Below are 117994 nucleotides of genomic sequence, written 5' to 3'. Positions count from 1 at the left end.
TTTGTTGCAGAAACAGCACAGCCACAGGGACAGCAGCAGCTCTGCCCTGTATGTATGCGTGTGTGTGTATATATATATATATATATATATATATATATATATATATATATATATATAGTGTTTGGGGGGGGGGGGGGCGCCAGAGGATGGTTTCGCACAGGGCGCCATCTACCCTAAGGCCGGCTCTGAGTGAATTTCTACCATTGCTCGATTCAACAAATGTTACATTGATTGATGCCCCAGTTTCTGTCTTTTACCTGAAATCTTACTGCAGGTAGGGGAGTGTATGTGTTCTCTCATAAGGGGAATGGCAAATTGAGGTTTTCTAAATTATTTGCTGCTAATAAAGCCTGCACAATGTACATACTCTCCAATATAATTCAGGATATTTATATATTTACCGGCTATGTTAGCAGCTCATGATTTATAATGATACAGTTTGCCATGTCATTTATGTCACATTTTTTCAGGGGGAAAAACATAGTTTATTTCCTTGCTGTAAAATAATACTGCAGATGTCAGTGATCTATTCTGCAGAACACACAAATATCAGATTTATGGTTCAGATTATATCTACCAGATTAGAAAAAAACTTGTTAAAGCTTTTTATGTGATTGATTAGTAGAAAGTGTATACATAAAAGTGTCACATTTTGACATTTGCCATGCATCATCACATCTGGTGCTTTAATAACAATCATGGAAGGAAAACTGTATTTATTATTGGACCAAACTATATATTACATTGAATGTTTTTATATGTTTTGTTCTTAACATGTAATCACTGCATGTTAGCATTTAGGAAGAAAAGTTTGCTGTTGGAATTATATACATTTGCTATCACCTTTTGGTTGAGCAGCATAACAGCCCAGAAAGGTGTTTCCCCCCCATCAAGCACCATCAGGTGGTCCGGTTAACATAATTTTTTTTTTTATTAATGACATTCCCAGAAATATCTTGGCTTTACTACATTTCACTTAAAGAATAAAACTAGGAGGACAGGAATAAGATCGGTTTAGTAAGTCCATCCAGAAAACCATGGCTGAGGATTTTTTGTAAGCTTCAACTTGTTTCTACACTGCTGTTCATGTGATCTGTGCTTTGTAGTGAAAGGATATGGTCATGTTGTAGGGCCATAATAATGTCATAACAATCTATAAAGAATATTAGCCATGAGACTTAAACTAGAGGAATTGCATATAGTGCATATAGTCTTTTCCTCATAACCATTAGTCTTCCTAACACAAGAAACTGCTTTCTGACACCCCAGGTAGCTCCTATAAGGCAAATATCCCCACCAACAGAGCCTTTATGTGTGTGTCCATGTGTTATCACAACAGGATTCTTATTCCTTCTTTCGGTCAGCTCTCCCTGGCAACCATTAAATGTAAGACAAGCCTGCTTCGTTTTTTTTGCACGTTCACTTTCAGCAGCATTTTAAACAAACTTAACGCCAGTTTCACACATACAGTATTGACAGTAAATGTAAATGTAAAACCCCTTCCCACTTAACCCACTGCTGCTCAACTAATACGTTACTACGTTACCCACACGCGCTCCCACTTGTTTCTGAGGCAGCAATGGGACCCCAGGAAGCCGGAAGCCTGATAAGCAAGTGGGAACGTGGGTGGGTTACGTATTAGCCGAGCAGCGGTGTGTTAAAGGGGTTATCCAGTGCTACAAAAACATGGCCACTTTTTCCCCTCTCTTGTCTCCAGATTGGGTGGAGTTTGGAACTCAGTTCCATTGAAGTAAATGGAGCTTAATTGCAAACCACACATGAACTGGAGACCAGAAAGGGGGAAAAGTGGCCATGTTTTTGTAGCGCTGGATAACCCCTTTAATTGGGAAGGGGCTTTACATTCTCACAGCACAATAAAAAAATCTGCTGCAAGGATGTCAAGCCGTAGAAAATGTCAGCACCTGTTATCGCAGCAGATTTCGCTGCAATACTTACAGTGTGAAATCCCCTGTGATACGGTACTGTACGTGTGAAGCTGGTCTAAGGGAAACTGTAAGCTGTAATTCACATTCCAAACTTCTGTTAGATAGCTGTTTAGGCAACAAGATACGTGGTACCCTTCATATATCTGAATATGCTTCTATACATGTGTCAAAGAGATGTTCAGCCAAACCCGAACCTCGGCGGGTTCGGACCATCCCTAATGAAAGGTACTATTTGTCTCCTATCTCAAATAACCAACTAACAGTATCAGCAGTTTGGAACATGAATTACAGCTGACAAATTCACTTTAAAAGGATACTCTGCAGAAATAAAATGTTTTTAAATCAACTAATACCAGAAAGAGAAATCTCAAGTCTTCCAGTACTTATCAGCTACTGTATTCCCAGCAGGAGGTGGCGCATTATTTCCAGTCTGACAAGGTGCTCTCTGCTGTCACCTGTCTGTCAGGAACTGTCCAGAGCAGCAGAGGTTTTCTATGGGGACAGAGGTGGCAGCAGAGAGCGCGGAGAGGCTTGCTATAGTGATTTGCTACTGCTGTAGGTACTTCTTGACATGGACTGAGGTATGAGCAGATAGAAGACCTGAAAGAAAACTTTACTTCATTTAAGGCTTGAGTATTTTTTAAAGAGAAATAATTTACAAATCTGTATAACTTGCTGACACCAGGTGATTTGAAAACCGTTTTTTTTTCCCTCCGGAGTTCCCCTTAAAGTCTGTGCCAAAGCATAGAGTCATATATTAAAATAAACATTCCTGATATATAAGGCGAATATAGATTGTGAGCCCTAAAGGGGACAGGGACCAAAAAAAAATATGATACAATATGTCAATTGCTGTGGAATCAGTTGGCAATAAATGAATAAAATCATTATTATGTTTCTTAGTGGTTTGTAACCAGTGGTTTTTCTCATGTATAAAGGGTGCTGTACATTTAAATAAATAACATTAGACACAGACACACTAGACAACGTACAAATAACATTCAACATTCTTTATTTCAAACTGTGGAATAAAACCTGGTCTGTGGGCAGAGCAATGATGCTCCTCCATATATGCAGGTCCCAAAATCACTTCTTCATGCTGTATTTTTCCCTTCCTCAATGCCTACCCCCTGCGTGCTATGAGTAATATAACTTATAGATAGGGACAGCCACATGGCGGCTCACATACCATGGCATATAGTAATACATTCCACTCATTTGAAGGGAATGAGCAGCCTGGCATAGCCTTGCACAAAACTGACATAAACAATATAAGATTTAATAGTGCACCCTGAGGCACAGCACTACAAGAAACTGTACACACTGGAAATAACCCTTTTTGTTTTAGATCTGATAGATATTTTTCACTACAAATAATCACTAAGACTGTCAGGCATTAAGTTACTTTTACTCTTGCGGAAAAAAAAAAAAGAATTTTGCTTTGGTTTAATGTATATATAATGTAACACAACCAAGTACACAGATCAGTACTTAACATTCCTCTGATCATAGTATAGACATTTATTTTAAAAGTAAGTTCCCAGCTGGGATTATGCCATGTGTTGTATCTGATCATGCTATTTTAAGTCAATTTATTCAGTATCCTTGAAATCTTGTAAGTGTTCACAGATGTTACAGGAAGTCACTTCAGGTTGACTGAAAGTATTCTTAGCTCTTCAAGAAGTAAGCAAACAGTAAAATTAGAAATGCATTGTAATCCGGTTTATTATGATAAGCAACAAGCAAACATTTCTGTTACCTTACCTAGCTAGGTAAATCTTAGCTATTAAGATGTAACCAGCAAAAGAAAAAAAAGAATAAACAGAATTTCCTTCTGGAACATTATGTCCAGACTCTCTATTAATCACATGTACTGTATTTACAACATGAAACAATGTGCTGTTATTGCATTGTTACACAGTGTACTTTTTCTATACATACACACCACACAAATACTTTTGTTGTAAAATCCCTAACCCTAACAGTGCCTAAGACTGTATTCACACATCCGTATATTTTGCGGACCTATGGACTTGGATTGTTTCTCTGCCTGGCATGATGTTTGAATCTTCACATTACTGTACTGACACCAGGGTCGGATTAACTTTACCATAGGCCATGGGCTGTTCACCAAGCCTGGCCCCCCCAACCCAATGTAACTATGGCAGAACTAGAGTGGTGTTCATAGTACAGGATAATGTCATGATACCCTGAATTGTGCAAAATTGCTATAAAAACAAATCAGTGATTTTTTGCAAATCATGGCAGAACTGTATCCAGGAGACATTACACCATTATCTATTTTTTTTGGGTGGCCATGGGCCCCCCAGGAGCTCAGAGCCCCGGGCTACCGCCCAAAACGGACCTCTTATAATCCACTACTCACTGACACAGCCACACAGCTTTATTCCATACGGGGTGCACTAATGACAAATTTCCCACTGACGTAATTTTTCGCTGTACATTGTAAACTAATACTAAAATTCAAAAGCAGTATAAGTTTTCAATAGATAACTTTTCACCTCTTCAAATCATTTGTTACTAAAGGCAATTTTAGCATAGCACTACTTGGCTCATATAAACAGAATATTTTAGACCCTGTCATGTTGCAAACAGCCTGTGGGTCAGGTGTTTGTACACCCAACCATACATTGTCAGCTAAACAGAAGTCCAGGATAATATAAAAAAAATTATTTTAGGCTATTCAGGAAATGGCTTAATCAGCCCATCGTGACACATCAGACAAAGCAGTATGTTGCAGTAAGCAGCAGGGAACAGGCTCAGTTCCATTAGTCAGGGAGCTGCAAGGGATCATACCAGGTGAGTATGGTTGCTTTTTTCATTTGCAAAGCACCAACAGTCACTTTGCAATAAACTTAGAGCTGGAACACCCCTTAAATCCTGATAATGCTGTGCATGAAGCAATGAAGGCAACATTGTAAGGATGTCGTCTTCTGTATTTTTCTGTAAAATGTTTCGTTTCATAACATAGTATGGTATCATAGTAACGATCTGAGATTTTAGGAGGCACCCCTTGGCAATGGGCTCTCTTCTCTGGAGAGAGGGATATCTGGCTATTCCCGTGTTTTAAGACTCGTAACTAAGGCTCCACAGACCCCTTCTTTGCATATTCAAATTTTGTATGGGACAATCAATGGAGACTCGTAAATGAGTACTCCATTGGAATTTTTCACTGTTCTCCCTGAGTTCAGTGATTGTTGTGTTTTGTTGATCTGAGATTTTAGCTGAAGAAATATTTATTTCCTGAACGTAAAAGGATTTCATGTTTCTTCTACTTTTGCCATAAACAGAAAAAAAGCTTTGTCAAGTCTGCAGACTATATAAGTAAAATATATCCAACCAATGCCAGACAACAGATAAGGTGCTTCAAAAGAAGACCATAAAAATTTACAATGAAAGCATTTATCATTTTTCTACAAAGGCGGAGGTTATTTCTATTCATCAATAATGATATATCACATTTGTATTGAAATCTTACAGTTGGACTCCTATCTTTCCAATATCTGCACCTGCATGGAGATTACTTGCGTCTCTATATAAAACTGCTTCTAAACTGCTGATGAATTTGATGATTACTCAGATATGTCCCAAACAATGATTACAGTCCAGCTAAATAATATTCCAGGTGCATGGAAAGCTCTCCAAGTATCATGGTGGTAATGTGGTGGGGGAGGGGCAAATAAATAAGCGTCTGAGTAACGAGGTGAAGAATATAAGATGATTTTTTGGTAGGTTTCTATATTTCAGGTTTGGCATTCTACCTAGAATAAGATAACATATTGCTCTCATTTTAAGAGGAAATACCCTTAAGGTGGCCTACTGGCCATACACAAAGTTTTGCTGCCAAGAAATAAGCAACCACAATGTGCTTCTTACATTGTCCTGGAAAGGGGCATCACCAAACACCAATAAAAAAAATCTGGCTAGCATAAAAATTAGAGCATTCAGCCGTCTTTATGATATCATAGCTATTTGCCAATTTCAAAAACATTTAACCCAAAAAACTGTCAACATTGCCTCTCTAGTGTAACCATATTAACTCAACTACTGTAGGAGGTATTTTTCTAGTTCCCCAACACAAGATTATTACTCATGGAATGGAAATGCAATGACTTGCCCTGCACTTATAAAAGAGGTTTATCAGCAGAAACTTAGCTGGCCAAACACAGCAGCCAACAAAGTTCTTAAGATATAGGCAAATCATCACCAGATGAAAGCACCATAATAATTCAAGCATAACATAACATAGTATGCCCTGTAGTTCTCTATGGTCCTCTTCTTTCTACCTCCAACGACATCTTGCAATTACAGAGCTGAGCAGGGTGTGAGATGTCATTGGAAGTAAAAAGAACAGGACCAGAGCAGGAATGGAAGATGTGGGAGATGCAGGTTAGGGGGCAGGCATGATATATATATTAATCTTTTGCAGGGGAAGACAAAGTGCATTTTTATGTGTCAGAAAATGAAACATTGTTTAAAGCCAGTTTTTTTAATCTTTGACATCTTTTTAAATATTTTTTTATTAATTTTCCTTTAATTTTCTATATTTTAAAAATGTGCAGTACCTATATGGCTGGGGAAGAAGTGAATTAAAAAAAAAAAAAACACTTCCAGGATTGAGGTAGTGAAGCTTTCAAATCAGCGACGTCCTGCCTCACCTACTGATTGGTTGAGTGGGCCTGTAAAAGTACATTCCTAAACCTGGAAGAGGCTGAAGCATGAACCATAATGGCATAAAACTCATATATCTGAAAAGTACCTTGCTCAGAAAACCCCTTTAAAAGCCCACTCTGCACCTAAAGAAAGAAGCTTCATTCTTTTACAGACCTTGAAAGGTACTTTTCAGAGGTCATTATTTAGAGTAAAATACTATTCTGTGATATCAAGTTGGGTTACCAAGAGCCAGACTGCAATGCACTTCTGGAATATACAGCTGCTCCCTGGTCACATGATCACACTGGTGTCTACTCCTAGAAAGTGAAGAGACTAGAACTGTAGAATGGGAAGCTGCTATTTCCACATGGATAGTGTTAGTATGTATTACTCCAAAGCTTTATTTTTTTCCCATTTTGTGAGATAATAGTATATGTGTCAGGGCATGGGATTTCCTGCCCCTAGACACTAAGACCGGGTTTACATTCATCCGGCCATCTGGCGGCGTTTCCCTATGGTGCAGTAGAAAAGCGCCAGAGGGAAACGCATCTTTGAACTGATCCCATTCATTTCAGTGGGACATCCGGCGTGCTAATAGTGTTGCCGGATGGCTGGACATGTCGTACGTCAGAAAATGCCTTGCAGCGTTCTGCCATGAGGCTTGTCCGTGATAGAAATAAAAGGGTAGTAAGTCGAATGTCAACTGATGCCTTTTGGACATCAGTTGTGTTCAGTTTCTGAAAAAAAAAAAGCTGAAACGGACACAACTGATAAATGTAATTTCAACCTAAGCCTAGTCCACTTACTATACAAGAGACATAAGCAAAGAAAAACTGATAAAACTTCTCATGCAAAACAAGTGTGCACCAAAATGTCCAACTTTTTATCGAAAAAAAAAAAAAACAGCCACTAATAAATTTCCCCTCTGTGTTTAATATAATCTTAAACACTATAATGGCATCACCTTAAAGTGTAACTGTCATTTAAATGTCATTTTGCAGAAATTAATAAGTATTAGAGATGAGCAAACCGGGCAGAGGTTCGGGTTTGTACGAACCCGAACCATTAGCATTTGACTCCTGCCTTCCGCGCGGAACAGCAAGACAACGCGAGTCAAATGCTGAGTTTCGGGTTTGTACAAATATGAACCTCAGCCCAGTTCGCTTATCTCTAATAAGTATCAATAGTACAAGTGATTTTAAGAAACTCTGTGATAGGTTTTATTATGCAAAAGCATTTCTTTATTCTGTACTCAAAAAGCTGTTTTCATACCTCCCCCCTCAATTCAGAAGAAGAAAGTTTTCTGTGTCCATTATGGAGTATGGAGGGGCTGAGGGGAAGCAGTGAGCATGGAGAGGAGAAAAGGCAGTCCTCCACAGAACCTCATCCTGCAATCTTACCTTACCAAGTTCCAAGACCAGCACTGAGTTTTCTGACATGTAAATCCAGCATTTTCAGTGCCCAGTCTCCAAACTGCAGGCCTGTTTGTCTCCCCTTTCTGCTTACTCATCACCGTTGGCAAACCGGTCTTCACTTTGCTACTCTGTAATTTAAACAACTTTGCCTGTTAATAAACAGAAAAGAAGTGAGAGAGGAGGCTTCAAAACAGCTTTTTGAGCACAGAAAGAGGCGCTTTTTCACCTAATAAAACCTATTACAGAGTACAAAATTGCTTGTACTATTGATTTCTACAAAAATATTTTAAGTGACAGTTACACTTTATGGTTTAAATTTTAAAAACTTTAGGTGGTCCACAGTGTCTATGGCATATTATTTTATAGATTTTTTATTTTTTATTTTCTACACAGATATCTACAGATGTTCCAGCATGCATTACTGCTTTTCAGCCATGGAAACCAGAAAAATGCAGGCATAAGAACATAAGCAGCAATAAAGTCAGTGATGACAGATAAATAAATATAGCACTTCTGCCTGGGTTAAATGTTAGATCTAGGGAAGTACAGAGTGTCCTTATTTCCAACAGAATCGCTCATCCTTTCTTTGCTTTAGTGATGTTTTGAAGCAGTCTGGGAAAGCAGGTGTTAGCAGATAATGTTAACCATATTGGTGCTGGCTGGACTGCCACAGAAGCCTAAATACACAACTATACCAGTCCCGTTGGCGACAATGAGAATAAAGGGAAAATAAAAGCAGCTTAGAAGCATCTAACCTTATGTTCCCATAGCATATTATTTTTTACCTTCACCCTTAGTGCTGTTTTAGTTAAATCTGCAGTTTAATTAATATACAAATTAGGTGGTTTGGTGCACTGGGTGCGGGGCTATCACCTTTAAACGGCATCACTATAAGAGTAGGGTATAGATTCTCCTACTCGCTACATAACTTGCATTTCATCTTTTCTCCATTTGAGCGTCTTAATACAAGTCAACAAAAGGCATTCCACAAGTGACTATATGAAAAGGAATATGTCACAGTGTAGAATCTTAGGCTATGTTTACACACTGTACAAACAACAGCCGTTCCCCCGTGATCATGATAATCATTACCGGCCGTAGGTAGCGTTAAACAACGACCGTTCATGTAGAATGGCTGTTGTTTGTACAGTGTGTGAACATAGCTTATACTGCCTTTTATTTTGGTTATGATTAATTAAAAAAAATTAGGACTGAAGTGTTTTTCTCCTTTGGTTGAAGAAATCATTTTATTTATTTTAGGAAAGTCAGATGATGAACTTGCCATGCGACCTAAAAGGTTTTTACAACTATACATATCCCAAGGCTCACATGTAGGGCCTTATTTACATCTCTCTGCCCTAAGCACTGAGACTAAATATGCTGCTATGCTGCTTTGTCCAGGACACTACTTTTACCTACTAACTCTTGTGAGTCAGTCGCAGTCACTCAGAAGCCTCTCTGACTTTAGTGCAGCCTGTGCAGGATGGCTTCTTCCTCTCTCCCCCGGACAGTCCCTTGCCTCATAATAGCCCCCTCATCTTGGTGAGATTATTGCCAACATCCCAAGATATTGGGGCATGGTTTTGACTGCATTTAAAATGCATACTGAGTGCAAACTTGGTTTACAAAATCTGAGAAGAAATGCAATACAATTGCAGAGTGTAAGAAGAGGTCTCCATTCAGGATCTCTGTCACAGTGGCCATTCACACTGGCAAACAGAAATGGAACCCAGCTGCCCAATGACTTAGCTATGGAGGCCCCAAACGGAGCATTTAAAGCACGAACAGCTATTAAATACTTTTTTCTTATTGAACGCATCTTTTGTGCAGCCATTCGTTAACGTTAACGGTTGGACATTGCCCTGTGTAAACAGGTGATGTGTGGCTTATAATGATGAATTTAAAGGGCTAACCAAGTGGTTGTTTGTGTGGTCTGGCCACACATTTGATCCAGCCTTGTGCCTAGGGCAGCATGAACTCCAGATACTGGCCTAGCAGCTCCTTTCTCTGCAGAGGCCTTTGAGAGACCAGCACAGGAGATAAAGAGAAAATAGCACATGTGTAAAGTAGGCCTGCCTGTCCAACACGCAGTGGGGGAAGCAAAGTAGGGCAAAGACCAGCAGTGCCACAGTGCCTCTGTCCAGAAATAAAAGAAAGCATTTTTATGCAAAAGTGGTGAACAAGACAAATAAAACAGAGGTATATCCTTAATGCATATGCTTTACACAACTTGCAGCAGTTTTAGTAGCAATTCCTTGCTGTCAGTTTCCCTTTAAGCACTACTAATAAGCATAATGCATAGAAGTAATCCTTAATGCTAAAATCTTCACCAGAGCAAATGTGGATTTCTGCATCTGCAGCATGGGTTTACCTAGAGGTGTGCGCCTCTTAGTAAATCCATCAGGGTGCATGGGACGGCTTTATTTAAGAGCAGCATACAGGTAAGTCCATCTTGATAAATCCCCCACAGAATGCTCATGGGTCTAGAATACTAACCTACTGTAAAGTCATTTAGAATACAGCCCCAATAGTCATATCCTTCTAATGTCTGCATTATGACCTGTGTTATGTTATAGACTATTTTTTTTATAGAGTAAGTAAATGAAAGCAGTATCAGTTATCAATCAAATATAAAAGAGATAAATTATTCCTAAATTAAGTCCTTTTTAAATACAAAAAAATGCAAAAAAAATAATAATCTTTTGTTATGCTTGTACACCATATTCCCACTTTGTTTTTCTCGTTATTATGGAGCGTTGTAAATTTTACTGCTTAAAAAATAAAAATAAAACTTACAGTAAAAATAATAACCCAGCAGTTCTCAAAACTGATTCAGAGCAATTTAGACAACACAGTTTAATGGTGGTTTCCCACTGCAATTACTAGCAGCCTTGGGTAATGCTCTCTGTAGTGTTTGATTTAAAATGGTAAAATATTTGCAGAGGTTTTCTATAGCATTGTGCTTGTATCAAAATGAAATGACTCATAAGAATCATAAATGCAAACCAGATGGGTACAGACATTAAGGAAGAGGGAAAAAATGAGATATTCAGAGGTCAACGTGGGTCTTTATTAAACTAAAGACCTTGTCTGAGTTACTAAAAACTAAGTTTGTAAGATCATTGATGAAATGATTAAAACATCTAATCTTCAATTAAATATGCAAGTTGTCTGCACCCCTCCATGTATATGTAATACTAAGCATTCAATAAAACATGCCATTGTCCATTAGTTTAGGATTCCACATTCACAAGACGCACAAAGACATCCTTCCTACTGGTTTCTTCACACGGTATAAATAGTCTCTTATTTCTGGGTGCATTTATAGTTTGTCGTGCCCTGTGCTCTGATTTATTTAGCACCTGAGCCTTCAGCATTCTGTCAAAGTGCCCATAGCCAGAAGTCGAGCATCAGAAACAAGACACCTCTGTGCTGTACCCTAAACTTTGCCGCTATAATTTAATTTTGACTACAGGATATATCAGTGAACTGCTAACTTTTTTTTAGAAGGTAAACAACTCATCTCCTTGCAATATGGAATGTGCAGGTAATATCTTGATGGGTAGCACTATTGCCCTGCATCACTGGGGTCCCGAATTCAAGCACAACAAGAGCAACATCTGCATAAATATTTACATTCTTCTGATGTTTGATGATGTTTTGGTGTCCTCCAGATACTCTGGTTTTCTACCACCTTCTATAAAAATACATTAAAGTTAAAGGTTTAATAATGTCCTGTATAATCATGTAACTGCTGTAGCCAGTCATTTAGTTCAGCTATCTTGGGCTATACCGCTGAGATCAGTGATTGGCTGCGGAGGGGGGAAACATATGTTTCAATCATCTTCAAGAAAGTAAAGACCTGCAAGGGCTACTAGAACATTAAAGGGTATTCCCACATCAGATAAACAAAAAAATAAATAAATAAAAATGGTGCAGAAGCATATAGCATTGTTTACCTGTCTGCCCCAGTTCTAAAACCACCAAGAATCCATATTTATTAGTTCTGTATTTTGAGGTCCCAGAATGCATTGCTCTAACTTAACTCTTCATCACAGTACCCCCCCCCCCCTCCGCATAATTGGCAATATGCTGGGACACCAGGTTTGATATTACCACACTAGTTCTTGTGCATCTATAAAAACAATATGGTCTATGATTTGTTTGTCATACTGCTAGCATGATGTTGTGTTGCACTTGCACTTTATCACATACATTTATGCTGTAGGAATGAATTTTTTAAACCTGAAATGATGCACTAGCACTTTATACTGACAGGATCTCTCACGATAACATGGCCTCCAGCCTCCCCAAGTCTTGTTTTTATGTTGTTTGTTGTGATAGTATTTTAAAAAAGATTTTCATAATTTTTCTACTTTTGATAGTATATTTGTGATAATTCCTTTTGGGCACAGATATTCGTTGTAGGTGTAGTATTTCATGAAGGTAATATCATGCATTTCAATAGTGTATAAATGGTCGTGGTTCTCGGGTGTATAGGTGTTTTATGAACCTGATTTATCATGGTTTGTGCCATCAAAAATCATGGCAGAAGTGCATGGGGGCTGGTGTACGAGTACGCAGATCTTGATAAATCCCCCTTTGTGTTTTATTGCTCTGGAATTGAACTGGGCCTCTTTATCCACCCAAAAGAAATAAAGGACAATTAAAATATACAGCCTACTAAGCATATGTATAATATGCTTAGAACTCTCTGCCACATGATATTGTCATGGCTGGTTCATTAAATAAGTTCAAGGGAGGTGTCAGGCTGGGGAGACATAGACAAGACAGTGCACCCTGAAACTTGCCCCAACCAATGTTCCCTGCCTACTTGCCACGGAGGACCCTAAACGGTCGCGGACAACCACGGAGTCGGTCCATACACTAAGTAGGTGAAGACACAAAACGTAGACAGACAAACAAAACACAATGGAGGATAGTCAGCTAACTGAGTCAAAACCAAACGGACAACGCAGTACAAAATCAGAAAGAGAGCGGATAGTCAAATGTCAAGCAAGAGGTCAGAACACGGGCAGAGCAATAGCAAGGGTAATAGGACAGGGAACGCTGGGAAAGGAGCAGGAGAGCTGGGACTAGTGTGAACTAATAGCCAGCAGGGAACTGAGGATCTGACTGCTTTTTATCCAGGATCAGAGACTAGGTCCAGCAGCTGATTGGACCAGCCCTGATCCCAGCACCAAGCTCAGCTGAAAAGATCTAGCAGTGCAGTAACCCCTTCACTGCCAGAAGTCTGACAGGCAAGGCAGGTGTGGCTGGAAAGTAAAACACAGTTCATTCAGTGCAAACACAGACAGAAATACAGCTCTTCCTCGGCCGCCCGACACGGACTGAGGAGCGCAAAGTCACATTCTTAACAGTACCCCCCCTCTTATGAGGGGCCTCAGGACCCTCACTCAAAGGACGAGGCTTAGAGGGGTTACAATTATGAAATTGTCTAATGAGACGGGGAGCGTGGACATCTCGGCTTGCCACCCAAGTCCGTTCTTCCAGGCCGAACCCCTTCCAATGAATGAGGTATTGAACGGAGTTCTGCACCCGGTGAGAGTCCAGAATTTTCTCAATTTCAAACTCAAGCTCCCCTTGAATGACCAGGGGATCTGGAGGAATAGACGGCAACACAGGAGTGATATACCTTTTCAATAGAGCATTATGGAACACATTATGAATTTTCATGACTCTTGGCAATTGCAACCTGAAAGAAACAGGGTTAATTATCTCAGTGATGACATATGGCCCAATGTATTTGGGTGCCAGCTTTCCAGACGGAACCCTAAGTTTCAAGTTTTTGGTGGAAAGCCACACTTTGTCACCCACTAGGTATTCTGGGCCAGATATGCGTCTTTTGTTGGCTTGTTTTTTCGATAATTCCTGGGCTTTAACCAAGTTCTCAAGAGCTTTGTCCCAGACTGTGCACAGTCTTCTATAGGTTTTTTCAACTGACGGGTTAACAGATTCAGCAGCATGCGCAGATGAAAACCTCGGATTAAAAACATAATTGCAGAAAAACGGCGACATTTTGGTAGAATGATTTCCTCTATTATTGAGGGCGAATTCTGCCAAGGACAAATACTCCTTCCATTTGTCCTGGGCACTAGAAACAAAGCATCTTAGAAATTGTTCTAATGATTGGTTGACTCTTTCAGTCTGTCCATTAGTCTGAGGATGGAAGGCAGATGAAAATGCCAACGAAGTCCCCAATCGACCAACGTAAAATGTGATTGATGAACAGAGATGCTAACGTACGTGCATTAGGGAGTTTCTTAAGGGGAATCAGATGGCACATTTTAGAAAATCTATCAGTTACGACCCAGATAACAGTCTTCCCTTTTGAAGGTGGCAAGTCAGTGATAAAATCCATCGAAATGTGGGTCCAGGGTCTCTCAGGCAAAGGGAGAGGATGTAGAAGACCTTCAGTTAATCTAGAAGGAACCTTGGACATGGCACAGACCTCACAGGCCTCAACAAACAGTTTAGTATCTCTGGCCCAAGACGGCCACCAATAATACCGTGAGAGCAGATACTTTGTGCCAGCAATGCCCGGGTGACCCGCTAAAACTGAACAGTGGGTCTCTTCAAGAACTCTGAGTCGAAGGTTGGAGGGTACAAAGAGTTTTCCCTCCGGGATGTTCCCAGGAGCTAGGGATTGTGAATCTACCACCTGGGCGGCAAGGTCAGGTTGGAGGGTGGCAACGACCAAACCTGGTGCTAAAATAGTCTCAGGTTCTTCCCTGGGGGCATTGCTGGCCTCAAAGCTGCAAAACAGAGCATCAGCTCGGACATTCTTAGAACCCGGACGGAAAGTAATTTCAAAATGGAACCTGGTAACAAATAACACCCACCTTGCCTGTCGAGGAGTAAGGCGCTTAGCTTTATCAAGGTACAAGAGATTTTTATGATCAGTTAAAACCCTGATCTTATGTTTAGCCCCTTCAAGGAAGTGTCTCCACTCATCAAAGGCCCATTTAATGGCCAACAACTCCCTGTTACCAACGTCATAATTACACTCCGTTTTGGAGAACTTCCTTGAAAAAAAGGCTACGGGTCTAAGATTAGTGAGGGTCTCGGAACCTTGTGAGAGGACTGCTCCAACCCCCACTTCTGAAGCATCTGATGAATGGCTGATCTAAATCCGGCTGAATAAGCACTGGGGCCTCAGAAAAACATTTTTTCAACTGTCCAAATGCCTGTACAGCTTCGGGACTCCAGTTCACAAGATCAGCTCCTTTTCTGGTTAAGAAAGACTGAGAAGCCTTTAATAAATTTTCTATAATAATTGGCAAATCCTAAAAATCGTTGCAGGGCCTTTAGGCTAGTAGGTCGTTCCCATTTCTCAATAGCAGCCACCTTCAGTGGGTCCATACAGAAGGAGTTAGGGGTGATAATGTAACCCAGAAAAGAGACCTTTTGGATCCCGAACTGCCATTTGGACAGTTTAGCGTACAGATGGTTCAATCTGAGCAATTCCATAACCTTACGAACATTACCTATGTGTGAGGCCCAATCAGGAGAGAAGTGTCTGGATGCTTTTCTTGAAAAATATAATATTACAAGTTATGGGCACTAGAGTACATGTGAGAGAACATTGATCCAGGGATTATTCTGATTGCGATTGGCGTCGGGAAGGAGTTTTCCTCCCTGTGATCAACACAGAAGGGTTTCTGTAGGTTGAACTTGATTGTCTTTTTTCAACCTTATTAACTGTTACTATGTATGTATTTTCAACTGGTTGTTCACTTGTTGATGAAAAGCTCTGTATACAAAATTTTTCTGGCTTCTGTTCATGAAGGAAACATGAAAGTTATGATCTGCTTGTTCACACTACTTGTATCAGTTTTGCTTCAAAATATTGCTATTACTGCCAATAAAAATACCAGAACCACAATAAAAACCTAAAAAATTAATGGGATCCTTCCAGATTCATTAAAATCTATTCAAAGACATATCCAGCATATATGTCATGGCTCTACTGCACACAAAACTGATGATGCTAGAGTGAACAAAGACTAAGTTCTAAGTAACTTAGATTTTTCTGTTTTCTGATAGGTAAGAATTTATGTAGAATATATAGAATGTATGAAAAGGATACATTAGTTTGCCTTGGTATGTTGTATAAGCATTGCATAATACCACTTCTTCCCACACAGCAATAACCTTGTTTATAAATTTATATGGCACAGATATCTTTAACCACAAGTTCAAGGCGTATTGCCAGCTTTTAGCCCAACTTTCAAGCAGACCACAGAAGAAACCTCTTGTTGAAGCTCTTATGCCAGAAAGGTCATACCACCCAATATTTTTTCCTCTTCCTGCCTCAAAATGAGTTTTAGACTATTTTCTTGAAGATTTTCTATATATTGCTGTCACCATTTTACCTACGTGAAACCTCCCAGCTTTACACAAAGGGAAAAATAATGTAGGAGTCTGAACTGAACAATAATATTTCTTTTTACTTCTAATGAAATTCCAATTATGTTTTACTTGGACAACTAAAAGTGAACATTGTAAAGAGCAAGAACAAAAAGCAATCTTCTTACTGCCAAAATGTATAGAGAATTTCATGGCTGACATACTGCACATACCAATAAATGTAAATTGTACTATATTGTACTGGAAGAGTCAGGCTTGATAAAAACAGTGTTGCTGTGCTTTAGTGGATACCTATCATCAGTGCTTTGTAAAATTATATATATGTTTAAACAGCACTTTAGTTTTATGGCTCATACCAATAAAATATTGTTTTATTCTTGAAAAAAAAAACATGTGTTTAAAGTCTGCCGTTATTTTTCTCACAATGGAAATCATTTACAAAAAGGGCAAAGTGCAAAATTGCCTACTCTTCTGGTTGTGTGAAATAATTTGGCTGTTTTAAGGGTACTCATACATGCAGTGTTAACGGTCATGACAATAACTTGCATTTCTGAATTGCCTGGACTTGCCCTATTTAGTTTTAATGGGTTTACAGACAAACCATATACAATTTTATATGCCTCCCTGTGTATTGAGTAAGTAAAAGATGGCATGCTTACTATCCCCTCCACTGCTGCTGCCACTTATCCCACTCACCAATCACTGATCTGAGCAGATAGTTCTTGCAGTAGCAAAATGTACTGTAATTGGAAGAACAGGAATGCATCAGAGACCGGAAGATGGCAGCAGTGGGAGAGGTAAGTACGCCTTTTTCTAATGCACAAAGAGTATTAGGTATTAGATTTGTACAAGTTGTATGAGGTTGTGTCTGTGTGAACAACAACCCCCTCACCAACACTGCACTAAGATGCTGCTAAACGTTAAAGTGAACACCCGTATGTTCACTAATAATGGTTAAACATGTAAAGAAAACAAGGGGACATTCAGCGCAAGTGAAGGCTATTTAATTCCTAGTGCTAATATTTAAACAACATGAATGATACTTGTTAAACATGTGTCTTGTTATGAAAATACCTGATGGAATGCAATGTCTCTCTCCGTTCCTATGCCAATGTTAATGATGTAGAGCTTCTAGCGCTGTCCCGCTCCATCTGTTAGCTGCTGTCTATAGAGTAGATTCTTTTTCTTTTTGAAGGTATACTTGGAGGCCCTTATATTTGTCATGCGATATTATAGTATAGACCGTGCTGGAGGTGACCCCGCCGTCGGCACGGCTCCACAATGAACTAAGTCGATAGTCCAGTTCAAACTTCCCGGGAGGTTCAGTGACGTCACTCTCTGTATGGGTCCTTGGTGAGGACAAAAAGAAAAGCAATGCGTTTCAGCAACTGTTGCAGTTGCCCTCTTTGCCTCTTTGTACTAGAGAATAAAAGCATATTTGTAAGTTTTGAAAGAACAGACAGATATATGAAAGGTACCATGTGCCCACTGACCTAACAGCTATCTAACAGTGTCAGCAGTTTAGTATGTAAATTGCAGCTTCCCTTTAAGTGTAGTAGTTTAAAAGGGGTGTTATTAACTGTATAACATGGTGGTACAATAGAGAAGGACGCAGATCTGGACGCAGTTTTGCCAGTAGTATATGATATGATATATGATAATATATTCTGGGGACAGATATCAACGTGGTGCTAATTTGTATGATGTTTCTCTGTGTGTTAAGCCTTTAGAAAGTCTCTTTGTCCATGTGAGGATCAGTCATTCATTGGTGAGTTTAGAAGCAAATTATAGATGGTGAACTGTTTCACTTTGACATATGTGTCATTTTTTTAATTGTTGTAAATTTATTTTGGAAAAATTGGGTAAGACCAGTCAATTTAGTGTTTTTAAGTATGGGGTACTTGTAAAAATCCTTGTGTGCAAGATTATATTTATTCGCTATAGATTTATCGAGAGTGTTAAGAGAGTGTTCCTGTAGGAGGCAGTTTAGTCTTTTGACCTCAGAATAAGACCCAATTACTTAGGTCTAAGTCAGGTATAAGACATGTAAGAAAATAAGAAGGTAATACATTTGGGGTATAAGGATTCTGCCTAGGAAGACATCATCTGTTTAAAGATTGTTTGAGATGCTCAAGGTTTTTGAGGTTTATTACCAAGGTGAGGCAGGAGTGACGGGATTATGAGCAGGTAATTCACTATCAGTCCATCTTTTATATTGAGAAGGATGCCACTAGGTCATCTAGGTAATAGTGGTAATAGTGACCACAACATAGTAAGTTTTCAATTATCCTTCAATAAAATCCTTAGTAGAGGGGCTACAAAAAACATTACATTTCAGGAAGGCTACTTTTCAAAAACTAAGAGAGGACCTTGGGGACATAGAGTGGGACAATGCCTTCGGAAATACAAATACACAAGAGAAATGGGACATATTTAAGAGCATCCTGGGTAAATCATGTGAACGACACATAACATATGGGAATAAAAGTAGTAGAAATAGGAGAAAACTAGTGTGCTTAACTACAGCTCTTAGGGGTGCAATCAATGATAAGAAACAAGCATTCAGACTTCTAAAACAAGAAGGTAGTGGGGAAGCATTGAGCAACTATAGACAGAAGAATAGAATGTGTAAAAAACAAATAAAAGAAGCAAAAATTGCAACAGAAAGGATAGTCACAGAAAGTAAAACGAATCCCAAAATGTTCTTCACCTATATAAAAACCAAAAGACTTAAAACCAAAAATGTTGGACACCTCAAAAATAATCTGGGTGTAATGGTGGAGGGGGAAAGAGGAAAAGGCCAATCTATTAAATACATTCTTCTCTACTGTATTCACAAAGGAGAATCCCATAACAGACGTCATGACTAGGGATAATGTAAATCCTCACATAAATCTCACCTGCCTAACACAATAAAAAGTGGGGTGATGCTTTAAAAACATAAAAATCCGTAAGTCACCGGGTTCAGAAGGTGTCCATCCTAGAGTTTTGCAAGAATTAAATACTGTGTTAGACAGACCGTTATTCCTAATATTTAAAGATTCTATAATGACAGGGATTGTTCCACAGGACTGGCGCATAGCTAATGTAGTACCAATATTCAAGAAGGGGTCGAAGAGTGATCCTGGAAACTACAGGCCCGTAAGTCTAACATCTATAGTAGGTAAAGTATTTGAGGGGTTTGTAAGAAATGCTATAATGGAGTATTTTAATGAAAATAATCTTATAACGCAGCACTAGCATGGATTTATGAGGGATCGGTCCTGTCAGACTAATCTGATCGGCTTCTATAAGAGGGCAGTTATAGAGTGGACCTGGGGGAGGCTGTGGATGTTGTGTTTCTGGACTTTTAAAAGGTATTTGATACTGTGCCATATGAAAGGTTAGTCTATAAAATGAGGATGCTGGGACTAGGGGAAAAAATATGCAAAGGCGTATGTAACTGAGGGTGGTCATTGATGGACCATATTCAGATTGATGGACCATATTCAGATTGGGTTTTAGTTAATAGTGGGGTGCAACAGGGGTCAGTGTTGGGCCCACTTCTTTTTAATATTTTTATTAATGATCTTGTAAAGGGGCTACAGAGTAGAATCTCCATTTTTGCAGATGATACTAAACTGGGTAAAGTAATCACCATAGAGGAGGATAATATTGTATTACAGAGGGATTTGGAGAAGCTAGAGGCTTGGGCGGTGATATGGCAAATGAAGTTTATTGTGGATAAATGTAAGGTTATGCATTTGGGCCGTATAAATAATAAAACACTGGGTAAAACTGCTGCCGAAAAGGAACTTGGGGTATTGGTGGACAGTAAACTCAACTTTAGTGATCAGTGCCAGGCAGCAGCTTCCAAGGCTAATAAAGTAATGGGATGCATCAAAAGAGGCATAGATGCTAAATATAAGAACATAGTTTTGCCTCTTTATGAATCACTGGTCAGACCACACCGGTATATAAGAAGGACACAGATGAACTGGAGCAGGTGCAGAGTAGGGCAACAAAGGTCATTAAAGGAATGGGTGGGTTACAGTACCCAGCTTGGGGTTATCTACGCTAGAAAAAAGACGTCTTAGGGGTGATCTGATCCCAATGTACAAATATATGAAGGGACAGTACCAAGATCTTTGTAGTGGTCTTTTTACTCCTAGGTCTGTAACTATGACAAGGGGGCATCCTCTATGCCTAGAGGAAAGAAGATTACACCATCAGCATTGACGTGGGTTCTTTACTTTACGATCCAGGGATTATTCTGATTGCCATTGGAGTCGGGAAGGAATTTTCTCTCTGTGATGGGGCAATTGTCATCTGCCTCATAGGGGTTTTTGCCTTCCCCTAGATTAACACAGTTGGGTTTCCCTAGGTTGAACCTGATGGACTCTTGTCTTTCAACCTTATTTATTTACTAAGTTACTAAGTTAAGTGTTCTTTTGCTCTAAAGTTGTAGCAAGATAGAATTTTTGGATGTCGGGAGGCATGGTGTTAAATTTAAGTTGATTTTTTTTCCTGAAATCAGATGCAATTTGTAACTGATGGACCTGACATGAGGAGGTTAATCCTCTGGATCACAGAGTAGTGCTGACGTACCTTCTCTAAGGAGCGAGGTCTAAGGCTTTCACCACAGCCCGCCACAAGAATAGGCTGCAGGAAACTTCAATCTCGCTACCCTCAGAGAAGGTCCCTGGTGACCACCCACTGATGGTAATGAAGGGGTATAGGAGCCTGGAACTAGATGCTCTTCTTCTGCAGTCATACTTCAAAATATGATGAGAAGGCGCTGTTCAGACTGGAGGTAAGCAAAGAATCAGAAATGGAACAAGATCCAAACAGCTAGAAGGATGCTAGGAAGTGGCAGATAGCCAGGGGGGGCCAGCTCAGAGCAGGAGAGTGTCCATGTGACCAGAAGACAGAGTGACCTGCAGCAGGTAGAGGATAACGGACACGACTGCCTGCCGTTACAAAACTATAAATGATTATTTGTTTTTTGGAGATAAATTGGTTAAATTGGTAATAACAATGTGGACAGTATATCATATAATTGGAAAATTCATCATTTTAACTATGGCTATTCTTGTAGCCCATGTAAGAAATTGATTGGAGAATTTTTCCAGAAGTTGCAAATTTTTGAAATCATGGTCAGGTAGTTCAAATTAAACAATAGTGAACTAGGACAAGTAAGAGAGAGATTACTAGGTATGAAATGGCAGAGTTGTTTTAGTAAATGAGAAGTCTCATAAAAATTTTTATTTAAGTATTGTTTTGCCCCCCAAAAGTCATACAAATCACCAATATACACTACCGTTCAAAAGTTTGGGGTCACATTGAAATGTCCTTATTTTTGAAGGAAAAGCACTGTACTTTTCAATGAAGATAACTTTAAACTAGTCCTAACTTTAAACAAATACAAATACACTCTATACATTGCTAATGTGGTAAATAACTATTCTAGCTGCAAATGTCTGGTTTTTGGTGCAATATCTACATAGGTGTATAGAGGCCAATTTCCAGCAACTATCACTCCAGTATTCTAATGGTACAATGTGTTTGCTCATTGGCTCAGAAGGCTAATTGATTAGAAAACCCTTGTGCAATCATGTTCACACATCTGAAAACAGTCTAGCTTGTTACAGAAGCTACAAAACTGACCTTCCTTTGAGCAGATTGTGTTTCTGGAGCATCACATTTGTGGGGTCAATTAAACGCTCAAAATGGCCAGAAAAAGAGAACTTTCATCGACAGTCGACAGACTCGACAGTCTATTCTTGTTCTTAGAAATGAAGGCTATTCCATGTGAGAAATTGCTAAGAAATTGAAGATTTCCTACAACGGTGTGTACTACTCCCTTCAGAGGACAGCACAAACAGGCTCTAACCAGAGTAGAAAAAGAAGTGGGAGGCCGCGTTGCACAACTAAGCAAGAAGATAAGCACATTAGAGTCTCTAGTTTGAGAAACAGACGCCTCACAGGTCCCCAACTGGCATCTTCATTAAATAGTACCCGCAAAACACCAGTGTCAACATCTACAGTCAAGAGGCGGCTGCAGGATTTTGGCCTTCAGGGCAGAGTGGCAAAGAAAAAGCCATATCTGAGACTGGCCAATAAAATAAAAAGATTAAGATGGGCAAAAGAACACAGACATTGGACAGAGGAAGACTGGAAAAAAGTGTTGTGGACGGATGAATCCAAGTCACAAAGAAGAACGTTTGTGAGACGCAGAACAAATGAAAAGATGCTGGAAGAATGCCTGACGCCATCTGTTAAGCATGGTGGAGGTAATGTGATGGTCTGGGGTTGCTTTGGTGCTGGTAAGGTGGGAGATTTGTACAGGGTAAAAGGGATTCTGAATAAGGAAGGCTATCACTCAATTTTGCAACGCCATGCCATACCAAGTGGACAGCGCTTGATTGGAGCCAATTTCATCCTACAACAGGACAATGACCCTAAACACACCTCCAAATTGTGCAAGAACTATTTGCAGCAGAAGCAGGCAGCTGGTATTCTATCGGTAATGGAGTGGCCAGCGCAGTCACCAGATCTGAACCCCATTGAGCTGTTGTGGGAGCAGCTTAACCGTATGGTACGCCAGAAGTGCCCATCCAACCAATCCAACTTGTGGGAGCTGCTTCTAGAAGCGTGGGGTGCAATTTCTCCAGCTTACCGCAACAGATTAATAGCTAGAATGCCAAAGGTGTGCAATGCTGTAATTATTGCAAAAGGTGGATTCTTTGACGAAAGCAAAGTTTGATGTAAAAACAATGTTATTTTAAATACAAATCATTATTTCTAACCTTGTCAATGTCTTGATTCTATTTTCTATTCATTTCACAACGTATGGTGGTGAATAAGTGTGACTTTTCATGGAAAACACAAAATTGTTTGGGTGACCCCAAACTTTTAAACGGTAGTGTACACTTATTACGGGAAATGCTTATAAAGTGTTTTTTTCTCTTCACTTACTACTGCATCAAGGCTTCACTTCCTGGATAAAATGGTGATGTCACCACCCGACTCCCAGAGCTGTGCGGGCTGTGGCTGCTGGAGAGGATGATGGCAGGGGGACACTGAGGGACACAGGGCACTGGAGGGACACTGAGCATCCCTCTGCCATCATCCTCTCCAGCAGCCACAGCCCGCACAGCTCTGGGAGTCGGGCCGTGACATCACCATGTTATCCAGGAAGTGATGCAGTAGTAAGTGCAGGGAAAAAAGCACTTTATAAGTATTTCCTGTAATAAGTGTATATTGGTGATTTGTATAACTTTTGGGGGGCAATATAATACTTTAATAAACATTTTTGCTGGACTTCTCCTTTAATAAGCAAAGGGATTTTTTTAGCGGAGCTTTTTTGTAGCTTTCATTTTCACTGGCAGTATGTTGGATTTAGAGGGTTTAATTGTGTAGTAAGAGATTGCATTAAATTGGTCCAAGATCATTTGAACTGTGGAAAGAGATGATTTGGGATTAGTACTAGAGATATATTGTCTGCATATAGGCCTACCGTGTATGTTTGATATCTTCAAATTGAATGCCAAAGATATTCTGATGGGAATTAATTTTTCAATGCATAATGTGAATATGTCAGGAGACAGTGGGCAGCCTTAAAGCACTAATCGGAAGGGGACCTAAGACTACTATACATAGTACTACATAGCACCTTTATCAACAAAAATGCATATAGTCTTGGTTAAATTTGTCTCACTGTGGGTAGTATGCAATATTAAAACATGTGTGGCCAGAGTCTGTAAAAATTTTGAGGAATATCTTAGTATTTCATATTCCACAGCCCTGTATGGAGATTGTTGCCATTTACTTTAGTCCCTGTCCCTAGTGGGCTTACAATCTAATTTTCCATATATCAGCCACACACACACACAAGAACAAATTGCATAGGAAACCAATTAACCTATCAGTATGTTTTTAGAGTTTAGGAGGAAACCCACACAAACACGAGGAAAACATAAAAACTTCACGCAGATGTTGCCCTTGGTCAGACTCCAACCCAGGACCCTAGTGCTACAAGGCAACAATAAATTCCCTTTAAAGGGGTATCCTTATGTTAGAACACTATTGCAAATTTACTAAGATATGTCATAATACTTTGATATCAAACTCTGGGACCCCCACCAATAACAAAAATAAAATTAGAGAGCTTTGGCATTTCTCCTGCTCAGTGGCACTTCCAGTCAACTACTCGATTCAAGCGAATGTGGCTGTGCTGTAGTTCTCTGCACCGTGGGTGGCTGGGAGTGTCACTGTATAGGGAAAATCAGTGAAGAGGCCGCAGCTTTAAACATTCTGTGGATTGTGGGGGTATGTATGTGATAGTAGTCAGTTGGCTTTAAGAAATATATAATTTTCGGTATATGAGTCTTCAGAGAGTGTTCTCTCTGACCCTACATGCCTGTAATACTCTATTTTTACTACATAGCTACTGATCACAAACACAAACAAAAGTTCTTTCCCTGGAAACTAAGCCTAAAGAATATAATATTTCAAGTGGGTGATAGCAATTTACTGCTTGTGGTGGATAAGCTCTTTCAGCAATGTTCTTTAAGGCCCCCCTTAAACAGCCAAGTTCAATAGTAATTTTGGAATTACAGCTATTCAGAATTTCCGTGAATAAATATTCCATTTATTTATCAATAGTAGCACCATGCTGTCTTACTGCTGTGTCTAGGTTCTTTGTAGCTTTTTGGAATACTCCTCTTTGCTGCTTCCTCACAGTTGTTCTAGGACGCAAAATGTTACTAGACGTCTACAAAAAGGAAAATGGACTGGTGTTTTGGCACATGGCAGTATCTAGACCAATCTTTACAGATCCTCCATTGTGATGAGCTCATATTAATGTTTTAGTTTTGCAGCTTTTTTAGGGGGAACAAGAAATAAGGGTACATATTATTTATCATGTTGGAAACCTACTTAGGAAGTTACTTTAAGGATGTGTCCAAAAAGTTAAATATAATGCAAATATCTGAAGAATAGCACACCATCCCACAATTGTCATATGGTCCTACCATGTGATACAGCCCTGCTTACCGAAGTGAGAACTGGACAGGTTTGCTAATACTAAAACACTGCACCATTAGGCCAGGTTCACACTATGTAACACATCGGTTGTTCTGTGACCCGGTCATCAGTGAAGTTTATCCCGGACAGTATTGCAGTGCCAGATTGATAAATTTCAATTCTATTGAATTGGGATGCGAGCGCATCTGTGTGCACCCGCATCCCAATTCACCATTGAACACAATGGAGAGTGTGGCCAGAGCCACCTCTGATAGCCCCTGCTAATAGCCCCTATAGCGTCGGGGACGGATGCTGAGGAGGAAGGTTTGTGTTTTAACGTCCTCCTCAGCACCGATTCCGCGCTGTTAGTCAGAGTAAACTCTGTTCCGGATTATCCTTAGGAGCACTGCCACGTCATCCAGCCCAACCCCTCCATTAATAATCAGGGCCCAGGGATACATTTATTATATGCACTGGTAGCTTTCCCTTGCATGTGCTGAATATAAAGAAAAAGCACCTTGTGATCACAGACTTAGACACAACAATTTTTGCAATAACAGAAAAAAGGATTAAAGAAAGCCATAAATATTTTCTGTCAAGGTGGTGGAACTGCTCTCGGAAGTGGTCCAGGTGCCGGTCCCGTTAGACCCTGCAATCTGTCTCCTTGGGCTTTTAGATGAGGAGACCTGGCCCCACCATACCTGTATTTGTGTTAGAGAATCACTTTTCATGGCCCGTAAGACTATAGCTCTAAAGTGGATAGATAGACGACCTCCTAGGATTAGGACATGGATATCCCTGGTGAATAGGGTGGTGGAGTATGAAAGAGTGGTATTCACTCATAGAAAATGTCCTAAGAAATTTGAAAAGGTTTGGGGATTGTGGAGTAATTCTCCGCTTACGGTAACCGCGGATCACGAAGTGAGGATGTAATCAGACTTTCATATGTTTGCTTTCTTTCTGTAACTGGATATAGGTCCATGTTGGGCCGTAAAGTTCGACTGTTCCTTATGTTGATTCATATAATTTGATAATGCACTGTTCCTGTACTATTTTATTTGATGTTTGAGTGACATGTCCATATGATAACAGTGAATTCTTTTAATAAACCGAGTTTAAAAAAAAATATTTTCTGTCAGGACAGGTCAGAGTACACAGGTGATGCAGAGACAGTGCAGCCCTGATGCTGTCCCACGCTCACTGTCCCTGCCTACTTGCCTCAACATATCCCAGGCGTATCCATGTATAGGTGGAACAGGACACAAGACAAATTTGAGACAATTATGAGACAAGGACAATATACACAATGCCAGGTGGTCAGCAAGCTAGGGTCAAACCAGGAGAGGCAGATACTAGTACAAAGTTGCAGGGCAATAAACAAACCAGAGTCCAACAAGACCATAAGGCAAACCAAAAAAAAACTGTGGACAAGAATACAGACCAAATCAGGAGACAAACACATAGTAACACAAGCCAAAGTCAGGAAACTAATAGATCTGAATAGCAAGTCACAGGGTAGGAAGCAAGAATAGGCACACTAAGTATACACTATAGTAGGCATCAGGCATAGTGGGAAACTGAGTTTTAAAGAAAACCAGGATCTGGTCTCAGAGGTAATTGGAGAAGAAAGACAAAGACTTAGACAGGAGGATAGGGCTGTTAATCACCAGCAAAGGCAAGGAGTTAAAGAGTCACTGTCGGTTTTTTTTTTTTTTTTTGCAGAAATCAATAGTCCAGGCAATTTTAAGAAACTTTGTAATTGGGTTTATTAGCCAAATCTGCCATTATCTGCATGTAAAAAGCCTTTTCCCAGGTCCCCCCCTCCTTCCTCTTTTTCATCCACTCCAAAAAATCTGAAAATTGTGACTTGTTGCAGGAGTCGTACCCTGTCTGCTCTAGGGAGAGGGGAGGGGGGAGGAGGAAGGAGGGAGTTAGCCAACAGCAGAAAGCAGATAACAGAGTATTACAGGCACGGAGCTGGGTGCAGCTGTAATCCGAGCTCAGACAGGTCACTGGTGACTGTCACAGGAGATATCCCGTGAGGGATTTGTAGATTAACTCTTTGTTGTCCTGTTTTGGTCTTTTCTTTAGCTCTCTCCATAGGAGAACAACGAAGACAGGGGGGAGAGCTTCAAACTGCTTTTTTATGATAAAAATGCATTTTTCAGATAATAAACCCAATTACAAAGTTTCTTAAAATCGCCTGGACTATTGATTTCTGCAAAAAAAAAAAAATTCACGACAGTGACACTTTAACCATTTAGGTGCTGATAGAAATTACTCCAGAAAAGGCATGGTTGTTAACCGGAATTAAATCAACTAGCCCAAGGCAGAAGCAACCCATACTTACACTAGAAAAATACAGAATCTCCTGTAAGGGTATATTCACACGAACGGTCTCGCAGCGAGATTCTCGCTGCGAGACCGGCAGGTCCTGGCAGTTCCCACAAACTATATACTCGCTGCGGTCTGAACGACCGCAGCGAGTATGTAATTCTGCCGCCCTTAACCCCTTCTGCTCCCGGCCGGCTTCCCCGCTGTAAGCATACATTACCTCTCCTCGCTGCACGGGTCCGGCGTCCTGCTCTCCCATCCGGCCAATCAGTGGCTGCGGCTGGGCAACACACTGATTGGCCGGGCGGAAGAGCAGGACGCCGGACCCGTGCAGCAAGGAGAGGTAATGTATGCTTACAGCGGGGGAGCCGGCCGGGAGCAGAAGGGGTTAAGGGCGGCAGAATTACATACTCGCTGCAGTCGTTCAGACCGCAGCGAGTATATAGTTTGTGGGAACTGCCAGGACCTGCCGGTCTCGCAGCGAGAATCTCGCTGCGAGACCGTTCGTGTGAATATACCCTTACAAAGGATTTCACTGCGGTGCATCCAGGAGAGGTGCAGCGCGGTGGCTGCTTATATGTTCAGTATATCATATATTTGGCAATGCAACAATCATTAAGTAGTCAGATTATTTCAATGTTATTGGCATCTTGTTGCTGACTGGGAAAATATCAGGATGCTAATTCATCACCTATACACAGGGGTACATCAGCATTTAGCAATGTTCAGAGACCCCACAGAGAAAAAAATAAAGCAAGTTCCATGTGTGGACGCTGCAGCTCCATTTGTTCAGGGGACAACTGTCCTCTGTTCTTCGGATAGGTGGTACTCCCACCAATCAGCTATTTATCTCCTATCCTGGGTGTAAGGGATAACATTGCATCTTGGGAAAGACCCTTTTATATATAGTTGCATTTATAAAAACAGATTTTCTGTAAATTCTTTAAGTTACTAAAATTATTTTTTGCAGATAAAGAAAATATTCATCTAAACAAGGTGACAACCATTACATGTAAACCAAGTCTTGGAGAAAAGCAAAAGAGGTGAAATCAGGACATAAACAAAGTCTCTTCAAAGCTTCTCTCTTCACCTTATATGTGTAACAATACTGCACATATGTTGTATTTATAGACTTTTTTTAAATAGTAAGGACTGTCAGATATTCTGTGTTACATTCATGTCAAAGTCAGAGAAGCCGACAGGAAGAGTAGAGGTTAAGACTGGGGAACAGAGAAAGGGAATTGTATTATGGCAAGTGACACCTGGATTTTCCTGTGTCTGCGCTGCACAAGTGCAATAGGAAGAGGAACAAAACTTTCCACTGATAGTATTTGGCGTTTTTTTGTGTGCTTGAGTGGATATTTGCAGGTCCGCTTCTGCCATGAGGCGGAATAAGTATTCCCCCCCAGGCTGCAGATTCTGTGGTCCGGGAAGGGGTGGCATAATCTTCCCCGCTGCTGTCATTTTTAGTTAAGTTTAACTTAACAAAAGTGACAGCAGCCACATCCCCGCTTGGAAGCTGCTCACCTCTATCCCCATGTCCCACCTGGCAGCTCTCATCACTCGCCTCCAATCCTTGCACCTGGGGGAATTAGCTTGACTGGGGCTGTGCTGATGTGAAAGATCAGTGGGGGCAGGTGAGCAGGCTAGGTTTCGCGATGGGAAGGCCATCTGAGGTTTGCCTCAGGCAGCAGAAAACCTTGAATCGGCCCCGGATATTGTTTATATTGTGAAATAATGGAAAGCAAATCTGAACTGTGAGTTGCCAGTTTGTTTAAAGGGATAAGAGACATGCATAATATGAATAGTCTCTGCAGTGTAGAAAGGCAGTATCGGCTGGGTGAACATGTCACACATTGTCCGTTGTGTGAACATGGCCTTAGCATGTAAAAGTTATACATTAGTGTAAACAATTCTCCAACATACTTTCTGGATAGAGCCCTCATGGTGTTTACAAGCCTTGCTTGCAGTCAGTCAATATAAACCATCATTGTTTACTTCCACAGTTACACAGGTACACATCTTGTAACATTTTAACGCTATTTAAACTGTAAGGGTATGTTTACACTAAGTAAATCAGGCGGACTTCCGCGGCGGAACCTTCAGACTCGGAATCCCACCTGTCTCAGTGTTCCTTAGCCTGTCTATGGGAGAGCGTGCGCTCCTCTGCTGCTACGGCTTTCCACTCAAAGAAGTGACATGTCACTTCTTTAAGTGTAAAACGGCAGGAGCTATGGCACACTGAGGGCCCTATTACACCAACAGATTATCTGACAGAATTTTTAAGCCAAAGCCAGGAATGGATTTAAAAAGAGAAAAAATCTCAGTCTTTCCTTTATTGCCTGTTCTCTGTTTATAGTCCAATCCTGGCTTTGGCTCAAAAAAATCTGTCAGATAATCTGTTGGTGTAATAGGGCCCTGAGACAGACGGGATTCAGCTGCGGAATTCTGCCTAATTTACTCAGTGTGAACCTACCCTAAAACTGTGTGTCTATGACATGACATGACAGATTTTTATCCTCTGAAGTAAATAATAAGACATCTTGAATACCTTGAGAAAATATATATCAAAGAATTGTATCTCTTTTCTTTGTACAAGAAAAAAAAACTTTATTTTCTGAAAGCATGCACTACCTATCTAATACTATACATGAGATAAGAATATATGGCTGTTTAGATAAACTGTATGATAAACAGACAAGATCAGCCCAAATAAGTTCTTCAGACAAAGCAAATTCCTTACTTCCTTTGTCCAAATAATAGCTAGTCTTAGTTTACTTCACAAGTTTCTTCTAATAATGAACTCTTTTGCCTCACAGGAAGAGTAAAAACAAAATCAGTGGAAAACACATGTGCAATTTTAGTTTAGTAATATAAAATAATCCATCTTCTTATGGAGCGCATAAAAATATTTGAGACATGTAATATGGGAACACTGCATTTATTTGGCTTTAAATTACACTCCCAAACTAACTTAGGTTTCCATGCATTAAACAAAGTTTTATTGAAATCCTATATTTTATCATGTAGTAAAGCATAAAAAACAGTTGACAGACAACACAGCCTACAGATGTTACTTTGTATACCTAGAAATGTTGACTTTGCCTCATTCACATAGAAATCACTGGTGTTCTTCCTCTTATACTGTTTTGTTTTAAACAACTGTTCGTATATGACTGTTTATAGACGCAATGCTTATTAAAAACTTAATATGGCCAAAAATATAACACCCTTAAACCTCTGTTGATCTTACTACATATCATTGTGTTATATTTGTACTCAGTCCTACATAGGGTGCTAGCCAATGCTTGTTCGTACTGCAATAAAAGGGTGTCCGGGCAGCAGAAGACAGCTGAAGCCTTTTGCTCCCTGGGGCTCACCTCCTGAGATTTCATGTATCTGCAGTAAGCCTTCCAACACATGGAGAGGCAGGGCCTAGTCGCAATCATTGCCTTGCAGGTAAAACTATGCCCACATTTAATGTCCAATAGCTGCACAGTGCCTTTGATATTGCAGCGATACTGTGGAGCTTTTGGAAAGGCAGGCTGTGTTTTGTTTTATCCCACCCTTTTAATTATCTAAATACTCCCCCATTTTCTTAAAAAATTAAGAAACTTTTCAATTGGTTCTATTTACCTTCCTGACTCTGTGTCCCTGATAGGCACTCTGGGCTCTCTGTCATGTTTACACTTAATTGTCTAGGTTCCTGACTACTTCTCTGTGTTATAAATGGTGGTCGTTCTGTTGACTCACTTCCTTCACTGCTCTGAAGGGAGGGGTGGTCAGGGATCTTGGATCTTGGTGAAGAGAGATGTACTTGATCCCCTTTCCAGTCACCTTATGTGCAAACTTCATCGTCACACTGACAGTTCCCAGCCCTTGGAGCTGTCACAACAGGACCTGGCATAGCAGAGCTGAACGGAACAGCAGTGTGCAGAGCAGAAGATCACAGTGCTGCAGACCAGAACAGCCAATGACTGCGGAGCTGTCACCCTCCACCCAAAGCAGAAGTACATGCAGAAGCATGAAAAGGGGTTTTGCAGATGAGAATACCCATTTAAACACAAAATGAAGTAGAATTACTACATACATGACTACTAACTACAGTACCATTAGGGTATATGGATTCAATGTAGATTTTTATGGATATGTTGCAGATTTTCCACTGCCTAGTTTGACACGGAATACACAAAATTGGTTTAGCCATGGATCTGCAGCCTGTATGCTCAAAAATCCACAAAACTTAGCATTTATTGCAGATTGTTACATCCCTATTAAGGTCAAAGTAAAAAATCTTACTGAAAATTTTTCACATAGAATTCCCAAGTTAAGAATCCACAGCATTTATGGAAGCAGCAACGTGGATGAGGTTTAAAAAATATCTTACCAGACACTGCAAAAAATCATACAAACGTTTGTAGCATATATACTAGCGGGGAAATTTTGAAACAATACACCTGATTTCATACATCAGCAAGTATTTTTTTTTCAATTTTATGCTGCCCTCGCAAAGTAAAGTGGCCAGAAAGAGGCATGGCTTCCCGCACACGCCAAATTTACTCCAATTTACACTAGAGCTTATGTTTATTGTAGCTGAAATCTTCATTAGCTTGGAGCTCTAATAGATTTCAAAAGCAAGATGTACAATCAGCTGCTGCAATGCGCCACTAAATAAATCAACTAAATTTGAAGTTGCGTGATTTTACTGAAGACCATCATGTGAAAAAATTATCTTGTATTCTAAAAAAACGGCACCCAGTGAACAAAGAACATGGACCCGATGAAACAAAAGTATTTTCACATGTGGCTTGATCCTTGCTCAGAATGGCACTGATATTGCGTTCACTTCTCATCTCTCCAGGCACTTTCTCTCTGTTTGTCTCACTCGCTTTTTTTTTTCCACATTTCCTGATGAGAACATCAGTGTCTGTTTACAAGTAGTGTCTGCACATTCTGAATAGGCGCTGTCCTCAGCATGAACTCTATCAAAGCAGCCTCCTTCCTTCACCCTAATGATCACCTTTTGTTTCAGCTCCCTAAAACAATTTTTCACCGCCTTTTAAATGTGCCATATGTACCGATCTTGCAACTTACGTTTCACCAATGGAGACATATGTTCCAATTCAGCTTTGATCACAAATGAAGTGAGCTAACAACTGTAATTAAACATGTGAATAGAGTTGGGTGGTCTGCCCTAGCTCTTCTCCCATGGGCTCTTTCCCACATTTCTCAGATACATTAATGTGTAATTGTCTTTGTGCGTTACGCCTTTGACAACCACCAAAGTGTATTGCCTTTTACTTCCACTCTTAAGAAGGGATCAGTAGACAACCGAAAACAACAGAAACCAGACAAGCTAGTTTATCATTATTTAGATATTAAGATGTCAGAGTTTAGTTACTACACTGCCATAGTACCACAGTACACAAGCCTGCTGGCTTCCTGTCTCTGCTCTGGCTGCAACCTCAATACATTCTGAATTCTTGTACATATATGAGGGAACTTCACTTGTTGTTATTGTTTTATACTGTTTGCTACTGAATATATTACTTTTTTGTCACTATTGTTAAACACTATTTTTTAAGATATAAACAACAAAATGTTTCATTATATCAGCATTACATGTACAAGCAGTAAATATATGTATTCAGATGAATTTGATGGCATGCTGTGGGCCATAGTGCCAAATGTGTATTGTATTGTAGCTTAATGTTGCAGATTACAGTGATTAACCTTCTCTACGTATATTTTAGACAGCTATATACAGTTTAATGGTGCGTTCACACCTACAGGATCTGCAGCTGATTTTCTGCAGCAGATTTCATTTAAATAACTGAACACAGCATCAAATCTGCTGCAGATCTGCTGCAGATCCTGTAGGTGTGAACGCACCCTAAATAGAATTATTTAGTTATTTTTATTCCATTTAAAAATTTAATAAAATAATCACAGCTGTTATTTTTTTTTCTTTTTACCACCAATTACAATATCAGCGCAAGTCTTAGAGATGTTCGTTGAAAAAAAGCATATGTACATTATATCAAGCCAATGCTGCCACCTACTGGAAATGTTAAATATAATGAATGCTGCTTGAATTTTTAAAGGGTAACTATAATCTTTAGTGGGCGGCAGGATACGCAGTAAAAAAAACCAGGCATTGTGCTTTTGATGCAGGCGGGCGCCAGATAGGGATTTCTTCCAGCAGCGCAGTTGATTGCATACAATGCAATTGCATTTACTGCGCTGCTGGAAGAAATGTGTATTTGGCGCCCGCCTGCATTAGGAGTGTGGCAGAAGCACAACAGAAGTTTTTTGACAGCGTATCCTTCCACCTGCTAAAGATTATAGTTACGCTTTGAAGTACTAGTTATTGAGTTAAAGAGATATTCCAATCTCAATTTGTTAATCCTATGCTTAGGCTTACCGGAGGGAGCTCAACCCTTGGGATCATCACAAATCCAGAGAACAGGGAAAACTGTCATCAGAATGACTAGTGGGCATCATATGTACAGGGCCAGTGGTCTATTCATTGTCTATGGAGCTGAGGTGGCAGCAGAGAGCACTGTGTCAGACTGGAAAGAATATACCACTTCCTCCAGGACATATAGCAGCTGATAAATACTGGAAGACTGGAGATTTTTAATAGAAGTAAATTACACATCTCTGGTACTTTCTGGCACCAGTTGATTTAAAAGAAAATTTTTTTTTGTTGAACAACCCCTTTAATGATTGCACTGGGTCTCACTCTGGAAAACTCATTGCAATTACGAGATATAGCCACGGAAAAGCACATGCACTGCGGGGCCAGCCAAGAAAACTATAATGGAATATATCAGTCAGATTTAATTGAGAGTCAGAGAAAACAGCGCACTGATGGACACTTCACCTGACTATATTTTAGAATTGCAGAGGTTCATGAGTGATGACATGTCAAAAGTTACTGTTTTTGACAGTAATGCTTTAATGACCAGAACAACTTTTCCCTTTTTTTTTTTTTTTTGCTGGGAATGATTAAATGGGTATTCCCATGTACACAGCTGATCAGTTGGGGTTTGACCACTGGGATTCTCACCAATCACATGGACAGAGGGAAATTACCCTGATTGGAGCTTATTGTGCATACTGAACATTCTCATAAGTAGCAGTCTGACCCCCACCATAAGTTTTGGAGGTGGGAAAAACCCTTTTGAATGATTAAAAGTAAAACTGAAATAGCATTTTCCCACCACTGTTCATCGGTAGAAAAAAGTGAAACTGCAAAAGATCAGCATTTGAATCCAGCTGTCTGGAGAAGGTTGATGCAGCCGGAGGACTGCCTGGAAAACATGAATACAGCCATAGGCATCTTTTCCAGACAGTCCTTGGCTGGATCCACGTTCTCCAGCAGGATTCAAATGCAGATCATTCGGGTTCACAAAGACATATCAGAAGTTTTCATCAGTCGGGGCCTGAGTGTTCAGACCGCAAGCGATCAGGAAAACAAGCCAGGAGAAGTACACACCTAGTTCATTCACTCCAGGCTGTGGAGTGAGGTCTGAGGCCTGTGTCACATGACTTAATGCACGTCTATGGGCCTGGTCTCATAGAGACAGAGCAGGGAGAGGGCTGATCGTTCTAGTGGTCAGTTATGGTCTGAGCATTAATACATTCTCTGAGAAATGTCAAAATCAGGGACCTTCTAGGAACTTTTTTTTTTCCAACTAATGGTCACCATCAGGGCTAGTAAGACTCGTGTGCTCAGTCACAAGTGACCACACAGCCCTGTTTACAGAACAATAAGTAAGTAGGAAAGAGTAAAATGCCAATGACACTTGGGGGGGGGCCTAACTACTATATGGAAGCATGTGGTTAGCCTAAATACTATATGGGAACAAAGAGGTGCACTACCAACTGTATCGGAGCACAAAGGGGGCCTAATTTCTATATGGAACACAGAGAGGTCCTACTACTATATGTTTGCACCGGGGCTTACTACTATATAGGTGTACAGAGAAGCTTAACTACTAAATGGGAGCACAGACTTAGAATAATCACTAAATGGGAGCACAGAAGAGGCTTAACAACTGCAAGGTCGGGTTCAGACTACGGAATTCTCGCGGATAAATTCCGCCGAATTCCGTTGCCTGTATGCGCTCATGGCCGCACGCCTTTCCGCCCGTGCCATAGACACCATTCTATGCACGGGCGGATTCCACATTCCGCCGAAAGAATTGACACATCAATTCTTTTGGCGGATAGCGGAATAAGCCGGCCCATAGAATGGTGTCTATGGAGCCGGCGGAAAGTCGTGCGGCCGTGAGTGTGTTCTAGCGATGGAATTCAGCGGAATTTATCTGGGAGAATTCCGTAGTCTGAACCCGCCCAAGGGAGCACAAAGGGGGTTTAGCTACTATATGAGGACACATAGGGAGCTTAACTACTACATTGGGGACGAAAGGGGGGATAACTATTATATGGAAGCACAGAGGGGACCTTACTACTATAAGGGAGCACGGAGCACTTTTTTTTTCTTCTATGCTTTCCTGGTGCCCAAGAAAGAGGATTAGCAATCTGCACTCCTCCTCAATAGCACTATATGCAACTGCCTACCCCTCTTTCTGACCCTATTTGTATGATTGACAACTGTGTATTCCCGCAAACTGTGACAAGATGGAATATTTATTTTGCCTTTGGTGTAAAAAATTGAATATAAACATTATATACTGCAAAAAAGTAAGGTTGGGTTCACACTGCATTTTTGCAATCCGTTTAACGTATAAATTTTATGGGAAAAACGGATGGAAAAACTGATGCAATTGTGAGTCAATCATTTGGATCCGTTTTTCAATTGACTTCCATTATAAAAAAAAAAAAAAAAATGAATCGAAATGGATGCGTTTTTTTAACGGACACAAAAGTAGTGTTGACTATGTTTTTCTGTCGGTTAAAAGTAAATAATTAAAAACAGATTCGTTGAACACTGCAAAAACGCAATGTGAACCCAGCCTTAGACTTCTGCAATGAAAATAAGTCACAAACCAACCATTGCCATAAATCTAGCCGAGCACAATATTTCTTATGTCCAATAAACTAGTGCAAAGAAGGAAGAACATTAAGAATACTGCAAGACTACGAAAACAAATCCCTAAAATGAAATAAACAAGACAAGAGGGGGGAGAAGATGCATATGTATGAAAGCTAAGAGTTTTAGGGCATTTAAACTTTTAAGTGTTTGTTCTTACATTAATTAAAGATCATATTTTTCCAAATCACTTACCTCAATAGACATTTAAACTAACTTTGCATAGATCAATAGTACAAGCTAATATAAGAAATTATAATTAATGGTTCCACTGTTATCATGCACTTCCCTCTCCCCCTGCCTGCTAAAAAACGTCCTCCACTCTGAAAAATCAACTTAGCAATGACTTTTTTTTACTGCTTACAACCAGATCCATATTTACCGCTAGGTACCTGTGGTCCGGGGCCTAGGGCAGCACCTTGCAGGGGGGCAGCACCAGGGAGCAGGGGGAAGGAAAAACTTTTTCGTTTTTATTTTTCTAGTCTCCCACCTCCCATTCAGACCTGCCAGTAAATCTGGTTTCTATTCAAAATAGTGTGTGTGTGTGTGTGTGTGTGTGTGTGTGGGGGGGGGGGGGGGGGGGGGTATGATGGTATTGGTCAGGTCTGATGTGGCGGTGTCACCCAGTCACAGTATGGTGGTATTGGTCAGGTCTGGTAGTGTTATCCAGTCACAGTATGGCGGTATTGGTGAGGTCTGATATGGTAGTGTCACCCAGTCACAGTATGGTGGTATTGGTGAGGTCTGATATGGCGGTGTCACCCAGTCACAGTATGGTGGTATTGGTCAGGTCTGATGTGGCGGTGTCACCCAGTCACAGTATGGTGGTATTGGTGAGGTCTGATATGGCGGTGTCACCCAGTCACAGTATGGTGGTATTGGTCAGGTCTGATATGGCGGTGTCACCCAGTCACAGTATGGTGGTATTGGTCAGGTCTGGTATGACAGTGTTATCCAGTCACAGTATGGTGGTATTGGTGAGGTCTGATATGGCGGTGTCACCCAGTCACAGTATGGTGGTATTGGTCAGGTCTGATATGGCGGTGTCACCCAGTCACAGTATGGTGGTATTGGTGAGGTCTGATATGGCGGTGTCACCCAGTCACAGTATGGTGGTATTGGTGAGGTCTGATATGGCGGTGTCACCCAGTCACAGTATGGTGGTATTGGTCAGGTCTGGTATGACAGTGTTATCCAGTCACAGTATGGTGGTATTGGTGAGGTCTGATATGGTAGTGTTATCCAGTCACAGTATGGTGGTATTGGTCAGGTCTGGTATGGCGGTGTTATCCAGTCACAATATGGTGGTATTGGTAAGGTCTGGTGTGGCGGTGTTATCTAGTCACAATATGGTGGTATTGGTCAGGTTTGGTATGGATGTGGTAAATGTGACACCTGGAGCTGTTACCTACCAGTCTACCAATCCTGTGGTGAGAATTCTGTCAGACAATATGGAGACAGCCCTAATTATTGATTCAATGTGGACATTTATGTTTTAGGCAGTTAAAAACCATGAAAAACGCAATAAAGACAATGTTTCTACATGTAGAGAAATACATGTGGCTGAAACCACGCTCCCATTTCTTCCCCAGTAGTCATGTGCTGTTACCTGGATTATTGGCCATACACCTATTGGTTACCACAAGAGGGTATGGCATCTGCTGCATGTGGTGACGTACAGTAAATGTGGGTTTGCGGCATAAAACGGACTAGATATCAATATCATGCTTGGAAACTAGAAAATCATAATGGTAATTAGTGAGTGAAGATGGGGGTGTCTGTAGGTTTAGTGCCTAGGGGAGAAGCAGCTGGTAATACAGCCCTAACTACAACTTGTCGTTCTGGGAGAACTGAAAATGACAGATTTATACAGGATAAATAATGGCTATACTGTATATAGTGCTGGTTCTCAAGATCACACAGGGCAGCTTGAAATGACGCTAGGGCAACACAGCAAATCCTAGTTGAGTGTCCAGGAATTACCATGTTGGGCTGTCTGGTTGTACGACTCCATCACTCATAGAAGTGAATAGGGTCACGTTGTGACTGGCCAGCAGCTGTGATCATTACCCCACACTGGCAAAAATTCCATCCTGATACAATTCGGTCAAAAAGCAACTAAAGCTAATGCTTTGGCTGTCAAGGCATGATGGGAATTGTAGTTTTGAAACAGCTGTGGGCCATAGGTTTCCCATCCCTGATTTACAGGATCAACAATATTGATTTCCTAGTATTAGAGATGAGCAAATTTACAGTAGGAATAAAGCAAAGTGCATTCTGCTCATCAGGCTGTGGGCTTTAAAGTCTGATCCGCTCTGTGACGATCCTCTCCGGGTGAGGGGAAAAGATGGATCCAGTCCTGGGAAACTTTCCCCTTTAAATGCCTTATGTAGGACCTTTTCTATTTCTTAAAGGGGTACTCCAGGAAAAAAAAATTCTGTCAAATCAATAGGTGTCAGAAAGTTATATCGATTTGTAATTTACTTCTATTTAAAAATCTCCAGTCTTTCATTAGTGCTGCTGTATGTCCTTCAGGAAGTGGTGTATTCTTTCCAGTCTGACACAGTGCTCTCTACTGCCACCTCTGTCCATGTCAGAAACTGTCTAGAGCAGTAGCAAATCCCCATAGAAAACTGCTCTGCACAGTTCCTGACATGGACAGAGGTGGCAGCAGAGAGAACTGTGTCAGACTGGAAAGAATACACTACTTCCTGCAGGACATACAGCTCATAAGCACTGGAAGACTTGAGATTTTTAAACAGAAGTAAATCACAAATCTATATAACTTTTTGAAACCAGTTGATTTGAAAGAAAAATATTTTTGCTGGATAACCCCTTTAAGGTAAAAACTGGCATCAATCAATGCCCATGAGCGACAAGATGATCCTGTATGTAAGAAGTTATCTTAGTTTGATCTTTGTTTTTAATCCTCAAGAAATCACATTACATTGAAATGCATGAGACAAGTATTTATGTTCCCAGCAAAACTTCACATTTCACAACCTTATAGAAAAGGTCTAATTGGCCAAAGAACATCAAGGTATGGAGAGCTACCAAAGAAAAGATCTTGATTGAAAGCATCCTGCATGAATTGAAGTCAAATACAAAGCATCTGGAAATCCAGCAAATAAACATTAACAGTAACACACTATCTCTAGAATAGATCAATAAAATGTCATAACCATGCTGAGAAAAGTAATGAAATTTCAAGACGGTGAAATCAAGACATCTGAAGTGCATTAACATATTTTCTCATTTGTTCTACTTCAATACAAATGAGCATTTAAGAAAGAATCTGGTTTTTCCAAAACTTGGTTTGTGTGTTTCATTAAATGCTGACTGGTAATGGAGACCAGTAAAGCATTACATTCCTGCTTGCACAGGTCAATGTTTGTGTTTTACAGACTTTTTATAAGGTACAAAAAGAGGTATTAATCCCTGTTCTAGCTTGAAAGATACAAGATAAGATGATGTAAAATGACTGTTTCGTTTCTTGCTTTTCTGATCTGATGCCAGAACTTTTTGGGCTTCGATTAACCATAGGCTAAATGACCAAACTGGTCTTACAACATTTTTTTGGGGGCGAAAAAATGCAATAAAATTGTCAAAGCAACTACCGCTATGAAAATTATTATTTCAGGGGTTGTCTCAGTAGAGACATTCATCACATTGCTAACAATTTAACACTGGTGATATAATTCGGAAATATGCTCAGCATATAGATGTATGTAAAGTATAAGATGTATGTAAAGAACGCTTAGGCTTCCCCTTTGAATTTTTCAGGCTCAAAAAAAAAAAAAAAAATGCACCCAAAAAACCCTGCTGTTTTTTCATCATCTGATTTCAGGATTTTTTTTTAAATCACCTGAATTCACCTTTGGGCTATGTTCCCACACAGTATTTTTGGTCAGTATTTTGCAACCAAAACCAGGAGTGGATTAAAAGCACAGAAAGGTTATGTTCACACACTGTTAAAATTGAGTGGATGCAATTTAATGGCAAACGATTGCAATTATTTTAAAATAACGTCCCTTATTTGCTGTTAATTGGCGGCCATCCACTAAATTTCAACAGTGTGTGAACATAACCTTTCTGTGCTTTTAATCCACTCCTGGTTTTGGTTGCAAAATACTGAGCAAAAATACTGTGTGAACATAACCTTTTTCTGAAAAAAAAAAAAAGTAATCACTGAACTCAAGGAGAACAGCGAAATAAATTCCAATGAAGTACTCAATCAAGAGTCTCCACTGATGCCCCCAAAAATTTAAATATGCAAAACAAGAGTCCGTGGAGCCTCAGTTACGAGTCTCAAAACACGGGATAGCCAGATATCTTTAGCCTGTTGCCAACGAGGTGCCTCCATGATGGGGAGAGCACCACACCACCCTGATAAATAACCCCTTAAGTCCCACTCGGTTGCGAGTATTGGAACATAGACAGGGAAACAACAGGGTGGCCCCTTTTGTCAATGTCTAACTCAAGGTGCGAGTATTGCGATCATGACAAGGGCTTGCAAAGGCAGGCTTCCACCCACAGACAGCCGTTTCGGGGTTTTTGCCCCTCGTCAGTGTGGGGTAGGATTCTGGCTAGTTGGGGCAATGAAAAATCAACCAACTTAAGGGGACTTAAGGGGTTATTTATCAGGGTGGTGTGGTGCTCTCCCCATCATGGAGGCACCCCGTTGGCAACAGGCTAGAGATATCTGGCTATCCCGTGTTTTGAGACTCGTAACTGAGGCTCCACGGACTCTTGTTTTGCATATTTAAATTTTTGGTGGCATCAGTGGAGACTCTTGATTGAGTACTTCATTGGAATTTATTTCGCTGTTCTCCTTGAGTTCAGTGATTACTGTGTTTTGTTGGTTGATTTTTCATTGCCCCAACTAGCCAGAATCCTACCCCACACTGACGAGGGGCAAAAACCCCGAAACGGCTGTCTGTGGGTGGAAGCCTGCCTTTGCAAGCCCTTGTCATGATCGCAATACTCGCACCTTGAGTTAGACATTGACAAAAGGGGCCACCCTGTTGTTTCCCTGTCTATGTTCCAATACTCGCAACCGAGTGGGACTTAAGGGGTTATTTATCAGGGTGGTGTGGTGCTCTCCCCATCATGGAGGCACCCCGTTGGCAACAGGCTAGAGATATCTGGCTATCCCGTGTTTTGAGACTCGTAACTGAGGCTCCACGGACTCTTGTTTTGCAAAAAGAAATTCTATATAAATTTGGTATTTCATAGTGGTTAAAACCTTTAAAATAGTGTTGTCTAGTCAATTATACTGTATAGTAAACTATGTAAAATCACAAAAAAAATGTGGAAATTGTGTTTTACCTTGACCCTCCCTCCTCTCAAAAAAAAGTCATAAGTTATTTAGTACATATAAACCCCAAAATGGCATAATTTAGACACAGAATTTACACAGAAAGATTATCTGACAGATAATCTGCCAAAGAGTTGAAGCCAAAGCCAGAAACAGACTGTAAACAGAGATCAGGTCATAAAGGAAAGACTGAGATTTCTCCTCTTTTCAAATCCATTCCTGCCTTTGGCTTCAAATCTTTGGCAGGTAATCTGTCAAATAATCGTTCTGTGTAAATGGATGCTAAAATTACAAGCATTGCCCTCAAAAGTCAATGAAAAATAGAAGGTGAGTGATAAAAATAAAAGATACCAAAATGACTATTCTAAGGGTCCATTTACACAGAAAGATTAGCTGACAGATTAATCTGCCAAAGACATGAAGCCAAAGCCAGTAATGGATTTGAAAAGATGAGAAATCTCAGTCTTTTCTTTATGACCTGATCTCTGTTTATAGTCTGTTTCTGGCTTTGTCTTCAAATGTTTGGCAGATAATCTGTCAAATAATCTTTCTGTGTTAATGGACCCTTACTGGTCTCCATACACTTTCAATAACTGATTGCCAAATGATTGTCTGGCTGTCAATTATCTCTCCTGGCTGTTTAGTACAGCCGAGCAGCTCTCACTGCTGCTTTTCTCTCCCAAAACAAAGGAGTTAGGCAGGGATTTTCCACTACGTCCAACCCCAATCTTGGTGGTTGTTTAACTGAGCCCCATACAACTACGCTAAGAGCTAGGGATGGTCCGAACCTGCCGAGGTTCGGGTTCGTATGAACCTGAACTCTCTGCGTCTGATTCCCGCTGTCTGCCCACTCCGTGGAGAGGGTGGATACAGCCAGAGGACCGCCTGAAAAAAAAAAAAGGGATACAGCCATAGCCATAGGCTGTATCCCAGTTTTCCAGGCGGTCCTCAGGCTGTATCCACCCTCTCCACGGAGCGGGCAGACAGCAGTAATCATTGCCGAGAGTTCAGGTTCATACGAACCCGAACCTCGGCAGGTTCGGACCATCCCTACTAAGAGCCTAAGGTGTATGGGGACCTGAAGGGGTTAAATGTAACTAAAGTAACTCAGTACTACTTTGCAATACAGACAAAGCATGAACTGACTGGATGAGTCCCAGTGCACTAGCAATGATGCTATAGCATATACAGAGGAAAGATCTCATATGCTTTAAACAAAACATAAAAGGTTTCAGGTGCTGCTCACATGTGGATACCATTCCACAAGATGAAAGTCCTAACTGTGTAAGCAACATACTGCAGACCTTCAGCAACCGAAGCTGCAGATAAAAAAAAAAGTCAAAGTTAAATAAATGGAAGATACGGACCATAAGTATAGAAGTGTTACATATAGGGGGCTAGTACTAAATATAAAGGGGCGAAACATGATCCGTTATCCATTTACGCTGCAATTCTACTTTTGTATTTTAACAATTTTGTATCTTAAGCAATTGCTTAAGCAATTCCCCTAAAATAATGCTTACATGAGAACTAAAACTTTTTTTCTGGTCTGAGATTTGCTGCAAAAGTTGGTGTAAAAATTGTAGAAAAGTTCCAGATTCCACTTAGTAAAATTAAAAACCAGTCAATCAAATGTGTAGTTGTTCAGGCTTTACACCCTGCCCTATGCCCAGATATGACCCCCCCCCCCCCCCCCAAAAAAAAAGGGAATATAAATATGTAATTCTAAATGATCTGTCAAATACTGTGAAACATTTCCAAAGAAAAAAAAAACCACAACAAAGTGGTCACTATGCATAATGTACGGTACGATCCATTCATGTGAACATAAATGGCCTGGATATCTTTTCGGAGAGGTTTTACTAGAACATAATTTCAGTGCACTGTACTCAGGGCACAAATTAAAACATTATACCAGTAAGTACCACCTTCATAACATTGATGGACCACTACCCATAACTTTAGGCTGTGTTCACACATACCTCATTCACAGCGGATTTTACTCTGCAAGTCAAATCTGCTGCGATATGCGGTACAGTTATGTCCTATGGCTCTACATTCTCACTGCGGATTGAAAAGTGTTCCCGTCTGCTTCTCTGACTCAGACGTCCCGCTCAATCTGTGCGTTACGGCACGGTAGTGACCTGGGAGCCAGAGTAGCAGGCGGTAGCGCAGGCAGGTAATGTATTATCTTGTATTATCTGGTAAATGGTTAGTTAAATAGGATGTGGCTTCATTCTCACAGCGGATTAAAAATCTGCTGCAAGAATGCAGAGCCATAGGTCAGTGTCTGCGACCTAGATGGACTTACATTGAGGCCACAGAAGCCAACATTTTACCCAGATTTGCATCTCTGCGTGCCAATGCAATATCCGACGCATGCTTTTGGATCCTCTTCCTTAATTGTTGACTGGTCTGTCCCACATAAATCTTCATGCAGGGGCACATGATTGCATAAACCACGTTTGTTGTTTTGCAGTTAATATACTGTATAAGTATTCAGTATAGTAAGTCGATAGTATTCACCCGTCCCTGGATTACAAAAAGGTCCTAGAAGGGACCATCAAACGACAGGTAACACGGTCACCACATAGGAAGGATCCTCTCACCAAGTGCAGAAGTGATACCCCTACACCAACAAATCTGTGCAAGGGACAGCTGAAAAGATTGTGTTCCGCTGTTCAGGCATATTCTTTGCAATTTAAGATACAATTATGAGTTATGATATTTATACAGCACATAGAATGCATTTTTCTCTTCCAGTTGTAGCCCATTGCTACTGAATCCAAAGTGAACCAAACATATATATTTATATGAAACCATCTGCAACCACTGATGGTTTATATCAGGGATGGGGAACCTATGGTCTTTCTGCTGTTGGCTTTCTAGGCATGATGGGAATTGTAGATATGCAACAACAAGGAGTACCAAAGGTCCCCAATCCCTGATTTATATTCTCTATGAAAGCCAGACCCAGGCTGTACAAAAAAAAATAATATTTTAAGGGCCCACAAACCACACATACAGCATCAATGTAACACAACATCAAATCTGCAACAATGTGCTGCGCATCCAGTACATGTGAATGGACCCTAAAAAAGCATTCTTGCAGATAGTCACTTGAAAAGGCATGACAGATGTGATCCAGACATGCACTTGTTTTGCTGCAATCACTTTGCAGGTTTAAGAGCATGTATGTGTAAAATGAAATACAGGGTTTGCAGTACAAACAAAGTGAATCGCTTTGTTAGCTCGGCAATCTGCTTACCAGCCGGCAGCCTCCGAAGTCCATGCTGATCCGTCCCGGGTGGCTGGAAAAGCTGGATCATGTCCTAGAATTGTCCCAGGACTGGATCCAGCTTTTCCAGACACCCGGGGTGGAGCGGCACAGAGCAGCATGGACTTCAAAAGTGGCAGTCTAATAAGAAGATAGACGAGCTAACAAAGCGATTCACAATCATTGTGCTGTAAATTCGCTGATCTCTAATCCCAACAATAAAGGAGACTATTAAGAAATGGAAATTAATACAGCAGTATACACCTATATTGCTGGTCAGTGTGTATATATATAATTTTATAAACGCCTCCTGCCACCCTGTTATTGTGAGTGTGCATCAATTTACATAAAGAGAAAGAAGTGGGAGGAATCCACAGAGGTTATTTCTGTGATTGTAAATGGTCTTGAAATCTACATGCCCACCTGGACTAGGGAAGTAACAACAAGAAAGCTTTTCAACCTTACAGTAAACTCTACTATGAAGGAAAATACAAAGCCACCGTTATTTGTTTTATTTTGTAGTTTTGAAAACCCGATCAAGTTCAGACAGAGAAGAAGGGTTGGACGTTCAATTAGAATTCCATCAACACATAGACTATGAAAGAAACTAAACTCAAGGTAATTCCGTTTTTGAAATAGGAGAGTTTCTCCTAGCTTCTCAAAAAGTGTGCACATTTTTTCATCTCCAGTTGCTCTGCTTCAGATGTTTTCTACGAATACTATATACAGTCACTTAGTATATAATTCTATAACTTTTTACCAAGCCAGTCCTTTTGTGTTTTTAGATTTTCCCTTCTTTTTTCCACGCTGAGCCTTCAGCTTCTTTGTTTGTCTCTGGTTCATCCACACAGGGTACTGTCCATGCTGATCTAGGAGACTTTTCTTGTTTCGTTTTACATCAGTTTCCATCTTCATGGTGTCACCTACACGAACGTCATAGGGAACAGACAGGTCACAAGAAAGTGATTCCAGGCCATAAACAAAAAAAAAACTTCTATTATCCTCAATGATTTTTTTTTAAATTCATTTACACATCAGCTTGAAAAAAATATTCCTACTAATACATAGACCCAGATACAAACAATGTTACATTTAGCACCTAATTTAAAGGGGTTATCCAGTGCTACAAAAACATGGCCACATTCTTCCAGAGACAGACCTATTCTTGTCTCCAGCTTGGGCAGGCTTTGTTGTTCAGTTCCTTTGAAGGGAATGGAGCTTAATTGCAAACCGTACCTGAACTGGAGACAAGAGTCGTGTTGTCTCTGAAACAAAGTAGCCATGTTTTTATAGCACTGGATAACCCCTTTAAATTAGGTGCTAAATGTTCAGATGCCAACTGATGAGCAGAACAAACCTAGAGAAACATGTGATACTAAACTCTCCTCTCCCTGCTGTGTGTCTATGTGACCTGGATGGCTGCAAAAGAACATGTCAAGGACAGACTTTTTTAGGTTCCTTTACGGGATCGGCCAGGGTCTCAACACTGGGACCTGACTTAAGAACTCTCTATAACATATCAAAAGGTTTTTATGTTAATGACAGGTAAACTTTAAAGGGAACCAATTACACTAAAATAGGCTATAAAGCTAAGGAAACGTGCTGGTAGATCAGCCAGCATGCTTCCTAACCATCCCCCTGTCCCCTCCGTCCCCTGTACATAGAGCCGGCAAAGTTAGTTTATTAGTCTCCCGGGCTCTATGCAAATTACCTTGTAAGTAGTCACGGTGGGCGGGCGGCTTCTTCAAGTAGTCACGGTGGGCGGGTGTCTTCGTCAAGTAGTCACTGTCCTGGGCCGGCTCCGGCGCTGTTATCACGCCCCTCTGGGCGTGTGTAGAAAGCGCCGCACGGTGACGTTATTAGGGGGGCCGGCATTGCACGTCGGCCTGACCAACATCTTTACTAAACTGCGCATGCGCAGTGCAGCCGGAGAAGACGCTGCAGTACTGCGCCTGCGCGGCCTAGTACAGCAGCGGCGTCACCCACAGTACTGCGCATGCGCAGCTTAGTGATGACGTCGGCCAGGCCGACGTGCAATGCCGCCCCCCCCCCTAATGACGTCACCATGCAGCGCTTTCTACACACGCCCAGAGGGGCGTGATTACAGCGCCGGAGCCGGCCCAGGACAGTGACTACTTGACGAAGACACATGCCCACCGTGACTACTTGAAGAAGCCGCCCGCCCACCGTGACTACTTACAAGGTAATTTGCATAGAGCCAGGGAAGCTAATAAACTAACTTTGCCGGCTCTATGTACAGGGGACGGAGGGGACAGGGGGATGGTTAGGAAGCGTGCTGGCTGATCTACCAGCACGTTTCCTTAGCTTTATAGCCTATTTTAGTGTGATTGGTTCCCTTTAAAAAACAGCCTTCTATAGGGGTGATCTTTTCACAGAAAGTTTGTAATCAGAACATCTTCCTTTGGTGATAAGGATCAAGTTCATTTTTTTTTAATTCCTTAGTAAAAGAACAATAAAATAGAAGAACAAAATCGGTATTGAAGATTATAACATGCTATGTGGTAGATCACTACCTAGAAGGAACACGGCTAAATATCTTACAATATTTGTTTTGCAATTTACAACACTGGAGACTGCCCAGAAAATGTCAGCTGAAATTCTCCAGAGGGGCAGCGGGATCACTGCACACACAGCATGCCCGGCACCCACACAGGGAAATAAATTGGTCTTCTGCACAGATGAAAACCGATACCGTAAAAACAAAAAGTCTTCAAATAGGCAGAATGGTTTGTGTGCCAGGATCTCCCACCACCTCTCCGTCTGCAGACAATCATGTGTATTAAATTCAAAACGAAAAATTCCTCTGTGAAAAGGAAATGTATTACAGATATTTTAAGATACCTTTAAAGTCTGATCACACAGCTGATCCAGACCTTTAGAAATAGTTGTAGAACTGTGCCAATATTCACTTCTGTAACCCCCCCTCCCCTCTAAACAGTCTTTTCTTAATTTAGATACTTGGCTGAAAGGTAAACTCTACTTTTTGACATTTACAAAAGTCTGCAAGGAAAGTTTATCAAAAGCAGCAGGTCACTTTGCTTTACTTGTTCATCTTAGGCTTAGCTTGCATCACTTGTGGTGAGCAAAACTAGTATATTTTATACATCGGCATACCGACACTAGTCAGCCAGAACTGTAAAACCACCAGTCTAATATGGTGTGGGTGCCGTTTGTGCCACAGGTACGCCACACCCGCAGAGGTTAAGAGTAGCAATGCAACAAAATGGGACTTAACTACAGCAATGTCCCTCCTCAGCCGCTGACTAGCTAAGTGCACAAACTTTCAGAACAGACCTGGACCGGATTGATGAAGATAAAAGACTGAAGGGTAAGTATAGCTTGGAGACCAGAATTAAAGAAGTTATGCAGTGTTAGAAATACATGCCCACTTTCTTCCATAGACGACACGACTCTTGTCTCCAGTTCAGGTGTGGTTTGCAGTTAAAGGGGTAGTCCACCCAAAAATTTTTTCTTTCAAATCAACTGCTGCCATGAAGTGACAGAGATTTGTAATTTACTTCTATTAAAAAATCTCAAGCCTTCCAGTACTTATCAGCTGCTGTATGCCCAACAGGAAGTTGTATTATTTCCAGTCTGGAGAGCAGGAGGGGTTTTCTATGGGGATTTGCTCCTGCTTTGGACAGTTCCTGACATGGACAGAGGAGGCAACAGAGAGCACTGGGTCAGACAGGAAAGAAAACACCACTTCCTGCTGGACATACAGCAGCTAATAAGTACTGGAAGACTTAAGATTTTTTAATAGAAGTGAATTACAAATCTCTGGCACTTTATGGCACCAGTTGATTTGAAAGAAAAAAATTTTGGGTGGACTACCCCTTTAAGATCCATTTACTTAAATGTAACAGAGTTGCAAGATCTACCCCCAAACTGGAGACAAGAGTCGTGCTGTCTCTGGAAGAAAGCGGCAATGTTTTTTTTAACACTGGATAACCCATTTAATGGTGCTGTAGCCAAGAATTTAACAACTGCTATGGTTAGTGTCTATTGGAAAGAAAATTTAAGCTGTCAGCTGACAACTGTCAGTTTAGGCCATCAGACCTACAGTCAGCAGTTGCAGATATAGAAGAGATACAAAAAGGCATCCATACCATGCCAAGATTTTTTGACTGAACCCAAAGTATGTAAAGAAGTCAGTGAAAGGTGGAGGAGGAAGTGTCAGGGACTGGGGTATGTTTTCTGTAGCAGGAGTTGGACCTCTCATACAGCTACATGGTAGATTGAATACAGGTGTGTATGAGAACCTTCAACAACACATGGTTCCTTCCTTGCATTCCTGAATCAATCAGCAATTTTCACGCAGGACAATATTCAGCAAAATGACAGATAATCTTACTGTGTAAATGGACCCTTAAGAAATTCCATTGAAAACAATTATACAATAAAATTACAATAAAATAAGAAAAGCTCTTGAAAAAATCCTTAGTGCCAAAGTTATGGCCAAGAAATAACAGCAGAACAGTGTGAGACCATTGATGTCCTGTGGCTGCAGATGTGCTAAAGTCATTCAAAGCAAAGGCCTGTACACATCCTACTGATTGGTGATCGGTGTAAGGTCATTGCTATTCTCTTATTATAATTATCAAGCTTTTAGCAAAATAAAAGGTTTTATGTTGATATGCTGTACTTTGGTTATTTTGTACCCCTGGTGTAGCCCTTGCAAAAAAAATCCTTTAAGGGTGCCTTCACACCTAGCGACTCGCAGCGTAAATTACGCTGCGCGTCTGGTAGGTCTTGGCAGATCACTTTCACTACATACACGCAGCGGTCTGAACGACCGCTGCGTGTATGTAATTCTGCCGGCCCCTTAACCCCTTCAGCTGCCGCCCGGCTCCTGCTCCGCTCTATATACATTACCTCTCCTCGCTGCACGGGTCCCAGAGTACTGCCCTCCCGCCCGGCCAATCAGTGTGTTGCCCTGCCGCAGCCACTGATTGGCCAGGTGGGAGAGCAGTACGCCAGGACCAGTGTAGCGAAGAGAGGTAATGTATACAGCGGAGTGGGAGCGGGAGCCGGGTGGCAGCAGAAGGGGTTAAGGGGCCGGCAGAATTACATACACGCAGCGGCCGTTCAGACAGTTGCGTGTATGTAGTGAAAGTGATCTGCCAGGACCTGACAGACTTGCAGCGTAATTTACGCTGCGAGTCGCTAGGTGTGAAGGCACCCTTTATGTTCATCAATGTAGAATACATAATTTTTGAAAAAATCCAGTGTTCACGCATTCTTCTCTAACTTTGATCGCCAGTGTATACTCTGACTTCAGAAAGAAAAAAAAACCCACAAAGAGGAGCATTAGAACACATCAGTGCTGGGCTGGCTCTATTACACAGAAAGATTATAGCGCAGAATATCGTTATATAATTCAAGTTTAAGTGATAATCTTTCGGTATGTATGCAGGCAATGATCAAACGACTAACAAAAATTTGTTCATATGTCGTTGATAGCATCTTTTGAGCTGATGATAAAATCATTGTTGATACTTTGCTAATCTTTCGGTCTATGTACACACTGTTCGTTTGTTGTTATGATCGTGAATATATTAGAGTATACAAATGATCATAATTATGATCTTAACTAACGACTATTGTTCTGTGTATTATGGTGAATGATTTCAGGTCATTTGCAATTGTTTACTGCAGAAAACAAAAAGATGCTTTGTATAATAGGACCCAAACTGTGACAGATGGGACCTAGGCATAGCTAACAATTTTTTCACCAGCCTTAATGGTGCGTTTACACAAAGAGATTTATCGGACAGATTTTTTACGCCAAAGCCAGGAATGGATTTGAAACAAGGAGAAATCTCAGTCTTTCCTTTATGACCTGTTCCCTTTTTTTAGTCAATTCCTGGCTTTGGCTTCAATATTCTGTCAGATAAATTTGTCTGTGTAAACAAACCATTACTCTTCTATCCAACAGCTGAACAGACAGGTAGTATGCACACCCAGCTTAACAATTTTGGTTAAGTGCACCATGTAAGGGTAAGTTCACATAGGATATGCAGGTAAGATCCGCTGAACTGCAGATCTGCGCAATAGAGTTCATACCTTTGAATGCACAGGGTAAAATTTGCATATCTGGTGGGAAGATCTGCTTATCCAATACATACCAGGGATAGTTTAAGCTACCAAAATTAATTTTCTATGCTAATAACAACTAACAGGTACAAAATAAAGTAACCAAGTTTATGCAATACCAAAATATTACCTGCGAAGTGTCTACTAATGAAAAAACATACACACAAATAAATATAAATATGTGTGTGTTTATATATACACATAAACAATACACAAAGAACCCTCACCTTCTGCAGGTTCAACTTCCATAGCAGCCTTCTCCTTCACTTTCTTGGCTGTCACCACAGTTGTAATTTCTTTCACATCATCCATCAACACATCTGCATTTGCTTTGGCTAAAACATTTTTTAAGTGGGCAAGTTCTTTTGGTGCATTCTTCTTCCTCTTCTCAGCCCGCATCTTCCTCTTCCATTTGCTTCTAATACTTTTAGCCATTTTAACTAGAATAGAAAATGCATGGTCAACATTTAGAATTTTAAAGCACACGTGTGGCATCTGCCTGGGCCACAAGCATCACAGCCGCTCTGATTCAGGATAACAATGCCTCCTTATGAATATTGATCCGCAACTCTGCAGTGACTGTCCCAGCCAGTGACTGGCTGAATGGCTTGTCACTTCAGAGACAAGTTGTACCGGTGGCTGCGGGGAGAGTCAAAAGGTAATGTATGAACTTTATTACTTTCTTTACACAGTCATCAACTATCTGCCGTGCATTGTTATTCCATGTTGCAATGTGCGCCCGGTGGCTAAATGATTTTAGGTCAGGCCAAAAAGACACGATCAGCCACTTTCAATGAACTGAAGTGGAGAGTAACTTTAAAGGGGTAGTCCACCAAAAAAAATTTTCTTTCAAATCAACTGCTGCCATGAAGTGCCAGAGATTTGTAATTTACTTCTATTAAAAAATCTCAAGCCTTCCAGTACTTATCAGCTGCTGTATGCCCAACAGGAAGTTGTATTATTTCCAGTCTAGAGAGCAGGAGAGGTTTTCTATGGGGATTTGCTACTGCTCTGGACAGTTCCTGACATGGACAGAGGTGGCAGCAGAGAGCACTGTGTCAGACTGGAAAGAAAACACCACTTCCTGCTGGACACACAGCAGCTGATAAGTACTGGAAGACTTAAGATTTTTTAATAGAAGTGAATTACAAATCTCTGGCACTTTATGGCACCAGTTGATTTGAAAGAAATTTTTTTTGGGTGGACTACCCCTTTAAGGTCAGGCCCAAAAGACACGATTAACCGATGATCCCTGTCACCATTACACGGATTTATAATCTGCTGAATCGGCCTGATTTGGCAGATTATCATTCCATGTAATAGGGCCCATACTTCCATCTGCTCTCCTAGTGTACCAAAATCCATAATTTGACTGATTAGGTTGACTGATTAGGTTGAAGCCATGCATCAAGAACTAGCAGTACTCCCTCTGCCGGATATTACATAATCTGTGTAATGGAAAATGGATCCTCTCGTATGACTAATAGGATCATGTTGTGTAATCTTAAAGGGGTTATCCAGCGCTACAAAAACATGGCCACTTTTCCCCATACTGTTGTCTCCAGTCCAGGTGTGGTTTGCAATTAAGCTCCATTTACTTCAATGGAACTGAGTTTCAAAACCCCACCCAGTCTGGAGACAACAGTAGGGGGAAAGTGGCCATGTTTTTGTAGCGCTGGATAACCCCTTTAACCCATACAACATCATCATACACACATCCATATTAGAGAGTAATGGTCCTTCTACACGGAACGATTTATCGTTCGTTTTTGCACAATAAAGATCGAATTCGAACGATAATTGTACGTCAAAACGCAGCGAACGATCAAACGACGAGCGAGAAATCGTTCATTATGATCTTTCAACATGTTCTTAAATTATCGTTGGTTGTTCGCAAAAAATTTGCAGATCGTTCAGTGTAAACAGTCTTTTAACGATTTCACCTATGTGTGAGATAGCCTTAAGCGATCGCAAAACGATTTTTCCGTACGATGTATCGTTCCATCTAAATACTGATCGTTATAAAAAAAACATTCATTCAAAATCGTTAAATCGTGCGATCGGGCAAATTATCGTTCCGTGTAAAAGGACCATAATTTACAAATTGGTACGAGAATAAATAGTTGCTGTTGCAGACGCATATATGGTTTTTTTCTCACCAATTCCTACAGTATCTGTTCATCCAAGAATAAATGTGACCGGAGTGATCCTTTGGATACCCTACTATCTCCCACTGAGATTAGTAGAAAGGAGGCCACAGATACATGTCTATAATGTCCAATGGTCTAGGAGACAGCTATGCTGATGATGATGCTGCTCCCCTCCAGTAATGTAATGTATACAGTGCAGCCCATACCTGCGGATCACACAGCCTGTCTCACTCTCTCTGATTTACTTTATATTTTACAGACATAAAAAGCATTAAAAACAACATACCACGAGGCCAAGAGAGAGTAAGTCCTAAAGTGCTAGTGTTACATGACGGGTGAGATCTTATATATAAACAAGTCACACATATCCCATACTAGAAGAACACGTAAAACATAGCAGCTCACCTCTCCGCAGATGGACCCCACGCTACACTCTCCAGCCCGGATACGCAGCGGAAAGGCTGAGCCTACATCAGACACTAGAGCCAAACTTTTCCATACAGCGGAGAACTTCCTGCCGCCATCATTCTGAAGCCTCCTACCACTCACTATACTCCAGCCGTTCACCTCAGGGCCGCACTAAGGAGACGTTACGTCCGCGCTCTAGCTACAAAGCAGCTTACAGGGAGCAGGAGAAGCATACGCTCTGTCACGTGATCGTCAAACCCCGCCCCTCATTAGTAACAGCAGAGGGATCAGGAAGTGTCACGGATCTGCAGCGGTGACGGTCGTTTGTCCTGGTAATAATGGCGGCTGCGGATCGCTATCCCCGCTCCTCTATTGTGGATGACTTCAACTACGGGAGCAATGTGGCCTCGGCCAGTATCCAGATCCGTATGGGTGAGAAGTCTGATAGTAATATGACTGATAGATCACCATGTTACATAATAGTAATAATAGTGCGCATCTGATTGGGGTTTGTGTCCATCCTTCTTTTATATAAATGGCTGATCCCCCTGCATTGCTCATGTGATGGGATCTGCAGGGGCTGGGCACAGTCATATACAGTCACACCTTGGATTACCAGGAGGAATGTGCTCTTAATCCAAATCACTTGCATATCAAACTTCCCTCAAGAAATAGTTTAAACACAGATGATTGTTCCACAACCCAAAAATAAGGCAGGTAGGGTGTTCTGTATTCATTCAGAATTCTGTAAAGAAGGGGTTAATCAGTTAACTCTCCCTCCACATACAACTCCCCAGGTGGCCCCAAACCTGCTGTTATTGGTGAAGGGGTTAATTCAGGGGTCAGAGGGAAGCTGCGGTGATGTGGACGGGCATCGGAGGAGAGATGAAAGGCGCCCGATCTCTGGCAGAGTTAATTAGGTAACAGCGAGTTAGAATCAGAGAGCTTTCTACCTAGTACAGTATCAGGATGGGGGCACAGGGGGCGCATATAAGAAATCTTGCTTGTTTACCAAGTTACAATTTTTTATTTTAATTATTAGCTTGTCTTGCAAAATGCTGTTAAACCAAGTTACGTGTAATCAAAGGCTTCAATGTATAGTTTTATGGGGAAAGTTTTACTATAAATTGTCATTTATTCATATTATCTGCCTATTGGCGGTTTAGGAGTCAAGTGGGTACCCCTAATCCGTGACTGACCGTTATCTATGTATGCATTCTCAGACACTAGACCAAACACTTGACTCCGAAGTATATAGAGTTACAAGTTATATCAAATGTTTTCCATAAATCTATATATCCGTCAGTTCAGTTCCTCCTACTCTATAACATGCTGATAGTATTTTTTAAGTGTATACGTGTCACACTGGGCCATTTCCAGATCAGCATAGAGATCTGCTGCTAAGCTGGGTCTTCATGTTTACAGAGATGTAATGAGATCCTATTGGGGGTGGGGCACATTACCGTCTTATTGCGTCTCTGTATACATGGAGACCCAAACTTCCAAATTAGCATTGGATTTCGAAAAAGGGATAGCGGCACCAGCATCCCCATAGTAAAAACAGAAAGTTGATGTACGGCTGGTACATTCGCTTTAATGTAAAGGTAAATGTCAGTGAAGGTAAAGGTGATTTGGGTTTGGGTATCCTGTATTATAGTGTCTTTGTGAATGACATGTTTTTCCTCTATATCATACAGATTTCCTGCGAAAGGTCTACTCTATATTGACAGTACAAGTTCTTTTGACTACCATCACAGCTGGAATATTTCTTTATTTTGATGCTGTCCGGACATTTGTCCATGAAAGGTGGGTTCATTGGGTGTTTGCTAAAAGAGGGTCTTTTATCGGAGGCTGTGGTATATTGACAGCCCCTTCCTTCTGGACTTATAGGGGGGCATTTATTAAGTCCGGCGTTTTTTTTTACGCCGGACTTAAAAATGCCCCCGCAGCTCCGGCGCTACGGAGATTTATGTAGAGGCGGACTGCCTCTACATAAATCCCGTGCGTGCCGGTGCGCACCGCCGAAAACCCACGCCAGCTGAGGACTGGAGTAGGTTTTCGGCGTATATTTGAGCGGAATAGATGGTAAATCGCGCGCCCTCCGTTCCGCCCACTACACGCCCCCTTTCCGCCGAAAATCATCCGTTCGCAGGATGATACATGTGGCCCATAGTGTCAATGTCATTATAAAAAACTTTTGACGTGTCATAAGTTTTAATCGGCCTGTGTTCAGACCTGTACCATTTGTGAGAACAAGCTGGGAGAAATCAGCACTAAGCGCAGTCCTCTCCCAGCTCTCTGTCACATGATCAGTTGGGCTCATAATGAAAGTCTATGATTTTCTCCCGGCTTGTTCTTACGATCAGTACGTGTCTAAACACTCTTTGGAGATGTCTCTAGGACATGTCAAATGTTTTTTATAATGCCTGTAACACATAATAACTTATAAGCTTTAATTTTTCCAGAGCTCATTAATATATGAAAGCTGAGCTCTTATAATTTGCTATGGGTAAAAAAAGACAATCTTATTATCTTACTTGCTAGCAGGCATAAATCATGACAAATAAGGCATGGGAGGAGGCTGGTGGTTTGCGCAAACATCTGCGTATTTTCCCTGACATACACCCAGCGTAGTATAGATAAATCCCCCCATTATGTTTTGTGCTGTCCCCAAACTACAGTGGTACCTCAATTCTCGAACTTAAAGGGGTTGGCCATTTTATAGCAAAAATTTTTTGTGTGTAGTATTAGTAAGTGTACTCACTGTATATATTGACAGCAGCTCCCTGTGTACCTCATAGAGCTAACATCAGACTCCCCTCCTCCAGGTTGTCCTGCTCTGTGGTGAGTCTGTCCATAACATGGCCAGCATAGGAAACCATGTTACCATACCCCGTCCCCATTGTCCTCTATAGACATATACAGGCTCAGTGGTGGATGCTGAAGGCTGGTCATGGACACATGCTCAGCCATCTTATGGACAGACTCACCACAGAGCAGGGCAGCCCAGTCTTGAGGAGGGGAGTCTGATATTAGCTCTATGAGGTACACAGGGAGCTGCTGTCAATATATACAGTGAGTACACTTACTAATACTGTACACTGACTCAATTTTACTATAAAGTAGCCAACCCCTTCAATTGGTTCTGGAAGGCAGTTTGAGAACAGAGCAGTGTCTTCCCATAGGAAATAATGTAAATGTGTTCAATTGGTTCCAGCACCTACCAATAATTACCTACAGTATCATTTATTACATTGAAAAGTGCCTGTTCTAATCACTGCAGTACAGTGCAGAACTATACTATACCGTACAGTACATTTTAAACATTTTTAACAACCTACGATCCACACTCGCAAAAACGTTTAGATAGCAAGCAAAGTTTGAATTCGAAACGTTGCTTCTGGGTAAATTTTCATTCAAATGCCAAATTCAGAAGCGTTTGGACACCGAGGTGTTACTGTTTGTTGTCCTTGGGGCAGCATAATCTGATGACAGATTATTTTTTAGGGATTGTTCTGCTGCTATCATATACAACAAAGGTTGTTGGGGACAGTTCTCCATTGTTTGTTTGACAGATTTTCGGAGATCGCAGTAAATGATGCTGCTCTTTGTTCGAGCCCCACCCCCCCAAAAAAGAACACACCGCATGGAATAATTTACATTGAAAGCATCCATCCATGCTAATGGGAATGTTACATGTATTTGCCAAATGAAAAGCCCAAATGGAGAGCAGAGCTGTATGTCTGTATATGTAACTGTAGAACGTACAAGGTATGACACAGATACAATTCAACCAGGGGCCTCTACAGGGGTTAAACAGGAAAAAGCTGATAGGTGGCAAATTGTTTCTTAGGGATAACTGGACGCTGCAAAGTAATCTGCCACACATCTGTGATACTGCCAAACCTTCTACATCTCATCTTCTATTGTTTTCCAGCCCTGCTTTGCTTTTGATCTCTGCCCTCGGATCCTTGGGTATGATCATTGCCCTGACAATTTACAGACATCAACATCCCGTGAACCTGTACCTGCTGTTCGGATTTGTAAGCATGTTTTATTAGCTATGGTGCACATGGAGCATGTCTAAGTTATTGTTTTAAGGGACATTCACATGTTCTGTAATTATGGTCCATGCACAGAGAATGTGCTACGGAGCAGACTTTGGAACTCACTGCATCATTTACTATGATACCGTGATCTCCGAAACTGTTTAAATCTTTTCACTACTGTACTGAGCTAATAAATAATTTATGATGGAAGTTCTGAAGTCCATTCCGTAACACATCACTTAGGGGCTGTGCATGGAACATGTGAATGCCCCCTTTAATTGGAGTATTTAACAAGATTATTTAACATACTTATAGCCATGACATTCATGTCTAGTGAGATAGTACTGTATATGCTTCAACCTTTAGTTTTATATGCAGAGTGGAAATAAAGCAAGTAGCTTCAGATGGAGTTCTCTTTAGAACATACAGTCAACTAAAGCAAATAGGTCTACGTGGCACTAGCATTGCCATCACCTGGCAAACAACACTAAAGCACAAACAATCTTCTATTACAAAAATGTGAACTTTAAATGTCAAGCCCAGAAATGTGTGCCCAATCCTGCATGCTAATATGTAAGAAGTACATCATAGTCTTCAGAACACTGATGAGATTTGTTTGTAGTTTAGGATGCACTCCTATAAATCAAAAATACTATTGGAACAGAAAGTTTAAGAACAAAATGTAACAGTCTGAAATTAAAGGGTTATTCCCATCTCTGGCATTTCTGGCATATCCACAGGATGTCTGATGCAATCTCTACAAAATGAGGCCCCCTGGTCATGTCTAGCCTAGATGCAGCAGCCAGGGGTGGCCATTATTCTGAAAGAGGACTGTTCGTTTTATGTTCTTATAGAAGTTGTGCAGCAGTTATGGTGTTTCACAGTTTCACAACTCCTGTTAATGACTCTAGGAATGATGGAAATCCAAGGATATTCACCTGCCTGATCCCTGGCTTCTGCCGTTTTGATGTTGTGCAGGTCCCAACTAAACACTGCTTCCAGATGAGAACTTGCACAGCCAATTCTTTGCTTCCCTATATTTTAGCCTCCATTCTCTCTCTTAGGAGATCACTTGACTTCTGAATACCACAGTGTCTTTTTGTGTACTGGAACTTCAATGAGATGCTTTGAGTCAATCTTATTGCCTGTGTCAGACTGGGATTCATTGGGCCCACCAGAGGAGATTACCTGTGGATCCCCTTCTATCTTTACAGAACCAATTTTTGCATGTGTTATTCAGGCCCATTGTTCTCTACGTGATCCTATTTGAACACCATGATAATATGTTTTTATAATCAATATGGAATGGTTACACACTACATTGGAAGACCATATAAGTAGATGAATCCTTTGGCTTTAAATGGATTGTGTCTGGCTACTACATTAAAGAAAAAAATATAAAAGAATAAAAGATACCTGCCACTGCAGTTATGGCATTTCCTATATCTCCCATATTTCCTATATCAGACTTTACATTTTGGTGTCTCTCAACATAGACATGACCGCTGCATTTAGTGACTGGGTGTAGCGGGTGAAAAGGTAGGTGTTGCTTTGTGTGGGTTCACACTGCGTTTTTGCAATCCGTTTAACGGATCTGTTTTTTTTAACGGTCAAAAAAGTAGTGTCAACAGTACTTGTGCGTAAAAAAAAACGCATCAGTTTTGATCCTTTTTTTTAATAATGGAAGTCAATGGAAAAACGGATCAAAAACGGATGCACACAAATGCATCCGTCTTTTGCAAAAACAGATCAGTTAAACGGATGCTGAAAATGCAGTGTGAACCTAGCCTTACTAACAAGGGTCTACTATTTTTTTAATTCTGAAAAACATCTGAAGAACACAAGTTTATTGCTTTAATCTTATTATTTTGCAGACCCTTTTAGAAGCTGTAACAGTTGGTATTGCAGGTAACTAGATTTTCCTCCTAGCTATACTAAATTTTTTGTTTTTATGATACCATTAATAGTTTTTTTTCTATTTAATCTTTAGTGACATTCTATGATGTGGCTGTAGTTCTTCAGGCTTTCATACTGACAACCTGTGTCTTCCTTGGTCTCACTGCATTTACATTCCAGTCAAAGAGAGACTTCAGCAAGTTTGGAGCTGGGTAGGTTTGTTTTCTTACGTAACGGAAATACACCCCTATCAAACATGTATGTATGTAAACGTGTAAAGGGTCTAGGGATAGCATGTTAAACTGGTTTTGGGACTTTGCATGTACACAAACCTAGTGTTTTGCTTTAGGCTGGAATCTAGTTTTGTTCATTTTTTTAAAGGCGTAACTGTCATTCAAATGTCACTTTTCAGAAAACAATAAGTATCAATAATATACGATTTTAAGAAACTCTGTAATAGGTTTTTATTAAGCAAAGAGTTTCTTTCTGTCTTTAAAAAGCTGTTTTCCTAGTTCCCCCTCACTTTAGAAGAGGCAGGACTTCTGTGTCCATTATGCTCTATGGAGAGGGGAGGGTTCGAGGGGGGTGAATGAGCACAGAGACGAGAAAAGGCAGCCCTGCAAAACACATCATCCTGCAATCTTCTCTCACCAAGCTCCTAGATAAGCACTGGCCTTTCTAACCTCTGAATCCAGCGTTATGTGCCAGTCTCCAAACTGTACAGCTGATTGTCTGCTCTCCCTGCTCACACACCCTTCTTGGCCTCTCCCCCCTCCATAGGTCATAATGGACTTGGCAAATCCGTCTTTTCTTTGCTTCTCTGTAATAAAGATGGCTTTGCCTGATAATGGACATATAAGAAGTAGGGGGGAGGCAGCAAAACAGCTTTTTGAATACAGAAAGAGACTTTTTTTTTTTTTTCCTAAATAAACCTATTACATAGTTTCTTAAAATCGCTTTTACTACACATACACGTTAATTCCTGACTATCCAAAGTTAGTTTTAGTGTCAGATTAGGAGGAAATTGGCTAATATACTAGCTTTTCTTGTTGGTGCAAATGTAGTATAAAATGCTATTGTATCAATGCTTGGAGCATACTTTGCTACAGAAAACAGCTGTAAATGAAACAGTGTGAGAAGATGCACTGTTACAGATTTCTTCCCTGTGTGGTAGAGCTCCTGTTGGTAAAACTGCAACATAGTCCTGTGCTAAATTGGTAAATAGGAGCAATAAAGTGGTAAAACTTTTACAACAATGCAGAATAAATTTCTTAATTTTTTTATTGCAGGCTTTTTGCTGGCTTGTGGATCTTGATCATTGCTGGATTTCTAAGGGTGAGTAAAGGAGTCACTAGAATGAAACAATTTGTGTAAATGTGTCAGGTGTCTTTAATCCTCCAGTGCATTGTCTTATAGGACTAAAGCTTCTTTCACACATCCATTAATTCTGTCTGTATTTGCAGACCCATTCATTTCGATGGCCACATACAAACATAAAAAAAATATGCAGGATTTAAATGTATTCACCTCAGATTTGCCAGAACTCTGGGCTGGGGAGGGGGAGGATAAAAGAAGTATCATGCTCTCACCTCCCCCGCTCCAGCGCTGATACTGGTATCAGCTCCGGTCCTGGACGTTTCTGGGTCCCTAGGACCCCGCAATGGCCACTAACTGGCTAAGCAGGCTTAACGCGTCAAGTCCCAGGTGCCCACTCAGACCCAGAAACGACCAATACCAGGACACCAGAGCTGTGGGATACCAGCATGTTACTTCTTTCATCCTCCCCAGCACTGCTATAAATTACCCCAGCCCGGAGTTCCCCTTTAAGGTCTCCATACACTTTATACTTATGCTGTCTGAACAGTATAAAGTGTATAGAGGTCTCCTTAGACTCCACCATCAGATGATGTTGGTGAAGATAGGGGTCGGGCGTGATGGAATTTTACTGCCCGATCCCTTTGTACTCAGAGGGTTAAGCCGCTGCCAGAGCTGTATGACTGCGGATTACCAATTATCTTCCCATAGAGAACATGCCGAATGTTTGTGCATATGGTGAGGATGGGAGATAAAATTGTTGTCCGAAAGGTGTATGGCAACCTTTTAAGCATTAAAGTGTACCTGTCATTCAAAAACATTTTTAAAACAACCGGCATGGTTTTGTTAGATTAACCCTTGAGAATGGTGACTGGGGGAATTTTAGTGCTCTCACTGCTGTTATTATGATTGAGAGACTCCTAAATGGTCTGCTGCAAAGATAAGAAAAGATTTTTTTAAGAATATTCACAAATCTCTCTTTTTATTTTCTTCAGTTTTTCTTTTATAGTGAGACCTTAGAAATAGTCATGGCTGCCGGTGGAGCATTGCTGTTCTGTGGGTTCATCATCTATGATACACATCTGCTGATGCACAAACTGTCTCCAGAGGAGCACATATTGGCTGCTATCAACCTCTATCTTGATATTATCAATCTCTTCTTACATCTGCTTCGCCTACTGGAGGCTATTAACAAGAAATAAGCCACAGTAATATTGTGTAATAAATTGCCATCTGCAGAGTGTTTTACCAGTGTTGTTATTTTGTGCAACACTTCATCAAAAGTATTTCTTCACACTATTTTAAGTTCTGTTTTAAAGTAATACCATCATTTAACTGTTGGGGTCTGGGTACTAAGACCCCCATGATCAGTGCTCAGCTTAGTGCTGTTTCTTCCTACTATATCTACAATGCAGGAGAAGAACTCAATAGAAAATTTATAGGTCCATGTCTTCCAGCAAAAAGATGGCAGACAAAAACAGGGCCCAGCCAGAGCACTTCTCCCTCCCTGTTATAGCAATCGGTGGGAATCTAAGCACCCAGACCCTGACCGATCAAACAGTTTGACATGTCTTTATGGCATGTCAAACATTTTCTTTTTAAATGACCGTAACATTTATAGTCTTTAACTTTCATTTCTATCTCTTTAATTTGATTATGAATTAAGATCTTTAGAGACAACACTGCATAACTTTTTTTAATTGAATAACATGTATTTTATTATCAGGTTCTGTTTAAACATTTTGGACCATATGCCAGATGTCATGTCTTACAATATAAGACCAGCTGCTGGATGCCATTCAATGTTCATTACATCAGAAAAGTTTTCTCATGGTGCAGTCTGCAGCCGTTTTGTCTGCTCTACTGACAATGGGGCGACTGGAGGAGGAAACGAGCACTGTCAGCTATTACACACGGCGGCAGCGAGTGGGTGAGTGCAGAGGGGACCGCCCGGGTGATCGCTGGATCGTCCAGGCAGCCCATAACAGATGGCAGCGGTCTGCTGCCGCCGTTCCTATTCCATGGAGCGACTGCAGCAGATCGTTGCTATCTAAGTAATTTGTCTTTCAACATGTTAAAAGACAAATGACTGCAATGATCAGCCAACATCGTTCATGTCGGCTGATCGTTGCCTTCTATTACACAAGACTATTATCGGCCGATAATCGCTTTGTTTAATAGGGCCTTAAGCGGACATCTTTGCAGTCCAAGATTTACGGATTGGATTGAGCTGTCAGACATTTTTCTGATGAAATTATCTCTGAAAGGCATCCAGAAGCGTGTAAAACATGCCATATCTACAAGACAAATGATCCTTAACTTTTACTTAAAGGGGTTGTCAAGGCAGGAGAGTTTTTAGGTATATACCCAAGAAAGGGGTGATTAAAAACACAACTTGGCACAGAAGCCAGGGAGGTAAGTGCAGATTATTGTTTTTCTTCTGGTTTCATACATGGCAGTTTTTTGGGGAAAGTGCCATTGTTTCTGAGCCAAAACCAGAAGTGGATTCAAAGTAATTAGTAATAAAGGAAGCACTAATGTGTTTTTTTCCTGCTGGATCCACTCCTGGCTTTGGCTCAAAAACTGCAGCGGCAGTTTTCCAAAAAAGCATTAATCACACCCTCTTCAGGCATATAACTAAAAACTCTCCTGCCTGGACAAGATATTTAAAGGGGTTGGCCACATTATAGTAAAATTGTTCGGTGTACAGTATTACTAAGGGTACTATTACACGGGCCTATGAAGGCCCGATAATAAATGTAGATGAGCGCTGATCTGCTAGATCGGCGCCTATTTACTGGGCCTATAAGGGTCCATTTACACAGAAAGATTATCTGCCAAATATTTGAAGCCAAAGCCAAAAACAGAGTATAAACAGAGATCGGTGATAAAGAAAAGCCTGAGATTTCTCCTCTTTTCAAATCTATTCCTGGCTTTGGCTTCAAATCTTTGGCAGATAATCTTTCTGTGTAAATGGACCCTTACACAGCCTGATTAATCGTTTAACAAGGGCTGCAGTGACATCGTTACCGATGTCCTTGCAGCCCTTATTTAAACTTTATACATTACCTGTCCAGGCTGCAGGGCTCCTCTGTTCTGTGCTTATCCCCAAATCCGCGCACTAATGCTTTAGAGCGGCTTGTCTCAGCTGACAGGTCGCTCAGCCAATCACTGGCCGCAGCGGAAAGAAGCGCAGAGCAAGAGGAGCCCTGCAGCATGCATAGGTAATGTATTCTTTGCTATTCGTTAACCGCCCACCACCATTACACGTAGCGATGCGCGGTCGGCGCCTGACAATTATAGGTCAGAGCCTATATTAACAATCAACAGATTACAATGATCGGCTGATCGTTGTCTTTATTACACAGAACGATCATTGGCCGGATAGGGCCGATTCAGCTAATTATCATTCCGTGTAATAGTACCCTAAGTGTACTCACTGTATATACTGACAGCTCCCTGTGTACCCCATAGAACTAAACTCACACTCCCCTCCTCCAGGCTGTGTCATCTTGCTGTGTATGCTGAACAGCGATCCTGATCATAGCATGGAGGAGCATGTGACAGTGTCTCTCCCTTTGTGTCCTACATAGGCGTATACAGGCTCAGTGGAGGACACAGAGGGAAAGGCATGGTCACAGCAGGGAGCTGCTGTCAGCATATACACAGTGAGTTGGGTGTAAGATTGGGTTCACACTACGTATATTTCAGTCAGTATTGTGGTCCTCATATTGCAACCAAAACCAGGAGTGTATTAAAAACACAGAAAGGATCTGTTCACACAATGTTGAAATTGAGTGGATGGCCGCCATATAACAGTAAGTAACGGCCATTATTTCAATACAACAGCCGTTGTTTTAAAATAACAGCAAATATTTGCCATTAAATGGCGGCCATCCACTCAATTTCAACATTGTGTGAACAGAGCCTTTCTGTGTTTTTAATCCACTCTTGTTTTTGGTTGCAATATGAGGACCACAATACTGACTGAAATATACGTAGTGTGAACCCAGCCTAATACTGTACACGAGCAATTTTACTATAAAGTGTCCAGTGCCTTTTAAACTAGTTGTAAATGTTATCTTTTATTGTATTATATATATTTAATAAATATAAGTGCAAATTGACCATAGCTATCTGATTCTGTTATTAAAATAATACATATTTTTCCAGCACCTTGTATGTATGTCTATGATTCATTTTGCTGTTATTTATTTAAGAAAACCAGTCAGATTCATGCAGTCCTTTCTGCAGGCAGCATGTAATAGAGCAGATTGATGTATAGTTTGTGGGTAAAGTTTCAGGATATTTTGTCATTTATTCATGTAAATCTCTGTTCAATCTGGGCTAAGTAGGTGGTCCTACTCAGTGACAGCCATTTATGTATACATGTGCATATAGAGAGAGGTGTTTTTTACTGACTAGGTCGGCTCACTACTTGGCCCAGAACGAGCAGAGATATACATGAATAAATGACAAGTTGTCCTAGAATTTTAACCACAATTCCTTATCAGTCTGCTCAGCTCCTCCTCCTCTATAACATGCTGCCTGCAGATTGGACTATATTTTTGATGTTTCAAAGCGAATTGGTCTAATGTCATTTTATAGTTCCATGTTATTTAATTTCTATGTTTAAGGGTAGGTCCACACAGTAAAATAAAAGCAAAATAGAGCCATAAAATAAGAAAAACATGGAGCAATTTTTTAAATTTAATAATGTGCTACATTACACCGTATATGGACCAGGCTCTGTGGGGATGATAGACAGGCAGAGAGACCCGTTAGTGACCTCTCTGCCTGTCAATCATCTCTGCATTGTGCGTTGAGAGGCAGAAAGCTGTGACTAGTCAAGGACTGCTCACCAACCAGATGACTAGTTGCCATTCCTCTCCTGGCCTCGTGGGCAAGAATAAAATACCGTATTTTCCAGCGTATAAGGCAACTGGTGTATAAGACAACCCCTGACTTTTAAGAAGATTGTCAGGGGTTCGCCCTATACGCCGGAAAATGTTGACTGTAGCTTAAATGAAAAAAATAAATTTAACTCACCTGGGGCATCCCGGCATCAGCGCGCCTCCCGTACCGTTCCCGGCGAAGGCCGTGTGACTAACACTACCTGAGACTAAGATCGACGGACCTCTCCGGGGCAACCAAGCGTCTCATTGGAGAGGCTCTGAGACGCTCGGCTCCCGGGAGATCTTCGGGAGAATGAGAGAGGCTTCGGGAACTTCCGGCGCCTCTCTCATCCTCCCAAAGCTCTCCCGGCAGTCGAGCCTCTCCAAGGACTGGTACGGGAGGCATGCTGATGCCGGAAATGGGCCCCAGGTGAGTTAAATGTTTGTTTTTTTTTTTTTTAATAGTGGTCGCCCTATACAGTGGGGATGGGGCCTTTTTTGAGCCCCCCCACCGTATGGGGCGACCATACCTGGCGTATAAGACGACCCCCGACTTCTAACAAGATTTTTTTGGGGTTAAAAAGTCATCTTATACTCCGGGAAATACGGTATGTTTTTTCCCGAAATAAAGATAATGCTGTACACACAGCTGGTGTGGTAGGGGAGCTGCTATAAAGATCTATTGTGTGCAGCTGGAAGCCATATCAGCACAATTGTTTTGATTGGTTCCCTTTAACTTTTAATGGACGCTAGCGGATTAAAGCGACTCTGTACCCACAATCTGCCCCCCCCCCCCCCCAAACCGCTTGTACCTTCGTATAGCTGCTTTTAATCCAAGATCTGTCCTGGGGTCCTTTCGGCAGCTGATGCAGTTATTGTCCTAAAATACAACTTTTAAACTGGCATCCCTGTGTCAAATTGGCGTGGCCTAGAGTGTGTGTGCCCAAGCCTTGCACCATCTCTCAGTCGTTCCTCCCCACCCTCATCATCATTAGGAATGCTCTAGGTAGATTGTCTCCTATTCCTCAGCTGTGTAAATACATCTCTTCAGACAGGAGAAAATGTTCCAGTGGCAATACTAATGATTAAGAGGGTGGGGAGAAGGGACGGAGGGGTGGTGCAAAATGAGGGCACAGATACTGTAAGCCCCAGACGTTGGTCACGGGACTGCAAGTTTAAAAGTTGTTTTTTAGGACAATAACTGCATCACCTGCCAAACGGACCCCAGGACAGATCTTGGATTAAAAGCAGCTATCTGAAGGTACAAGTGGTTTAGGGGGGTCAGATTGTGGGTACAGAGTCACTTTAAATTCCAATACATTGCTGTTGCATAATGTTGAAATAATATAATAATCATTTTCTATGAAAGTTTTTTTTACTCAAAAGTATTTACATGGGTATGTATGAGTGCATAAATTAAAGAAAAATAATAAATGAGGGGCATAAATTCACATTATATGGGTATATTTTGCAAACGTATTAAACGTGTGTATATATATATAATGTGTGTATAATATATATATAGCTGATTGATCCATTTTAGTTTAAAAGGCTGTTACATAGCCTTGTCTTTTACTTATTAAATAGCAGGGTAGAGACATAACAAAAAAGGAGGATAGCAAGGCTCTGTTTGGAGGTGCAGGAGTTACGAAAAGTGTTTTACTTGTCAAATTATCTCCCATCTACAAATTCGAGTCATGTTATAACCACCAGCTAAGTCACCAGTGTGTGCAGCAAGGTGGGGGTGATGCAGTAAGGTTCTGGTAGGTTGTCACAGGTATCTAGAGCCATACTGACTGTATGGCATCCCACAGCTGCTGGAGGGTGTGTGGTGGTGTATCCATAGAACAAACACAATTTATGTAGTCCCACTGAAAACAATGGATACCTGCAAAATCTCAGATAATTTGCAAAGTAGTGCATCTCTAATTTGCTTATGTAATTCTGCAGGCAACCTATTTATGATGTAATGCAACTGTACTCTGCAGCCTCTCCGGAGGGACATCAAGCAATTCCTGTTGGGAAGCTGACAGTTTAGACAGGAAGATGCCCTAGAATATTAGCTGATTAAGGGTAACCTCCAGTTTAGAGCTCTATAGATTAGAATAATAAGCACTAATAGGTAAGCACTCATAGGGGTGACTAAATGTCATTTCATGATTGATATACTGGTAATAAAAAATGGCTTCCATTGGGTATTGATGGTAAAAGCTAACATATGCCCTGCCTGTTCACCCCCAACAGAGTGCTTAGCAAATTTAGATTTATGAGGTGCGCATTCTAAGTCAGGGTGCGTGCACACTACGGAATGGTGGCGGAAAACCCGTTGCACATTCCGCAGCTCACACCCGCCCATGGACTGTGACTGGTGCGCGCCCCTCTACATTGAACGGATGGCGAAATCTGTCCGTGCATAGAATGGTGTCTATGACACGGGCAGAGAAGTGTGCAAGCTGCGGAATGTGCAACGGGTGTACAGAGCAAAACCTGTACTGTGTGAGCACTCAAAGTATGCCAACAAACATATATGTGTCCTGGCAGACCTGAGAAAAGCCACTGGGTAGCCACCAAACACAGGGCACATGCAGAAATATACCCCGCTATAGTAAAGCAGGACATGTAAAATGAACAAAGAACAGAAAACTCTTAAAGCTGAAGAGTCACGACAGGTGGCAGCACCAGTCCTCTGTACTAACAAGCCTTAGGCCTAACTCACACATCTAGTGCTCTCAGTAGCTCTAAACCAGCAACTACGGAGAAGACTATGGATGTGCACCTATCACTATGCCCATTAGCATAAACCCACTCATTCAAATATGTGATTTGTGCTGCATCGACGGGCCACATAATGGCTTGTCCATTTTTATTTTTTAAAACACAGATCACGGCCCGAACACGGGTACTATGGATGTGTCTATGGGGCCATAGAAATTAATGAGTCTGCATTCTGTTAGCAAATAAAGACAGAAAAGGGGGGCATTGACACATTCCGTATATATGGATGCTATGGATAGGAATTCCAGCATCATCATTCATGCTCTGAAACAAGGTAGTGAAGGACCGTGGAAATCCCGGCTTGTAACGGGCGCTGGTGCAGAGTAAACCACAGATTGGCGTGGTATAGTCCATAAAACAGATTTATTTTATAAATCGCAACGCGTTTCGGCCACCATGTGAAAGGGGGCCTTTTTCAAGCTAACATCAAAAACAAAAGACCAGCCATTTAAATGATACCCCGGAGGTCAATAACACCAATAACTTCCGGGTTGCATACATATGAATCAGTATGACATAGTGGGACATATAGGGCAAAAGTAATGATTAAAATCCATAAACAATGTTTAAAATACAGGATATTGTTAATAACTTACGGTTCTGTATAGCGGCGTCTGGATCCGGCACAGTCACGTGAGCGGCCGGGCGTAACTGTGTCATTACGGCGGTGCGCGACGGCATCACGTGGTCACGGACTCTACGCCTACGTAAAAAGCGTAAACAGATTAGAGAATAGAAAAGTGTGTAAGTGCCGAAATCCTCTTAAATACATACAAAAATGGGCATAATTACAGTAGTGGACATGGTTACAATAGAATATGTAAGAAATAGTGTGGGCATATCTCTGTAAAATAGGGGAACACTATATGTATAATAAGAATTAATAAAAAATTGATAAAAATAGAGGAAGTATATATAAGGGAGCTAATGGTCGCCATCTAGTGGACAATAGTGGGAAATACAAATGTATTGACTTAAAAGGGGAAGCTATATAAGTGGTATATAATGTGGAATGGGGAATAAAAATGAGAATGGAGTATGAAAAAAATATTAATAATAAATAAATAAATAAAATGAGTAAATAAACAAATAAATAATTAAACAGATTCAATTGATAGATACAAAAATAGATGAATACATAGATAGTTATCAATCAACAAGTTCAATACATTCGTTAAGTCCACCCGGTATTAGAGATTGGATTTGATAAATCCAGAACGATTCTCGTTTACACAGTGACGACCAGTGGTCTGTGTTATCGGCCGGGATCTGTTCAATAGGAAATATTTTTATGTGGGGAAAAATCGCTCTGGTGGTTCTCAGTGAGGTGTCTAGATACACTCTGCTTTAGAAATCCTTTGGTTATGTTATGGCGGTGACCATTAATCCTTTTATGGAGTGGTTGCTTTGTACGTCCAATATACTGGAGGCCACAGTCACAAGTTAGTAAATATATAACAAAGGTGCTAGTGCAGTCAAGTCTCTGTTTAATGGGATAAGAGACCCTTGTAACGCCCGAACTGAACGTTTTTTCTCCACTGGCTATATTATGACAGCATAAGCATAGGGGTTTACCGCACTTATAGATCCCCCTTCCTAAAGGTCGATAATCTCTTTTATTATAGCTTTCCGGGGGTGAGGACGACCGTATTTTGCTAGGTGCAATAATGTTCCGTACTGTCATACCCCTACGAAATGTCAAACTTGGTTTGTTTGGTAGAATGTCCCTAAGGTACGTGTCCGAGGTAAGGATATGCCAGTATTTATTTAAAATTTTTCCTATAGTGAGGTGATCGTCGTTAAAAGCGGTAATAAAATTGGGTGTTCTTTTTACTAAAAGGTCCTCTTTTTTTCTTTTTCTTTCTTCCCCATTTTCCAAAGGTCTACTCTGGTGGGTCACTAGGTTTCTATGGAAGGCATCACTAATTAATTTTTTTGGATAGCCTTTTTCTAAAAAATCTGTGTTGTAGAATTTTACTTTGGATCTTGAAGTCGTCGACATTAGTACAGTTCTTCCGAATAGGGAAGAACTGACTATACAGAATATTTTTAATCCATTTCTTATGGTGTTGGCTTTTAAAATCCAGGTAACTATTTGAATCCACAGTTTTAAAATTTGTCTTAGTGACGATCTTCCGATTGTGGTGGCTTATGACTAAATCTAAAAATATAACATTATCGCTATTGAAACAGGGGGTAAAACTAAGGCCCCAATGATTGGAATTGAGGTGAGAGACAAAATTAATGACCGAAGACTGGTCTCCCCTCCATATTAAAAACAAATCATCTATATACCTTCTATAGAATATTATATGGTCTTTTGCCCAAGGGGATTCTGCAATGAATAGGGACTCGAACCGCCCCATAAAAAGATTAGCGTAACTTGGTGCGGCCCGAGTCCCCATTGCAGTCCCTCTTAATTGCTGGTAAAAAACATCTTGAAAAGTAAAAACATTGTGATTGAGAATAAAATCCATACCTAAAATCAAAAAGTCAATCTGTGGTTTTTGGTATAATTTACTGTTCTCTAATGTGAGTCTCATGGAGTCTAATCCTCTTGTGTGTGTGATATTAGAGTACAATGTGGTAACATCAAGGGTTAGAAATAAGTAGTCATTCTCCCATTGGAGGTGCGAAATATCACTGATTAAAGTGCTGGAGTCTTTTAAATACGAGGGGAGGTCCATTACCACGGGTTGTAAACAAAGGTCTATATAGTTTGATAGATTGGCGGTTAGGCTGCCAATACCCGAAATAATAGGTCGACCAGGGGGATTTTTTTGGTTCTTATGGATCTTAGGAAGGTGATAAAAGAAGGGGGTTCTAGGGTTAAGAACAGTTAAAAATTGTTTTTCTTGTTTGTTTAACCCTTAGACGACCCTGGACGTAGGGTTACGTCATGGAAGTCTGTCCCCAGACGACCCATGACGTAACCTTACGTCCTGGGTGTTTTTACCGCTATGAAGCGCGCTCCGGAGCGGAGCGTGCTTCATAGCAGGTGGGGGCCGGCTGCAATCAGCAGCCGGGACCTCACCGGTAATGACACGCTGCAGCGATCGTGGTTTTGGGAGTTTTTTTGTATTTATTAAAAGCATTTGTTCTATTGTGGTTTAGATGATTATTGGGGAGATGTTCTTTGACTACCTGTGAGTAGGAGCGATCGCCAGGTCTTATGTATATGGTATTATCTGTATTGGATATCTTATTGTTGGTGGTAGTTCGGTTCCCAGAATGGGTTGTTTCAGATTCAATATTTTTATTCTTATTATTGTTATTGTTATTTTTCTTTTTTCTATCTTCTGGGAAGACACAGTCATTTTGATAGTCAGATCTATCCCTTTTTAGTTTGTATGCTTTCTTATTGGCCACTTCTTTTTCATACAGTATGTGGACATACGTTTATTCAGCAAACTATGATAAAGGTCATATTCGGGGAGGTCGATGTAATTCTCTAATTGCGAACTAATATCTACAATCTCCTCGACCAGTGAGTCACATAGCTTGTTCCTTTTTACCATAATATGGCTAATCATTTTGTTGCAACAATTCTGCAGCAAAAGATCCCATTCTTTGGTGTATTCACTATCTTCAGGGAAAGAGGACTGAGGGTATAAACACATACACCATATACGCAGCGTATTTACTGCTGCGATACGCAGCAAATACGCAGCAAAAATGCAGCAAATACGCAGCAGATTAGATCTAAATAACTGAACACAGCATCAAATCTGCACCATCAAATCTGCTGCAGATCTGCTGCGTATTTGCTGCGTATCTGCTGCGTATACGGTGTGTGTGTTTGTACCCTTATGTGGTATACGTAACCCTCTAGGAGTAATTTTTTCATTTAGATAAGCCTGTAAAAAAAGAGCATCTAAGGCATTAGCAGTCTCAGTTTTTAGTAATTTCTCTAATTTATACCAAAGTTCTTTCATGATGGCTATATCATCAATATCAGGATCTTCATCTTTCTCCTTTTTCCTTTGTTGAGGTGGAGAAAAAGATGCATTACTCGTATATAGTTCCTGTCTTTTAGACACTCTGTGATTAAAGTATTCCATTTCAATAGGGACCAGGTGCAGCCTCCTCAATGACGAGCAGGTCCAAGATACAGCGTAGGTCCGTACGTGTATACAGGTACTGAACAGGAGAGATAAAAAAGAGAGAAAGCGAGGGGCGCCTCCTGGTGCAATAAGAGGTGGTAAAGGGTATGCAGGGGGGGGGGGGGGGGATGAGTGACACTCACCTATTAGAGTTGTGCTAAGTGATAGGCACAACTCTATGTAGAACATAAACAGTAGAAAAGCACCGCAGCTCCTACCGGGGTACGTCAAAAGAGTCGTACGGAAGATAAGGTAGTGAAGGACCGTGGAAATCCCGGCTTGTAACGGGCGCTGGTGCAGAGTAAACCACAGATTGGCGTGGTATAGTCCATAAAACAGATTTATTTTATAAATCGCAACGCGTTTCGGCCACAATGTGAAAGGGGGCCTTTTTCAAGCTAACATCAAAAACAAAAGACCAGCCATTTAAATGATACCCCGGAGGAAATAAATCTGTTTTATGGACTATACCACGCCAATCTGTGGTTTACTCTGCACCAGCGCCCGTTACAGCCGGGATTTCCACGGTCCTTCACTACCTTATCTTCCGTACGACTCTTTTGACGTACCCCGGTAGGAGCTACGGTGCTTTTCTACTGTTTATGTTCTACATAGAGTTGTGCCTATCACTTAGCACAACTCTAATAGGTGAGTGTCACTCATTCCCCCCCCCCCCCCGCATACCCTTTACCACCTCTTATTGCACCAGGAGGCGCCCCTCGCTTTCTTTCTTTTTTATCTCTCATGCTCTGAAACAGCCACATCTACAGATCACATGAAGATGATCAGCTTATAATACAGTAACTGAAGGTTGCAAAGAAATAGATTTGCCATCAATAGCAATCTCTGACACTTTGAATGATGTTATGATCCCTGTAATGGAGCAGCTTTATCAGCACTGTGAGTGATGGCGTGCCTTGAGGCAATGGTTTGGGCGGTGCCCTCTATGATTGTTCAACAGCCTACAAAGGAGACAAGACATTGCATTTGTAATGAGATAAAGCCGGAATTGTTTTCCTCACTGTAGGTTCAGAATCACTGTGTGTTGAGGCTAAAGCTACAAGCACCTAAGCTCCCCCAGCATGGGAGCGGCTTGTTCCACCATTATCATTTGGCAGCCCCAGCACTACTGTGGAACCCTGCCATCTATGCAGCAAGCTATTGTCCTGACCATGTTGCAGTGGGTAGTGTGGCAGCACCATCTTGGTGATCAAACTCTGTATTAAGCTTTTTGTAGGTTCTTCTACTTGCCACTTGGAAGGTAGAATTTGGCGGGGAGAGGTAATTGGCACTATCACACACCAGGTAGGAGCAGGGGGAAGCCCACAGGCCACTGGACATGACAATATTATGCAGGAATCACTGGAGTTCCTGTCACTTGCAGCTGAACACATGCCTTGCCATGGTTTGAAAGCAATAGCATAGTAAACAAGTAATAAGAATCTGCAGCTTTGATCCAGGGTTCTGCAGAATCCAGTAAATCTTCCTTTATGGACATAAATATTTGAACACTTCAATATACACAATATGAACATCAAAGATAGATATGACCATGTTTGCACTGTGTTATTAATGATATGCTTATGATCTAATGATATATAATTATGTCTAATAATGTAATGGATGTAAAAGCACAGATATGTGCATGTGTTACTTGCTTGGGGGGAAAAAAAAACGAAACAAAAATATGTCAATGTGGGGCTGAAATGTTGCTGTGAGTATGGGAGAATACAGCTAAAGCTTTGCATTTTATCCTCTGGAGTACTGCAACAGGTTCTTCTCTGTTCTAGATTTTGTGAAGGACGTCATTGCATATGCACACCAATGTGGAAGGAACAGTATGGCCTTGTTCTCCATTAAACATATTAAAACCTGATGAAGGCAGTTTGTGTTGCAGATTTATGTGTCATATTTGTGCTTTCGGCTTCATGAGGTCCTTAGCAATAATTGTAGTTTAGTTGCATTATCTATAGGAAGTTTGATTTTCCACTCCTGTACCATCAGCTTAGGCCCCAACCAGCTGTGTCATTACAGTGCTATGAATATTCACTTTCCCCGCTCCCGGCATCATATTGATACATTATGTTGCATAGGAAAAGACTCCACTACAGGGCTTTATCAGGCACTTGATGAAGAGGGGATTGCACCCTTAAAACGCGTCCCATTGAATAAAAGCCTAAACTTGATTCTACACCATTGCTAGGAGTTCTTTCCATTCAGATAAAGCACAGGAGAACCTGGCCGGTGTTCCAGAAGGGGTGTTTGTGCCAAACAAATTCCACCAACTTCTTCCCTGTACTGCTACAGGAGAATAAAAGCATTATCTACCTTTATAGGAAGCACAGATGGCTATATGAAAGGTACAGTGCATCTCCTTGACCTAACAGCTATCTAACAGTGTCTGCAGTTTGGAACATGAATTGTAGCTGGCAGATTCCCTTTAAAGGGGAACTCCAGATAAGAAAGACTTGTTTTCTATTAAAAGTACATTAAAAGTTATATACAAAAAAAAGTGTCTATGCAATGTATTACTGTATCTGTACAGTTCTGCCACACTGGTAGCTGATAGAAATCCAGGAAGTGAAGAAATATGGCCTCTGTGCCATTGTCTCCTGCTCCTTCTGCTCTTCCCCTAGGAGACAAATCTTACATGCCTCTGTCTCACATTGTGTGTGTTTGCTGAGAACAGGCTGATGATGCAGACGGGGCAGGGTGTGATGTCACAGGAGAATTGGCTGGATCCCCCCAATCCCCTGAGTGATCCACCATCCCTGAATGGCCAGAAGCCGATGCAGCACTAATTTTACTGATTGTGATGGGTGGGGGACTGTGATGATCAGCTGAGGGAAAGCATTGCATTCTGGGAACTGCATAACCAGGAAGAACAGAAACACAATACAGAACAAAACTCCCCAAACAAATGGATTTTTTGTAGTTTTAAAACTGGGATAGACAGGTACGTAATGCCTTACACTTCTGCAGAAGTTTCATTTTTTTAACCTCTACCTGGAGTTCCCCTTTAAGGTACTGCAGATCCCTGAGCTCAGACTGGCTATTGTTTGACCCTTCAAAAGTTATACCGAACGTTTCTCTTTCTTCTTTTCCCCATTTTTAACCTAAGCACAGAAATGACAACGACTAATTAAACTCATCTCTCTGTATCCATTGATAATCTAATCTTGTAGAAAGAGTGTAATATCAGAGGACGGGGTCTGACCATATGCTTCGCTTGGAGCCGCCTGCACTTGCTACTCGTTACCGGTAGATGTCACTGTCACGTCCGCCGCCTAGTCACCTGCAGTAACCACTGAGCACTGGAAGCGTCGCGGGCGTGTGTACGTCATAACGACACGCCCCAGGATCGCGCTGACTAGCTGAACGTTATTGAAGTTCGATTGAAGCGTTTCCTCTGTGCAGGCGTGCTAATCAACCGACGCTGTGACGTCATACCCGGTGCGGCGGAGACCACGTACGATACGCCGGTGGTGGCGGAACGGCGGCAGGGAGGTGTGGCCGCCGTATGGAGCAGTAAGCCGCGGAGAAGGTGAGGAGCACGGGCTGGGGAGCGCTATATATGCGTGGGGGCAACAGGTCCAGCATCTCTACGCCATGTGCTTTACTGTAAGCGAGAAAAGGCGGCCTGTAAGTGCAGCACACACCGGGCACCGCACATGGGTCTGGGCTGGGGGAAGCTGCCCCCGACTACACGTTATCACGGAGCGACGTGTCACACACTTCTAGCCGCCAGCAACGTGTCACAGTGCGTGTGCGCTGCCTGTCATGGACCACACGTGTCCTCTCCCTGCTGTACCGCAGCGTGTGTACTGTAGCGGCTGCCCTGTAAGAGACGCAGCGTGTGTACTGTAGCGGCTGCCCTGTAAGAGACGCAGCGTGTGTACTTTGCTCACTGAGTATATGAGTATGGCTGCTATTCCTGATCCGCTCGTCACTTACCACTGTGCTGCCCATTACAGCCTATTGCATCATGTGCTGTGTGGCTCCTCACAGTATTGGATGGGTCAGGCTGCTCAGATACTTTACTGGATCTAAACACCAGTCAGCTGATGGCGCCTTTCTAGGCTGAGTCTCTTTACAACAGTGGTCTCCAACTTGTGACCCCCCCCCCCCCCAAAGAGGGCGCAGAACTACAACTCCCAGCATGCTGAAGGCAGTCAGGGAATGCTGGGAGTTGAAGCTCACAGCTTTACACTATGACTTTGTTAGTTGTAGTCTTGAGTTCTGTGTATGACAGGAAACACTGGGTAGAAACAAGACATCCCTGGTGTATTCTCGCCACCCATCTGGATTGGCCCTATGTATGGTTGGACAGCTGAATAGGCCAACTATTGCCTTGTTTAAGGGTCCATTTACACAGAATGATTATCTGACAGATTATCTGCCAAAGCTTTGAAGCCAAAGCCAGGAATGGATTTGAGAAGAGAAATCTCAGGCTTTCCTCTGACCTGACCTCTGTTTATAGTCTGTTCCTGTCTTTGGCTTCAAATCTTTGGCAGATAATCTTTCTGTGTAAATGCACCCTAAAGGGTATCAATCCGCATCTGAATGACCAAGCTCTGATTAAGCGACTGATCTCTGAGATTGTGCAGCTCTATAAAAAAGCATTTCTCAGCCACAGTTCTCATTATGCTTTTTATGTTGAGTTATTGTTTGTCCACCTTCAACAAAAACTTTTCCAGGAACTTTCCTATCAGTTTACATGATCAGAGATTGCTTGTACTGTGCGTTTCCCCTCTGTCTTCTGCATTTCACACAAAGTAGCCTGATAGTTAAGGTTTGGCCATATTTACAGCACATGTAACACATCACATGGTTTGTTTGGATTGTATGCTTACTGGATGCCATGCTGCGCCACATCGCCAGGATCCCATACTTCGCCGGATGTCATTTTCTCTCGGGTGTAAGGTATATCACGACCCAGCTGCCACGTCACTGAAGGGAGGGATTAGGCCTGCTCAGCCAATCGGTGCCTGCAGCAGTATCCCACCCTAGTCACTGACTGGCTGAGTGGGGCATCCATCAGCCAAGTTGTGACGTAGCAGCAGGGGAAGGCGAGCTGTCTGCAGGGTCCAGGGGTGGGACGCGTACTGCAGGGGCATTTGGAACGGTTAAAACGCCTCCTTTATTGTGTTCCCCCTCCCCATCTTCAGACTGAAATGATTTTTTTGCCCCGACGGATTCATCTTTAAACATCAGCTTCTATTGTGTGGCCGTTGTAAGGGGTGACCTTGGCCTCTCTGTAATGTGTGTTATTTAAGTGAATGGCCCCCCTTCATGCTGTCCCTCATGCCGGCCCCCTCTGGCGCGTCATCAGCTGCTCAGCTGTGACTGGCTGAGCATAGTCATAGGTCCGGCCGGCCTCCCGAGATCGCGGCCTGGGTCAACAGCGAATACGTAAGTATAATGCACCAACACTTCCGGGGTGGGAGGTACACGTGGAAGGGGGCCATTCACTTAAATAACACACATTACAAAGTTGTATAACTTTGTAATATGTGTTATTTAGTGAATAAATGTTAAATGCCGCACTACCCCTTTAATTACACAACTCCTTATTTCAATCTGCCAAGTTGTCCACCCTCAGTGGAGGTTAATTGAAGAGTGACTTATCCGTCAGCTGATGTCTCTATAGAGGGGAGGGTTGGACACAATTTCCCATGCATGGATATTTGGAAGGGCTCTTGAACTGTACATAACGGCACCCCGGACTCACAGAACCGTGGGGCACTATCATTTGGTCTGTGTTGCAGCATTTTCTGCACATGTTGTGTAACCAGTACCTGCATCAGCTGTGTTCTCTTGTTGATAAAGCTATTGTCCAACTAGACATTTTTCTGGTGGCTCTGGTGATGGAGAGATGTTTGGCTATTGATCAGGTGAATCCTTGAGGAGGAAAGTATGACCCCAGTGCACTGAATGGGCCAGTTAGCATATTCCTCTGTCTAACTTCCCCTATAAGAATTTATTAGCAGGTTAGCAATATTATTTTTAAAGTGCCCCTAATTCCAGAGCACTGTACATTAAATAAGGGGGTTAAGATTAGAGATGAGCGAACCGGCCAAGGTTCGGGTTCGTATGAACCTGAACTCTCTGCTTCTGATTCCCGCTGTCTGCCCGCTCCTTGAAGAGGGTGGATACAGCCTGAGGACTGCCTAGAAAACTGGGATACAGCCTATGGCTATGGCTGTATCCCAGTTTTCCAGACGGTCCTCAGGCTGTATCCACCCTCTCCACGGAGCGTGCAGACAGCGGGAATCAGAAGCCAAAGATGAGTCTGATGCCCATAGAGAATGAATGGAGCTGTCATTCTCTTTGGGCATTGGACTCATCTTCGATGCGCGCGCCGGGCTTCGGACGGTGATATCTCGGCAGCGGGAGTGGCTCCAGGAGCGGGACTTTGTTCTCCGGGTAAGTATAAGGGGCCTGATCCACAGGATAATTTTCACTCCGTGGAATAGAGAGAACGATCAGCCGATGATTGTGTCATCGGCTGATCGTTCATTTAGGTTCAGACCTAAAATCGTCGTTCGCTTAGTTGTATTGAAGTGACTGGATCTGAATTGTAATACTGCACACAGCCTGGGAACAGGGGTGGGTTTGATTTTGCATAAAAGTGGCTTTTTTTTCCCCCCCATTCCTGGCTAACACCTTCAAAGGGATACTCTGGGCAAAGATTAAAATCTAGAGCAGACAGGGGATGGTGGGAACATAATAAAGAAGCTATGCTTACACGTCCCCCTGCAGAACAATGTCACTGATTAATCATCCGCCAGGCTCCTAATGGTGTGTTTACACAGAGTTTTATCTGACAGATATTTGAAGCCAAATCCAGGAATAGATTTTAAAAAAGGAGAAATCAGTCTTTCCTTTATGATCTGTTCCCTGTTTACAGTCTGTGCCTGGTTCTGTCAGATAATCTGTCTGTGTAAACACACCATTAGGTTCTTGTTCTTGTAACCATCACAGTGACTGAGGCGGGAAATCTCTGCAGTCACCAATCGGCTAAGCGGGTAATTCTTGTGTTGCCGTGATGAAACAGGAACTGTTGGGTTTCCACTACCCCTGTCCTGCCCCGTTTTTTTTTTTCCTTTCCCAACGCACCTCTTTAAGCCATTTTGGCATGATGTAAATGAGGTTCAAGTGCCCAGGATCCTCAGCATGGTAGAAGCCCATGGCATGCCTGTAATTGTGGTGAAAAGTCCTATATAGCTATAGGCTTATTTACACCCCCTTTTTCCTGTTGACAGGTCTGCTTTAATGGCTTTATAAATAACTTTTTATGTTGTTTGCATCATTCACATCCTGATCTTTTAGGAAACTAAAAAGTATTTACAAATAAAATTCACAATGTTTTGTGTTTAGTGACCTGTGCACCTTGCATGTATCTCCAATGTATCTATGTAAACTTTTCACACTTTGAGGCGATAACCTTGTTACCGGATGTTGTAATCAGCCTTGTTTTTCTCCACAAGGTTTTGCTGAGACAAGCATCACTATTGTGTTTGTGAATACTATGTTTCTCCTAACTTTGCTTTTTCATTCTTTGGCAGATGTTGGTTGATTCTGCTGTGCCAGAAAGGGGCAAACCTATTGTGAGAAATAGGGAGCTGGATGTATAGCAGCAGACATGGATGAACAGGCCTTACTTGGACTAAACCCAAATGCTAATGCTGACTTCAGAGAGCGAGTATGTCCCACCACCTACTGCTACTTGACAAAAACATTTTATTTTCTGTTCTGTAAAAATAAATACATAAGAAAAACACTAATCTCAATGACTGATGAACACATTCTTATTTCATCCCATAGTCCCAGAATTTGTAGTCTTGTCATTTAATCTAGTTACATTGTTAAAGGGGTTATCCAGCGCTACAAAAACATGGCCACTTTCCCCCTACTGTTGTCTCCAGTTTGGGTGGAGTTTTGAAACTCAGTTCCATTGAAGTAAATGGAGCTTAATTGCAAACCGCACCTGAACTGGAGACAACAGTAGGGGGAGAAGTGGCCATGTTTTTGTAGCGCTGGATAACCCCTTTAATCTTATTCCGCTATCTTTGTGAGAGCTTTTACAGCCAAGCATTAAAAAAAAAAAATTACTTTTTTTTTTATAATGATTTCAGGCATTGGCCTATTTTGAACAATTAAAAGTATCACAAGACGCATGGCAGGTCTGTGCTGAAGCATTAGCCCAACGGATTTATAGGTGAGGAAGTTGTGTCTTACTTTGTTTTGATGAATAATTATGGTGGTTTCTAGGAATGTGCTACAGATAATGATATTTGGGGTCATATGTGTATCTGTTAATGTATAGTATTGTCTGTTCATTTGATCATCACACATTATTAGCTGCATGTTATTTATAATATACGACAACTATGCAGTTGAAGTTAAAAAATAAAAAATTGGTTTGTCGTAGTTACCCCCTGTGTAAACATGAATGAGTTGAATTGTCATCAGGGAATTTCCATTTAAAGTGACACCTTTTTGCATTTTTTTTTACTCCTCTACACAGATGTAAAGGGTAAATTTAGCAGTTTTCAAACCTTATTTTATATTGTACGTCATGGTGCTTGTTCAAGTAAGAAGTGACCCCGCCATGACATTATCATGCCCATTGGTATGGGCCGACCTAGAGGAGGTGGGGCCTAGACCAGCCTGTTCCAATGGTCGGTGAGGGGGCGGGGGACTTTGTGCCAATGACACCCCAGAAGGGAGGGACCTATGGTGGTGCTGTGGGTGGATATAAGTGGCACAGTTGCAGTGAAGCCCCGCCCACTTAGCACTATCTGTAGATGATAAAAGATCACTTTTTACTTGAACAAGCACCGTGACCTATAATGTAAAATAAGGTATAAAAACTGCTAAATTTACCCTTTACATCTATGAAGAGAAGTCGGGTGGCAGTGTCACTTTTAAAGTGTATCTGTCATCAGAGTATGCTACTCTATGTAAGGGCAACATACTTTGTGAACAGGTCTGCTCTCCTATTATATTAAACAGCACAAAAATTGTGCTGTTTTACAGATTGGAGCTATTGGAGAATACTTGTGGTTTGTCATTAGTATCTTTCTTGCAGGATGCAAAAGCACTTCAGACCACATTTGAGTCCTGCCCAGAAACAGTGTGTATTCACAAAATGGACTGAATCTGGTCACTAGTTATGTGGTGAGAATGGTTCACCTATTATATGGTGTGATTAATAGGCTTATATGGCCCTTTGTTGTAAGACCAGCAGTCATCCAATTGAATCCTCCACTTTGCCTGCACTAGTTTCCTGTGTGTATTAAATTACTATGGAGTAGGAGTGACATGTATTGTCACACGTTCCTTTATATTATGCCACCTTATAGACAAGATCTCAGTCCAGACAGCACAGAAGCATGGGTTATTGATGGCACTCCTCCATCATGTGTAAAGTTTACCTGTCGTTATAACTGTCAAAGTCAGTAGGGGATGTGATATTATGCATGTTTGCAATTTACATTCATATTATTTTTTTTTTTTATCATGCTGTAAAACAAAGCTATACTTATCTGAAATCCAGGTCCAGTGTCCTGAAGGCAGATTTTTAGTCTTGTGCTGGTTGGAAAAAAAAGACCAAACGCAGGAAGTCCCAGCCAGTTCAGAGTCACAGATAATGAATTACATGACTGCCTTCTCTGTGAGCGCTTAGATGACCTTGGATACATTGGACTAGTGTTGCACGATGCACCAAAATATCGATACTACTATCGATATTTCGGGCAGAAAAACGGTTCGGTACCAGGATTTCCTGGTATCGATACTTTATGTTAAGCTGCATAATAGCGCAGCTTAATATAAAGTACAGCGCAGAGACCACGGCCGGCAACTAGCTGAGCGCCGGCCGTGTTCTCTGTGTGCCGCCCCCTGTCGTCCCCTCCTCCGCCCCCGCGCTCTCCGCTCCCGGTGGCGCCAACTTCAAATAACCGGCACATAGCGATCGCTAGTGCCGGCTATTTTACAGGGTAGATGCCGCTGTCACAACTGACAGCAGCATTTAACCCCTCCCCCCCCCCCCTCAGAAGTCTGCTGTATATGGAGCGGCCCCCACTGCTAATGACTGCAGCCCGCGATATTACGGGTGGCACCGCCAGTCCAGCCCTTGATCCACCCCTCCCCTCCGTCCCCCGGGACCCGCCGCTGCACTTTGCGGTCCCTCACACCGGCCAGTCCCCTCCCAGCATACCTGCTTGTGCACAAGAAGGTATGCTAGGAGTTGTAGTGCACGGAGGTATGCTGGGATCGGGAGGCTGCTGCTGCACAACTACAACTCTCACCATACCTTCTAGTGCACTACAACTCTCAGCATACCTCTTTGCACAAAGAGGTATGCTTGGGGGTTCTAGTGCACAAGAAGATGTTGGGAGTTGCAGTTGTGCAGCAGCAGCCTTCCGACACAACTCCCAGCATATCTCCTTCTCCACTACAACTCCCAGCATACCTTCTTGTGCACTACAACTCCCAGCATATCTTCTTGTGCACAAGGAGGTATGCTGGGGGTTGTAGTGCACAAGAAGGTATGCTGGGAGTTATAACAAACAAGGAAATATGTTGGGAGTTGTAGTTGTGCAGCAGCAGCCTCCCATCACAACAACTCCCAGCATACCTCTTTGTGCATTACAACCCCCAGCATACCTCTTTGTGCACAAGAAGATATGCTGGGAGTTGTAGTGCACAAGAAGGTATGCTGGGAGTTGCAGTTGTGCAGCAGCAGCCTCCTGACACCACAACAACCCCCAGGATACCTCTGTGCACTACAACTCCCAGCATACCTTCTTGTGCACAAAGATGTATGCTGGGAGTTGTTGTGTTGGGAGGCTGCTGCTGCACCACTGTACCTCCCAGCATCATACCTTCTTGTGTACCACAACCCCACCATACCTCTTTGTGGACAAGGAGGTATGCTGGGAGTTGTAGTGCAGAAGAAGGTATGCTGGGAGGTACAAGGGAATTAAAAAGTGTAAAAAAAAACCTAGGGAAATCCTACTGTGCTGATCCAGGGGAAGGCGAAAACCCCTATGAGGCAGATGACAATTAAAAAAATTTCAGAATAAAAGTTCTAATAATCCCCGCCTTTCCCTTTTATTCATGTCAAAAAATAAACATTTGGCATCATTGCATGCGGAATTGTCCGAACCATTAAAAGTAACAAAAAAAGTGATCAAAAAGTCACATAAATAAAAATGTGGTGCATGGGGGCATCATACCCACAGTCTGGGTGAGGGGGGGGATGTCATTATATTTGTATTTTAAGTGCTTTTTTTCAAAAGTATCGAAATGGTATTGAGTATCGGAAAAAAAAAGATGGTATCGGTATCGAACTCAAAATTCTGGTATCGTGACATCCCTACATTGGACTTGATGTTTTTATTCTGTTTTTTTTCCCCAACAAGCACAAGACTAAAAAGCTGCCTTCAGGAGACTGGACCTGGATAAAAGAAAGTATAATTTTGTTGATTTAGATTTTGAAAGTTTTAATGACAGGTACACAACTAAACTTAAGCACATTTGTAAGTGATTTATTACTCTTTTATCTTATAATGAAAGGTTAGCTCTGGTTGTCTAATTTTGAGAGGGCTTGATAAACCTCTCCCAGTTTTGTTTTTTTTTGTTTTAATGACAGCATTTTTGCTAATTTTTTTTTTTTGAACCAGAGCCAAAAGTGGAGGTCTCCTTCACATTGTATGTAGAGTTTTATATTTCCCTAAACACCTCATCGTAACGCCTGGTAATAGCATTTGTAAGCAAAGAAAAAAACAGCCTATCCTTTTTGCATTTTCCATTTTATTTGCATATGAGCTTAAGGATATGGCCAAAAGAACTTTGTTAAAAACAACAGTGTTTAAATAGGAAGTCAGAGGTGTTTCCTCCAGCTGTAAAATGCTATAATAGTTGTAGTTGTGGAATGTTTTCTGCAGAGCACGGTTGACAATACAGTTTTTCATGGACTAATAGCACTACCGCTTTTACTGACTGCCATTAATTCCCTCCAGCAAATTGAAACTACTTTTGCAGGGGCTTTCAAAGCTACTCTGTTTATGCTTTAACGCTTTTGTCAGTTAACTGACATTTCTATTTGATCAATTATAAAACTAAGAGGCCTAGTTTTTATTATGTGATTTCAACAAAGTTTGATCTTGTTTTTCTAAACATTTGACAGTGTTTGTGTTTTGTTTCAGCGATGATCATGTCAAGTTCTTCTGCTTTCAAGTTCTAGAACACCAAATCAAATTCAAGTTTGTACTATTTTTTTATTTTTCAAACGTGCTAAAATGTTTAGGTTTCCTTCTCACACTTAAATGTGTGTGTATATGTATGTGTGTATGTATGTATGTGTATATATATATATATATATATATATATATATATATATATATACACACACACACAGGTAGTCCTTGACTTACGTCAGTGATCCGTTCTTACGCAGCGTTGTAAACCGAATTTCGATGTAAGTCGGATCATATGTTCATACAGTACTGTACCATAACAACAGTACTGTCCTGTAAACACTTAGCCTATCCTAACATAGTACCCTACATAATTATCAATATCCTCAGTCTAGAACCGCATAACTGAGTACTGTACCAGTATAGTATCATACTGTATTCCTCTGCCGCTGCATGTATTCGACTTACGTCGATACCGTGTAAGTCGGAATAAGGCGTCGAATAAAGCGTTGTAACCACGAAACGATGTAACTCGACACCGTTGTAACCCGAGGACCACCTGTATGTATGTATGTATATATATTATATTACACTCACCGGCCACTTTATTAAGTACACCTGTCCAACTGCACGTTACCACTTAATTTCTAATCAGCCAATCACATGGCGGCAACTCAGTGCATTTAGGCATGTAGACATGGTCAAGACAATCTCCTGCAGTTCAAACCGAGCATCAGTATGGGGAAGAAAGATGATTTGAGTGTTTTTGAACGTGGCATGGTTGTTGGTGCCAGAAGGGCTGGTCTGAGTATTTCAGAAACTGCTGATCTACTGGGATTTTCACGCACAACCATCTCTAGGGTTTACAGAGAATGGTCCGAAAAAGAAAAAACATCCAGTGAGCGGCAGTTCTGTGGGCGGAAATGCCTTGTTGATGCCAGAGGTCAGAGGAGAATGGGCAGACTGGTTCGAGCTGATAGAAAGGCAACAGTGACTCAAATGGCCAACCGTTACAACCAAGGTAGGCAGAAGAGCATCTCTGAACGCACAGTACGTCCAACTTTGAGGCAGATGGGCTACAGCAGCAGAAGACCACACCGGGTGCCACTCCTTTCAGCTAAGAACAGGAAACTGAGGCTACAATTTGCACAAGCTCATCGAAATTGGACAGTAGAAGATCGGAAAAACGTTGCCTGGTCTGATGAGTCTCGATTTCTGCTGCGACATTCGGATGGTAGGGTCAGAATTTGGCGTCAACAACATGAAAGCATGGATCCATCCTGCCTTGTATCAACGGTTCAGGCTGGTGGTGTCATGGTGTGGGGAATATTTTCTTGCCACTCTTTGGGCCCCTTGGTACCAATTGAGCATCGTTGCAATGCCACAGCCTACCTGAGTATTGTTGCTGACCATGTCCATCCCTTTATGACCACAATGTACCCAACATCTGATGGCTACTTTCAGCAGGATAATGCGCCATGTCATAAAGCTAGAATCATCTCAGACTGGTTTCTTGAACATGACAATGAGTTCACTGTACTCAAATGGCCTCCACAGTCACCAGATCTCAATCCAATAGAGCATCTTTGGGATGTGGTGGAACGGGAGATTCGCATCATGGATGTGCAGCCGACAAATCTGCGGCAACTGTGTGATGTCATCATGTCAATATGGACCATAATCTCTGAGGAATGCTTCCAGCACCTTGTTGAATCTATGCCACGAAGAATTGAGGCAGTTCTGAAGGCAAAAGGGGGTCCAACCCGTTACTAGCATGGTGTACCTAATAAAGTGGCCGGTGAGTGTATATAATAAATATATATATATATATATATATATATATATATATATATATATATATATATATATATATATATATATATAATGTATGTATGTATGTATGTGTGTGTGTGTGTATATACACTCACATAATATTAGTATGTGATATTTTCATTTTTTTTCTAGCCTAAATGGGTATTCTCAGTTAAACTTACATAGTTAAAGGGGGTATTCCACTTAAACCTTTGATATGTTGCTGCCCATGGTGAGACTAACAATTCATTTTAATACTTTTATACTTATCTATTCAGTCTCCTTCTCCCAGTTTTAAGCTGCTGCTTTCTGCTAAAGACACAACAATCTCTGTGTAAGTCTTTCTGTCTCCCCCCCCCCCCCCCTCTCCCTTCTGAGACAGCTGATGTAAACAAGTTCCTGGCAGGCTTTATCTGTAACATTGTAGCTCCTTGCTGGTAGTGTTACTCTGAGGTTAAATTGCTGCTGATATCACTGTGATTAATCCTCCTAGCATTACACAGTAGCTACAGTGTTGCAGATAGGGACTTATTTTCATCAGCTGTCTCAGAAGGGAGGCAGGAGGAGGGGGAAACGGAGAGAAAAGCTCACATACAAGTCCTGTGAATCACCTTTCAAAAGAAGTGTAAATGTCGAAAAGAATATTCCTAATACTTAGTGTTATATGTACTGTTTAACTTAAAATTTTTTTATTTTTTTTTAAGGTATGCTGAGTTGACAGCACTTCAACAACAACTAATAAGGGAGACTCTAATTGCATGGCTTCAGGCTCAGGTATATATTCAAGTAAGATCTCAAAATACTGGTATAGATTTTAATTTTAGTCAAAGCAACTCTGTACCGGCACCTTGCCACCCCTAAATAACCAGCACTGCATTGTAGAGCTGCTCACACCGAGCATGGTTCAGGGGTCGGCTTGTCTCCCAGTGTTGGTATTAAGAAGTGCAGTGCAGTAGGCAGTCAAACTGGCATGGCCTGGAGCAACAGTGCCCTAGGCCTGCGGCGCCTCTCTTCCCACTTCTATCCAGCCCTGGGGCATTCTGAAAGTGATGAGAGGCATCACAGGCCTAGGACACTAGGCCACAAAACAAAGAAGGCAGAAGGCAGACAGTTAAGGCAGTCTTAACTGATGCAGACGAATACCCAAGAGATCCAGTTGAGTTTAATGGGGTCTATCAAGTTTTTGTCTGGTGTCCATTTATTTTGCAGTATTTTCAGTGTTTGCAGTATTTTTTTTTTTTTTCTGGTGAGATACTACAAAATAAATGGAACTTGCAACAGAGCCATCCAAACGGAAGCGTGAACCTAGCCTTAAATTTAGGCTATGCTTTCTTTATAGCGAATATACCACTTCAACTCATATAGACTTTTTCATCCAGACTGATGCATGCTGTCACACAGATTCCAGGTTCCTGAGACTTGTGCCATTTTTTAAATATGCTAATTAGGTCTTTTGGCGCTTTGTGTCAGGTCCATCTGGAGGACTCTTTCTCCGCTCTGACAATACTGAAGGTGGGTCTGGGTGAATACAGAAGGCATGCACCACCCGGAGAGGAGATATCAGTGCTTTGGGCTCGCCAGGAAATAACACAAATCTTGGGAACCAGGCGCACCACCAGTATCTATACGGCAGCGTACTTCAGGCCGCATGAAAAACTTAATGTATGCATTAAAGTAATACATTCACTTTTATGCTCATTTCCGTTTCTGTTGTCTATTGCAGATGCATAATGCACAACCAGAGAAAACCTTCATTCGTAACAAAGCTGCACAAGTTTTTGCTCTAGTCTTTGTTACAGAGTATCTGACAACATGGCCTAAGTTTTTCTTTGATATTTTGTCTGTTGTTGGTCTGAATCCCCGAGGCGTTGACTTGTATCTCAGAATTTTAATGGCCATTGATGCAGAGGTAGTTGATCGGGATATAATTCATACCCCAGAGGTAAGAAACATTGTACATTTTAATGGCTGGTATAGTGCCATGTGCCTAAAAAGGATACAATTAGTTTCATTGTCTTTTTTTATATGGTAATGAATTGGGAAAATTGGCTAACTGTATATAGTAGGTTTAGTCAGCATTCACCAAATGCTGAGATCTGTATGGAGATATAAGAATTTAGTTATGCTTCTGTTTTGTATACTTATACTTTTGTCTCTTGTTCATATACAAAACTACAACTTGCCTTGCAGGAAGCACGCAGGAATACATTGCTGAAGGACACAATGCGTGAGCAGTGTATCCCAAACTTGGTAGAATCATGGTACCAAATTTTACAGACTTATCAGCACGCTAACTCTGAACTGACATGCCAGTGCCTTGAAGTGATTGGAGCCTATGTTTCTTGGATAGATCTAACATTGATTGCTAATGATAGGTATGATTTAGTATTGTTACTGTTCTTGATGTATAATATTTATTGCAATTAGTGTTCATTATTATTCTTGTATTTGTAAGACAAAGTAAATATTTACAGATTTTCAGAATTACTGCAAAGTAAAACTTCAGGTGTTGTGAACAGTCAGGTCATTTTTATTGGTAAAATGAAAGCTATAATCTTGTTGCCTTAAGCAACTACTCCCCATATCCTTTGCACTGAGGGCAGTATATTGCTGTGACATTTTAATTCCAAAAGGTCCACTTTAAAATGTAATAAGTTCTCCAGCAAATTTGATTGTATAGAGACTGTACTTTGGTAGCATACACTCTTGAGGTAAATATGGGGTCCTGAGAAAACCTCAGTTCTTTTACACTCCTACACAGCGGGGAGTTCCAGGAAACCAGTAAATAAACATAGATACACATGTGGCATCCTTATTCTGGATGCAGTCTGCTTTAGATTACTATACATTGTATTGCCCTAAATCCTTCTTGTGCTGACCTTTCAGATTCATTAATATGCTGCTAGGTCATATGTCGGTTGAAGTTCTGCGTGAGGAGGCATGTGATTGTTTGTATGAAATTGTTAATAAGGGAATGGATCCAGTCGATAAAACTAAATTGGTGGAGTCTTTATGTCAAGTGTTACAGTCTGCGGGCTTCTTCAGCATTAATCAGGTTTGTGACATGAATATTCTGTTTCTTCTGTTCTAATCTAGTGCTAATTCATTGCTCTGTACTGCTAAACATTGGCCAATACTTGTTTGAAATGGTTTGGTGTGTTGGCTTCCTCGTCCTATATACTGTAAGTAACTTAAATATTTTAAATTAGGAGGAAGATGTAGATTTTCTCGCCAGATTTTCAAAGCTTGTCAACGGAATGGGCCAATCCTTGATTGTTAGTTGGACCAAGTTGGTGAAATCTGGGGATATGAAGAGTGCCCAAGACACTCTGCAGTCTATTGAATCCAAAGTGCCTCTGATGTTGCAGTTGCTAATCCATGAAGATGACGATATCTCTTCCAATATCATTGGATTCTGTTACGAGTATTTGCACATCTTGAAACAGGTATGTTTGCCATGCTATTTTAAAGGGTACCTGTCACAACACCACTAGTTTCCTATCTGTGTGCACCTGAAGATCCGGTTACTGTGGATACGTCCCTTGCCATCCTATTTTGGATTGGGGCATGTGCAGAGAACTTTTCCAGCATGGGACAAATATTCAGACGCCAGCATGCTGATCGAGAGCCAGATGCATCTTGAAAAATAATAAATCTTTGATTTAGGCTGGGTTCACACTGCATTTTTGCAATCCGTTTTTTTTCCAAAAAACGGATGCATTTGTGTGCATCCGTTTTTTTATTGACTTCAATTATAGAAAAAAAGGATCAAAACGGATCCTCTTTTTTTTTTTTTTTTTTTTTTTTTTTTTTTTATATGGACACAAAGCGTAGCTGACACTACTTTTTTGTCTGTTAAAGAAAAAACCGGTCCGTATTGATCCATTTTTTTTTTCAATGGAAAAACGGATGCACACAAATGCATCCGTTTTTGCAAAAAACGGATGAAAAAAACGCAGTGTGAACCTAGCCTCACTTATACCAGTTTCTTGAACTAAGATTTATTTTTATTTATTTTTTTTCATTGTTTTATTCTCTCTCCCTCCTGTTTTCTGTTCGTAGTTGGTGTTACTTTCTGATCAGCAAAAAGCTAATGTTGAGGTAAGTGCTCCTCTGACTTTTATTTTGGTCTCATTTCGTCTACAATTTTTATTCAATAAAAGCTGCATGTTTAGTTTTTTTTTGCCCTGCATATTGTATATTAATTTGTCATCTCACTAGGCGTATGTAAACGGTGGCCCCCTTTACCCCCTACGGCCCGGTGCATATATTACAGGGTCCACTCCGGCTTGCTTCGGGGGATCCCAACATCTGGACGTCCTGCTCAGCCAGTCAGTGTGCTGCCCCACCACAACTACTGATTGGCTAGGCGGAACGTCCAGACGCCGGGAGCCCCTGAAGCAAGCTGGTGTGTGGACCCGGTAATGTATGCATCAGGCTTCCCCGATGCAGTGGGATGACAATTCCTCTGCAAGAATCTAATATTGTAAGGGACAGTGAAGGGATCCGCAGCTGATTTCACTGCAAACTTATAGCATGGAATTCGCTGCGAACTTATAGCATGGAATCCGCTGCGGATCCTTTGTGTGAAACCACCCTTAAGTACACATACAATGATAAGATAAGAGGGGGTGGTACGCAAATGCCATGTAGGTTTAGCTATTTTCCAGTCAGTTTTGATGTGTATAGTAGGGATGGTCCGAACCTGCAGAGGTTCGGGTTCGTACGAACCTGAACTCTCGGCAATGATTCCCGCTGTCTTCCACCTCCGTGGAGAGGGTGGATACAGCCGGAGGATCGCCTGGAAAACTGGGATACAGCCTATGGCTATTGCTGTATCCCAGTTTTCCAGGCGGTCCTCCGGCTGTATCCACCCGCTTCACGGAGGTGGAAGACAGCGGGAATTATTGCCGAGAGTTCAGGTCCGTACGAACCCGAATCTCGGCAGGTTCGGACCGTCCCTAGTGTATAGATATGGTCGTGTTGTGCTATTTATGTTGCCATTTTTGCTTCATATGATCGAATGTCCTCCTGTTGCAGGCAGTAATGCTGGCGGTTATGAAGAAATTAACTTATGATGAAGAGTATAACTTTGAAAATGAGGCAAGTCTCTTCGCTGATTTATTTGCAGAAAAGCTGTGTATATCGATATTCTACATATTTGTAGAGCGGGCCCAACTTTGAGTTATGTTTTACTATTTAATAAGCACTATTCTGGTACTTGGTATGTATATTTTTATATATACAGTGGTGCCTTGGATTACAAGCATAATTTGTTCCGGTACCGTGCTTGTAATCCAAATCTACTCTTAAACCAATGCAAATTTTCCCATAAGAAATCATAGGAATGCAGACAATTGGTTCCACACCCCAAAATAATGATTTATTATTCTAAATAACATGTAAAACAAATGAAACAAGCCTTCAGAAACAGCAGAATGTGATATTATAAGTTACTGTACAGTAATGGAGAGGATGGGAAACACAAGGACGGACAGAGACTGCAGGGAGCATGAAGGAATGAGCAGGACATATGTGGGCACATGCACGCAGCACACTCTGTGCGGAAAGAGAGGGGTTACAGCTATGAAGAGATTACCAACACAGTCCTGTCCTCTGATGTAAGCCCCAGCCTGAAGTAGATCTGCTATGATTTGGAAGGTGAGGGAGACTTCCTGGGTCAGAGTACAGGGCAGCAGACCCCACTATGCAGACCATCCCCTCCTCCACTCGCCTTCCCACCCAGTACATGGAGCTCTTAAACCAAAGCAATGCTCTTAAACCAAGTCACAATTTTGAAAAAATGTGAGCTCTTAAACCAAAACGCTCTTAAATCAAGGTACCACTGTATGTTGTTGAGCATATGTGGTCAATGGCATATTGTAATAGTTTAAACATTTCTGCATGCAGCAATACCAAATCTGTTTTTGTTTTGCCATTTTAGAATTTGTTTGCAAAATAGAAAAGGAGAGTGATTTCAATTTATTTGGCATTTTTGTGAACCTGTCGCTGTGAACCAGTGCTAACAACGTTACATACTACTTGCGAAAATTATGGTGTATAAATGTATAATTTACCAGGGCAAACATTGTATTACATCCCCATGATAACATGAAAACCGAAAAGGAATCTTAAAACCGGAGATTACTGCCCCGGATGAAGGTGCCTTAAACTGACATTGCAGATGATGCCCATTTGTGGCCCGCAGCAAAATAAAGTGATACCGCAAATATTTGGGGAGCCATGTGTGGCCAAGGTGATATCATACCTTTTTTATATGTTGGTGTTACCAAGTGACTTTAGCCATGACCAAGGACTGGAACTGTCTGAAATGTTAGTGTTACACTAAGCTAACACATATAGCCATCTAAGTGTGGTCTGGCCCAGAGTGGATTCGTGCCAGCATTAGCGACTTTTTGACAAAAGTTGCTGTTACATGTGCCCTGAATTGTGGCTTTTTTTATAATTTTTTTTTACACCAAACCACAAATATAAAGCAATGATATGTTCTCCCCATTATCTTTTATTTTGCTGTCTGTGACTGTAGTATACTTAAAAAAACGCAGTTTCATGCCGCAGAAGACTGCCAAAGAGTTTAAAGTTCCAGGAGGTTAAATGAAAAGTAATATTTATATCCTTCCTCCCTTTCACTTGAGATTTCCCTTGGGTACTTTTTTGTAAGCAATCATTTGAGGCAGACTCTATTAGTAGAGTCTCCATATAGACGTGGAGCTAGTCAGTGACATTGCTCCGGGTGCTGATCACTGCAGAGCGCTGGATGAATATTCATGAGGTGGGTTGGGTTGGATTGGAGTCAACAAGAACAACGCTGGGAATGAAGGTAAGAAAATTACTTTCATTCTCAGTGTCCTGAGGATTTTGGAACTTAATAGCAGGTTAGAGACTGCTAACCTGCTGTTGATATCCCTTTAACTGTACCTGGTTCAGATCCAGTAGTATATGCACAGTACAGATTACAGTATCCTTGAGTACATGACTGTCTCCCACTGAACTACTGTCTGTAGAGATCAGGCCGGTTATTGATATTTGGCAATATTAATGGTCAGGATCACAGACTGATAGGCTTACAGTGTCTTACTTTTATGTTATGACATAAGTATAGAAAATACAGTGTCTCCATTGTAACCCCTCTCTTCAGTGTAATGGGAAACATTGATGCAAGTAGACAAAAGTGGCTTTAAAACCCTAGCTTTATTCCATTACTTGTCATATGTTAGACAGCTATTACATAATTGCCTTGTAATTTTAACTAACTTGTAAATTGTTTTTTCTTTAAACCAGGGTGAAGATGAAGCAATGTTTGTGGAATACAGAAAGCAGCTGAAATTATTACTAGATCGTCTCGCTCAAGTATCACCAGAGTTACTGTTGGCTTCTGTCCGAAGAGTTTTTAATGGTACACTACAGTAAGTATGAGTCTTAATTTTACAGTTTGAATAAGAAAGTAACTTGAGAAGGGAAATTTGGGACAGATTTGTGTTACTGATTTACAGAAATGTACTTAAAGAGGTACATCAGCAAAAAAAAAAATCTTTTTATTTCAAATCAACTGGTTTCAGAAAGTTATATAAACTTGTAATTCACTTCTATTTAAACATCACAAGTCTTCCCATACTTATCAGCTGCTGTATGTCCTGCAGAAAATGTTTTCTTTTCAGTCTGACACAGTGCTCTCTGCTGACATCTCTGTCCAAGACAGGAACTGTCCAGAGCAGCAGCAAATTCATATAGAAAACCTCTCCTGCTCTAGACAGTTCCTGTCTCAGACAGATGTATCCGACTGAAAAGAATACACCACTTCCTGCAGCTGATAAGTATGGGAAGACTTGAGATGTTTAAATAGAAGTGAATTACAAATCTATATAACTTTCTGAAACTAGTTGATTTGAAATGAAAAGATTTTCGCTGGAAAACCCCTTTTAATGTCCTAAATGGTATGATCAAGCCACTCATCACCTATCAGCTGCATAGGTAATAAAGGTTAAATTATGTTAAAACAAAAGTTTGTAAAACTTGAGACCCTCCCTGTGCAGCCACATAACTACAGCAGGGAGACATTCATATTGAATCACCCTTGCAGTATGCTTAAGGCAGAGGGGGAATTACCTAGGTGCAATGGCAACAGTGAAACGCCCCCACGTAACGCCTCACCAGTGGATAGATGATTGTGTGTGATACACACATCCAAATGTAAATGAGTTTGTGCAACCTTTAGGGCTGATCTACCAGATAATTTACTCCACTATCGTTAAGCATCGTTAGTGATGTTCGTGCAGCCCTTGCCTTTAGTGTAAAAAAAATAATAATAATAATAATAAAGTTTATATATACCTGTCCACACTCCTGGTGATTCTGCCTGCTCCCTGGTATCTTCTTGGCTTCTGCCCACTGCTGCAGGGAGAACTGCAGAGCCAGTCTCTGAAGTAATTGACTGAGCAGCCTGTCATTGCAGAGACCGGCTCTGAAGTTCCAGCAGCAGCTGCGGGTATAAGCTTCGGGGGAGTGTGGATAAGTATGTGTAAACTATATTATTTTATTTTTTTTACCCTCTCATCAGCCGTCAGTCAAGCATTGCTATTACATGTAGCGATGTGCAGTCGGCAGCCGATGATTTTTAGGCAGGACCAAAAGAGACAATCTACAGATCAGTGTCATTGGCTGATCATTTTCTGTATTACATGGAGCAGGAATCTGCCTGATTCTGCATATTATTGCTCCCTGTAGAGGGCTCTTAGTCTTGACAATGGTTGCAATAAAATAGGATGCTGGACATGCACAGCCACACAATTGTAAAGCCAGGTGCACAGTGTAAGCATACAATAAATAATGTATTTGCATACTCTTTGTTGCTGGCAGTCTTGGCAATGTGCTAAGAATTTAAAATATTTATTTCTGCTTTTTAATATATTTTATTAACAAATCAAAACACTTTGCAGTCTTGACAACATGAATGTCTACTTTGCTTTCTGTAAGATATTTAGACTTTTAACTGTTCATGTTTCTTTTGTTTTTGGCAGAAACTGTCAGAATGCTTCTTTTATGGAAGTAGAAGTTGCAATCAGGCTTCTGTTTATGTTAGGTGAAGCTATCCCAGCATCCCATGGAGCCCATTTTTGTGGTGATGTTAACAAAGCAAGTGCTCTACAGGACATGATGAGGACGGTAAATATATATAGTTATAAAAGTCTTACAACTGTACAAATATCTGCTTAGGTATATACACGTAACTGCTTACATATTACAGATTATCAGTTACATGAATAATAAAGATGGCTAAGTGTAGATACTTGTTGATTCTGTATTGTCCAACTTGGTGTGCATTAGTTCTTAGGGCGTGATAAATTAAAGATGCAAAATGCTGTCTTGAACTGTGAAGATGTAGTTAACAAAAAGTTCTTTAGATATTAGAAGGTGAAGAGCTGTCTAATATGAGGAATAAGGTTCTGAATATAAAGGCCGTATTATGCAGTCCGACCCGTGGTGTAAATGAGTGACAACCCGCTGGAACCCTTAAAGCGACTCTGTACCCACAATCTGACCCCCCCCCCCCCCCAAACCACTTGTAACTTCGGATAGCTGCTTTTAATCCAAGATCTATCCTGGGGTCCGTTCGGCAGGTGATGCAGTTATTGTCCTAAAAAACTACTTTTAAACTTACAACCCCGTGCCTTACGGGAGTATTTGTGACCTAACTTTGCACCACCCCTCTGTCCCTCCTCCCCACCATCTTCATCATTAGTAATGCCACTGGAACATTTTCTCCATGCTGGACATTGCACAGGTCCTTAACGATCCAGCCCATGTGCCGGACTAAACAGGTGGGGAATAGTAGGCAATCTGCCTGGAGCATTCCTAATGATAAAGAGGGCGGGGAGGATGGACAGGGAGGTTGTGCCAGCCTAATGCATACACAATCTAGGCCACTCCCGTAGGGCACGTGGCTGCCAGTTTAATGGTGCGTTCACACCTACAGGATCTGCAGCTGATTTTTAGCACAACAACTGCATCACCTGCCAAACGGAACCCAGGACAGATCTTGGATTAAAAGCAGCTATCTGAAGGTACAAGTGGTTTGGGGGGTCAGATTGTGGGTACAGAGTCGCTTTAACATTGGCTGATAATCGTGCGACCAGGGCTTTAGTCTTTGCTTTAGTCAGATTTTGGCCGCATATCTGTCATTACACGGGAAGATGTGTGGCTAATGGCGGATTACTTTTTGACATATTTAGAGTGATCATGCGACAAGCGAGTGTAAGGGAGAAAAAAAAAATCTAAACATCCAGTGTGAATTAATGCATTTACAACTTACTGGTCTGTATACTGAATGTTTTTTGACATAACTTTTTTGTTTTCACTCCTTTCTAGCTGGTGACTTCAGGTGTGAGTGCCTACAATCACACATCTGTTACATTAGAATTTTTTGAAACTGTTGTAAGATATGAAAAGTTCTTCACGGTTGAACCCATCCACATTCCTAATGTTCTCGTAAGTTATGTTTATATAAACACACAACTATTTCTTTGAGAAAAGAGCTTTACATTGTCGTACACCATGTGCCTGTGGTACATGAAACCAAAGAGCATCTAAATACTTTGTCACGCTACCCTTTGCTCCTCCTCTTACTTTGGAGCATTATACTGAATGGTTTAAGGGTTGAGATCTGACTTGTTCCCTGATTCAGATTGCTTTCAAAGGGGTTTTCCAGGCTTAGAAAAACATGCTGCTTACTTTCAGAAACAGCACAGTTATGCAGCTTACTTCCATTGAAGTTAATAGAGCTGAATTGTAGTACCACACAGCCTGTGGACAGGGATGGTGCTGTTTTTGCAAGAATGTAGCTGCCCTTTTTTTTCTGTTCCTGGATAAGACTCTTAGCCCCTTAATGACTGACCCAATTTTTTTTTTGCGTTTTTGTTTTTTCCTCTTCGTGTTTAAAAGGCCATAGTGCTTGCATTTTTTTCACCTACAGACCCCAATGAGTCCTTTTTGTGACACCAATTGTACTTTGCAAAGACATGTAATTTTTCTATAAATTATGTGGCAATAGAAAAATAGCATGTCTCCGTTATGCAGTGTGTAAAAACAAAACAAACTGAAAATATTGGCAATTGTTTTTTAAGTAATGGCCATGTGAACGCTATGGCCATAGTAAATTTTTATTTTTAGCTTTAAAGTGAATGTACCATCAGGTACATTGCTATTTTTTTTACCTTAATAGATCAGCGCTGGCGTGGGGATGCCGGTGGCGCAGTTCTTTTTTTAATTGTTTTTTTTTTCTTGAGCACTGGCCCTTCCCTGCGCCCGCCAGTGTGGTGCTCTCCCCTCGTAAAAAGGCCGACGCTGTACGCGGGAACAAGGCAGCCCGACATCCCCACGCCGGTGCTAGTCCTTTAAAGGTAAAAAAAAAAAAAATAGCAGAGATGTACTTGATGGTACATCCGCTTTAAGATTTTGTGTATATTTAGATAACTGTACTCGGCATAACAAATTTTAAATTTTTTAAATAACTTTGAATATACTTTTCCTAAATTTTAGATGGCATTTTTGGATCACAGAGGGCTGCGCCATTCTAGTGCTAAAGTTCGTAGTAGAACAGCTTACCTTTTTTCAAGATTTGTGAAGTCCCTTCAGTAAGTATTCCTGATGTTCATATGGGTATTAGTTATTAGTATTTTTCCTGTCTGTATGTTTGTGTATTCACGGTCGGGAAGAATCTAAAGGCCCTATTCCACGGAACGATTATCGGCCGATATTGGCCATTACGGCAGATAATAGTCCTGTGGAATAGAAGGCAACGATCAGCAGACATTGTTCATGTTGGCTGATTGTTGCAGTCGTTTGTTTTTCAAACATGTTGAAAAACAAGCGACTGTGATAGCAGTGATCTGCTGTTGTCACTCCGTGGAATAGGAGCGTTGGCAGCAGACCGCCACTATCCTCTATGGGCTGCCCAGACGATCTAGCGATCACCCGGGCAGCCTCCCCGCGGCCCCTCCCGCACTCACCTGCTTGCTGCCTCCGTGTGTAATAGCGGTGGCAGCGAGTGGTGAATGAGGAGCAAATGAGCGCTAACAGCGCTCTTTTGCTCCTCTCCGTCGGCCCGTGGAATAGGGGCTTAAGGTTAATGGTCTTCATTAGCTGTCAGCCAAACACTTGCCTTACCTACAGATGTTTATTCTAATTCATCCATACACATGAGTGCTCAGCCCAGTGTTCTTGTGTTTACAATGGGGAGAGAAGAGAGATCCATTGCCAGACTCTTTTGGCAGAGGCATATCTTTAGGGAAAACAAGAGTGTTGGGTGTTAAATTCAATTTTGGGAGGGCCACCATACTGACCTACTGAAACCAGCAGGTTCTGATAACTGGGATGGGGAGACGCACACTCTTTTCTGTTCCTGTACCTTATACTCTTAACTTCACAGTCCTAGTGCAAACTTTTTACAATGTTATTTATTCAACTTTTTATTAGGGTGTACATGTTCAAAAAGGTATTTTAGTGTCTTTTTTTTTTTTTTTTTTTTTTTTTTTTTTTTTTTTTTGTAATACCACATACACTTCAATTTTGTTTTTGTCTTTTTTTTTTTTCTCCAATGTATCACAACAGCAATGGTGCTGGATACATTTAATTCCTGATTTAGAAGAAACTTCATAGCTTTTAAATCCATATGTTCTTGAAGAAAGGTCTGAAAGAAGTCCATGCAGCTGTTTTTTTCCCATTTAGTCTCCAAATATTTTACTTATTTGCCATTTTCCTCTGTCCTCTAGTAAACACATGAATGCCTTTGTGGAAGATATATTAAGTAGGATTCAAGATCTCCTTGAGCTCTCTCCTCCAGTGAGTTTCTAAGTTACTGTATTTAATGTGTGTGTATGTATGTATGTATGTGCTCACTGTAGCATGGTATGTTGCTTGTCTATAACATCACATGCTCACAAAGGGTTGTTTTTTTTGTGTGTTTGGGTTATTTGGGTTATTTTTGTGTTTTGGGTTATTTGGGTTTTTTTGTGTGTTTGGGTTATTTGGGTTATTTTTTGATCTATCCTAATGCACTGATTTGATTGGTTTGACCCAATGATCCTGAGATTTGTGGTGGTTGCTACATTTTATAACTTTCCCTAATCTCAATGGTGGGAATACATAAGTGGACTGCTTTCCACAAGCAGCTGGGGCAAAAACCAGCCTAATCTCAGAACTGTGTGTTAGCACATCAACCCTTTTAATCATGGCAGATTGGGGCACGGCAAGGTGGGGAGGGGGTGTGGTGTCCTCCCACACCGGATTGATCAATGATTTGCACTTGCTAGCCAGTGTATATTATGACAAAGATCTACACCAGCTTTGGAGCTCATGTGTATTACTGTGCCTGCCATGCGACAGCCTCAGATTCACAGATTTACTGAGAGGCGTGCACCGGCCATGGGGAGAGGGCTTTATGTAATTATGACCTCTAGCTGCCCGTTCCGATCCTTGCTTTGACTCAGAAATGTCAGTGTGAGACTCCAGCCTCCAGGAGATATTTGTTTACGGCCCTCCTTTATATCTTCCATTTATTCATGCTTTTATTTTTACTTTGTGTAGGAAAATGGTTTCCAGACATTGCTAAGCAGTGATGATCAGCTGTTCATATATGAGACTGCAGGTGTGCTCATAGTAAATAGCGATTATCCTGCTGAACGAAAAAGTATTCTCATGAGGAATCTTCTTAATCCTTTAATGGAAAAGTTCAAAATTCTTCTGGGAAAGCTAATAGTAGAGCAAGATGAGGAGAGACAGACAGTTCTGGCAGACTGCCTTAATCATGCGGTAGGATTTGCCAGGTATGTACCATTAGTTGTGGTTTTGGCATTTGTTGCAATTCATGGGGCAAAAAATTTCATTCATACAGGTTTCATCTGTTTATAAATTTTTGAACCATAGTAAGAAATAAAAATAAATAAAATTAAAATCCATAATATAATAATACATTATCCACAATGTATATACCATATTGCTGGTAAAACTGTCTTTTTAGATTACACTGTGGGCTCTGAGTTGGTGTCCCAGCTGATAGGGTTGTTTTGCAACGCTGATTTTGAAGTGCTGGATTTGACACTCTCTGTTCTATCCTGTAGCCGTACAAGTAAAGCTTTCAGCAATAAGCAAACAGTAAAGCAGTGTGGCTGCTCTGGAGTATATTTGGACTGTTTACAAAGTTTTCTGCCTGCTTTGAGTTGTCCTGTTCAAAAGGAAATCCTCAGAGGAGGCGTTCGCACCTTTCTGCATCGTATGATTATCTGCTTAGAAGAGGAAGTGCTTCCTTATATTCCTACAGCTTCCGAGCATATGTTAAAAGACTGTGAAGCAAAGGACCTGCAAGAATTCATTCCTTTAATTAATCAAATTACTGCTAAGTTCAAAGTAAGTATGTATAATTGAAATGGTATTGCTAGACCTTCATTGCTTATACATCTGTTCTGCAAACTGCATGGTTTGGCAAATTATATTCAAATAATTTTAAATATAAACAGTATATACAAGCTTTAAATGTTAATTGAAAATGTGTCCACCGCTTAGGATCGTGTTAACATAGAAAAAATAGATATACCAACTGAGTTAATAATCCCAGCGTCTAATGGTGTGTTTACACAGAGATTTATCTGACAGATTTTTGAAGCCAAAGCCAGGAATGGATTTAAAAAGAGGAGAAATCTCAATCTTTCCTTTATGACCTGTTCTCTGTTTATAGTCTGTTCCTGGCTTTGGCTTTAAAAAAATCTGTCTTTGTAAACACACCATAATGGTGTCCCTCTGGTAGTTCCTACTGGGCTATTAACTTGGCTATGGTAATGTGTTCAAATATTTGTGTCACAGCTGTAGCCAGTCACTGGCCCCAGTGGTCCTGCATATAATGTAAGTCATTGACTGGCTGCAGCACTGATGTAAATGCATAATCGTTTTAGCCAAGTAAACCAAAGACCATCTGGAAAGACCAGAGCAGTGACACTGGAGACATGAGGATTAAACTGAGTGTAAAGAGAAAAAAATATATAAATCTTCTAAATACATAAAGCAAACCAGTCATATTATCCAGTGTAACTTTATGCAACCATCTCCATGACTCCATAGGAAATTAATCAGTTACAGTATTGCTCTGCAGTTATTGCACTGTATAGCTATGCTCACACAACGTCTACTGTCATTATCAAACGGCAGTTGTTTGATAATGAAAACGTCAATGTTCATGACCATTATTATTATATTGTTATTTTGCATAAGATGATGTTGTGTGAACATACCCTATTAGTCTTATTGCACTTTACTTTGTATTGCACTTGTTTCTGTTGCATCAGCAAGGCTGGGTTCAAACTGTGTTTTTATAATCTGTCCCCTCCCCACCCCCCCCACACCATCCGTTTTATGCTAAAAAAACAGATGCATAACGGATGCATTTATGTGCATCCGGTTTGATCGGTTTTTCCATTGACTTCCATTACAAAAAATGCATAGAACCATGCTTTTTTTTTTTTTTTTTTTTGGTTTATGGAAGTCAGTGAAAAAACTGATCAATACCAGATGCACACAAATGCATCCCTTTTCTTATCCGTTTTTTTTTTTTTAATATGTCGACCTGTATGCATATGTGAGCGTTTGTTAACATATTAACATTGTTTTTAAGCCACTAATCCTTGCAGCAACCGTTCCAACCGTGGGACTCAGCATTAGTTATCCAGGCAAACTGCTTCGATGATGGCTGCATCAGTTTTATTCATCCCACTGCTGCGCAGACTTTCCAGATTCGCCATTCCCCTCAGCTGGTTCCTGTGATCTGATATTGTGCTTAGCTATTCACTTACTCTGGCAAGATACGGTTTTTATTTTTATAAGACCCTAGCCATGGAGAGTTTTAAATTTTTTATCTTTTTGCCTGAACAACCCCTTTTTTAGGGAATTTGTCAACAGCAGGTCATGTTACTATCTGCTGACACTGTTATATAACTGCTATGGCGATAATACATATGGTGTCTTAAAGTGTCGCTGTGGTTTATAACTTAAAATATAAATCCGCAGGCAATATGATATAAACCATGTTTGCAATTTACATTTATTTTTTTTTAGTAATGTTTTAAAACAAAGCTATACTTATCTGAAATCCAGGTCCAGTCTCCTGAAGGCAGCTTTTTAGTCTTGCGCTGATTGAAAAAAAGAGACTAAACACAAGTCTGGCTATCATAGAGTGTCACAGCTCAATGTGTATATATGTGTCACTTCCTGTGTATAGACTCTTTGTGTGTGTGTGTGTGGAGGGGGGGGGGGGTGTAAACACAGGAATTTTAACACCTTGCTGAAAAAGACTCTGTGCCAGAGAATAAAAGCAGTTTTCTACCTTCTTGAAGCAGAACTGGATATATAAACATGGGTTACAGATGTCTATGCTGCTTCAGCCACTGAAGTGCAATCATGCCAGAAATGCTGCGCTCAGCCGATCATAGACTGAGGCAGTATTATTTTTACAAGATCCTTGCAATGGAGAATCTTGGTGGTGGCAGAGGGCAGGTTCCAAAGGGAGAACATGCATGGTACTCCTCATCTTTCCCTTGTCCTACTCCACTTCCTGTTCCTTCTTGGTTGACAGTCAGGGATCTGCTTCCAGCATTAAGCTCTGTCCCCAAGTCTCACGCCTGTGTTGAGGATACGAATGAGTGTGCTTGTGAACAATTGTGTGAAGGTCTGATCCTTAATGGCAGGAAAGGATTCCCTCACCACCATCTCATATTAGTGTTGTCCCAAAGTAGAATCCCAAATAAATTGTCAAACATTTTATTTGTAGGCCCAAGTGTCACCATTTCTACAGCAAGTCTTTATGCCTCTACTTCATGCCATTTTTGAGGTTCTAGTCCGCCCATCTGAAGAAAATGACCAGTCTGCTGCACTTGATAAGCAAATGTTACGTAGGAGCTATTTTGCCTTTCTGCAAACGGTCACTGGAAGTGGGATGAGTGAAGTTATAGCCAACCAAGGTAAGATTATGCAAATATGGTGCCATCAATAGGGACACTTTTGCCACTTTTTTACAATGGTGGTTTTCTTTTTGAAGGAATATATTCTTTTTGAAGTAAATATTTAATATGTGTGTTTCAGGAACATTGAAATGTATCACCTATTCAAATATTACCTTGCTATGCTAAACTAGTATATAAGGGGAAGTCCACTTTTTGCATGCTTCTTATTTTAATGCTACTGAAATAAAAACCTCTGATAGACTTGCAGTTTTTGCAAAAGTGGATTTTTTTTCTTAAAAATGTATTTTATCGGTATCTGGCAGCCATAGTGAGGAAGTTCACACTTAGCAAATTTGCTGTGGATTTTCTGTCTGGGGGCCAGTTTACACACTAAGGAATTTGCGTGGAATTTCAAGCACAGTCCACACCGCAGACCCCGCTTTAAGTTCCGCCTGTCCTATTGATTGAATGAGATGTGTCACACGCACTCTGCTGTCTGCCCAAGGAATTGACATGTCAATTCTTTGGCATCCAGCAGAGTGTGTGTGAGACAACCTATTCAATCAGTGGGACAGGCGGAACTTTAAGCAGGGTCTGTGGTGTGAACTGTGCTTGAAATTCCACGCAAATTCCTTAGTGGGAATGAGCCCTGAATTTGAGAATATAAATCTGCAGCATGTAATAGTTTGGGAAAGTCAAATTTGCAAGAATTCTGCAGTGAAAGTGGGTGCAGGAAAGGGCGACCAGGGTCATTAAAGGGGTACTCTGGCGCTGATAAACAAAACAATCAATCGAACATAGTTTTTACACTTAACATCCCTCCAGAGTCTCTCCATTTGAATTTCCCGCTGTTTGCAGGCCCCTAAACCTCCAGTTTGTGTCTTCATTTTTTCTTTATTTCCTGATTTGGGCTTTCCCACTTTGTCTCCTGTGATGTCTAACTGACTCTGTAAAACTGTTAGATGGCTTACAGCTTGTTCAGCCAATCAGAGCTGAGCAACCTGAGTCATCTGACAGGGAGGCTGGCCTAACAGAGCTTAGACCCTCCTCCCTCTTGATAATGTCATTGTCACATAATGGCTTCCTGGGGTCAACAGTCATTAGGTAAAAATTTACTTCACTTCCTGATGGGGGATTGAGGGGGGGAAAGAAAGGGAAGGGGGGCAGATAGGTGATTGAAGCATATTACAAAGTTATATAACTTTGTAGTGTTTCAATTACTGGGAAAAAGCCTTCTGCTGTAGTACCCCTTTAAGGGAATGGGTGGGTAACAGTACCAAGACAGATTATCAAGCTTCGCGTTTAGTTTAGAAAAAGACCTCTTCGGGACCATCTGATCACAATGTACAAATATATGAATAGACAATACAGAGATCTTTCTAATGATCTTTTTACACCTAGACCTTTAACCATGATAAGGGGGCATCTTCTACGTCTAGAGGAAATAAGGTTTTACCATCAGCACAGGCAGGGATTCTTTTCTGTGAAAGCAGTGAGACTATGGAACTCTCTGCCAAAGGATTTTGCCATGGCTAATTCAGTAAATAAGTTCAAGGGAGATCAGTAATCTTTTCTCAATATAATATTGGCACGGTGGATTTCAATGTAACTTTCTGCAGATTTGCTGTGGAAAATCTCTGCAATAAAACTTTGTGTGAATACTGCAACATTTTCAGTGAAAGTAAACACACTTTGGATAGTGCACATAATCTACTGAATAAGCATAAGTTGTATGAAAAGTTGGTGACTATGTAAAGGGAAACTAACAGCAGGCTTTGTCCAAGATCCCACACTAGTAAGACTAGCCAGGAACCGTGGAACAATGGAAGATGACGTCACGCACATCACTACATTATGCATCCACGCATACGTAGGCAGGTCAAAAGAAGCTTGCCGGCAGGCCAGTGCACCCAAGGACTTGACTTACATATTTGGTTTTTTAAACGTTATTTAAAAATAAAGTGCATTGGGTTGACAAGTTGATATCCTTGTAATTAACATTAGACTGCCTCCAGGTACATATCAGCAGTGTACAAACCTGCTGTTTATTTTAATGACGAAATTTGCATGGTGTGGTTTTTACCTGTGAACAAGCCCCTACTAGATGTGCTTTTTTTTTTTTTTACAATTGAATACACAATTTAAATGTAACCCTTTCCTTTATTGTTTTTAGGTGCTGAGAATGTGGAACGTGTGTTATTCACAGTCATTCAAGGGGCTGTAGATTACCCAGATCCTATTGCTCAAAAAACCTGTTTCATCATCCTTTCTAAGCTAGTTGAACTTTGGGGTAAGCGTGGGTCCTAAGTAAATCAAATTTTTTTTTTTGTTTTATTTTATTTTACTGAGTTATTAAAAACTGTCTTCTGCAGGTGGCAAAGATGGCCTGGTTGGCTTTGCAGATTTTGTCTACAAACACATAGTCCCTGCTTGCTTCCTTGCCCCATTGAAACCTACTTTTGATCTTGCGGATGCCCAAACCATTTTGGTAAGTTGACTGTTAATGTATGTAAGGGGTGTTTATAATGCTGCATATGCTGCAACATATTCCATTCTGTTTATAACGTGATTGTAAACAGTAGTGTATCAGCAAGGCTACTTGTGGCAACAGTATTTTTAACTGGATCCATCCTCTTCACGGTTTGGTCTGCATCATGTGGCCTGCGTTGGGAAGAATAAATAGATGTACTAAAAGGCTCTGCTGTATGCCCTGGTGGAAGTTGTGTACTGCTTACTGTCTAGTTCTCCCTGCTAGCACCCCTCCATGTCTGTCTGAATATCCCTTACTTACTATATATGAACTATAGTATTATTTTCATTGTGTTGTCATTTGTACAACCATAGAGCTTATATGGATACGGCAGTCATTGCTCCCATGTTTGTACTATTTGTCTTTATGTAGCCACAAAACTTGCTGAGGAGGAGCAGCATCACAAGCAAACAATTATCAATCAGCTTGGAAAATGCTTAAATATGTACAGTAATGATCTGTGTTCTTCTCCCCCGTCCTCTTCCGTTTCAGGCTTTGTCGGAATGCGCTGTTACGATGAAAACCATATATGTAAAAAGGGTAAGCTTTTGAGATGCCTTTACTACATACACAGCTTGAATAACATTATGTAAAGAAGCAAACTGCTTTAACACGCTATAAGTCTACAGTGCACAGAAGACTGAAGAGCCATGGTACTAGACAAAACAAATAGAAGTAGGTCCACCACCCGGAATCCAATAAAACTTTGCATTTATTCCATCACTTTAAAATCCAGATACAGACATGTAAACTAAATGTGCAGGCTTATGGTTGGGTAGGATAGTTGCAATAAGCACTGACAAGTGTTGATGACAGATATTAGGCAGAAAACAGGGAGCATGGACATAACATGAATATTAATATACTGTATATGTTTCCCTGCATAGTATAAACAAAGTAATACACAAAATACAATGCACAATCAGACCTAGCAGTATATCTAAGTAAACACCACATAGTGTGACAGGGACCAGAAACAAGCAAACACGTCAGCTGTATTTCATGGCATGAAAAGGGACAAACAGATTTATCAGTTTTATGATGGCCTGGTGTGTATAGGGCCTAGTAAAGATATCGGCTTATATGAAGGCATGGTATGAATAGGGACTAGTAGACAAGTCTGCTGTATAAAGACATGGGGCCACATGTATCATCCGGCGAACGGATGATTTTTGGCGGAAAGTGCTGATTTGCGTGTTATTTTATACGCAAATGGCCGATTTGCGAATAAAATATTCGCAAATCGGCACTTTCCGCCGAGTACGCCAGGGGGCGGAAAGTAGGCGGGAAGTGGGCGGAACGGAGGGCGCAGACTCGGAGTCCGCGCGATTTATCATCCGCTCCGCCCAAATGTACGCCGAAAACCTACTCCAGTCCTCAGCTGGCGTAGGTTTTCGGCGGTGCTCACCGGCGCGCACAGGATTTATGTACAGGCAGTCCGCCTCTACATAAATCCCCGTACCGCCGAGGCTGCGGGGGCATTTTTAAGTCCGGCGTAAAAAAACTACGGACTTAATAAATGCCTCCCATGGTGTGTATAGGGGCTTGCAGACATATGAACTGTATGACGGCATGCTGTAAATGTGGACCTAAAATGCAGATATGTGCACATCTCAAACTTTGTTATGGGCTTTAAAGCGAATGTGCCAGCAAATGTAGTTAAAAGCATACTTAGTATGCCCCGCACATTGCCACCGCGCTGATTCTCATACTGCCCTTGATTTTTTCCGATCTAGTTCTTACAAAACCCTTTGTTTCCTGGATATGCAAATGTGCTTTTTGGTGTAGTGGAGGTGGGCCCTGCGCCCCCAGTGCACCAATATCTCTTCCCCTCTGTGACACTTTTCCTTCTTCACATCTGTTCCCAGCCTGGCTTTGGGATATTCTGTGCAGCCGCATCACTTACTGCACAGGCGACTCATACCCTGATCTGACAATAAAGCTGATTCCGGCTGCACAGGATGTCAGAGCCGGGCGTAGCTGAGGAGAGGAGCTACAGAGGGGAGGGGATATTGGTGAACTTCTAGACTTGTTGGCTCCCCTCATAAGAGCATCCTTAAAATGACCTGTTTATACATTTATTATTGTAACTGATGTTGTAAATGGTGCTTTTAGCTATAGAAGTAAAGTCCTTAGTCCCTCACTTTTGTGACAAGCATGTACTACATTTCCTATGTCCACAACCACACAACCTTTTTCCCAGGAGATATTGAGGCACCTGGGGCACAGGGCCTGCCTCCAGCCTGCCAGTATCTAATTTGCATATTGAGAAAAAGGCGAATTTCAAAAGAACCAGGCGGCGGAATGAAAAATTAAGGGCAGCAATAAAATCTGCGTGGTGGTTCTGAGCAGGTCATACTGATTACATTTGCTTCAAAAGGAAACTGATAGCATAGACATGCATATATTTGTGCTGCCTGTTACAAAAGCATCAAGTAGTTCTGTGACTTTGTAAAAATGAACATTACTTTGTGGTAACAGTGTCACAGAGGCATGTCTTTGATCTTGTTTGGGCCTGCTCCTCTCTTTAGCCAGTGCTTTGTCTCCAGGCAACCCTGCCTCCTCTGAAAATGATTGTCTGCCTCCTCTTTACATATCCGTGCTGTCCATTTCCTTTTAATAACGTGGTCATTCAGTAAGTGAGTAAAAGGTCCTCTTGCTAATTCAATCCTTGGGGTTGCCATGTACAAGGCATATCCAGAAAGCTTGCTTTTCATGTTCCTCCCTCTAGTGACAGGGAAAACTCATTCTATACCTTGAACTTCTAGACTCGTTGGCTCCCCCCATAAGAAATTCCTTAAGAATGACCTGTTATACATTTTAGTATTGTAATTATTGTAACTGCTGATGTTGTAAATGGTGCTTTTAGCTGTAGAAGTAAAGTCCTTGGTCACTCACTTTTGTGATGAGCTTGTACTACATTTTCTATGTCCATGTTGTGTTTTATGGGTAAGCCAGGTGGGTGGCCTGTGCCTTCCTGGATGCTATTTTTTTTATACCTGATTAAACAGGTTTAAGCCCCAAATTTTCTCTTTATCCCTCTTAGAGGATCTCCTTTCTGGGGAAGATTTTCAACACTCCGTCCACAGGAGTTTTGGGTTCTATGGTGGATTGAATCTTCTCGTCCACCAAGCAACTATATAGAACTATTCCCTGAATTGGTGGCTGTCTCCCCCCATCTTTTCTGTCAGGCCAGTTGTTTAGGCCCCTTCAATGGATAGTCCTGTCCAAGCTTAGGAAGGAACATTCTGTAACCAAACAGCATATAGACTATTGTTCTCGAAACTGCTACTACTTATATACAGACTGGATCAACTTACTGCCTGCAGCAGAGGTATAGGCTAGTAGGAGAAGGTAGTGCTGCTCTTTTTAGTTCTTGCTAGGAGTGCTAAACTGCCGAGTGCCACCAACCTATACTTAGTGCACCCTTTTTCACAATGAACATTGTCAAGAAAAGGATTTTACAGTGAGTATTATTAAAGCAATTTTTTTTCAGTCCCTTATATCCTTTCTTTTTGTCTGTAAATGTTTGCTAGGCTAGTTCTTACCATGCCTTGATACAGCTGATATGTCTGCTAGTTTCTGGACTCTGTTCACACCATGTGTTTTTCACTGTTTTGTGTATCTTGCTTAGTGGCTGTATATACCGTTCATTCAAGTTTCTACTATGCAAGCAAATGCATACTATATGTTGATGTTTGTTATGACTATGCACCCTGCCTATAACACCAGTCACTGCTTCTTGTAATTACCAAATCACAGGCTGCATATTTGGGTTATGTGACCACGGGTTAAATTTTTTGATTAAGGCCAAAAGTAATAGCGTGAAAGCAATGTTTTATTTGATTCTATTTGTGCTGAAACCTCTGTTTGTTGAACTGGAATTACTTTTGTTTTGTATGTGATCCTATAAATACAGGTTTAATTTCTGGGGCTCACATCAGTGTCCTATTCCCCTTTGTGAATGGTAAGGTGGTCACTGGTTGCCACATCCAGTCATAGAATGGATGAAGAGGTGAGCGCCCGTGTGCGCATATTTATCCACTTACCTTTTTATGAGAGTTACAGAAACAGTTGAGAATGTGAGACCATTTGTCTATTCATTCTAAGGGTACAAACACACACACCGTATACGCAGCAGATCTGCAGCAGATTTGATGCTGTGTTCAGTTATTTAGATCCAATCTGCTGCGTATCGCAGCAGAAAATACGCTGCGTATACGGTGTGTGTGTTTGTACCCTTAGTTTAGGTTCAACAGCAGGTGGCCACCCAACCAACGATGGGAATTGGGGAAACCCCCATTCCTGACAAAACTGCAGGTTCAAAAGCTTTACCCTCATATTGAGATTCTTTAGTACTGTGGCCAGCTTTAAAATATATTTTATTGTATGATGATAATGTCTAATGTTTTAGGGACCGGAATGTATTCAATATCTGCAGCAAGAATATCTGCCATCTTTGCAGGTAGCACCAGAAATTATCCAGGTAAGTTCTGCTGTGGGTGATTTTGTTATCTGTGTCCATTATAGTCTATGGGTCCATTTACACAGAAAGATTATCTGCCAAAGATTTGAAGCCAAAGCCAGTAATGGATTTGAAAAGAGGAGTAATCTCAGACTATAAACAGAGATCGGGTCATAAAGGAAAGCCTGTTTCTGGCTTTGGCTTTAAATCTTTGGCAAATAATCTGTCAGATAATCTTTCTGTGTAAATGGACCCTATGGAGGGGGTGAGCATATTACATGGCTCAATAATTGTTTAGCAAGGGCTGCACGGATGTAGTTAGCGATTTCTGCTTGCTTCAGCTACAGTAGTTGCTCTGGGAAGCAAGCAGAGGGCAGAAAAACACTGGGGCCAGTAGTGGACGGGTAGTGTGTGTGTATATGTAGCAGCGGCTGCATTCGCAGCTTCCACCAAACACACAGGCTGATCACTCCTGGCTGAGAGCAACCATCTGCACCTCTGCAGAGCTTTTACCCTCTCAGACTTATTAGCGCTTACCTGATCCCACAACCCAAACTGGATCGGGGGGAGGGAATGACAGGTCCCACAACAAAACCTACCTGCCATTCCATGTAAATCCAGGCCCGGTAACAATAAATAATAACTCAGCAGCATAACACTGCTGAGCAACAGATCCCCCCCCTGGACTTACCATCTCACGCTGGGTAGTAACCTAGGTGAGATGTACACCCCCCTCGAACACTTCTCCAGTGACATGTCTACAATACATATATATATAGCCGATTTTAGGTCTTTACCAAAAGACACGATCAGCCCATGATCCTTGTCTGAGTGATAATCAGCCTTATTCAGGCAATTACCGATCCATGTAGTAGGGCATTTACTTGGCAGCAGTAAATTGCAGCTTTTGCTTTGGCTGTCCAGGCATGAGGGGAATTATAGTTTTGTAACAGCTGGAGGGTCTGAGTTTGACACCTATATTTTGTATATTGAGAAGGGGTTAAAATAAATCTGGAGATGGAATTAAAATCTGACCCTGACCATATCTAGAACAAATAAACATGATATATTCTATCCTTTGTCAGTGATGGTTACAACAAATGCAGTGATATAGGTAGTGTCCTGACATTGAGAAGGATGGGGTTAAAGCGACTCTGAACCTACAGTCTGACCCTCCCAAACCACTTTTACCTTCGGATAGCTGCTTTTAATCTAAGATCTGTCCTGGGGTCCGTTCGGCAGGTGATGCAGTTATTGTCCTAAAAAAACAACTTTTAAACTTGCAGCCCTGTGCCCAACGGCCAGAGCTTAGAATATCTGTGCCCTAACTTTGCACCACCCCTCCTTCCCTCCTCCCCACCTTCTCCATCATTAGGAATGCCACTGAAACATTTTCTCCTGTCTGAACATTGCACATGTGCCTTAACGATCCAGCCCATGTGCCGGGCTGACACAGGTGGGGAATAGGAGACAATCTGCCTGGAGCATTCCTAATGATGAGAAGGGTGAGGAGGAGGGACAGAGGTTGTGCCAGCCTAATGCATACACAATCTAGGCCACGCTTGTTGGGCACGGGGCTGCAAGTTTAAAAGTTGTTTTTTAGGACAATAACTGCATCACCTGCCAAACGGAACGAAGGACAGATCTTGGATTAAAAGCAGCTTTCGGAAGGTACAAGTGGTTGGGAGGGGGGGTCAGATTGTGGGTACAGAGTCGCTTTAATGCACTGACTGCTTTTATCTTTTTTTTATCAGCGTTGGTTGGTTTAAGGATTTCCTTCCTCCATCCACTAACTACCTATGCTGTCCTTCCTCTGCCTGGCATGAGCTACCTCTGCTTCTGTCAAGCAGAGAGCATCCCCCTTCTACTGCTACTCTAAGCAGAGTCCCTGCATTACTGCACCCCGCCTCCATATCATTTCTACAGTCTGAACAGGAGAGGGAAAGGGATTCTCTAGGGCTTCAGAACTACAACGTCTGGCTCCCCTTCCACTCCATGCATGCTGTAAGCTGTGCATGTCCAGTTTCACAGACCAGATGGGAGCCGTCGCTATGTCATTACATAGATGTTATTGCAAATGGCAGCCCCCGATTCAATAATGTTGTTAGTCAGTCGTATTTTTTTTTTTTTTTTTTTTTTTTGCTTGCAGAAATCAGTAGTCCCAGGCGATTTTAAGAAACTTTGTAATTGGGTTTATTAGGCAAATATGGTATTATCTGCATTCAAAAAGACTTTTCCCAGGTCCCCCCCCCCCTCCTTCCTCTTTTCCATTCACTGCAAATTATCAGGAAATTGTCTTGTTTCATCAGACATGCCCCTGTCTGTTCTATGAAGAGGGAAGGGGGGAGGAAAGAGATTAGTCGTCAGCAGAGAACAAAGGATTACACAGCCGGGAGCTGCATGAAAGCTGTATTCAGAGGTCAGTGCTGACTTGGGGTACAATTACACGGAACGATAATTGTCCTACCGGCCCTATACGGCCGATTATGGTTCCGTGTAATAAGCACAATGATTAGCCGATGATCGTTGTCATCTACTCATCATTGATATAGGTTCGGACCTATAATTGCCAGGTGCCGACCGTGCATTGCTATGTGTAATAGCGGTGCGCGGTTGATGATATGCAGAGAAGAATTACCTATCCAGGCTGCAGGGCTCCCCTTGCGCTCTGCTTCTCACCGGATCCCACGTGCTCCAGCTTCAGAGCGACCTGTCTGAGCTGACAGGACTTCCGTGGCCAGTGATTGGCTGAGCGGCCTGTCAGCTGAGATAGGCCGCTCTAAAGCTGGAGCGCGCGGACCCAGGGAGAAGACCACAAGAGGAGCCCTGCAGCATGGACAGGTAATGTATACAGTTTAAACAAGGGCTGCAAGGATAACTTTGTCCCTGCAGCCCTTGTTAAACAATTATCGGGCCGTGCGATAGGCCCAGTAAACGAGTGCCGATCTAGCAGATTGGCGCTCGTTTACAGTTATTATCGGGCCCCCATCGGCCCGTGGAGTACTACCCTGAAGAGGAGAGAGCCCGGTGATGTAGCTGTAAATTAACTCTTTGTTGTCCTGTTTTAGTGCCTCATCTCCCTCCACCCCTCCACTCTCCATAGACACCCATACAGACGGGGGAAGAGCGCTTCAAACTGCTTTTTCATGATAAAAATGCATTTTTCGGGTAATAAACACAGTCACAAAGTTTCTTAAAATCGCCTGTACTATTGATTTCTGAAAAAAATATTAAATGACGGTGACACTTTAAAAATGTTGACACTATTCCTTTTAATAATAGGTTTACAATCAGAAATAATGATAAAAATCGTGTGCAATGCATGTTTTTCCTTCAGGATTTGTTCCCACATTTGCATTTTTTTTAGCAATTTCAGCTAAATAGCTGCAAAAATTGTGCTATTAGGCAATCCACTGTAAGTGCAGTTTTGTCACCTCTTGGAACCCCCCCTTTTTAAGGCCTTATATATATATATATATATATATATATATATATATATATATATATATATATATATATATATATATATATATATATATATTAATTAAAAGTAAGGGAAGAGGTAACCATGGGGCACAAGTGACATGAAACAAGTGTAAGTGACTGGAACCAGTTACATTTAAAAAAAAAATCTTCCTCTGTAGTACCCCTTGTTACAGCCAAGTGTATTCATTTGTACAGCACCCACCCACACGGTACCTCCCATTTCATACTTGCATTTCTCTGAAAGTTAAAGAAGAACTTAATTAACTTAATTAATATTTTAATGTGCTTTGTTTTTACCAGGAATTTTGTCAAGCACTTCAACAGCCTGATGCTAAAGTATTTAAGAATTATCTAAAGGTACATTTTGTTTTGTTTTTTTATTTCCAAATTTTTAAGTCAGAAGACAAAGTTCCTTAGCTTCAACTGATTTTTTATTTTTTTTTTCTTACAGGTTTTCTTCCAACGAGCAAAACCCTGAGGAATGTACTGGAATTCTCATGCATTTGATGTCATACTCAGGAACTCCAGTTATTAATTTATGTAGATTGCTAATTTTGTATATGCCTGTAAACTGGTGTTCTATACAGAAGCCACTTCCTACAGTATAAAAGTCAATGAATTCATGGTCTTAGAGCTACAGACACCTCTTATACCATCCGTGTTACATCTGTGGTGGAAACTTGCTTCAGTATGGAGCATAGAATCAAACATGAATTTTTATTCTAATTTTTTTTTCTCATGTTTTCAAGTTTACGCCAATGAAAGTAAGGTTGTGTTTACACTTGCTTTATGTTTTCCAGTACTTTATGATGTGGAACTGAGGTAAAACAATTTATTGAAAACTGGAGTTTGTCATCAGTTATTCGGGATGGCCTTTCTTTCAGTCTGTCAGTTATTGTCTTCAGTGATCAATATATACGATACACTGTGTGTGAAACACGTGTGTGTGTGTATATATATATATATATATATATATATATATATATATATATATATATATTTGTGCGTTTTAAAACTTCTAGGTTATATTCACACACTGTAAAATAAAGGTTAAATACTGGATAGAAGTTTACACACACTATAGAATAACAGCTGTAATTGATTACGACTGTCCAAATAATTAAATTGCTCATCCTTTACAGCCTTCTTTTGCAAAATGTCCGTTTGTTTTTTTCCTTCATTTTTTTTTTCGCTTAAAATTACGGTCATGTTTGGCACTCGACACTGAAGACGCTGATACACTGATAAAAACATTATTTAATTAGTTTGAAGGGGTATTCCAGAGACACAAATTTAATGCTCTTCTTTGTATTTGTATTGTCTTAATAAAGTTATGTAATTTAATAATTTAATAATTTTAAGAATAAGCTTTCCAGCACTGTGTACACAGCAGTGCCAACAATTAACTGGAGTGGGACATGTGCAGCCCAGCAGATCCCAACACAGACATTGGTGTCGGCTCTTAATGCTGCCACTCAGCGTATAAAAGTATGTAACAGAAAAACAGTCCATTTTTGTACAGAGTTATAGAACTTTATTACAGACGTGTTTTTGTTTGTTTTTCCCCCTTCTCTGGAATACCCCTTTATGTTGCACAAACCTAAATGAGATCCGTCATGTTTTTTGGGGGGGGGTTTTACTGCAAAATAAAGCAAGTGTGAACTAGCCTGAAATAGTCAATGTAATATTTTGAAAATGAAAAATGGGACTATCAAAAAAAAATTACTTGTCAGGAGGATCGCCATGTACATTTTTTATTTTTTAATTGCTCTAAATTAAGGCATTAGTCTTACACGATTTGCTCTCCTGATGTGTATTGTGAGTAATAAAGAAAAAAAATAGTAAACTTTGTAGATAGTTAAATCTTTATTTTATTTTGTATATTTTTTTTTTAATGAAATAAACCCCTTAACATCCATTGTATTAGCTGGCACAATGCAGACTCAAGTGAGCTTGTAGTGGAAACAAATCTGAAATACAATCCACAACAGTATTTATAAATTAGATTACAAAGATGGAGAAGTTTCAATATTAAATGCATTGCTTCTTGGAATGTCAGGATTTATAGGAGCTGAATCTATAAACTTTTTATAAAAGGAAAGACAATAAATTTTATGTAGTCAAACCTGTATTTTTTTTTTTGTTTCTCCTGGAGTTGTCATAATTGTATTTAATCAAAAATATTCTTTTGCAGATTAGAGCTGTGCAGTGTGCCAACTCTCTAGGCTCACTAAACGCTTTTGGCTATAATTGTATGAAAAGATTTGATCCCTTTAAACCTTGGGCCAGAGAGGACTGCTATTTATTTAATTTATTCATTTATTCATACTTATTTAGTAATCTATACCTCAGTCAGCTAAGGCTTTTCTTACATTTCCATTTAGTGTTTTAGTCAGAGTTTAATGTATTTTTGACAGCAAGAAGAGAGCTCTTTGCTATACTTTTCTTGCCATAATAAAAAACAGGGCCTTGATGGAACCCCCATTAGGAGATGGATCAAACATAGTCTTTTCTGTTATGAACAAAGCCTAAACCTGATAAACATTAAGGGGATACCTTTTAGCAATATGCTCTTTTTTGTATGCACAGCTAATTTTACATTTCCCCAATTTACCGTCACTGGTTTTATCAAGAGCTCAGTATCTCCTAAATAATTCCTGTGTAGAGGAGGCTAAAAAAAGACACTGCCAGCTCTGAGATGGTTTAGAATTTTATCCTGTTTTTGGCTAATCTGGGTGCAAATTTTGATTTTATGTGCCACCTCCACACTAGGCGCAGGCTTTGATAAATGTGCCCCTAAATGTCTTGGCTAACTATGATTGGAAGGTGTGGGAGCATTCAGATGTTATGTAGCATAACAACTTTCGGTGTTTAGTTCGCAATGGCGTTTTTTTTTGTTGTTTTTTTTTTTACATTAGAGCAACGGCACCAGATGTTACAATTGCCTATAATGGGTTTAACGTGTCCTTTGACATACAAATTGTGAAACCTTTTTTTCAGCTGTGTTTAGTGTATCACCCATTTTTTTTCTCTCATGATAACAGGCACAAGCCACAACTTATACTCTACAGGAAGGCTAAGATTCCTTAGGAACGCAAGGCAACTATTAAAGTTTTAGGCTTTAATAGACAATGGGTACAGTACTTGGTTAAAAAAAGAGATGGATGGATAAATTGTGCATACAGTGAAACGAAAAGGGAAAAAATAGTGATTGTCCAATCCAGTTGGTTTCCAATCTTGTACCACTCATGCCAATGCCAGACCATCATTTTTATGCCCTTCAGTACTAGGGATAGGCTGGAAGGTGTAACCCCCCCCCCCCCCCTCCCTTTCTGGCTCCATCAACAGGATCAGCTCTTTA

General features: G+C 41.1%; 3 protein-coding genes across 6 annotated transcripts; 2 read left to right on the top strand and 1 right to left on the bottom strand.

The window, feature by feature from the left end:
• Positions 1 to 45918: 45918 nt before the first annotated feature.
• LLPH (LLP homolog, long-term synaptic facilitation factor) lies at positions 45919 to 76419 on the bottom strand. Of its 3 annotated transcripts, XM_069974490.1 has the most exons (4): positions 76346 to 76419; positions 69622 to 69728; positions 51766 to 51978; positions 45919 to 46344 (listed from the first exon to the last, which is right to left on the bottom strand). In XM_069974490.1, the coding sequence occupies exons 2-4, from the start codon at positions 69704 to 69706 to the stop codon at positions 46178 to 46180; spliced, it is 465 nt and encodes a 154-aa protein (XP_069830591.1). In that variant the 5' UTR covers positions 69707 to 69728; positions 76346 to 76419; the 3' UTR covers positions 45919 to 46177. The 3 variants fall into 3 exon arrangements, with proteins under 3 accessions (XP_069830591.1, XP_069830602.1, XP_069830611.1); XM_069974501.1 differs by lacking the exons at positions 69622 to 69728; positions 76346 to 76419 and adding an exon at positions 54094 to 54244; XM_069974510.1 differs by lacking the exons at positions 69622 to 69728; positions 76346 to 76419 and adding an exon at positions 53698 to 53844.
• On the top strand, positions 54351 to 62601 carry TMBIM4 (transmembrane BAX inhibitor motif containing 4). Its single transcript, XM_069974476.1, has 7 exons — positions 54351 to 54528; positions 55794 to 55902; positions 58034 to 58139; positions 60020 to 60053; positions 60136 to 60253; positions 61331 to 61376; positions 62351 to 62601. Exons 1-7 carry the CDS (start codon positions 54435 to 54437, stop codon positions 62555 to 62557), a joined length of 714 nt encoding a protein of 237 aa, XP_069830577.1. The 5' UTR covers positions 54351 to 54434; the 3' UTR covers positions 62558 to 62601.
• Positions 76420 to 76462: 43 nt separating the features above from the next.
• Positions 76463 to 116749, top strand: XPOT (exportin for tRNA). 2 transcript variants are annotated; one of them, XM_069974455.1, is made up of 25 exons: positions 76463 to 76672; positions 80697 to 80833; positions 81267 to 81349; positions 85347 to 85403; positions 87854 to 87923; positions 88873 to 89091; positions 89340 to 89524; positions 90036 to 90204; positions 90359 to 90595; positions 91212 to 91250; positions 92190 to 92252; positions 94452 to 94576; positions 96188 to 96332; positions 97536 to 97655; positions 98706 to 98800; positions 99938 to 100007; positions 100752 to 100990; positions 101285 to 101570; positions 103981 to 104170; positions 106326 to 106442; positions 106525 to 106640; positions 107175 to 107222; positions 111097 to 111168; positions 114934 to 114990; positions 115085 to 116749. In XM_069974455.1, the coding sequence occupies exons 2-25, from the start codon at positions 80774 to 80776 to the stop codon at positions 115109 to 115111; spliced, it is 2889 nt and encodes a 962-aa protein (XP_069830556.1). In that variant the 5' UTR covers positions 76463 to 76672; positions 80697 to 80773; the 3' UTR covers positions 115112 to 116749. The 2 variants fall into 2 exon arrangements, with proteins under 2 accessions (XP_069830556.1, XP_069830548.1); XM_069974447.1 differs by having other exon boundaries at positions 87854 to 87935.
• The last annotated feature ends 1245 nt before the right edge of the window (positions 116750 to 117994 follow it).

This window comes from Dendropsophus ebraccatus, chromosome 1 (genome assembly GCF_027789765.1).
Source record: "Dendropsophus ebraccatus isolate aDenEbr1 chromosome 1, aDenEbr1.pat, whole genome shotgun sequence".
NCBI classification, from domain to species: Eukaryota; Metazoa; Chordata; class Amphibia; order Anura; family Hylidae; genus Dendropsophus; species Dendropsophus ebraccatus.
The sequence above is the reverse complement of the archived record's forward strand: the minus strand, read 5'-3'. Positions and strand labels throughout refer to the sequence as shown.

Excerpts from the sequence above, each read along its gene's own strand:
- LLPH (XM_069974490.1), bottom strand. The coding sequence starts at position 69,706 with ATGCCGTCGCGCACCGCCGTAATGACACAGTTACGCCCGGCCGCTCAC. Across the intron at positions 51,979-69,621 it reads AGACGCCGCTATACAGAACC|TTAAAATGGCTAAAAGTATT; the intron begins GTAAGTTATTAA and ends TTTCTATTCTAG. Across the intron at positions 46,345-51,765 it reads GGAAGTTGAACCTGCAGAAG|GTGACACCATGAAGATGGAA; the intron begins GTGAGGGTTCTT and ends ACGTTCGTGTAG.
- XPOT (XM_069974447.1), top strand. The coding sequence starts at position 80,774 with ATGGATGAACAGGCCTTACTTGGACTAAACCCAAATGCTAATGCTGAC. Across the intron at positions 90,596-91,211 it reads ATTTGCACATCTTGAAACAG|TTGGTGTTACTTTCTGATCA; the intron begins GTATGTTTGCCA and ends TTCTGTTCGTAG. Across the intron at positions 100,991-101,284 it reads CATGCGGTAGGATTTGCCAG|CCGTACAAGTAAAGCTTTCA; the intron begins GTATGTACCATT and ends TCTATCCTGTAG.
- TMBIM4 (XM_069974476.1), top strand. The coding sequence starts at position 54,435 with ATGGCGGCTGCGGATCGCTATCCCCGCTCCTCTATTGTGGATGACTTC. Across the intron at positions 54,529-55,793 it reads CAGTATCCAGATCCGTATGG|ATTTCCTGCGAAAGGTCTAC; the intron begins GTGAGAAGTCTG and ends TATATCATACAG. Across the intron at positions 55,903-58,033 it reads CGGACATTTGTCCATGAAAG|CCCTGCTTTGCTTTTGATCT; the intron begins GTGGGTTCATTG and ends ATTGTTTTCCAG.